Here is a 144179-nt window from a genome sequence, read left to right on the forward strand (position 1 = left end):
CTGTGACTCAGATACCCGTTCCTCGCTCACCCCACCAGGTGCGAGAATTCTTAGGGACTGCGGGGTTTTGCCGCTTGTGGATCCCCAGGTTCGCTACCCTGGCAGCTCCCCTCTATCCTCTGACTAGAGAGGGTGCCCCGTTTGAGTGGGGTAACGGCCAACAGCAAGCCTTTGATGACATCAAGAAGGCATTACTGTCAGCCCCAGCCCTGGCATTGCCGGACGTAGCAAAGCCCTTCGTCCTATTTGTGGACGAGAGAAGGGGAGTAGCCCGAGGGGTGCTGACCCAGCCTCTAGGGCCATGGAAGAGGCCGGTAGCCTACCTCTCCAAGAAGCTAGATCCCGTTGCTAGTGGTTGGCCTGCCTGTCTGAGGTCCGTGGCGGCAGTGGCAGTATTAGTGAAAGATGCTGACAAATTAACTATGGGACAGAAGCTAACAGTCATTGCCCCCCACTCCTTGGAGAGCATCATCAGACAGCCCCCTGATCGGGGGCTGTCCAACGCCCGCATGACACACTACCAGAGTCTCCTACTGAATGAAGACAGGATCCAGTTCGGGCCGCCTGCCATCCTCAACCCAGCTACCCTACTACCTGACATGTCCACCCAGGAAAGTGTGCTGCATACCTGTCAAGAGATACTGGCAGAAGAAACGGGGACCCGAAGGGACCTCCGAGACCAGCCCTTGCCAGACGCTCAGCTGACCTGGTTCACTGATGGAAGCAGCTACATAATAGAAGGTAAAAGGGTGGCCGGGGCGGCGGTAGTGGATCATGAGCAAATTATCTGGGCAAGCAGCCTACCCGAAGGGACGTCGGCTCAGAAGGCCGAGTTACTAGCTCTGACTCAGGCTCTGCGATTGGCAGAAGGGAAGAAGATTAACATCTACACTGATAGCAGGTATGCCTTTGCTACTGCCCATGTCCACGGGGCCATCTACCGGAGGCGGGGGCTACTAACCTCGGCAGGGAAGGAAATCAAAAATAAAGAAGAAATTCTAAGCCTGTTAGAGGCCATTCACCTTCCTAAAAAAAAAAGTGGCCATTATTCACTGTCCTGGACATCAGAAAAGAGGGTCCAGGGTTGCCGGAGGGAACCAAAGGGCTGACAGAGAAGCCAAGCGGGCGGCTCAGGGACTCAACATCCTATCTTTGTCTGGGGAAAAACCGGGGTCTCACCCTGAGGATGCGGTATATCCCTCTATCAGGAACTTTGAATATTCAGAATCAGACCTTGAGAGAATGGACAGATTAGGATTTTGCCTGGAGACTCCAGAGGGGATCCGGGAAACTACAGAAGGAAAAAGAATCCTCCCTGAAAAGCAGGCTATCATTTTTCTTAGACACCTTCATAAGCTAACTCATCCGGGCCCAAAACATTTAAAAACTATAGTCCAGTCTTCACCGTATTATATCATGAAACTAGGGGAGCTCGCAGATACAACTGTAAAAGAATGCAAGCCTTGCCAGATGGTGAACGCCCAGCCCAGCAAGCTATCTCAGGGCAAGCGGCTCCGAGGAGACCGCCCTGGGAGTTACTGGGAGGTAGACTTCACTGAGGTAAAGCCAGCCAGGTATGGATACAGATACTTATTGGTATTCATAGATACATTTTCAGGATGGGTTGAAGCCTTCCCTACCAAGAGGGAGACTGCTCAGGTGGTGGCCAAGAAAATACTAGAAGACATCTTCCCGAGATTCGGGGTGCCCAAGGTAATCGGGTCAGACAACGGCCCTGCGTTTGTTGCCCAGGTATGTCAGGGACTGGCCAAAATCCTGGGGCTTGATTGGAAATTACATTGTGCTTATAGGCCCCAAAGCTCAGGACAGGTAGAAAGAATGAATAGAACTTTAAAAGAGGTCATGACTAAATTATCCTTAGAGACTGGCATAACAGATTGGACAGTCCTCCTTCCCTTTGCTTTGTTTCCGGTACGCAATACCCCTGGCTCCCTCAAGCTAACTCCTTTTGAAATTCTTTATGGGACTCACCCCCACTCATTACCATCCAGCACCTCCCTTCCCCAGAATCTTACTCCTCTCAATCTCTGTACGCCAGATTGAAAGCCCTTGAGACTGTGCAGAGGAAGGTGTGGAATCGGTTGGCCGAGGCCTACAAGCCAGGAGACCTGCAAGTACCTCATCAGTTCCAGGTTGGAGACTCGGTGTACATTCGGCGGCACCGTGCGGCCAGCCTAGAACCGAGGTGGAAAGGACCATACATAGTGCTGCTCACAACACCGACTGCAGTGAAGGTCGATGGCATCGCCGCCTGGATCCACGCTTCACATGTCAAGCCCGCGCCACCACCAGACCCAGAGTGGAAAGTGGAAAAAATGGACAATCCCCTCTAGCTCCGCATTCACCGTGTTCCTGCTCCTGTTGGCGCACCTCCCGCCGATAAGTAGTCCTAACCCTCATATCCACCCTGATGGGTCCCCTTATTATACTACTTTTAATTCTCACTTTGGGGCCCTGCATCTTAAATCGCCTAGTCACCTTCATCAGGGAAAGAATAAGTGCTGTACAGGTATTAGTGCTCAGACAGCACTACCAGTCCCTCCGCCAGGGAGACAGCCTCGGAGAAGGGTACATAGAGACAGAAGTTCCATGATTAGAACTTACCAAAAAGCAAATGGGGGAATGAAAGAATAAAACATATTTTCTTTTTCAAGCCCCGAGTAAAGAGCAGACAGAGCAAATAGTGCTCTGACAATGGGAACGAGACCCTTAAAGCTGTCCCAGGAAACAGCCCCAGACAGAGCAAATAGTGCTCTGACAGATAAGATATGAGATTACCAGATGGGACTGTTGACTGAAAACTTAAGCCCTGTCATTAAACATGTTATTAACGAGCCCTGTTGGAATTTCCTGGCGGCTTTGTCCTCTCTTCCTCCCTCACATGTGTGACCCCTCCCAATGTGTGATTTTTGCCTTTATAAGCCTGTAAAATTTTCTGCTCGGGGCTCGTCTTCGCTGCTCTAGTGTGAGTTACGAGTCGAGCCCCAGTGCGCTGGAATAAATCCTCTTGCTGTTTGCATCAAGTGACGCCTCCTGCGGTTGATTGGGGTCGCCGTCGATCCGTGGGACAGAGTGAGGGTCTCCCTCAGGGGGTCTTTCATGCTCATAAATATCATGAAAAGTTGGAAAGACTGTTAAATCACTGAAACTTTATATAACTTAAATATATCATACACAACCTTGTTTGTACAAAAATATAAGTTAAACATAAAGCCATCATGATAATTTTATGCAAATCTGTTTTATGTGATCTTTAGTTATTTATAAAAGTTCCTCAGTTCTGTTAAGAAAATATCAATACCAGATTAAATTACTATCTATTGGCAAAGGGCCCTAAAAAGCTTACTTTAACGTTAATCTTTTATGTGGTCAAGAGCATTGCCTAATTGAGATCACCTAAACACTGGGGGAAAAGGTGCAGTATGTCCATAAACAAACAAATAATTTGGCTGTAATGTGTCATAAAATAAAGAAACCCCACACATCTGTACAATGAACATTATATATCACACACTCACCCACACTGGAGTATACCTGTGTGCGTGTACAGACACACGTAGAGGCAAGGGCACACACCCAGTCATAAAACAAAGCCTAATGAGGTGCTGCTTCCAGTTCAATATTCAGCTTTGCATTTTTTTATTTCTTCATCAAATAAATAGCTTTTTGTCACCTTCCCATTCTTGAAGACAGGATGGAGAAGATCATTCCTCAAGGTCTCCTTTTCCTTCCTCAAGTGTAACAAATCTCTTGCTGGTGTTTTATGTAAAGGCTAGAGGCACGATGCATGAAATCCGTGCAAGGGTAGGCCTTCGCAGGCCCTGCTGCCTCAGCTGCTGTCTCACAGCCCCAGCCGCCACGGAGATTGCCTAGGCCCTCGTAGCCCCTGCTTCGTCAGGAAGTTCATCTGGAAGGTCGTTCAGAAGGACGTCTGGACGGTTGTTCTGCTGTTTGGCCGTTTGGTCAATTTGCATATTATGCTTTTATTATTATAACTAGTTATTATAAAGACTAGAGGCCCAGTGCATGTATTCGTGTATGAGTGGGGTCCAACAGGCCTGCCCCAATCAAGGCCAATCAGCTGGGCCGGCCAGGGGGTGGGGCCGTGAGTAGTTGGCTAGCTGGCCACCCCCTGGTTGAACTCTGGGTTGAGGGGACAATTTGCATATTAGCCTTTTGCTATATAGGATAACTGACCTTTTTAGGAACTTTTGTTGGGATCAGCAACTGGGTCCTGGAAAACATTAACCCCAAGGCCATTGGTTACAACATAACTACCCTTAAAGGAACAATTCAAGAGATCTCTTGTTAATTTTTGTAGCAAAGCTCCACCAGAATCGAAGGCAACATTACCAATACTCCATTTGTTTTGCTTCAGGCCTTCTACAATCTCTTGTAAGGTATTAATATCTATTCCATCCCCTTGAATAACTTGAAGATACGGTGGCAGCAACTTGTAGCCCTTTGAGTTCTTAGTAATAGGGGATTTCTTACTTAAAGTATCCAAAACCTTTAATACAGTGTCAAGAGGATTTCCAGAATCAGGTTTGATTATTAGTGGTGCCTCTGAACTTCTTGATACTATTAAATGTCTTAGATATTCACCCCATATTTTCCCACACGCATTTTAAATGTCATAACTATCGCTGACCACAGATACAGGCACTGATGAAAACTGTGTTACTATATGTTCAAAAGCATCTTTTTCATGGTCTTTCCCCCAAGCTGTTATGGTACTGTGTTCTGCCGCTGGAATAGAATAGCCTGGAACAGGACCTTTCATTCACAGTATATATATAATTTCAGAGAGGAAGGGAGAAAGATAGAAACATCAATGATTCTCATTGATGATGAGAATCATTGATTGGCTGCCTCATGCGTGCCCCCAGGCATGTGTCCTTGGCTGGAATCAAACCTCGGACCCTGTGGTCCACAGGCCAATGCTCTATCCACTGAGCCAAACCGGCTAGGGCACAGTATTTTTTAATTAAAGCAATTCCTGCTACTGTATCCATTCCTCTAAAGTTAACCAAATAAGCAGAGCTCCTATGCCAGCAGTCTCTTGGGAAGCGACTCCTCTATAGCCAAAATACATGCAACTTGTATTCCAGACCAACTCAGTTACCAGATGTTTCTAACAAATATTTGGCCAATATTTTCTTCAGCTCTCTAGAATTTGTGGCCATGGTGATTGGATTCCAGGACTGAACAAAAATAGTCTCAACCCAATTTATAAGCCAATTACAATCTGGATCTGTGTTTTCCACTGTGAAGAGAACATTTCCTCTGGGAATGACAGAACCCTCAGGAATAGCTTTTACTTCTACTGGAAGATGCCCAGGGCATTTCTCAAGAATGTAATTCCATACTTTTCATTAAATACATCATCTGGGAAATGCTCTATGGACACCTCTTTGGCTTCCCGGATCTTGTCTTTGGTCACTACTTTATCTTCTAAGTACTTATTAAGAATGTACTGCAACCCATAAAATACTGTTTCCTTGTATTTCACCTTCCTTATTTTGGAGTTTTCTGTCTTCTTTTCGTGGCATTCAAAGTAGGAATAAACTTTGCTTGTGTTGGGTGGGTATTGTTTATAGTGAGTAACCTTGTAGGCGTCAGTGGCCAGGAGGATGTTGAACTCGGCTTCTGCCTCAGCATTCATCTCCGGCCAGATAAAGGGGGCTGCCTGGCACTGCTGCGAGGAGGGAGAAAAAATGGGCTTCACCTTCCTCTGTCCCTTAAGTCACTGCTGGTCAGAGGGGGAGGTGAGGGGGAAAGGGAGTGCAGAGGCGGGGCCTGAGGAAGTCTGGACAGTGGCTTGAGGTGGCAGGGGTGGCAGGGGCTAGGGTGCATGCAGCTGGCAGTAGGATGGCCTCACCTGAGCTCCCTGGCCTAATTTTTTAGTGACGAAATGCATTGATGATAAATATTTGGACCAATGGATTTTGATGTAAGAGTTGGAAACATTCATAACATTGTTTCAGGTTTCACATGGCCACTAACCTTTAAAAAACTACCACTTGTTATGTTTTGGTGTGGTATCAAAGAATATCCACAATGATCTGAAAAAGCCATTAAAATGCTCTTCTGTTTTTCAACTATGCATGTGTGGGATGTGGCCGAATTTTCTTTATCTACTCAAGCACAACAGCAAATTACAAAAGATTGAGTACAGAAGCAGATGTGAGAATCCACTATCTTCTATTAAGGCAGACATTACAGAGATTTGTAGGAAAAATGTCACCTTTTTCAATGTGGCACATTTTAAGGTTTTTGGCCAGTGATGCAGGCTGTGAAGGAATTCACAACTAAAAGAAGAAGTAGTTTTTACTTTTCCCAAAGGGAAAGAGCCCTTGTATTTTTAATCAATACATGAGCAAAGAACAAAAACTTCCCTCCCCAACCCCCCCCCCCCCTTTAAAGCCTTGGCTGCTGCTGCTAGGTGACAAGGACGGTTTGGGCTGAAATTGAGCATTCATTAGGGGCGTTGTCCATTAATCTTTCAGGAGGCAGTCCAGACAGATGTCTTAGGGAGGTGTCTTATCAGTATTTTCCCTAAAGCATAGTAACCTCCATCTTGTATAAAAAACTGCTGTTTGAAACTCTCTGCTATTGTTAGATAGTCCCTAGTCCTGTAAACTCTGTCATTGTAAACTCTGTCACTTTAAGACAGTCTCTTATTCTATAAAATGACTTTGTTTTTAGTTCAAATAATAGAAAATGATAAACTTAATGGTCTGACCTTGCAAGCTAGCCATCGAATGTAATAGACTAATATAGACTAATACTGATAATAAATACCATATTCTTTTGACAAGTACTAACTCATTATGTATTCAAGGTTACAACTGTCTGTAACAAGAACTCACACAGAGGGCTATGTAATATCTGAAAACAAAGAAGCTCAAAAAGTGTAAATACGGGAGACTTCCTGCATGTGTTGCTCAGAGATTTGGAAGAGACACTTCCCTCTGGGCCACGCGCAATAAATGACTCCTAATTAATTGGCTCATTGAGGCGTCTTGTATCTCATTTGTTGATTTACGATACAACATCCCCAAGTCTATAAAACACGCTTAGAGTAAAAGTTATAAAGTGTTCAAAGGAGGCTTGTTTGAAGGAGAGGGGAAAGGGAACTTTTCAGTAATTATCCCTGTGTTGTCAACCAGCAGGGAGGAGATGCATGCAAGAATGTAGTCTTGAGAGTAACTTGTCTTGCAGTTTGAACACGGGTTGTTTGTGTAAGGTTCGAGGCACAGGAAACGGAATTAGAGACAAAGACAAGTTAAAAGAGGAAGTTTATTCTGCACTAACGAGTGAGATTCATTACGAAAGAGGGTAGAAAAATCAGGATTAGAGGAGAAGGACCCAGCCGGGCTGTCTCGCAAGGGGAGAACAGCAACACGTGCAGAGGTGAACAAGTCTTTTGAGGGGAGGAACGAAAAGGGGTGGGTCCCAGGGAGGAACGGGAAGAGGTGGGGCCCAGGGCACTCAGCACGTGCTGATTGGTGGTTCAATGTCCTAGCCGCAGACTCAGAAGCAGATTAGGTCATACTCCGCCCACGAGTTGGGGGAAGGGAGGATCTATCCCTTTGAATCAGAGGAGCTACAATCTTGGGGATTAATTACAAGGTGCTTCTCATAAATTGTGGAAGGCTACAGCAAAGGAAAAGAAAGGCCTTTTTTCCTGTCCTTACAGTACCTATTCAATATTATTTCCTGTCCTTACAGTACATATACAATATTATAGCTGAATATTACTCAGCCATAAGAAAAGATGAAATACTGCCATTTTCAACAACATGGATGGATCTTGACAATATGATGATAAGTGAAATAATTCAGATGGGAAACATCAACAACTATATGATTTCCCTTACATGTTAGATATAAGCTGAAAACAACAAACAAAGAAGACAAACAGAAACTCATAGACACAGACAACAGTATGGTGGTTACCAGATAGGAAGGGGAGTTGGGAAAGTAGAGACAGGTAGAGGGGGTCAAATGTGTGGTGACAGAAGGAGATAACTTCGGGTGGTGAACACAATGCAGAATGCAGATGACCTATCATAAAATTGTACACTTGAAACTTATCTACATTTATTAACCAATGTCAACCCAATAAATATAATAAAAATCTTTAAGTACCATCTTTTTCAATGTTTTTATTTTTCAAATATAATTAGTTTTTCATTAAAATATTAATCATGTTAACGTAATAGTTTTATTATAGATTTAAATGAATTACTAAAATAATTAAAAAGTTTTCATTTTAGCTTTTAGTATGCTAAATATCAGTAGAAATGATTGATGTAAAAAATGCCTATTGGGGATTCTGAATAATTCTTAATAGTGTAAGGAGATTGTGATAATGATGGTCTAGAATAAAGAATCCAAATATAATTTAGGAAGTGAGCATAGTTTTATAATCCAAACTGTACAAGTTTTGGCTTACAGCTGCATTTTGATTTGAAGTGTATTTCAAATGGTAGTGTTAAAGTAGGTTATGTGGTTATCAGACATTGTATTATTGAAAGTCATATTATTTTGAAACATTTCTAACCCTTCATTTTTATTTTATGTCTTTAAAATACAACAGAGGAAATGTAAAATAAAACACAATATTTGCAAAGCTGTATGATTTTTTTTTAAATATATTTCATTGATATTTTTACAGAGAGGAAGGGAGAGGGACAGAGAGCCAGAAACATCGATGAGAGAGAAACATCAATCAGCTGCCTCCTGCACACCTCCCACTGGGGATGTGCCCGCAACCAAGGTACATGCCCTTGACCGGAATCGAACCCGGGACCCTTCAGTCTGCAGGCCGACGCTCTATCCACTGAGCCAAACCGGTTTCGGCTGTATGATTTTTTTTGTGTGGAACATTAGTGTGTGTGTTTTGTTTTTGATTAACCATGACTAGTGTCCTGAACAAGCTAAATAAGATATGAGAATGTTGAAAAAGATGTATGACAATCTGGAATATTCCTGGTATCTTACATATACAGAATGACTTAAATGGGTAAAATGTTATTTAAAAAATGTACAGGCCATTGCCATTTTAGAATGTATGTGGGTGTTAATTCACAGTGATGAGAGCCCTTGCCTCTTAGTGGTAACTGTTATGTACATATGATGGCCATATGGTTAGTGAGGTTTAGGTTTCTGATGTCTTTTTTCCTTGTAAACGGGCGGTCACCATCAAGTTCCTCCAGGGCCGCTGGTCAGGACAGGGCGGGCGCTGCTCAGGTCACCCCTGTGCCTGGCCACCTGCCCTGGTTTGGAGCCTCACCCCGCCCGCCCCGCCTTTGCTGCCCCTGCTCCTCCCCAGCATCGCCCCGAGGGTCCTCCAGCTGCGTGGAGACCCAGGTGGAGGAGGACACAGCGCCGCCTCCAGCACCTGGACCTTTGCAGCCCCGCGGGCTCCGCACTCTCAGCAGGAACTTGAGTGAGCAGCCCTTCCTCCCCCGCAGCGCCCACTTTTCTCTTTCTCGGGGCGTGTTGAAGGGGGGGAAGCATTTCTCACGAAGTTGCCGGGTTTTCTCAAATCTCTGGTGTGAGGCGTGGCTCTTCCTCCAGGGGAGCCGGCGCACGCGGAACACACGCGGGGCCACGAGCGCGGGTGGGCTCCCACCGCGGGCAGCCACCTCGCCTCGCCCCCCTCCCCTTGCTTCCTGCCCTGCAGGTGCGGGCGCCGCTGAGCCGGCCTCCAGGGCTCCGGCCTCTGCCTCCGGAGCTGTGCTCCCAAGCCGCCCACTGCCTTTCCCTGCGTCTTCGGGGCTGCGAGTGCTGGTGGGACCGCGAGCAAGACCCCTGCACCTAACTTCCCTGGCAGCCACCTTTCCCCAGGGGGCCGCTCCTGCAGGCGGGCAAGTGTGAGCAAGTCTGTGTGAGGGCAGCTCCACCTCCTGCAGGGAAATTCTTTTCTCTGGGGGAGAGCGGCGGCCTCACTTTTGAAAGGATGACTTGGCAGAGGCCCCAGGAAGGTGAGGAGGGATGGACAGAGCTGCCAGCTGTGAATTGGTGCTGGGTCACTGCTATGTGCCAACAGTCCTGTGCTCAACCCACTTCCTGAGTTTCTCACCTGACTACTGTAGCAGGAAACTGCACCGTGTAGCATGATACCAATCTTCTATTAGTTATTCATTCCCAGCTTCCCCTGCCTACACCTATAATCTGATTTTAGTTCTGTTGTATTTACAGTTAATCTCAAGACATTGGTTTTAATGAAATATTTAAATGCAAATATGTTTTGTAAAACTACATGTAATTTATCCTAAACATTTTTCCTTATTTGTTGTTTAACCGTTCAGTAGTTACAAAATGTGTGATGAATTCTGTAATGTAATTAAAAGCTGGAAGATTTTTTTTAATAGTAGCAATTTGGAATACCATACTTATTTCTACATGTTCCCCAGTTTGCTTTAATGCCTATCTTTCTTTTATAATTTTTATTTTAATATTTTTATTCTTTAAAGTATTATAAGTAGTAGTACATATGTCTCCTTTTCCCCCATTGACCTTTCCCCCTTTCCCTAGTGTCTGTGTCTATTGGTTACCATAATTTCCTCTTTTTAAAGTGCACTCCATTGGCGGTGTTGGGAAAATTGGACAGATACATGCCCCCCAAAAATGAAACTACACCACCAACTTACACCGTACACAAAAATAAACTCACTATGGCTAAAAGACTTAAATGTTACTAGTGAAACCATAAAAATCCTAGAAGAAACCATGGGCAGCAAAATTTCAGATATCTCACGTAGCAATATGTTTACTGATACATCTCCTATGAAAGAGGGAACTAAGGAGAAAATAAATAAATGGGACTACATCAAAATAAAAAGCTTCTGCACAACAAAAGAAACCATCAACAAAACAAAAAGAGAGCCCACTGTATGGGAGAACATATATGGCGATGATACATCTGATAAGGAGTTAATATCCAAAATATATAAGGAACTCATACAACTTAAAAGGAAGACAAAACATCCAATTAAAAAATGGGCAAAGGACCTAAATAGACACTGATCCAAAGACGACATACAGTTGACCAAGAGACATATGAAAAAATACTCAAAGTCACTAATCATCTGAGAGATGCAAATCAAAACGACATGAATAAATAAATAAATAAATAAATAAATAAATAAATAAATAAATAAACGTCCTCCATTGGCATCTGTCAACTGGGACTATTCCCACCCTTCTATGCAAGTTATTTAAAGCTGTAATGAATGTGGTCCTTTCATCTGCCCTATGATTCAGCATATCCAGCATTAGGTCCCGGCAGCTCAGAATCTTTAAGGAAGGATCTAAACCTAGAAATGGTGTTCATGGAGCTTACTTTGAAAGCAATGTCTGATTCAGACTTTGGCCATATATCTGGAAGAAGCCAATGACACAGGAGGAGGTGATATGAATGCAAAATGAATCTAGGCCCCTGAATTTTATTTTCAGTTCTGTATTCTCCCTTTTAATATACTATAGATATGCTGAAGAAGTTACTGTAAAAAGTGGGTGGCCCATTTACATGTACCTAGCCTTTCTCTCAGAGTATACTTTTAAGAAAATATTCATATACATTATTAGGTACATTGTATCCTTTCCCTTGAACCTACTGAGCTGGTGTGGCTCAGTTGGTTGGGCATTGTCCAGTGCACGGAGGGGTTGCCAGTTTGATTCCAGATCAGGGCACATACCCTGGTTGCAGGCTTAATCCCAGGTAGGGGATGTGCACAGGGCAGCCTGTCAATGCGTTCTCCCATCAATGTTTCTCTCTCCCTCTCTAAAAGTCAGTAAAAATGTTTAAAAAAGAAAATAAAGAAGATGGTGGTTGCTGTTTGGGTGAAAATATTTAATGGCCTGAACTAGGCTCAGGTAATGTGAATAGAATATTGCAAATAAAGAACAGTATTTATTTGGCAACTAATTGAATATGGAATTGAGAAATGAGTCACACATTATCACCTTGGCAGTAATGAGAGTGAAATCTATTAATATATATTTAATCCATTGGAGGAGGAAACATTACCAGTCCATTTTAGATCTCTTGAGTTGGACTTTTTGGCCTGCCATTTAGATTATCTACTCCTTGATGACAGAGACTTTCATACTAAGTTGTTTTTGTTTTTTAACTGAGCTTCAATTGTTTTATTGTTAACACTATTACAGATAATCCTATTCTTCCCCCTATGCCCACCTTCACCAGCACCCCCCTTCCTTCAGGCCATCATCATACTGCTGTCTGTGTCCTTGGGTTATACCTATATGTTCTTTGCTAATCCCTTCACCTTCGTTCTTCCATGAGGTGGGGTATGCCTCAACCTGGCCTGTTCCCTCTCCAATCTGGGACCCCTCGGGGGATGTCCGACTGCCGGATTAGGCCCAATCCCACCAGTCAGATATCCCTCTCACAATCCGGGACTGCTGGCTCCTAACTGCTCGCCTGCCTGCCTGCCTTATTGCCTCTAACCACTTCTGTCTGGCAGCCTGACTGCCCCCTAACCACTCCCTTGCCAGTTTGATTGATGCCCTGCTGGCCTGATTGACCCCAACTGCCCTCCCCTGCCAACCTGATCGCCCCACACTGCCCTCCCCTGCTGGCCTGATGGCCCCCAACTGCCTTCCTCTGCTGGCCTGGTCGCCCCTACCTCCCCTCCCCTGCCGCCTTGGTCGCACCCAACTGCCCTCCCCTGCAGGCCTGGTCATCCACAACTGCCCTCCTGCTGTCCTGGTTGCCCTTAACTGCCCTCCCCTGCAAGACATCTTGTGGTGACTATCTTGTGGTGGCCATCTTGTGGCAGCCATCTTGTGGTGGCCATCTTGTGACGATGTCGTGTGAGGGCATCGCGCGACATCACCTAGGCTTTTATTATATAGGATTCTTTATTAAGTGGAAATAGGTGGCTTTTTAAAATGTCTTATTAACCCTGGCTGGATAGCTCAGTTGGTTAGAGCATTGTCCCCATAGGCAAGGTTGTGGGTTCCATCCCTGGTAAGGTCACAAGCAAGAATCAATCTATGAATGCATAAATAAGTATAAAAACCAACCAACGTTCCCCTCTCTCTCCCTTCCTCTCTTTCTAAATTTAATACATTAAATGCCATATCTAAGTCACTTACCTGATATACTTTGGTGATCACTTAGCCTAACATTTTGGATTGATTACATTCCATAATATATTCTACATTGTACTCTTATGGGAAGAGAAAACCTGCCACTATTGTACTAAAACACGATATTCTGTATTTTAAGTGTTTTCTATACTTCCACATTTCAGTATCAAATTTTTAATATGATGTCAATCATAGTCCCTTATTAAAATGATTTAATTTATATTGTCCTGTATATTGTCCAAAATTACATATTGGTAGAAAACAAGTGTCTATTCACAAAGGCCAGTGAGTAGGACTAAGAGGGGATAAAACACCTAAAAAATTAGTGCATTGAAAAATGTAATTAATCAGTATATATGAGTTCTGAGTACTTTGAGGAGTATACATGCATGCATTAAAGCACACACACATGCAGAAGAAAGTTAATTAATGCACATGAGGTAGCTGCAGAACAAAAGATTATTAATTTTGAAATAAAATTTTTAAAATGGAAAACAGATTAGTGGTTGCCCAGGTTAGGGACAAGAGGGAAGGGAGTGTGATTATAAAAGGGCAACACAGGGAGGCATCCTGGTGGTGATGAAAGACTTTTGCATCTTGACTATTGTGGTAATGGATACACACAGAAAACAATGCATATCACACACACAAGCACAGAAATAAGTACAAATAAAACTGGGGAAACCTGAATTAAATCAATGAATTATCAATATCAACTCCTGGTTGTGATATCAGAATACAATTTTCAGGTATATGGGTCTTGTATTATTTCTTACAACTGCATGTGAATTTCCAATTATCCCTAAATAAAAAGTTTTTTAATGATTATAAAATGCACTTTCTTCATTCTAAATAAATCTGCTAACTCCAAATAAAAACACACAAGGAATAAACACCAAAATCCCCCAGTGATAAAAAAAATAAATAAATAAAAACTTAAAAAAAATGTTACCATGTAGGTGCAATTCATAGCGTTTACCCACATTCATGGCTCATGCAACTTCACTTCTCTTTGTTGCTAACAATAAGAGACATAAAATGCCACAGCATTAGTCAAATTAAGAAATTGTCTTGGGGCCCTGACCAGGAAGCTTAGTTGGTTAGTTTTGTGCCAAAACTCCAAGGGTACAGTTTTGGTCTCTGGTTGGGGTACATACAAGAAGCAACCAATAAATCCATAAATAAGTGGAACAACAAATCAAAGTTCTCTCTGTCTATCTATCTATCTATCTATCTATCTATCTATCTATCTATCATCTATCTATCTATATAAAATCAATAAATAAACAGCCCTAGCTGGGTTGGCTCAGTGGATAGAACATCGGCCTATGGACTGAAGGGTCCCGGGTTCAATTCCAGTAAAGGGCCCATGCCTGGGTTTCGGGCTTGATCCCCAGTAGGGGGTGTGCAGGAGGCAGCCAATCAATGATTCTCTCTCATCATTGATGTTTCTCTCTCTCCCTCTCCCTTCCTCTCTGAAATAAATAAAAATAAAAATCTTTTTTTTTAAATAAATAAACAATCAAACAAAAACCTGTCTTGGTTTGCTAAGCCACATTATATAGGGAATTTAATCCAAAGAAAGTCATTCTCCTAAAAACTCCAGAACCAACCAATACTACATCCCGAACTTAATCAGTTCATTGAACTGTCAGTTGCAAATTTGATATTATCAGCAGAGATGAAAGTTTTTAATTCTATAATATAGTGACCTTAGATAAACTTACTTAATCAGTAACTTAATTGAGATAACACATTCTAAATCACCTGAAAAGCATTTTGTGCTATTTTTTTCTACCAAATAACTAATTTGTTCTTTTATTTTGAAATGAAATTATAATAATGCACTTAATTGAAAACTGGACTTTTGCCCTGTGAAAAACATAGGCTATTGTATCATTCTTTTATTTAAATATATATTTACTAGAGGCCTGGTGCATGAAATTCGTACACTAGTGTGGGGAGGGTCTCTCAACCCAGCCTTACCCCTTTCGCAATCTGGGATCCCTGCAGGATCGGGCCTAAACTGGCAGTCAGACATCCCTCTAGCAAACCAGGACCACTGGGTTCTAACCACTCGCCTGCCTGCCTGATCACCCCTAACCACCTCTGCCTCAGCCCCTGCCATGGCAACTTTGTCTGGAAGGATGTCCAGAAGGTAGTTCGGCTGCCCAGTCTAATTAGCATATTACACTTTTATTATTATAGATTGATTTCAGAGAGGAAGGGAGAAAGAGAGAGAGATAGAAACATCAATGATGAGAGAGAATCATTGATTGGCTGCCTCCTTCGTGCCCCCCACTGGGGATCGAGCCTGCAACCAGGGCATGTGTCCTTGACCAGAATTGAACCTGGGACCCTTTAGTCCACAGGCTGATGCTCTATCCACTGAGTCAAACTGGTTAGGGCAACATGGGCTATTAAATGGTAATCAATGACTTAAGCAGCATTCTATTAAACATAATTACACTGCTTTGACACCTATTATAACTAAAACAAATGATCTTGGTAGCTACTTTCCAATAACCAATTTGTTTTTCCAAATATCGCAATAGTGCCACTTAACATTTTTCAGGAGCTACTAGTGAGCCTTTAGCCCAGCTCCAACACTTGCATCCACTTGAAATCTAGCTGTGCAGGGAAGAAGCTCCCCTGTCTTCCAAATTTGATCTTAGATTTTGAAAATATAAATATCTTAAACTCTAGGCATAAAAGCTTCTTTGTGAAAAAGGTCTTTGTCCTCCATCCCTTAGAATACTGCTGTTAAACTCATAATCATAGAAACCTTCTCTTGCATAATTCCCATGTCACTGGTTTTAAATTCATGTATGAATATGGGGCTTCTTACTATTCATTTCTTATTTTTCCATTTATTAAGAATAATTTTTATACTCTTGAGTCTCATGAAGGTTAAATATTATTGACTAGTTGACTATATTCTGATCTTATCTATTGCTGGTCAACCATTCCAGCAAGTTTTGAAAGAATGGTAAAAGCTTTAGGATTCCCAAGATCTGGTTTTATGTCCCATTTCTTAAACTGTGTATCTTCAGCAAATTTCTTAAACTCTCTAACCTGTCATTTCTAATTTTGTTACTAAGCAAGGGCTTGCTGGCAAAGGTACATAGAAGCCAATACCATGACATCAGCTTTTAAGAAAGAAGATTTTTTGTTTGTTTGTTATTGTTGTTTTCTTAAATTTTATTTATTTATATTTTTATCTTTATTGCTGAAAGTATTACATAGGTCTTTCTTCCCCCCACCGCCCCATTGACCTCTTCCAGCCCATTCCTGACCCTCCTCCCCAAACCTACACCACCCCATTGTCTTTGTCCACAGGTCATGCATACATGCATACAAACTCAATGGTTGATCTCGTCCCATCTACCCACTCTCCCCTGCTTTTCCTCAGAGGTTCGATAGTCTGTTCATGCTTCTATGTCTTTGGGTCTATTTTTGTACATCGGTTTATTTTGTTCATTAGATTCTTCATATGAGTGAGATTATGTGATACTTATCTTTCTCTGACTGGCTTATTTCGTTTAGCATAATACTCTCCAGCTCCATCCATGCTGTTGCAAATGGTAAGAGTTCTTTCTTTTTTATTTGCTATGTAGTATTCCTTTTTGTAAATGTACCACAGTTTTTTATCCACTCATCTAAGTGGATAAAATGGGCACTTAGGCTATTTCTAAATCTTAGCTATTGTAAATTGCACTACTGTGAACATAGGGATGCATACATCCTTTATGGTGAATGTTTTGGGATCTTAGGATATATTCCTAGAAGTGAAATCATTGGGTCAAATGGCAGATCCATTTTTAATTTTTTTGAGGAAACTCCACACTTTTTTTCCATAATAGCTGCACCAGTGTGCATTCCCACCAGCAATGTACTAGGGACTCCTTTTCTCCACAGCCTCGACACACTTGTTGTTTGTTGATTTGTTTATGATAGCCATTCGAACTTGTGTGAGGTGATATCTTATTGTCCTTTTGATTTAGATATCTTAGATATTAGTGACTTTTATCATTTTTTCATATGTCTCTTGGCTATCATATGTCCACTTTGGAGACCTGTCTATTAACAACCTTTGCCCATTTTTTTTTATTCAAGTGTTTGTCTTCCTTTTGTTACATTTTATGAGTTCCCTATATATTTCTTAGATTAACCCCTTATTGGATGTAGCCTTGGCAAATATGTTCTCCCATATAGTGGTCTCTCTTGTTAGTGATTTCTTGTGCAGTGCAGAAGTTTTTTATTTTAATGTAGTTCCATTTGTTTATGTTCTCCTTAGTTTCCATTGTCCTAGGAGATGTATCAGTAAACATATTGCTACAAGAGATGTCTGAGATGTTGGTGCCTATGGTTTCTTCTAGGACTTTTATGGTTTCACGTCTTACATTTTAGTCTTTTATACATTTTGAGTTTATTCTTGTGTATGGTGTAAGTTGGTGATCTAGGTTCATTTTTTTGCATGTACCTGTCCAGTTTTCCCAAGCCCATTTCTTGAAAAATCACTCTCCGCTCCATTGTATGCTCTTGCCTCTTTTATCAAACATTAATTAAGCATAGTTGCTTGGGTTGATTTCTGGGTTCTCTGTTCTGTTCTATTGATATATATGCCTGCTCTTATGCCAGTACCAGGCTGTTTTGAGTGCAGAGGCCTTGTAGTACAACTTGAAATCTGGTATTGTGATTAATTCAACTTAGTTTTTCTTTCTCAAGATTTTCTCGGCTATTCGGGGTCTTTTTGATTCCATATAAATTTTGGAGTATTTGTTATAGCTCTGTAAAATATGCTATTGGTATTTTAGTAGGCATTGTATTGAATATGTAGATTGCCTTAAGTGTATGGACATTTTAATTATGGTGATTCTACCAATCCATAAACATGGTGTATTGTCCTACTTCTTTATATCTTCTTCTATCTTTTTTTCAACATCCTATAGTTTTCTGAGTACAGGTCTTTTGCCTCTTTGGTTACGTTTATTTCTAGTTATCTTAATTTTTTTTGTTGCAATGGTAAATGGGATTGTTTGTTTAATTTCTCTTTCTGAGAATTTATTATTGGTGTATAAAAAGCCGTTGATTTTATATCCTGCTACATTGCCAAATTCATTTATTAAATCTAGTATTTTGGTTGAATCTTTAGGGTTTTTCTATGTACAATATCATGTCGTCTGTAAATAATGAGAATTTTAGTTCTTTCTTTACAATTTGGATGCCTTTTATTTCTTTTTCTTGTTTGATTGCTGTGGCTAAGACTTCCAGTACTACGAATGTTGAATACGAGTGGTGAAAGTGGACATCCCTGTCTTGTTTCTGTTCTTAGGGGAAATGCTTTTAATTTTTTGCCCATTGCGTATGATGTTGGCTGTAGGCTTGTCATTTACTATATAGCCTTCATCATGTTGAGATATGCTCCCTCTATTTGCTGAGAGTATTTATCCAAAATGGGTGTTGTATTTTGTTGAATGCTCTTTCTGCGTCTATTGATATGATCATGTGATTTTTATCTTTCAATTAGTTTACATGATGTATTACATTTATTGACTTGTGAATAATGTACCAAACTTGCCCCCTTGGAATAATCCCACTTGGTAATGGTGTATGATCTTTTTAATATAGTGTTGGATGTGATTTGCTAATATTTTGTTGAGGATTTTAGAATCTATGTTCATCAGGGATATTGGCCTATAATTCTCTTTCTTTGTAATGTCTTTATCTGGTTTTGGAATTAGGATAATGCTGGCCTCATAAGAAGATTTTGGAAGTGTTCCTTCCTCCTGGATTTTCTGAAATAGTTTGAGGAGTATAGGTGTTAGTTCTTCTTTGAAAGTTCGGTAAAACTCCCCTGTGAAGCTGTCTGGTCCTGGACTTTTGTTTGCTGGGAGTTTTTTGATTACTGCTTCTATTTCATCAGTTGTTATTGGTCTATGAATGTTTTCTGATTCCTCCTGATTCTGTTTTGGGGAATTGTGTTTTTCTAAAATTTGTCCATTTCATCCACACTGTCCAGCTTGTTGGCATGTAGTTGTTCATAGAATTGTCTTACAATCCTTTGTGTTTCTGTGGTGTTGGTGATTACTTCTCCACTTTCGTTTCTGATTTTGTTTATTTGGGTCCTCTCTCATTGTTTATTGATGAATATGGCCAATGGTTTATCAATTTTGTTTATCCTTTCAAAGAACCAGCTCTTGGTTTCATTGATTTTTTTTTTTTTAGTCTCTATGTTATTTATTTCTGCTCTAATCTTTATTATTTCCTTCCTTCTACTTACTTTGGGTTTTTCTTATAATTCTCTTTCTAGTTCTTTAAGTTGTAGGTTCAATAGCTTATTGCAGATTTTTCTTGTTTTTTTTTTTTTTTTTTTTGAGGTATGTCTCTAGTACTATGAACTTCACTGTGTCCCAAAGATTTTGGGTTGTATTGTGTTCATTTTCATTTGTTTCCAGGAAGTTTTTTCTTTCTTTCTTGATCTCCTTGGTAACCCATTCCTTCTTTAATAACATACTATTTAGCCTCCATGAGTTTGAATGTTTTTGGGTGTTTTTACTATAGTTGATTTCTAATTTCATTCCACTGTGATCTGAGAAGATGCTTGACTTGATTTCAATCTTCTTGAACTTGTAGAGGCTTGCTTTGTGTCCTAACATGTGGTCTATCTTTGTCAATGATCCATGTGCACTTGAGAAGAGTGTATATTCTACTGCTTTGGGTGAAATGTTCTTTAAATGTCAATTAAATCCATCTGTTCTAGTGTGTCCTTTAGAGTCACTGTTTCCTTGTTGAGTTTTTGTCTGGAAGATGTATCCAGTGAAGTCAGCGGGGTGTTAAAGTCCCTTACTAAGTCTGTATTGTTTTCGATCTCTCCGTTAAAGTCCTCTAGAAGTTTTTTTATATATTTAGATGCTCCTATATTGGGTGCATAGATGTTTACCAGGAGTATATCCTCTTGGATTGATCCCTTGAGTATTATGTAGTGACCTTTGTTGTCTCTTGTAATGGCCTTCATTTTGAAGTCTCTTTTGTCAGATATGAGTATTGCTACTCCAGCTTTTTATTCTTTTTCATTTGCATGAAAATTTTTTCCCATCCCTTCACTCTGTGTGTGTCTTTTGTTCTGAGGTGGGTCTCTTGGGGACAGCATATAGTTGGGTCATGTTTTTGTATCCATTCAGCTACCCTATACCTTTTCACTGGAGCATTTAATCGACTTACATTTAGGGTTATTATTGATAGGTACTTATTTATTGCCATTTTAATTCTGTATGCCTAGGTTAGCCTTTTTTTTTGGTCTGGGAAGCTCTTTATTTGTCCATCTATTTTGAATGATAGCCTTGCTGAATATAGTAATCTTGGTTTCAGTTCCTTGCTTGGTTTCAGTTCCTTACCTTGAGTACTTCATACCATTTCTATCTGGCTTAAAGGGTTTCTGAAGAGAAATCAGGTGTCAGCATTATGGGAGCTCTTTTGTAGGTAACAGTTTGCTTTTCTCTTGCTGCCTTTAGGGTTTTCTCTTTGTCTCTAATTTTGGCATTTTAATTATGATGTGTCTGGGATGGCTTGTTTGGGTTCTTCTTACTTGGGCTTCTCTATATCTCCTGAACTTGTGTGACTTAGGTTAGCGTAGTTTTCTGCCATTATTTCTTCAAACACGTTCTTTTCTCCCTTTCTGCCTCTTCTGGTACACCTGCTATTCTACAATTGTTAAGTTTCATGTTGTCCTACAGCTCCCTTAAACTGTCCTCCTGTTTTTTAATTTTTTTTTTCTTTTTTGTTCTCTGATTGAGTGAATTTTTTCAACCCTGTCTTCTAATTCACTGATTTCGGTCCTCAGCTTCCCCTAATCTACTGTGTATTCCTTCCAATGTGTTCTTTATTTGTGTTATATATTCTTTATTTCCGACTGTTCTTTTTTCATAGTTACTATATCTTTTTTCATGCTGTTGAGCATCTTTACCATCATTAGTCTGAACTCTGATTCAGATAAATTTCTTATCTCTGTTTTATTTACCTCTTCTCCTAGAGAATTCTCTAGTTCTTTCATGTGGAGGTATTTTGTTTTTGTTTCCTCATTTTGGCTGTCTGTTTGGGTTTGTGACTCTGTATTAGGTAGATCCTCTATGTCTCTCAATCTCTAGTGCAGGACACTATTAAAGGCTGTTTCTGACTAAGTAGATCAGGTAAAGACTGCCTCTGCCCACAGACTGACAGGATTCAGACTTGAATTGCCCTCCAGGCAATCGTCCTCAGGTGTGGTGAGAGATTTTTTTCAATAGGGTGGGGCAATTGCTTCTGCCTGGAGGCTAATTGTTATTTTTTGTTTCTTAAGTGGCTTCAGGGCTAGGTGTTTTCCAATAGAGTGAGTCAACTGTCTTTCCCCCAGGTAAGGCAAATGTCCTTTGGGAAAGATGTCCTTTGCTGCCTGAGGGAATGACTCAGCCAAGGAAACTGGGGGGGGAGGGGGGGTTTCTGTCTTTTGAGCTCTAATCCATGAGTCCCCAATTCTGGCTTCTGCTCACACAGCTCTAGTCCACTTCACCCTCCCTATGCCAGAGCAGAAGGTGGGTGACTCCACAGGGAATTTTGTGTATTGGCCCTTTAAGAAGGTGCCTGAATTTTCAATTGTCACTTCCTGGCAGACAGCAACCTCTCTGCTTACAACAGCCAGATGTTATGTGGGTACCCTCCTCAGGTGTGGTGCTCTTTGCTACGGGGCCCAGTTTGGGGATTGGGGCCTAGCTTGGGGATTAGATTCCAGAGTTCTTAGTGGCACCCCCCTACAGCTGAGATATCTCTCTGGAACTTCAGTTGCTGTCTGTAGGCGTCCAGCCAGCCCTTTCCCACCTCCGCCCCACCTAGCAATCTCTATGCAGTCTCCACTTTTGGTCCTCCGGTATCAGGGTTCTCTCCTGCGACTCTTCTGTTGATTATTTAGGAAGTTTTTTTGTATTTTAGTTGTAATTCCACTTTGTTCCTGGGAGCGTGTCCTTGCAGCATCCTCTTTCTCTGCCACCATTTTTAATCCCTGGGGGTCGATTTTCTTTATAGAGGGTTGTCCTTGTTTTGTTTAATAAGTTGCCTCCAGCAAATTTGTGAAGTTTGTCCCTACTGGAGTGTGCAGACATTCATGTCTGTTCATTTATAGAATGTTTAAATCTTGCTTCCTAAGGTTTGCTGCTGGGTCTGCATTGCTTAGCATTTAGCGAAAGATTGGACCAAACTTCTCTTTACATCTCATTGTAAGGCCGTGAAGACCCCCGGGAGGTCCTTTGGCAGAGCGACGACCCCAAATCAAACGCAGAACACGAGTCTCGATGCAAAAGCAAGAGGTTTCTTTATTCAAGCGCGGCGCAGGGACTCACAGGCAACAGTTCAAACTGCTGACTGGAGCCCCGAGCTAGGGTGGGCTACAGACTTTTAAAGGCAAAAATCACACGCAGGTGGGGGGCAAGATAGGTTATTTACACAAGATAGTTACAGAAACCTTGACAGGGGCTATAACTTTAACAAAAACCAGAAGTTAGGAGGTTGTTTACTGATAAGTGCAGAGGGGGAAGGTCAGCATGCTCTTTCCTGGGAAGGGGCTGTGTTTGCTTATTTTTATCTATTCCTTACTCCCAGAACAGTCTCCGTGGCGCCTGCTCTGGGAGTGCATTCTTTCATTCCCCCCTTTTCGTTTTTGGGGAGTTCCAATCCTGGGACTACAGACCCTCATTTTGAGAAAGCGGTTGGTATCTCTGTTGGAGTACCATTACCTGGACTGCACTTATTCTGTCCCGGATAAAAGCCACTAACCTGTTAAGGATGTAGGGGCCAAAAGTCAGGAGCATCAAAAGGATTATTAGGGGCCCCATCAAGGTAGATATCAGGGTGATGAACCAGGGGGAACTATTATACCAGCCTTCGAACCATCCCTGGTTAGTTTTTCGTTCTTGTCGCCGGGTCTCAAGTCTCTCTCTAAGTTTGGACATTGAGTCTTTTACAATCCCAGAATGGTCTGCATAGAAACAACACTGTTCCCTCAAAGCGGCACAGAGTCCCCCCTCCTGCAGGCGTCGAGTCTTCTCCTGGCCTGTGTGGAGCCCAGGCTAGGGATCTTATGGGTGAGGCTGCTGGTTGCCAGGATCCAGGCTGTTTCCTGCTGCAGGAGCTGGGAGTGGTGTAGCCAGGTCTGGATGCCGTCTACTGTAACAGCCGTGGGCATGCTCAGGATAACAGTGTAGCATCCCTTTCAGGTTGGGGTGAGTCCTTGGGCAGTGAACTTCTTTATCTACACCGAGTCCCCGGGCTGGAAGGGATGTACAGGTTCCGCGGTGAGCACTGGCAGTGCGTTTCAAACAAGCTTATGGGTGGCTCTCTGGGTATACTGCAGAGCCTGTAAGGACTTGAGCAAGGAATGGTTATGAATTCTAGTTTTTAGTTTCTCCCTGACCCTGGGAAGGATGCGGGGAGGTCTACTATACATGATTTCAAAAAGGGGGAGGAAACCCTTTCCAGTAGGGGGTACACCTGGCCCATAAGAGGGCGAAGGGCAGGAGGTTGGTCCAGTTTTCACCGGTTCCTAGGACAAATTTAATTCCTATGGCTTGCTTAGTGGGGTATGCTTCAACCCAACCCGAGAAGGTGTCTATAAGAACTACCAGGTACTTGTACCCTGACGCTGGTGGCTTAATTTCTGTGAAATCCACCTCCCAATGCTCTCCTAGGGAATTTCCCCCAGGCCTGAATTCCCAGGGGGACCCTCTTACCTTGCTTAGTATTTACCTGTGCACAGACAGTACTTCTAGTGATTATGCTTTTAATTATCTTATCTAAGCTTGGTATATAGTACCTGCCTCGCAGAAGTCCAGAAGTCTTGGTGTCGCCTAGGTGGGTAGCCTGGTGTAACTGGGCAACTAATGTCTGACCTAGAGCCTCTGGGACCAATAGTCTGTCATCTGGTAAGGTCCACCAACCATGTGGTCCTTTGATGGCTTGCTTCTGTTTTGCCAATTCCTCCTCTTGTTTGGTGTAGGATGGGTCTGCCGTAGGTCAAGGTCTGGCAGGGTTACTAAGACTTGTAAAGGCCCCACTGGTTTCAGGGCGGCTTCCTTGGCAGTTAGGTCTGCGGCTCTATTTCCTCTGGCTTCAATTGCCTCCCCTTTCTGATGTCCTGTGCAGTGCACTATTGCAACTGCCCTTGGGAGCCAGATGGCCTTTAATAAGGCTAAAATCTTTTCCCTATTTTTAATGTCCTTTCCGGCTGAAGTTGGTAACCCTCTTTCCCGGTGGATGGCACTGTGTCTCCATCAAAGGGCCTGGATTAAGGCCAAAAGTTTAGCTTTTTGTACTGATGTCCCCTATTCAGGGACTGCACCCAAATGGTGCGGTCCAGGGTGACTACTGCTGCCCCTGCATATCAGATCCTATCTGAACATAACTGCTCCCATCCGTGAACAGTACCTCGTCTGGTGATGATAGAGGGACACCTGTCAGGTCTGGGCGAGCTGTTTGTACTGCGTCTGTTACCTCTATGCAGTCATGAATTGTTTCCTCCGGATCATAATCTGGAAGCAGGCTGGCAAGGTTGATGGCCAGTGTCTTTTGGAACTGGATACAGGGCTGGTCCAGGAGAAGAGCTTGGCACTGGGTGATCCTGGTGTTTGACATCCATCTCTCCGGAGCAGCTCGAAGGAGGGCCTCCACAGCATGGAGTGTTGCCAGGGCTAGTTCCTGGCCCAGAGTCAGCTTATCTGCCTCCTTTACCAGCAATGCTGTGGCAGCCACTGCCCAGAGGCACTCTGGCCACCCTGCTGCCACGGGGTCTAGTCTCTTAGATAGGCCACAGGTCTCTTCCAGGGACCTAGAGTCTGAGTGAGAACCCCTTTGGCAATGCCCCTTACCTCACTCACGTAGAGGTGGAAGGGCTTCGTGACGTCTGGCAAGGCTAGGGTAGGTGCTTAGACGAGAGCCTTCTTTAGTTCCTCAAAGGCCCGTTGTTCCACTTCGGTCCAGTTTAGCGGCTGTGTTCCCCAGTACCCGGGCTGGAGTGGCGGTGGCTTGCAATTGGACTATTACAGGAGCTTGATGACTTGCCAACCCCGGGGGGGTTGTTTTCTGCCCAGACCATGGGATAGAGACGTTGTAACTCCTCCAGGTAGGTAGTGGGCTTATGCTTTTCCCCTGGTGTCGCTTTTTCCGTATCCTGCAAGATATATTCCTCTGACAGAGGACAGGTTAAAAGAATACAGGCGGGGGAGGATGTAACCGGACCTGGGTTCCTTGGATCCACGGTGAGGTGTGCTCTGTCCCCCTCAAAGGATATGGTGGCTTGTCACATCCAAGCAGGGGGTATGGGCATTCTGGCATGACCAGAAATGAATGCATTACCGTGTTCCTTCTGAGGTCCACAGTCCTTTTTGATGTCCAAGGAAAACAGGCAGGCTCCCTGGACTGATGTCTTCTTAGGGGTAACGGGTCCCATCGGCTCTGTCAAGACTGAATAGACTGCCCCAGTGTCCACCAGGAAACTAACAGTTTTGCCCCCCACTTGTAAGGTTACCCTGGGCTCCTGGGGGCTTAATGGAAAGGAGCCCTGGCCCCGACAGTCCTCTTCCTCTAAGTTAAAGATCCTTGGAGTCTGAGTCTCCCCTTTTGCTTCCCTGGCTAACCTGCCAGGACATTCTCTCTTTCAGTGCCCCTGCTTCCTGCAATAGGCATACTAATTCCTTCCTATTTGCTACTGGCCTCTATATATATATATATATATATATATATATATATATATATATATATATATATATATATATATTTTTCCTTCTCACTACATACACAAACCTTCACAGATCTCACAATCTCAAATTAGCCTTTAAATCTTTTTTCTATGTCCTTCAAAAATGTATAACCATGCCTCAAACCTTCTATTCTTTTAAAATATTTAGAAAAGGTAGAGGGAGGAGGGAACAGGCCCAGCATGCGGTTCCCAGGCCTCCAGCCGCTTGAAATTCAAATGGCCACATTCTTCCTAAAGATAAAAGATCTCAGTTTCTGATAAGCCTGAAAAGGGGAATGGGGGAATTTCTAGCTGCCCTCTTTAAGCCCCCTAACAGAACACGGTGAAAAGTGTCCAAGGAGTCTCCGGGGGGGTCTTGGGTCTCATTGGGGCGCAGGGGGTCACAAGGGAATTTCCCTCTTCGCCACCGCCTCCAGCTACTCAAAACAACCCCTGCAGGGGACGGGCGCCGGGTGGGCGGAGGCAGGGAGCGCGGCTCGGGTCCCAGGTGGCGAATGGAGGTGCTCCCACCGAGGCGTTTTCATCTGGCAGACCTCTCTCTGTTCCCACTGGGAAAAGCGCTTGCCTCCTGCCCGCGAAGGCAGCGTGTGAGGAACCGGTGACCCTTACACTGCAATCAGACTTTCTGACCTCTCTGAAAAGCCCCTCTGCTTGAGTGTGTTTCCATTAAAAAGTACTGATTTTAGAGCCAATAACTTGAGAGTTGCCACACACAAAAGGACCAAGTGGCCCACAAAATATTTTCCTTTTCTTCTAAAGGTTTTACAATGTAGTGTAATCATTAACTATATTAAACTCAAATGGCCAATTGCGACAAACAGTTCTGAGACCGTTCCTCCACCACTGATTAAGACCGGGTGGCGGCAGGTGTCTGAAATAAGATTCATTTAGTTTTTGAGCTTTCTGGGCAGACTTGGTGACTTTGCCAGCTCCGGCTTCCTTCTTATAAATAGTTAACTTTAGAATTTGGTCCCTGCTTTAAACCTCTTCGGACCACAACTGTTACAACTTCATACCTTCAGATTAATAAACATAGACAGAAATGTTATTAGTTAGGTGGGCCGATTCCCCCTCTGACAGAGAGCAAGCACCCCTGGGAAAAAGGAATCCCAGTGGCCACTCGGGGCGGTTTGCTATGTGTCAGAGCACTCAGCCTTAAATAAATTAAATGTTCTTTTTTTTTTTTTTTTTTCTCACAGACTTTCACACTTACATGAACAAATAATTATACCCAGGCAGACAAACAAAATATCAAACAAACATCTGTACTTATACCCTTTCAGTGAACAAGTACTCTTACAGTCTTGGGGTCTGAGCAGATAACAGGAACACTGCCCAAATCCCCTGATGGGGGCCTAACAAGAACAGACGTGGGGGCCTCCCTTTCCCACATCCCAGGACAGGATTCTCCACCCATGTTTCAGCAAAACAGAAATGGCACTCATGTTGGACAAAGGAAACAAGACTAACAGACGCAACAAGCAGATAAATGCCCCATCCTGCAACCTAGGGAGTTTCTCAGGAGCTCTTTCTGTCTCCCATAATGAGGGTGGGACCAGGAGGGAGGGGCGGCACAGGAAGACTGAGGGCTCAGGAAGCGAACACCCTGAAGGGGGGAGGGTGTGCAAATGCCGCTGCCGCTTTTTCTGGCTCCGCTGCCACCGCCTCAGGCCAGTGGGCGGGACCAGTGTGTGTGGAGGAAAAAAAAAGGTTAAAACCACTCCCAGAGTCTGCCAGGGACTGTGAGGGGAAAGTCATCCTGCACTCCGGCGTTGACCTGGAAAAAAAAGAGTGCTTAGTCGGGAGGGACAGGGTACACATAGAGGGTCATTTCAGGAGAGGTAAAATCCTGCAAGGAACCTTGATAAAAAGATCAGTAATCCAGTCACACAGTCAAAGGTTAAACAGGAAGGGAAGAACCACTCAATGTCCTCCAAGAGGATTTCAACAACCTGACAAAACCTTTACAAATCAAAACTCAACAATTATTACACACAGGGCCCAGACACGAGACAAAGAAGCAAAACAAAACAAGAAGCCGACAAACAACACTTCCCTGTCCCATTCCGTCCGTGTCAGGATGGAAAGAGAGAAGCAAACAAAAAGAGACAACAATGAACAAGACACTTAGACAAAGGGCCCAACGAGACTGAAACAATAACCTGATATAACCAGACGGACGGACACCCGTCCTACAGATTGCCCGGCCGGACTTTGACTCGCCCGTCGCCTGACACCCGACGACGACCAATTTTACTTGGTCATCTCCTGAATCTGGGGCGTCCCCCAGTTTGACAGTTTTTCTGACCGAACCCTAATCGGCCAGAGGAGCCCTCTCCTCACGGAGAGAACAACCTGTCTTTACCAGAACCAGAAACCAGAACCAGAAATCCTGAAACAGTTAACAGACGAACCAGACAACAGACAACAAGACGAAATCTTTTCGGGGGCCCCCCTTACCTCCAAGGTCGGTTCTGACGCTTGAGGGGGGGTCGCTCCTTCCCGGCCAACGCACCAAATGTAAGGCCGTGAAGACCCCCGGGAGGTCCTTTGGCAGAGCGACGACCCCAAATCAAACGCAGAACACGAGTCTCGATGCAAAAGCAAGAGGTTTCTTTATTCAAGCGCGGCGCAGGGACTCACAGGCAACAGTTCAAACTGCTGACTGGAGCCCCGAGCTAGGGTGGGCTACAGACTTTTAAAGGCAAAAATCACACGCAGGTGGGGGGCAAGATAGGTTATTTACACAAGATAGTTACAGAAACCTTGACAGGGGCTATAACTTTAACAAAAACCAGAAGTTAGGAGGTTGTTTACTGATAAGTGCAGGGGGGGAAGGTCAGCATGCTCTTTCCTGGGAAGGGGCTGTGTTTGCTTATTTTTATCTATTCCTTACTCCCAGAACAGTCTCCGTGGCGCCTGCTCTGGGAGTGCATTCTTTCATCATCAGTCAGGATTTCCACCTGCTGATGGATCTGTGTGTTGGCTCACAAGGACATCCAATGTTCAGGTCATTTTCAAGCCTGCGCTGGTTTTGCACATCCCAGAGAACGAATGAATTGTTTGCAGAAAAGTGTTCCACATGTTTCTTGGTTACTCTTAAAGGGAAAACACATTAATGACAGCCTTTGAACTGGAACTGGAAAACCTTTGCTAAGGGATTGGTAAGGCATCCATCTCGCAGTCATTTTTCAACACAAAACAAATACTAGTCTACACATTATGAATTCCATTAGCATACTTCAATGAGTGTGCAGGGAGGCTGAACCAGGGCATTATTTGAGTCTTAAATAGGCATGAGGGTTCCAAGCAACACCTTTTTACAGGGCATCTGCTTCGGGTCCAAAATTAGTTCCACAAAAATCTGGGAATGGGAAATTTTAAATTCCGATTGATCGTTTGACCAAGGAAACATGGAAACTCAGAGTTGGCCTAACATTTACTCTGAGTATCTCTGCTCCATAGAGCAACACTAGGGTCTACTGAACTGGAGAACTGGTGACCGCCTCCTGCCTCTCTGCAGCCGGGTCATGTCTCTGATCCTCCTTGTAGGCTGAATCAGGAAAGTCAGCCTTCTCTTCACATGTCACTACAGAGAGCCTCTCCTGTAAATCCGAGGAGCAAATAGGGTACAGAGGATCATTTTCTAATTGGGCTGCTGCAGGAGGAAAATGCTTGGTGATCATAGTTTAAACCAGTCACACACACACACACACACACACACACACACACACACACACATAAAAACAGTTGGTCTAACTAAGCTGAGTTGTCCTGAGAATATTTTGTTGTTGGTTTGGTTAATTGTTCTTTTACCAATGAAGGCACTTGTCCCTCAGCAGGGACCCATTCACCAGCAGCAATCTTTGCAGAAGGTCCAGGCACTCAGCTTCTGAGTTTCCATTTCCAAGCAATTCTGCGAACTATTGAACCAAAGAACAAAATGTCAATAAATGGCCTCAGAAGAATAACTACCTAAATTAAAACGTATGTATTTGTCTTGCTGTAAGATGTGTTTACCAAATGTTCACATTTTCCTCGTGCATTTTATGCAGTGTTGGTTTCTGTTCCTTTTCATTTTGGCTAGCTCCCGAACGCATTAGCAAATGTAGTAGGAATGTGGTGTGTTCTCAGTCAGCTGGGTTTGCATTAGCTGTTGCTGTGGGCCAGGTCCTGCTCCTGTGCATTTCACCTACCATAGCAGGTGTAGTCCAATTGGAGTTGCTGGATCAAGAACTACACTAAAAGGAGTCTCTGTTGGCACTCACATGTTTATACCAGTTACTGTGGAATATGGAGTCAACCTATTTTACCTTCCTAAGAAATAGAATAAAGATGGAAAGACAGGAGTTGCTGATAGAGAAAGATGGAAGCAAGGGGAAATGAGTATTTAGACTTTAAGTTTGTAAATCTTAAAGAATATGGAACATGTATGGAGCACAAGAGGCTTCCTAATGGTGAAGATGATAAGCTCAGTAAGCGAATTATTGAAAGATTTGGCTAATGGGATTTGAGGAAAAAATAGATATTTTATGTCATTTTAAAAAACAATTATCTTACCCCTCAATAAAAACAACTCCTCTTGCTTGCATTTTATTTTGTTTTTTCATCTGCATCATAAAATTCCTCAATAGTACATCTTTCTGGTGTAATCTTTACCATCCAATTTGCCTTCCCTGTGAACCTGCCATAAACTGTTAACTCCTTCACCAGTTATAAAATTACAGCTTGAAAACTCCTTCAGTCAGATTGTCAACTGAACAGATATTACTATAATAATCATTTATAATGATAATGGAAAAATATTCCATCACAATAAAAAATGAAAAGGAAAACAAATACCACTGTTGCTGTCGCTAATAGTGTCAGCAACAACAACAAAAACAAACCAAAAATCCAAAAATGAAAATATCACCCTGCCTGGGAACTCAGTTGGTTAGAGCATGGTCCAGGTATGCCAAGGTTGTGGGTTTGAATCCCAGACCGGGCACATATAAGAAGCAACCGATGAAAGCAAAAATAAGTGGGACAACAGATGTTTCTCTCTAAATAAATAAGAATATTTTAAAAGATTTATTTAAAAAAAAAAACTACCAAAAGCTAAAAGGAACATATAATAGGACTTAAATTAATTGAGAGACATCATAGGTATTTGAATATACTGATTCAAGAGATTGTCAGTTAAAGTTAATTCTCAAGCTAATTAAAATCTCACTAAGATTTTTTAAAAAACTTGGAATACTGATTAAAACTTCATTTCAACCCTAACCAGTTTGGCTTAGTGGATAGAGGATCGGCCTGTGGACTGAATGGTCCCAGGTTTGATTCCAGTCAACGGCATGTACCTTGGTTGTGGGCACAACCCCGGTTCAGAGGTGTGCAGGAGGCAGCTGATTGATGTTTCTCTCTCATCGATGTTTCTAACTCTCTATCCCTCTCCCTTCCTCTCTGTAAAAAAATCAATAAAATATATTAAAAAAAATTCATTTCAAATAATTTCAAGGTAAACATTGCCAGGAGGAGACAGAAAAAGAATAATAAGGAGAGGGAATATTGAAACTGTAAAATACTACAATACATTTTATAAAAAGGTTTAAATAGTGCAGTGCAGATGCAAAAAGAAGCAGGCAGTTCAATGGATAAAACAGACCACCCAAAAACAGAAAACATAACCAGAGAGTGTAATGCACAGTAAAGTGACATTTTAAACTGGGTGAGAAAAGGTGGTTTGGGGCAGGTGAATAGCCATTTTTTAAGAAAGTTCTTAAATGTGAACACCAGACTTCAAAATAAATCTGGGATTGATTAAAGATTTATTTGGGGGAAATGAAATGTAATGTAAGAGGTAGGCCAAAGGGGGCGGATTAAGAGGCCTGCGGAAAGGTGCTTTCACCTGGAGAATGGGCACTGGTTTCTCAAATTTGCACCTGTAGACACACATTGCCACAGTCTCTGAAACCATGAAAACATCCTTCTGTTGTTGCATCCGCTAAATTCCCTGGAGATTGGCTGGGGCCAGAGGGATGTGGAACCAACATAAACTAGGGCACTGGGAGATTTAGAGATGTTTTTAAGGGGAGTGTTCTGGGGGACCAGACCGTGAGCGTCCTGAAGTTCCACACCACCCTAGCCCTGGTCTTAGGCAAAGACTGCTTTTTCACTGGGGTAATTATTGCAAGCCTCTGCAAACACTTACTTGGCCAACTCCCAGGGATGTTTGAACAGAACCCACACCTGCCCACAGGCAATCACTGAGAGTTTTTTTAAATTTTAATTTTTGTTAATCCTCACTGAGTATATTATTTCCATTAATTGTTTCTTTGTGGAAGGAAGGAAAGGAGGAGGGGTGGGGGTGGGGTGGAAGAGAGAGAAAGAGAAACATCAATGTGAGGGAGACCTTGGTTGACTGCCTCCCCAATGCACCTGACTGGGGACGAGGGATCTAATCTGCAACCTCGGTTCATGCCCTTGACTAGTTATGGAACCCGCCACCCTCTGGTGCTCGGGCGGAAGCTCTAACCAGAGAGACACACCCACCAGGCAGTCTCTGAGATTTGAGTTACTTGGGCTTTGCACATGGGCTCTGGCTACCCTTGACCCACAAGGCCCTATGCGCATGCCTAGTGATGTCAGAGGCCGTTGCTTGGTTACTATGATTCCGAGAGGAGAGATGCTAAACTGCCAAACTGCCCTGCTTGAATGCTGTGGCGTGAGGTGGTTGGCTAGAGAGCTGGTATTGAGCTCAGGAGGCGCGAAAAGCAAAAAGCGGAGGGAAGGTGAGGCTTCTCTGAAGCCCTGACTCTCCGCCATGAAGAAGGTGTTTTCTTTTCTGAAAAGTCCCAGCCTGGCGGCCATGGACTCCCACACCAAACCTGGGAGCCGTGGCGTGGGAGCCAAAAGTCCTCTCTTTCAAGACAAAGATATGGGAGCGATCCACAAAGCTGCCAGCGTGGGCAACGTGCGGAAAGTGAAGCAAATCCTATTGTTCAGGAAAAGTGGCCTGAATGATAGGGACAGGCTGAGCAGGTAATGGGGACTAGGAGGCTGGGGGCCCGGAGTCCACTGGGAGGAGGCGGGAGGGTCTGGCTCAGCAGCTGGAGAGCAGCTTCCTGTCAGCCAGGGCGCTGGGCTGACTTCCCTCCCGAGGCCCCGCAGCTCCTCCCTGGTGGCACCTGACCTGGGGTCTAGCGCTCAGACCAACTTTGTGAGCAAAAACAAAAGGACCCACTCACAATTCCTCCTACAGAACACGTGACTGACAACTTTTAAGTGATGTAACTACATATCAAAAAACAAAATTAAGTATAGACAGCATTTTATATTAGACTAGCGGCCTGGTGCACAAAATCCCTCAGCCCATCCTGCACCCTCTCACAGTCCAGGACCCCTCGCTCCTTACCATCCGCCTGCTCATTGCTCCTTAGTGCTGCTGCAGAGGCAGGAGAGGCTCCCGCCATCCCACTGCGCTTGCCAGCCGTGAGCCCAGCTTCTGGCTGAGCAACGCTCCCACACTGACCACCAGGGGGTAGCTCCTGCGTTGAGCATCTGCCCGCTGGTGGTCAGTATGCATCATAGCGACTGGCCATTCGGTCGATTTGCATATAAAGCTTCTATTATATAGGATGTACACATTTTTACACTGTAATGTTACATGCTACAGAAAAATGCATAATGAGAGAAATAATTCCCATAATCGATCAACTTCTGGGCTAAAAGTTCTTTGGATAAAATCCAATAACTGCTTTATATCAGTGGGCACCTATGTTCTTTATGGAGGGACCTCAGAAGGAACTTTGAAGTGGGAAGATGGCTGTGGTCCTGATTAGGAAGACTCACTTTCTCAAAATGTGTGTTCTTCCTGTGTTTATCAATTTTACAACCAAATAAATATGTTTTAAAATTCTTTCAGTTACATGCTATCATTCATTGTTGTGATGAAATTAAGAAAATTTTGTATAGTAGACACAGGTTTACCCTTCTAGCTATCAACATGTGCTATAAACTTTCACAAAGTACTTATTTACAGATAAATGATTGGAATAGAATGGAAAATGCCCAAACACCACAAATATATGTAAGACTCTAGAAATTGATTCTGGTGACATTTCATGTTTGTAGGAAAAGGTCAATTAAAAATGGTGGAAATTTTCTGTTAGGTATTTGGACAAAAGTAACTAGACTAAAATAAATTCCAGATTAAAAATTTTAAATATAGAAAATGAGGAAAGTACCAGAAGAAAGCACAAATGCCTATTTAAACGTTTTTTAAAAAATATTGACCAAGACTTCAAGAGCAAGATTTCAGGAGGTTGATTGAGCAATATAAAAAATTCAAACCCTCGCCGAAACCGGTTTGGCTCAGTGGATAGAGCGTCGGCCTGCGGACTGAAAGGTCCCGGGTTCGATTCCGGTCAAGGGCATGTACCTTGGTTGCGGGCACATCCTCAGTGGGAGGTGTGCAGGAGGCAGCTGATCGATGTTTCTCTCTCATCAATGTTTCTAGCTCTCTATCCCTCTCCCTTCCTCTTTGTGAAATATCAATAAAATATATTTAAAAAAAAAGAAAAAAAAAATTCAAACCCTCTGTGTATCAGAAAATAATATTGTCAAAATAAAAGAAAATGTATTTGCAAAATATTTGCAATGTATGTGTATTAGAGAAAAAATATGTCTTCCTTTTACAGAGAAGTCTTTAAAATCAACAAGAAAAAACTCTAATTTGAAAGTGGACAAAATAACTTTTTGCATAAGTATAAGTGACCAGTGGACAAAGGAAAAAAATATTTAGTGTCCCTGGTAAGAAAAGGAATAAGTTAAAAGAGGAGTGAAATAATATTTTCCATCCACAAAATTTGTGAATTTGACCAGCCATTGTCTTTATATTGCTGCTTCAAGTTTAAGTTGCTTTTGACTTTTGAAATAGGCAATTTGATGCTGAGTACCACATTAAAAAAAACAAAACATATATATATATAATATATATATATAATATATATAATATTCTCTATATCCATCAATTCTATTTATACTAAAATATCATTATGAAATAATTAGATAAATTACATAGTTTGTTTTACTCAGCACTTCCTAAAATAGCAGTGTATTAATAAGAAAGACTCAGTTTGGTTATACATACAAACAGACTATGATCTTTTGTTATGGAAAATATATGCAAAGTATGATAAAATTTATTCCTGAGTATCCTATCTAATAAAAGAGTAATATGCAAATTGACCATCATTCCAACACACAAGATGGCTGCCCCCATGTGGTCAAAGATGGCTGCCCCATGTGGACACAGGATGGCCAACACAAGATGGCCAGCAGGGGAGGGCAGTTGGGAGTGACCAGGCCTGCAAGGGAGGGCAGTTGGGGGCGATCAAGCCTGCAGGGGAGGGCAGTTAGAGGTGACCAGGCCAACAGAGGAGGGAAGTTGGGGGTGACTGGGGCCTGCACTGAAGGGCAGTTGGGGGGGACCCAGGCCTGCAGAGGAGGGCAGTTAGGGGTGACCAGGCCTGCAGAGGAGGGCAGTTAGGGGTGACCAGGCCTGCAGAGGAGGGCAGTTAGGGGTGACCAGGCCTGCAGAGGAGGGCAGTTAGGGGTGATCAGGCCTGCAGGGGAGGGCAGTTAGGGGCAAACAGGCTGGCAGGGGAGCAGTTAGGCATCAATCAGGCTGGCAGGGGAGTGGTTAGGTGGTGATCAGGCTGTCAGGCAGAAACAGTTAGGGGCAATCAGGAAGGCAGGCAGGCGAGCAGTTGGGAGCCAGCAGTCCCAGATTGGAGAGGGTGCAGGCTGGGCTGGAGAATACCACGTGCCCCCCCCCCCACCCACCCCGTGCACAAATTTCTTGCACCGGGCCTCTGATTTGTATTATAAATGAACATTTCCTTTTTTAAAAATCTAATTTCTTTAATGAACATATACAGACATTCTAGTAAATATTATGAATTGATTTCTCACTTTCTGTTTTTTGGAATTTTGGGGAAATTTTTTGGAGAATTGGTATCTTCTGACAACTGTTGGCCTCTTCAGAAGTAAAGGGAATATTTTTATTTTTATGTTTATTTTTATTTTTGACACTGTTACGGATATCCCCATTTCACCCCCTTAGTGCCCTTCCACCCAGCCCCCTTCAGCCTTCACTTCATACTTGTCTGTGCCCATGGGCTATGCACATATGCATGTATGTTCTTGGCTAATCTCTTCCAGTCCCCCCACCCCCTCCCTCTGAGATCTGTCAGTCTGGCCCATGTATCCATGCCTCTGCTCCTGTTTTGTTTGTCAGTTTATTTTGTTTTTTAGATTCCACATGTAAGTGAGATCATATGGTATTTGTCTTTCTCTGACTGGCTTATTTCATTTACATTAATAACCTCCAGATCCATCCATGCCGTCACAAAGGGTATAAGAGTTGCTTCTTTTATACAGCAGCATAGTATTCTATTGTGTAAATGCACTACATCTTTTTCATCTGTTCATCTACTGACAGGCACTTGAGCTGTTTTTCATCAATGCCTGTAAGCACATCTTATGTGTTTTACTTTATATAGCTTTATTACCTATAATATGTAAATGATTATAGATTAATCTTTTAGTTGTGTGGTTATAAAAATAAAAAATTCAAAATTGTGCCCTGACTAGTATGGCTCAGTTGGTGGGAGTATCCTGTACACTGAAAGGTCTCAGGTTCTTTTCAAGTCAGGACTCCTATCCAAGTTCCTTTTTTGTTCACTGCTTGGGTGGGGTGCCTATGGGAGGCAACCAATTGATGCTTCTCCTTCACATCAATGTTTCTCTCACTCTCCCCCCTCCTTCCCTCTCTCTCTCTCAAATGAATTAAAAATAAAATTTTAAAAACATTAAAAAAATTTTTTTGTTGTTTTATTGTTGACAGTATTACAGATGTCTCCCATTTTTTCCTTTTTTGTCTTCCCTCCACCCAAACCCCACCCCACCAGATGACTTTCCCATATTATTGTCTCTCTCCATGGGTTATGCATATATGTCCTTTGGTTGATCTCTTCCTGTCCTCCCACTACCGCTCTGAGACCTGTTGTTCTATTCCATGCTTCCAAACCTCTGACTTTTTTTGTTCATCAGTATGTTTTGTTCATTAGATTACACATACAAGTGAGATCATGTGATGTTTTTCTTTCTCTACCTGGGTTTTTTTCTTTAAAAAAATAATAAAATAGAAAATATAGGTGAACCATGGCCTGCAGGGATGGGCCGAAACTGGCAGTCCACTGCTGCCTGCCTCTCCTACCTGCCACTCCTGCTCATCCAGCCCCACTGCACCTGCCCCCACCACCGCTCCTGCTGCTCCACTGCAGTCTCTGGGCTGTGGCGGCCAGCCGTTAGCCCTGCATCTGGCACCTGTCCATCAGCTGAGCTGCACTCCCACTGTGGGTGTGGGAGCACACTGACCACCAGGGAACAGCTGCTGTGTTGAGCATCTGCCCCCTGGTGGTCAGTACACATCATAGCAACAGGCTGACCAGTCAACCGGTCGCTTAGGCTTTTATATAGCATATACTAGAGGCCCAGTGCACAAAATTCATACATGGGGGGGGGGTCCCTCAGTCGAGCTTGCACCCTCTCCAATCTGGGACCCCATGGGGAATGTCTGACTGACAGGAATTGGGCCTAAACCGGCAGTCGGACATCCCTTTCACAATCCAGGACTGCTGGCTCCTAACCGCTCATCTGCTTGCCTGCTTGATACTCCTAACCACTCTGCCTGCCTGCCTGATCTCCCCTAACCACTCTGCCTGCCTGCCTGATCACCCTAACTGCTCCCCTGCCTGCCTGATCACCCTAACTGCACCCTTGCCTGACTTATCCCTAACCACCACTGCCTGCCAGCCTGATTGCCCCCAACTGCTCTCCCCTGCCAGCCTGATCACCCCTAACTGTTCTCCCCTGCCAGCCAGATTGCCACTAACCACCTCTGCCTCGGCCCCCACCACCATGGCTTTGTCTAGAAGGATGTCCAGAAGATGTCCGGTCTATCTGTTCTAATTAGAATATTACCCTTTTATTATACAGACTAGAGGTCTGGTGCACGAAATTCGTGCATGGGGCGGGGGGGGGGTCCCTCAGCCCAGCCTGCAGCCTCTCCAATCTGGGACGCCTCGAGGGATGTCCGACTGGGATTGGGCCTAAATGAGCAGTCGAACATCCCTCTCACAATCCAGGACTGCTGGCTCCCAAACTGCCTGCCTTCCTGATTGCACCTAACTGCTTCTGCCTGCCAACCTGATCACCACCGAACCACTCCCCTGCCAGCCTGATCGATGCCTAACTGCTCCCCTGCCAGCCTGATGGCCCCTAACTGCCCTCCCCTGCAGGCCTGGTCACCCCCAACTGCCCTCCCCTGCAGGCCTGGTCACCCCTAACTGGCTTCCCCTGCAGGCCTGGTTGCCCCCAACTGCCCTCCCTTGCTGTCCCGGTCACCCCTAACTGCCCTCCCTTGCTGGCCTGGATGCCCCTAACTGCCCTTCCCTGCAAGCCCAGTCACCCCTAACTGTCCTCCCTTTCAGGCCTGGTCCCCCTGAACTACCCTCCCCTACAGGCCTGGTCCCCCCCAACTGCCCTCCTCTGCTGGCCTGATCGCCCACAACTGTCCTCTCCTGATGGCCATCTTGTGAGGGCCATCTGGAGTCCACATGGGGGCGGCCATCTTTGACCACATGGGGGCAGCCATCTTGTGTGTTGGAGTGATGGTCAATTTGCATATTACCTCTTTATTATATAGGATAGATAGTATTCCATTGTGTAGATATACCACAGGTTTTTAATCCACTCATCTGCTGCTGGGCACTTAGGCTGTTTACAAATCTTAGCTATTGTAAATTATGCTGCTATGAACATAGGGGTGCATATATTCTTTCTGACTGGTGTTTCTTATTTCTTTTTTTTTTTTTTTTCAAATTTTTATTAAGGTATTATATGTGTACATTTCTTACCATTACCCCCCGCCCCCCACCCCACTCCCATACATGCCCTCACCCCCCAATGTTTTGCATCCGTTGGTTACTCTTATATGCATGTATACAAGTCCTTCGGTTGATCTCTTATTTCCCCCAACTCTCCCTAACCTTACCGCTGTAATTAGTCTGTTTGATGCTTTACTTCCTCTGTAACTATCTTTTTGTTCATCAGTTTATAATGTTTTTCATTATCCCAAAATGAGTGAGATCATGTGGTATTTTTCTTTCATTGACTGGCTTATTTCACTTAGCATAATGTTCTCTAATTCCATCCAGGTGTCTACAAATGGTAGTAATTCCTTCTTTTTTATGGCAGCATAGTATTCCATTGTGTAGATGTACCATAGTTTTCTGATCCAGTCATCTGCTGACGGGCACCTAGGCTGTTTCCAAATCTTAGCTATTGTAAATTGTGCTGCTATGAACATAGGGGTGCATATATCCTTCCTGATTGGTGTTTCTGGTTTCTTAGGATATATTCCTAAAAGTGGGATTACTGGGTCAAATGGGAGTTCCATTCTCAGTTTTTTGAGGAAACTCCATACTGTTCTCCACAGTGGCTGCACCAGTCTGCATTCCCACCAGCAATCCTTTTTTTCCACATCCTCACCAGCACTTGTTGTTTGTTGATTTGTTGATGATAGCCATTCTGACAGGTGTGAGATGGTACCTGTAATTTTGATTTGCATCTCTCGACTGATTAGTGACTTTGAACATCTTTACATATGTCTCTTGGTCTTCTGTATGTTCACTTTCAGAAAGTGTCTATTTAGATCCTTTGCCCATTTTTTGATTGGATTGTTTTTTATCAAGTATGAGTTCCCTATAAATTTTGGTGATTAAACCCTCTCAGGCCCTTTTCATTCTTATAATCTTCATGTTGCCCAATATGAGCAAAATGAGAAATTCATAATTGAAGTATTAGGACCTCATCAGGTTGAATTTTTTTGCTCCCTGCTTTCAAACAAAAGTATTTCTGAGCGTAGGAAATTGTAAAAGATAATCTTTGCCTGCCCTTTTGAAATGTATAATAATATGAAATACAAATATTGATCATTGGGAACATATGCTTTCCATACAATCTACAAATCTAAATATTGAACAAAATGAGCCGTCCTATATATTTGAATTCTGATTCTCATTTGGCTTAACTTTTCTTTGAAAATCAGAGTAAGAATTACTTAAAAATAAAATTCGTGTTTTGCTTTTTTAGTCCTCTTTCCCTGATAAGGCTTTTAAGAATTAAAATTTATTTAAAGGCCAACCATTTGACTAGAACTGCAAGAGGTCTGTTGTAGTTACCATTGCTTCACTTAATGTAAGGAACCATAAATGGCATGATGTCAGTATGTTATGTACCAAGAAAATTTTTTAAATGCTGCCAGTAATAGTTGTAAGACATTCTGAACTAAAAATTGGATTCCACTATCAGAGATATTAAAGTGAGAGAATATAAGCATTTTAGAATAATTGAAATACTGTGTTCTTTCTGATCCTTAAAACACATCTGCAAAGTAGGTATAATGATATCAGTTTACTTAATTGAAATGTTGTCTTTGTAAAGTGGTAGTAATAATGATACTAATATTATCACAATTATTGAGCTGTTTTTTGTGTGCCAGGTATTGTAGTAAACACTTTGCATAGATTCTCATTAAAATAAACAATGGTGTCCTGTGAGACACCTATTATTTTTATCCCCATTTTGTTGATGAGGAAATTGAAGCCCAGAAAGGGCAGTGACAGCTAATAAGTGACAGTTAAGACAGGATCAGACCCAAGTTGAGCTGAATCCCCAGGTCATCCTCTCTGTATTCAAATAGGCTTCTCCTTCACTAATGTGGTGAGTAACAAGAACTAATAAATATGGTACTGTCTCCAGAAGAAAATTAAATACTTGCTTTGAAGGCATGGAGAGAAATGTTTACGATAACATGGACAAGTGTATGCTTGCATCCAGTGCCCTCTAAGTTCCTAAGGAGTCCTCTCACTTTCATAGGACTGCTCTGCACGTGGCCTGTGGCAAGGGCCATCCGAGAGTGGTGAGACTGCTAACACGCAGACGTTGCTTATTGAACCTCTGTGACATTGACAACAAAACAGCTCTGATTCACGTATGTACTCGCCAACTACGTCAACATGAGATGGGTTTATTTTAATTACTTAGAATAAAAATGAGTTTATCTCATTTAACTAGAAGCCATTGGTGAAACTAGTGGAATGTTTACTTTGAATTCCTAGAACTTATACTCTATTTCTTGGCATAATACTGACAGGCCATACAATATGAGCAAGAAGAATGTGCCACTATTCTACTAGACCATGGTGCCGATCCAAATGTGAAGGACATCCACGGCAACACTGCTCTCCACTATGCTGTCCTTGGTCACAACACAGCTATAGTGGAAAAGCTACTTTCCTGTATGGCAAATATGGAAGCGAGAAACAAGGTATAGATCAAGTATCTTTATTTACAAAATATTTGAAAAACATGTTTTTACCTCAGTTTCAAGCCTTTTAAAAATTGTATGTTCTATTAATTTTAAAGAGAAAGGAAAGAAGAGGGAGAGAGAGCTAGAAACATCAACGATGAGAAAGAATTATCCATTGGCAGCCTCCTGCACATCCCCATCTGGGGATTCAGCCTGCAAACTGGACATGTGCCCTGACCTCCTGGTTCAAGGGTCAACACTCAACCGCTGAGCCACACCAGACAGGCACAAGCATTCCTTCCTTCCTTCCTCCCTTCCTCCCTTCCTCCCTTCCTCCCTTCCTTCCTTCCTTCTTTCCTTCCTTCCTTCCTTCCTTCCTTCCTTCCTTCCTTCCTTCCTTCCTTCCTTCCTCTCTCTCTCTCTCTCTCTCTCTCTCTCTCTCTCTCTCTCTCTCTCTCTCTCTTTCTTGCTTTAGCACAAGCATTTTCTTTCTCACATACATACACTGAATACAATAGATCAGGCCCTGTCTCCATGGAAACAACTCCAAAGCCCAGTCAAGGGGCTGGGGAAATGTAGTGTCCATGGAAGGGGCAAAGCTCTGCCTCCCTTCCACCCCAGAAGGAAGAACTTCCTGTTAGTGCCTGGGAGTGGGAGATAGGCTCAGAGCCCACTAAGGACTGAAGGCCTGGGGGAGTGAAGTGATGCTGGGGACTGGCTGCTATGCGGGCAGGGGCTTGGGAAATGGTGCTGCTGGGGATGGGTGGGAGGAGGAGGCCTAGTACCCAGCAAGGGGAGCTGGGTGAGTGCAAGTGGGAAGAGGAAGCCCCAGTCCACAGGCAACAAAATAGCAACAGGAAACCACGATAGGAACAAAGATTCTTGGAACCCAGACTGTAAATGTTGGAAGTGAGATTTGGAGAATCATGTTACAGTTAATCTGTTGATGAGGCAGTGGAGGGCATATTAAAGGGAAGAACAGCCAATGACTACACAGGAGTGAGAAGATAGGGGATCCTTTTATTTTTTTTCCACCAGAGGAATTTCCCCCCATTGATTTTAGAGAGAGTGGAAGAGAGCAAAGGACTGAGGGGTGAGAGAGAGAGAGAGATCGAGAGAGAGATCAATGTGTGGGTGCCTCCTGCATAGGCCCAGACCAGGGCTGGGGACCAAACCTGCAACCCAGGTACAATCTCTTGAATTGGAATCAAACCTGGACCCTTCCATGAGCAGGCCAGTGCTCTAACCAGTGAGAACACCAGCCAGGGCAAAAGGGGATACTTTTTATTTACTTTCTATGTCATATGTATATGTTCAGAGGATCTTTTATAAGTTTTAATGTTCAGTTTGTATGTATATAATTTAATAAATTATAAACTGTTTTTCTGTTTATACAGGATGACTTCACACCACTTTCACTTGCTAAATATGAAAACAAAGAGAAAATGGCGGAATTTTTAGTAACTAGAGGTTCAAAAGTCAATCACATGGAGAGGTACAATTGTTCATTCCTTGTTTTTTATTTGGAGGCTCATTTATTAAAGCTGGGGACAGTGAAACAATGAAGGGCTTAGGATAGAAGAAGCTGGTGTTAGTTGGAACCATTCTAAGCTGTCGGAGAGATTGAAATAAAGCTGCAGGAGAAGACCAGACTTTCTCCTTTGTTACCAGATCTGCCCCCCAAGGACACTAGAGCATCTTTGTTTAGGTAGTGGGAGGTCCCATGTCGCCTTTCCCAGAGAAGTAGGCAGCAGCCTGCCTGTGACTCCATAACTGAGGTTGGCCCCTCAAGGGATCTCTTTGCCATAAGAATGAAACATTCCCAAGTGAGTTGAATTTACCTAAGGTTTCAAAATATTTTAAATTATGCCTCACATGGAAGCCAGTTAGAAAGCTCTGATTCAAAAGTAGGTTATTGGTCCTTACAATTGCTAAGGCCCCATCCATGACTCATCAGTATCCATGAGAGACAAGTAGGATTCTATCATCCAAGCTAATTGGGAGTGGACAGGGATATTAAGCATCATTCTCATAAAGATCTACTGGTTCACAGTGTGAGTAGAAAGGGAAGGGATAGTAGTGGTCCAGGCCAGGTCCTGATTTCTATTAGTTTTCTGTGGTTGGTAAGAATCACAACAAAAATAAGGGAGCATTGTGTTATCTAACTTCATGAGGTAATGAATTTGTACATAAATTTAATTGCAAGTTATATAGTAGCTGAGACACCCTGAATTACAAACCACAAAGAAAGAACTGGTAATTACCGAAATCCTATATAAGAAAAGCCTAATATGTTAAGTGTCTGGTTGTCTGGTCATCCATTCAACCAATCAAAATGTAATATGCTAATGATATGCTAAGGCTGCTCAACTGCTTGCTATGATGTGCACTGACCACCAGGAGGCAGATGCTCCGACTGGTAGGTTAGCTTGCTGCTGTGGTCCAGCTGATCGGGACTGAGCGAGATGTGGCAGACATGCCCTGGAGCCCTCCTGCTTCCCTCCCTGGTTCTGACTGTGCACCGGTGGGGTCCCGTGGACTGGCCTGTGCCCTCTTGCAATCTGGTACCCCTCAGTGGGGCACATTGACTGTCAGGCAGTTCCATCCTGTATAATAAAAGGCTAATATGCAAATCAACCAAATGGCGGAACGACCGATCGCTATGACATACACTGACCACCAGGGGGCAGAAGCTTAACACAAGAGCTTCCCCCTGGTGGTCAGTGTGCTCCCACAGGGGGAGTGCCGCTCAGCCAGAAGCTCTGAGCTGGGCTCATAGTCAGTGAGCACAGTGGCAGTGGCGGGAGCCTCTCCCGCCTCCTCGGCGGCACTAAGGATGTCTGACTCCCAAGTGGGCCTAAGCCATCAGTAGGACATTCCCTGAGGGCTCCTGGACTGCGAGAGGGCACAGGTCAGGCTGAGGGGACCCCCCTCTGCCGATTTCATGCACCAGGCCTCTAGTTAATATTTTCTGAGAACTGCAACGTTTGAATGTTAGAAACTGAGAAAAACCCACAATGGGATTTCATTGGGATTCTAAAATAGTTTCAAAAATAAAGCTCATGAAGAGATTTTTCCTTTGCCTAACTGTTTCTCCTAGCATCTCTTTTTGCTGTATTATCTCATTTAATTCTCCAAACAACCTTCGAAAGCAAGGCAGTGAGACTGTTTCTTTGTAGAGGAGGACCTTCAGTCACAGAAAACTGACTTGTTTGAGAACAAATAGCTGTTGGTTACTGAACTAGAATGTCTGAGTTCAAGAGACTTGCCATTATGTCAAGCTAACTCTAATTAATTCACCAAACTCTATTGCCCTCAAATCATGAATGTCTTATGCTTTTTTTAAAAAAAATTCCATGCTTCATAAGAATTTTTTAGAACTTACAAATTTGAAGTGTATAGTAGAATTAAAGTTTTAATATTGACTCTGATGTTATCTGAAATAGTCTAAGAATCTACAATATTTGGGAAATATTTTTATGTTTGCACAGTAATATTATTTATCACCATTTTTTATTTCACAGCAAGCAACAACTAACTTTGGAATATAAAGAAGAAAGACCTATAAGATCTTCTAAAAGTAGCAATCTTGGTAAGACTTCTGATAGTGAATTACTCTTGGTGGCCCTATCATAGATGAATTAAGAGTAAGAAAGTTTTGCTAATGAAAGAGCAATAATAAAAAAAAATAAAAAAACACCCAAAAATGTGTAAGTTGCATGTATAGTTTTTCTTAATCTCTTTCTTAATAGAATAGTATTCAGTATTATTAAAAAAGTTAAATATAAGTAATTTTAAAATCTGGGGCAATATTGTTTGAAAAGAGGTTCATTTATTTAGTCCTGACCCCTAAAATCCTATATGACATCTTTATGTAAAAAAGAAAAACGACTTTAAGTTAGGATGTTGTGTGTTTCCTCTATATTCACATTGTAACAAATAGTACTTGTTCTAAAAATGGATCTTTCGTTTAGTTTTTAAAGCCAGTGGATTACATTTAGTAAATGAAAACCTGTTTTACATAGTGCTTTGTCTCACTAAAAAAGTCACTAAAACTGGGAACTCTACAATACTTTCCTGGTACCACAAACTAATGGCAAACAATAAGAACCACAACACTTAGTTAGTGTGCAACAATCTCAATGAGATTGTTATTCTTGATTTCAGAGAGGAAGGGCGAGGGAGAGAGGCATAGGAACATCAATGATGAGAGAGAATCATTGATTGGCTGCCTCCTGCAACACCCCAAACTTTGCATCCAGTTTGCAAAGGGGGCCTATGCCCTGACCATAAATCGAACTATGACCTCCAGTTTCATAGGTCGATGCTCAACCGCTGAGCTGTGCTGGCAGGGCCCAATAATGTTGTTTTTCAAAGATACCTACCAATAGCACAGAAGTCAGAAAGGCAATACCTGTTGAGAATCATTGAGTATTTTATAGATAATCCCAACAAGATCTCCTATTATCAACTTAATTCCTCAGAAATCAAAACAGAATGAGATATGTTGATTCAGTAGAACAAGATGTTTCCTTCTGTTTGTTGGATAATTGTCAGGACATTGTAATTTCTTTAGAACAAGATGCTCTGTTACCATTGATCAGCAGGTAATCATAATAAGTATTCAAATAACCCAATTCAGGACTCTATAAATTTCAATAAAAGTACAAAAGTGTTTCACAATGACAAAAATGCCAGTGTGCTCCCAGAAGTGGCACCTAGTTTGTTGTGCAATCAGAACCTTATGAGGACACCTTGGACTTAGTAGACCTTTATCAGAGGACTTGTGTAGGTTGGTTTTGCAACTTTTAGGAAATACAAGGATGAAATAGTGTTTTGACCTTGAAGGTTCTCATAATATGAGAGTGTTGTCCCTGGTTTATTTTTTTGTTTTTGTGTGTGTTTTTTCATCAGAATTTTTAATTTTTTTTCCAAAATTTAATTATTAATTTGTCTGCTTACTCATCTACTATTTAACTCTCAGGTGCCTTTTAGGTACTGAATGCTATTCTGATGTTGCAGAATTGAAATATTTTAAAAACACAGTCCCTGTCCTCTAAGAGCTTGTTATTGTCATTGTCATTCCTATTATTAACTATACTTTATTCAGTGCTTTCCAGGTGGTAGAATGCACTAGGACCTTATAATTATCATTATTTATTCTTCTTTATTGATGTGTAGTATGTGCCAGCCACTTTAAGTCCATGATGAGAATTAGAGTTTTAAAACTGTGGGTGAGGCCTTGGCCCTGTAGGTCACTTCTTAAAGCATTGTTACCAATATGTGAAAGTTGTGGGTTTCATCCCTGGTCATGGTACATACCAGAATCAACCAATGAATGCATAAATAAGTGGAACAACAAGCCAAAGTTCTCTCCTTTTCTCTCTCTAATCAATTTTTTTGAAGTAGTTAAAAAGTAAATAAAAATAAAGGTGTGCTTGCACGCCCAAGCCTTCCGCCTTTCTTTTCCCACAGGGATGCAGCTCCTAAACTCTGAGGGCCCCCAGGAGGCTTACAACCAGAGCAACAATGGTGAGTGGCAATTTTCCTGGGCACACGCTCTAAACCTGTCCCCAAGACCCTCTTTTCTCAGACTTGGTAGTGAGCCTAGGCTCATTTCCCCATCCCTTTCTTGTTTCACTATCCCCAACTTTAATAAATGTCCTCTAAAATTCACACACACACACTAAAAAAATTTTTTTTAAATAAAAATGTGGGTGGGATTTAAAGTAAGCATGCAGATGGAGAAGAAGTTTGCCAGGTAAAGGGGCAGAAGGGTTATGTTTGGCAGGAGGAACAGGTATTGCGATTACACATTAGGCAGCAGGAACAGCAGGGCAAGAGCTAAGATGTACACGTGAAGTTTATGGGATTCACCAGCAGTACCATTTCAAAGTGAAACGTGTGCTATGGGAATGGTCGGGAAGGAGGTGAGTGCTTAGCTAAGGCAGGCTTATGAAAGCCTTTAGTACTACAGAAAGGACTGGATCTTACCTTGTAGACCTTGGGAACGTATCAGGTAGAATGCTGTTAGCTTCAGATAATAATAGGTGGCCTAATTAAGAGGCTGAAACAATAGGAACCAGAACTGTTTTGGTGATTCAGTGATGACATAAGGATCCCAGGTGTTGTCCCTTATTCAGCTGTGAGGTTGTCAGTGTTTATGTCTGCTTTCCTGGTCAGTAATCAGCTATGGCTCCAAAGCATCCTATTGTCACATGGCAATATGTGAAGGCCAAAGGACTGCTTTGTTCATTTTTAAATTTTTTGATAAAGTCTAGTTGGCACACAATATATTACTTTGAGGTGGATGACATAGTGGTTTGACATTTACATATGTTACGATGGGTTCTCAATGAAAAGTCTAGTACCCACCTGTCACTGTGCAAAGTTATTACAATAATGAACACGTTCCCTGTGCTGTGCACTAGATCCCTGTGGCTTATACATTTTATAACTGGAAGTTTGCACTTTTATTCATGTTCTTTATTTCATCCATCTCCTCGGCTACCCTCTGGCAACCATCAGTTTGTTCTCTGTAGCTACAGAGTGTGTTTCTGTTTTGTTCGTTTTGTTGTTTTAGATTGCACATATAAGCGAGATCAAACAGTATTTGTCTTTCTTTATCTTATTTCACTTAGCATAACACCCTTTTGGTCCCTCCATGTTGTCCTAAATGGCAAGATTTCATTCTTTTTTATGTCTGAGTAATAGTATATATGTATATACACACATACATACCCTATCTAATAAAAGAGTAATATGCAAGTTGACCATACCTCTGCTATACCCACAAGCCACGCCCAGCAGCCAATCAGGAGTGAGTATGCAAATTAACCCAACCAAGATGGCTGTGGCCACAGAGAGATCAGGAGGCTTGGGTTTCCCTGACAATGGAGGAAGCCAAGCTTTCCTCCTGCTCTGGTGGGCCCAGGCCTCCACTCAAGGCTACAAAGTTTCAATTATAGAAGATAAATAAATCCAAGATCCCAGGGCCTCCGCTGGGGTCACCAGGGGGCATGGCCGGCCTGCAAACCACCACAGGCCCCTCGCTCAGGTGGCCCAATGCCCCAAGGGAACCCCCACCCTGATCCGGGACACCCTTCAGGGCAAACCAGCCGGCCCCCACCCGTGCACCAGGCCTCTATCCTATCTAATCCTATCTAATAAAAGAATAATATGCAAATTTACCATCACTCCAACACACAAGATGGCTGCCCCCATGTGGTCAAAGATGGCTGCCCCCATGTAGACACAAGATGGCCACCACAAGATGGCCAGCAGGGGAGGGCAGTTGGGAGGGACCAGGTCTGCAAGGGAGGGTAGTTGGGGGAGATCAAGCCTACAGGGGAGGACAGTTAGGGGTGACCAGGCCAGCAGAGGAGGGAAGTTGGGGGCGACTGGGCCTGCAGTGAAGGGCAGTTGGGGGGAACCCAGGCCTGCAGTGGAGAGCAGTTGGGGGGGACAGGTCTGCAGGGGAGGGCAGTTAGGGGTAACTAGGCCTGCAGGGGAGGCCAGTTAGGGGTGACCAGGCCTGCAGGGGAGGGTAGTTAGGGGCAAACAGGCTGGCAGGAGAGCAGTTAGGCATCAATCAGGCTGGCAGGGGAGTGGTTAGGGGGTGATCAGCTGGCAGGCAGAAACAGTTGGGGGCAATCAGGAAGTCAGGCAGGCAAGCAGTTGGGAGCCAGCAATCCTGAATTGTGAGAGGGATGTCCAAAGGCCCATTTAGGCCTGACATCCCTGGAGGGGTCCCAGATTGGAGAGGGTACAGGCTGGGCTGAGGGACACACCCCCCATACACAAATTTTGTGCACCTGGCCTCTAATATATATATTGCTGCTTCTTTATTCATTTATCTAAGGAAGGACATCTATGTTGCTTCAATATCCTGGCTATTGTAAATCTTGCTGCAGTGAATAGGGGTGTGAATATCTTTTCAAATTTCTGTTCATGTTATTGTTGGATAAATACCCAGAAGTGGAATGGCAGTTCTATTTCCAATTTTTTGAAGAATGTCCATGCTGCTTTCCACAGTGACTGTACCAATTTACAATCACCTGTACAGTGCATGAGGCTTTCTCTTTTCTCCATATCCTCACCAACACTTGTTATTTATTTATATTTTGATGACAGCCATTTTGAGAGGAGTGAGCTGGTACTTCATTGAGGCTTTCATTTGCATTTCCCTGGTTAGTGATATTGAGATATGTGCTTTCTTTAACTTTAAAAAAAAGATGGTTTTATTGATATTTAGTGAGAGAGGACAGGAAAGGGAGAGAGAGATGGAAATAGCAATGAGAACCATCACATTGATCTTATGCCTCCTGCCCACCCCTACTGGGTATCAAGCCTGCAACCCATGTGGCCTGACTGGGAATAGAACCAGCGGCCTCTTGGTGCATGGGACAATGCTCAAGCCTCTGATCCACACTGGCCTGGCCTATGTGTTTCTTTTAAATAGGGAGAAAACGGACAGACTTTCAGTTGACTCCCTCTAAAGTTTTATAGGCCTGGGTTACATCACATACTCATTCCTAAACCAGTTATTGGTAAACTAGATACTGTCATGAGCTTAGTATAATCATTTCCCTGTTTGGAGCTGGGGAGACACCACCTTATTTGTGTATCAGGACAGTAAACATCCAAATATAGCTGTGGTTGTCCAGCAAGAATGAAGACTGATGTAGGGAGTCAGCAATATTTACTGAAGGGATTCATTGGAGTTTTGAGCAGAAGAGGAACAAGATTAGATTTGATTAGAGCCCTGTGGTTGTGAAAGGAAGCAGGGATCAGCAAGCTTTTTCTGTAAAGGCCTGATTTTAGGCCATGTGGTCTGCTATATCTACTCAAGTCTGCCATTGTAGTGTGAGAGCAGTCCTAGAGAATCTGTAAGAGAACAGGCATGGCTGTGTTCCAGTGAGGCTTTCTTTGTAAAACCAGCTGGCACCTTGTACTTGCCTGTGGGCCCTCCTTTGCTGACTGACCCCTCATGTAGTGGGTACATAGAAGGAAACCACATAAAGAAACGTGGAGACAAAGGAAGATTTTGGCTCCTTGGACTAGCATCAGTCCATTATGAAGTTTTCACCCATCCATGCAGAAATGAGTCAGGGAGCTATATTTATTCCATTTGAAATGTTGGTGTGTTTTTTCTAGGCCTATGTCTTTCTCACTTTTTCTGCTTAAAAATCTTATTAATTTAAGAGGGAACAATAATAGTTGGTGGTATTTCCCCCCCTGTGAGAGCCATCTGTTAAGAGCCCGTGTTTGACTAGGGCAGTTGACAGTAGCAAAATAAAGCAGAGACAGTAGAGAGGTCTGGTTCATATGATTGTGGTGATGATTGCATGTAAAGCATTAGTGGGGAGAGAGAGATCTAAGGTGATTCATAGGTTTCCTGGTAGAGCACTGCATTTAGATTGGACATGAAGACTAGGACTTTTTCAGATGAGCAGGAAAGAGCAACAGTTCAACTGGAAAGAGCAGTAGGTTTCCATACATGTTGAGTTTGGTGGAATATCCATGGATATCCCTACATTTTGGATACGATTTCTTTGACTTTTTGATTGTCCTGCCAACAACTGCCTTTAATAGGTGAACCATGATTTTAGTTTTATAAAAAATTAGGAACAAATAGAAAGAATTCTGTAAGCACAAGGATACTATTAGGCTAAAATGATAATTATTGTTTTTCTGTAGTTATCACAGATACTTGATTGATTCATAACTATTCTAAAAAGGAATTAAACCCTGCTTAGTTGAAGAAAATTGTCAGTATGATGTTTTCCTTTTCCTGAGGGGAACTTCTATGCTATAGAACACGTTGCCAATCATTAGGGCTCTGTATTTTCTATTCTGAGTAAATAGGATTGTTGCTTGTTTCACAATGTTTTCTGACATCAATGTTTTATTTATCCCTTTCTATGCCTTTCTTCCAATAGCTACAGATCTACAGGAATCTCCAAAACAAGCACTGAGCAAAACAAAATCAAAGACAGGTATTTTGTGAAATCAGCTTCTGACTGTAATTATGTATAATACATCAAATCAAATAATTACAATTTCACATAATGCAATTTTGTTAAAGATCCTAAACCCACACACAAGTTTGCTTATTCACTAGAGAGATTTATAGGTCTCAGCATATAGTTGTGTTCATACCTGAGATTTATTACCATGAAAGACGAAAGTAAAATCAGCAAAGAGCAAAGGTGTGTGTGACAAAGGGTGGAGGACACCAGGCACAAGCTTCCAAGAGTCCTCTCCCTGTGGCGTTACCAGGATGTGCTTAGGTATTCGAGTGTCAAATTCTGACAACACACGTGAAGTATGACATCTACTAGTCTTGTTAGACTCAGTGCCAAGGTTTTTATGTCATGCTAGTCACATAGGCATCTTCCCCATCGCCTGGACCTAAATTTTAGATTCCCAGAAGGAAAGCAAGTGTTCAGCATGAACCCCATTGGTTGTACAAAGTGTTTAGGCACAGGGAGCCTCAATTATCAGTTAGAAAAATGTGAAAACCCTGGTCGGATTCAGGTTTTCAGACTCCAACTGAAGGGAATCCATTTATGCAGGACTTTTCAATGAAATGTTTTTGCACAGCAGGTATAGCTCTGACTGAATTGTTGGTGCTCACCTACAATTTTATTTTAAAAGCAAGTAATACAACATGGTACTAGTTTCAGTTGCATCATCCATCATTGCCTGCAATGGTGGTTACATTTGTGACTCTTGGTGAGTATTTAACAGGTATTTGTACATAAATTACTAGGGCAATATTAGGCAATGATAAACTTTTCTTTTTACCCAATTACTGTTTAAAGATAATTTTTAGTTAAAATCAGAATAATAATTTCTGATTTAAAATTAGGATAAAAAGTGTCTTTTAATTACATGAATCATTCAGTTTTTATTTGTGTTGCAGTAAATCCCCATTTATAATTATAAAGCAAGATTGGTATACTTACCAATTATTTTCTTGTCCTAGTTTACAATTAAAATTATTGGCTTTATTTATGTCTTTCCATATGCTTCACTAAATTTCGAGGACAATACCCATATACTGAAACTTAGATCTTTATGTTAATTTCTAAGGTGACTATGTCTTGAAAATAGCATTAATATGTTGATATCTGTTAATAGCAGATTCAGTGGATACATTTCTTTTAAAAATTAATAAGCCTTATTTTTTTGAGCTGTTTTAGGTGCACAGCAAAATTGAGCTGAATGTACAGAGTTCCCATAAATCCCACAGCCCCTACACACACAGCCTTGCTCATTTTTGACTTCCTGCACCAGAGAGGTACATTTATTACAATGGATGGACGTGCATTGACACATCATTATCAATGAAAGCCCATAGTTTACATGAAGGTTCACTATTGGTGTAGTACATTCTATGGGTTTTCACAAATGTATGATGACACATATCCACCATCAAGAGTATCATATAGAATTGCTTCATTGTCCTAAAAATCCTCCGTGCTCTGCTTGTTCATTCCTACCTTCTCCCTGACCCCTGGAAACCACTGAACTTTTTTTTACTGTCTCCATAGTTTAGCCTTTTCCTGTGTGATATATAGCAGGAATCATGAAGTGGGTATCTTTTTGAGTGTTTAAAAAAATTAAAATGCTAAGGTATTTGGATATAGTTATCCAAGATGTTCTTTGAACTTTGTGGCTTGTTGCTGTTCATCAGCATAGGCTATGATGACATATGCCGTACAAGCTGAAAGAGAATGGTTTCTGTAGGCATTTGACACCTAATGGGGATGGTTGACAAAAATGACCTCATGCTCTACTGCAGAGCACTAACTGTCTGGACCACCCTGCTCTATGAGGTGGGAACAGATACACTGTAGCAATGGAAGGAAAGAGTCTCAAGGGGTTCTACTTTGTAAAACTGGAATCACAAAGTCTCTCCTACTTACCTTGCAACTGGAGGCCCCATGCACAAAATTGGTGCAAGGGGCTCAGCCCCTGCCACTGCAGAGGCTGCCTTGGCCCCGCCCACCACTGTAGACACCTCTGCCTCAGCCACTGCCACTGCGGCTTCATCTGCAAGGTCATCTGGAAGTACGTCTGGAAGGATGTCCAGTCTAACTAGCATATTACGTTTTTATTGTTATAAACTAGAGGCCCTGTGCACGAGATCTGTGCATGGGGTGGGGTCCCCTCAGCCCAGCCTGCACCCTTTCCAATCTGGGATCCCTCTCACAATCTGGGACCACTGGCTCTTAATCACTCACCTTCCTGCCTGCCTGGTTGCCGCTAACTGCCCCCCTCTGCTGGCCAGGTCACTCCCAACTGCCCACCCGCCAGCCTAGTCACCCCTCACTGTCTCCCCTGCCAGCCTAATCGCCCCCAATTCCCACCCCTGCTGGCCTGTTTGCCCCCAACTGCCCCCTTGCCAGCTTGGTCATCTCTTACTGCCCCCCCTCTCTGCCTGGTCACTCCCAATTGCCTCCCCTGCTGGCCTTGTTACCCCCAACAGGCCCCCCCACTGGCCTGATCACCCCCAACTGCTCCCCTGCCAGCCTAGTTGCCCCTCATGGCCCCCAGCCAGCCTGGTTGCCCCATGCAGCCTACTTGTTCATTCCTTTGGTCGTCCCTCACTAACCCCCCTGCCGGCCTGGTCGCCCCACACAGCATGCTTGTTCAGTCATTTGGTCGTCCCTGGGGCTGACCTGGGGTGGCTGGGCAGCTGCCATCCGAGGCTTGCCTGCGCCTCAGGCCAGCCCTGAGCGGCCGGGGGGTTGAGGGGACTGGGGACTCCAGAGACAGGCGAGCGGGGCGGGCCCGGCTGTGCTGCTTGCCTGCCATCCTGGCAGGGCTGAGGGGACTGGGTGTCACCATCTTGTGGCTGTGGGTGCCGCCATCTTTGAGGGCGGAGCAGTCAATTAGCATATTCCCTCCTTATTGGCTGTGTGCACTGCCATCTTTGCGATAGCATGTGGGTCAATTAGCATATTCCCTCTTTATTAGATAGGATTGGAAATGGGGCCATAAAGAGTCTGTTTCCTATGTTTTGCTGTGCTGGAAAGTGTAGCGCCTATCAACCAACCTTCCTTTTGATGGAGTGTGCCATCCTAAATTGGCTGTATTCACTGAAGAGCTGGAGAAGTTGTCCTGTGCTATGGCAAAATAAGTATACTCTCATCTAAGTGCTCCTAATGGAAGGAGTCCAGAAAACTCATGCTATTCAAGTTTGACATTGTTATTCTATGACTAGAAGCCTGGTGCATGAATTCATGCACAGAAGGGGTCCCTTTGGGTGGCCTGTGGGGATCGGGCTGAAACCTGCAATCCAATGTCGCCTGCAGCTCCTACCTGCTGCTCCCACTCATCCTGGCCCCACTGCACCAGCTGTGGGCTTGCACCCAACCAGTCCCTATCCAGAGAGGCTTACACTGCTGCAGCAGTGCTTGCCAGCCCTGAGCCCTGCATCTGGCACCCTCCTGAGGGGAGTGGCCTGCAGGATCAGGTCAAAACCAGCTCTCTGACATCCCCCAAGGGGTCCCAGATTATGAAAGGGTGCAGCCAGGCCAAGAGACCCCACCAGTGCACGATCGGGGCTGGGGAGGGACCGCGGGAGGGCTTCAGGGTGTGTCTGGCCCATTTCACTCAGTTCCAATTGGCCGGACCCAAGCAGCAAGCTGTCCTACCGGTTGGAACATCTGCCCCCTGGGGGTCAGTGCACATCATAGCGAGCAGTTGAGCTGCCTTAGCATATCATTAGCATATTACTCTTTGATTGGTGGAATAGTTGACCAGACGACCAGACACTTAGCATATTAGGTTTTTATTATATAGGATTCTGCTTCTAGTAATGTTGCCATTTTCTGTCAGTCTTATGGGGTTTGCTTGGGATTATGTTCATTGTAAATAGCAGTTGACAGGTAGGTATCAAATTTTGAAAGATCCCATTCTCTTTTATTTTTGGATTTGATATATTTAAAAAGAGAAAGTAAGTGTTCTTAATGGCCTGCCAATAATATGATTAATATTCCCTCTGGTATAGTCTTTGTGTGTGGTCCTAAAGGAATACTTTCTAACAAAGCATTACTCTGATACTTTTAGTGTCCTGTATTTTTCTATTGTTGTTTTAAAATGTATTTTACTTTTTTCCTTAATAGTGCATGAGATCTATGAAGAAGACTCTTTATGCAGGTAGGATTTTATGGGTTTTTAAAAATTACTAGTTACCTAAGGGAATGCAGAGAAAAGAAACTAAAAGTTCTAGAGTGTTCTACTGTGTGCTAGACCCTATATTATGTAGTTAACCTGTGTTAGATAGTCATCACAATAGCTGTCAATGTAGCTGTGAATTGTAGCCTACTTTTTATTAATGAGGTAATTCAGGGAGGTGGATGAATTGACCCAGGATTCCACAGTTAGCAAGTGGCCAACCCATGATTTGACTGCCAACCTGTTTGACTCCCCAATTTGTTCTGTTGTCCCTCAACATACACAGATAGTTCCTGTATAGCGCTGGCATTGAGATATAGATGCGAATCAGATCAACTCAGAAAGTGAAATCTGATTGTGTGTTAACTCTGATTTAGAGATTTTCTAAGAAGCTCAGTGACTCTAAGCATTTATCTTACTCTCCTTGACAACTGTAGTGGTAAATAGGGCCTTGCTCTTCCCACCAAAGCTTATAGGGCCCTTCTCAGTTAGCTATGGCCACAGAACCAAAGGTTGTACCTAAGCAAGGCCTCATCAGGCAAGCGTTGTTAGGTAAAAGGATATCCTTCTTGGAATGAATTACTTATCTGTAAGTAAAGAATATCTATGTATAGTTCATGTTATGTTAATTAAATTCAGCATCTATTTAGAGGATATTTCTAATTGATTCCTCTATTTACGGACTTCCCAGTCTGGTTTTCTCTTTAGGCTAGGACCTTTGCCTCGTTGTATGAGGTTTTTTCTTTGTTCCTATGGTCTTTTTTCCCTCTTCCATGAGTTCTGTATTTATTTTATTTTATTCTCTGCTTTTTTTAGTGTTTCTTTCATTGTGTGTGTTTTGTTTGTTTGTTTATTTTTTTCCCCCAATTCTGCCAGCTGTGGTGTTCTCCATTTTTCTATGGACAGAAACAAAGGCTCATAGAATGTCAGGAGTTTAAGGAAGCCTGGCAATTAATTACACAAAACTACCTCTAGCCTCTCAACCTGTGTTTAATGTCCTGGCCAACTGACTGTTGGCATAGAACAATGGAAACGAACAGAGATTAAAGTGACTCATTGGGATGTATAAGGTGGTGGAACTGACTTGTAAATTCAGGTTGCTAAGTGTGATACACTACCTTCTTTATCATTCTGTAGGAGAGTTTCATAATAGAAATATGGGGAGTGGTAGTGAACAAAGTCAATAGAGGGTAAGAATGGAATTAGCAGGAGAATCCCAAGTTTCAAGAGGAACTGGGTTGGGATTGGAGATGAGAATATTGGGGTGTGTGACAAGTTAAAGATAAGTTTTAATAAGGAAGGCCATAGGATGTTGGGAAGTCTCCAGAAAGGCAGATTAAAATATGAGGCTCAAGGAAGTCCTAAAGGAGTTGCTGCTCTTCTATTTGTTCATTTAATAGAAGGAACTAGCACCATTCAAAGTTTCTTTACAAAGATATTTAAAACAGTGGAGCCATTAGAAAGATTCTTTTGATCACAAATAGGACTGTGTTCTCATCAACCTGAACTCTGACTCACAGAGTGGGGCTTAGGTCCCCTTGAATCCTAGGGTGGGCTCAAATGACAAAAAAAAAAAAAAAAAAAAAAAAAAATAGGAGCTATTTCCCCTGCTCCTGGCAAACAAACTAAATGAGTCCGAGTGATCCACTCATTACATAGGCGTGTTACCCAACTCCATTACTGATTTGACATCTAGTCCTTCCTCTGCCCAACCCTCTGTGTACATGGGAAGCACATCAGCTAATTGGGGTTGATCCTCATGCTGGCTGAGGACACAGTATACAAGCTGCTGTTCAAAGACTGGCCCCACGTCAAGTAATTCATGCTTCATGCCAGCTCGGTGTGGTGCCTGCCCAGACTTCTGTTCGGGTGTTCTGCTTGTGGAGCTAATTGGGTCATGCTCTGAAGCCCCCCACTGGGTGTGTTGGTTCTGGGGCCTCTTGGGAGGGACTCTGTTGCAAGATGTCAGTCTCTGCCTGTGATTTCCCCTGGGCTACCTGTGTGGAGCTACAAAGCGATCCAGTTTGTGACTGCCTCCTCTGGGCCTGGGTGAAGCTGGGAGGGCCAAGCTGCAGAGCAATGCCTCCTTCTACCAGCACCAAGCCCATGGGGCAGCTGAGCAAAAAGCCCAAGTCACCCCAAGATCCACCTCCACCTACCAGCTTTCTGTTGGGGTCAGTCACTGAAAGAGCTCCTGTTGGTATGTGAGTGGCATGAGGTAAGTGAGTCATCAGGTAGGTGCAAATGGTATTTACCATGTTAATGCAGATTCAAACTTGGCTTCATTTTTCAGTATGAGGACAGTCAGCAAAAGCCCCAGGGTACACAAATGCCAGTTATCACCCACCGGGTACCTGTGGACCTTTGTGGTTGGGTGGGGCCTCAGGGAGTCATTAGGGTAAGGCCAGCAGAATTCATCAGACCCCAAGTATCAAGATTTGGCTCTGTGAAGAGAGGGCTTGGCACTGGAATGGTGGCTTCAGTTAGACCAGCAAGAGAATAAAAGCCCCAAACCCAAAGTCACACAACTCGGTCTCTGACACCCGCTGAGTCCTCCTGACCTTCTTAAGAAACCTCCCTGAAAGTGTACACCATGGGCCCAGGCAGCTGGCTCCTTTGCCGTGTGTAGCTTCACAGGGTTGGGCACAAGGATTCAGGATGATGGGCTAGTACTGTGGTCGGCAAACTGAGGCTCGCGAGCCACATGCGGCTCTTTGGCCCCTTGAGTGTGGCTCTTCCACAAAATACCATGGCCTGGGTGAGTCTATTTTGAAGAAGTGGCATTAGAAGAAGTTTAAGTTTAAAAAATTTGGCTCTCAAAAGAAATTTCAATCGTTGTACTGTTGATATTTGGCTCTCTTGACTAATGAGTTTGCCGACCACTGGGCTAGTACATTCCCCAGGCTGAGGCCATAAGGATGGGAGGGCTTGACCCAGGGGTGATGGCATCTGTGGGCATTGTGGGAGAGGGACTCAGCACAGGGAGGGCATCCAGAGGCCATCCCCTCAGCTCTCTCCCAGAGCCACACAATGCAGTCTCCTCACATGACTCCCAGTGCACTCTGAGCCACCCTTTCTTCATAGCCCCAGGGTGAGTGGTGGGAATGATATTTGTGTACTGGCCCTTTAAGAGGGCTCCTGGGTTTCTAGCAGACTCCCACCTCTTTCTGGAGGGCACAACCCCTGCTGATTTTCACAGCCAGTTGTCCTGTGGGCTCCTCTTCCTGGCTCTGGTTCTCAGGGCATTGTGATCATTTTCAGAGTGTAATTCCTTTTCTCTTAAAGGAAGCTCAGAAGAAGAGGACCAGGGAGAGTCTCCCAGGGACCCAGGGTCTGCATGAGATGGAGGAACAATTTTGAGAATGGGTTCCTCTCGTTCAGGAAATGTTTGTAATGCTGCAGAGACAGACATTCCAAATGCATCTTTCCCCTCACAATCAAGCATTTTACTAGTCAAATTAGAAGGCATTTGTCTTAAGCTTGCTCCTTCTTTAGAGTTATCATGTGGTGGCTCTTCCTCAGGGCACTCAGTCATTTTGAATTTTACAGAAAATTTATGTGACTTCGGCTTTGACTCATCTTTGGAAAGCTGTAAGTTCTTCCTGTGCTCTGATGTGCCTTGTTTGATGCACATTTCCTCATTCTTTTGCACAGAAGGGTGTCCTGAATATGCAGATGTATCCGCTTTGTCACATGCCCTATTTATTTGTGATTCTTGAGACATTTTTTCTAGATGCAAAGGTGGAAGATGAATATGCTTGCTTTGATTTTCAAATGTCTTTGCTGTCAGGATCCATGTTTTTGAAATAACTTTATCTTTGAGTAATCAAGTATGGACAAAGACAAATTAGAATATAATTAAAATTTAACTGTTAGACTTCTTAATCTATGATTAGTTACTCCCAATCACAGGATTGAAACTAAGAAGGAAAAAAATAAAATAAAATAACTTTTCTTGGTCTAAATAAAAATAAAAATATGAACCCTCAAACCTAATTTTGGCACTATTTGAATTATACAATTTATTGGGTGTTAAATCTATCAAAATTAAATTACTAGCTGAATTTTAACATTACAGATGCTTCCTTCCTCACTTAAAATATTTCACCTCACCATATCCTTACAGTGAGCCCCTGAATTGCAGAATCTTTTAGGGGTGATCCAAGATGGAGGCAAAAGAGGTAAAAGTTACCCTCACCTCCTCCCTCGGCCAAATTGGAATGACAACTAAAGTATATAACAACCACATGATGACTAGCTGAACATTAGTCTTATAACCCAGGATCTACAGAAGAAGCCTCAGCTAGACTGGCAGGAAGTCAGAGATTCCAAGACGGCTGGCCCTCCTCCACTTGTGGTGGCTGAGAATGCAGAGGCATGCCTCAGTGCAATGGTGCCCCTGAGGAGCATGTGGTCTCAACCCCATGCTGGGCTCCCACCCTTGTTTCAGGAGTCTATGCCCTCATAGGCTGAAGATTTAAATGTTCTGGAGCCTGCAGAAGGGTGATCTGGGAGTGGGAAGGCTAGCAACAATAAGCATTTGTTTTTTGACATTTGGACATATAACCTTCAGCCATTTCAGGAACTTCCTGTATAGTTTTAAGGTAAAAGGAAGGAATGGGTTCTCCTTAATAAGTGGTTTCCCTGCTAAACAAACAAGACTGCCATTTTTGCTGACATCCAGTAGTCTTTGAACCAAGGACAGACAAGGAGGAAGGGACAGGGTATCTTCCTACCTTGACTTAGGTCATCAGATGTGCTCCAGTTCTGGGAATAAAAGTTATGTCAGCCATTAATAGGTAAAAACAAACTAGTCTCAGGCAGAGTGTGTCTTCAATTAAATAGTTCACAGGTTGGGAGAGGTGGCAGCAGAAGTAGATAATGAAAAGTTTTTTTAAAAAAACTAAGGCCCAGTGTTAATTATTTCAAGAATCTTTATTTGATATGTAGATAACTGATCTTTCACTTAAATTGTTTTGTTGCTTTTTTTTAAAGAAATGGACTCACTCATTTGTGTTGTATGTTTTACTACAAACCTCACATTATTGATTCATGCCCTACATCAGACCATGAAGTCTTGAAGGTAAAGTGCTCTCTTGTGAAATTAATTTTTCTGTTCTGAATTGAATTATGTGTATCACTTACTCTTAAAGTTTCCTAGTGGCCTACCTATCATTGTTTTATGTTTGTAATGCAAAATTAGAATTTTTATTGTTAAATCCTCAAGTGAGGGAATATTTTTTAAATTGATTTTAAAGAGAGAGGGCCTGGGAGAGAGAGAGAAAGTGAAACATTGATGTGAGAGAGAAACATTGATTGGCTTTCTCCTGCATGGACACAACTGGGATTGAACTGACAACCTGTGTATATGCCTTGACTGGGAATTGAACCCGTGACCCATCCGTGCATGGGACAACACTCCAACCACCAAACCCCACAGGCCAGAGCTGAAATTGTATTTATTTTATTGTGTGGTTCTTTTTATATACAATTTCCACAAAAAGGAGGGTCCGTAGAGAGACAAATCAGACAAGTGGTTGTCAGAGACTTGGGTAGGGAGAATGGGGAGTCTCTATTTCATGGGAATGAGGTTCCCTTCTGGAGAGATGAAAGGTTTTGGAACTAAATAGAGGTGATCATTGTACAACATGGTACATGTGGCAAATGCTACTGAGTTTTTCACTGGTTTACTCTATGTTTGGTGAACTTTAATCACTAAAAAAAGAATACTGTCATAATCAATCAATCAATCAATCAATCAATCAATCAAATGAAGATCATGTTACCCCTTTGAAAACAATCCAATAGGCTCATTTAAAACATGTCTTCTGGTGAAAGGTTACATTGTTAATTTGAGATTTTTCTTGTTTCTTGAGGTAGGCCTATATTGTTGTTCCCTCTTAGGGTTGCTTTCACTATGTTCCATAGATTTTGGGTTGTCATGTTCTCATTTCATTTGTTTCTAGGTATCTTTTGATTTCTTCCTTGATCTCATTGTTAACCCATTCACTTTTCAGTAACAGGTTATTTACCCTCCATGTGTTTGTGTGTTTTCAGCATTAATTTGGTAATTGATTTCTAGTTTGATACCCTTGTAGTTGGAGAAAATTATTTTAGAGAGCGGGGAAGGGAGAGGGACAGAGAGATATAAACATCGATGAGAGAGAAACATCAATCCTCTGACTCCTGCATGTTCCCTACTGGGGATTGGGCCCGCAACCCGGGCATGTGCCCTGACCAGGAATCACACCAGTGACCTCTTGTTTCCTGGGTTGACACTATCTCCTGTCTCCTCCCCATCTCCTCCTCCTGGTACACATATAATGTGGATGTTGCTATACTTTGTGTTGTCACAGAAGGCTTTGAAACTAGCCTCATTTAAAAATATTTTTTCCTACACTAATTGTCTGTTACCTGCTATCTTGTCTTCTAAATCAAAGATTCTATTTTCACCCAGCTGGCATGGCTCAGTGGTTGAGTGTCAAACTATGAACAAGGAGGTCACGGTTCAATCTAGGTCAGGGTATATGCCAGGGTTGCAGGCTCTGAACATGTTTTAAAAAAAAATGAGGAGAGTTTTATAATGATACAGAAAATAAAAAAGTAACGACCCCAGTAGTTACATCTGAAGTGAAAGAAGACTAAGACTTTGCTATGCAGATGGCAAAAAATATGAACCCAAATACCACGGATTAGAAATTATGCATGTGGGGCATGCAGGAGGCAGCTGATCAATGATTGTCTCTCATCATTGAGGGTTGTTTTTTTTGTGTGTTTGTTTTTAATATTTTTATTGATTTCAGAGAGAAAGGGAGAGGGAGAGAGAGACAGAAACATCAATGATGAGAGAGAATCATTGGTTGGATGCCTCTTGCACATCCACTATGGAGCATTGAGCCCACAACCCAGGCACGCGCCTCCGACCAGATTCAAACCCAGGACTCTTCAGTCTGCAGGTTGAGGCTCTATCCACTGAGCCAAACCGGCTAGGGCTCATCATTGATGTTTTTATCTTTCTCTTCCTATCCCTTTCTCTCTGAAATCAATAAAATTTACTTATTAAAAAAGATTCTGTTCTTTGCTTCATCTAATCTGCTACTGATTCCTTCTATTGTATTTTTCATTTTAGATGTCATATACTTTATTTCTGAGTGGTTATTTTATATGGTTTCTTTATCCTTTTATTCCTTGCTATCTCTTTGTTGAAGTTCTCACTACATTCCTTGATCATCTTTGTAACCATGTTCTTGAACTGTGTATCTGGTGCATATATATCTTTCCTCCATTTAACTTAGTTTTTTTTTCTGGGGATTTCTTTGTTTGTTTGTTTGTTTTTCATTTGGGGCATGCTTCTTTTTATCCCCATTTTAGCTGCCTCTTTGTATTTGTTTCTGTGTATTGGGTAGATCTGCTTTGCCCCCCATCCTGGTATAATGGCCTTATGTACTAGGTGTCTTGTGAGGCTCATTGGCACATTCTTTCTGATCACCTGAGCTAGATGTTCCTGGAATGTAACTTGTGTGTGTTATTGTGTTATGTGAGCCCTCCTTTGGTAGAGTTTTCATTGCTGTTAGCCTGTTCTTGGAAATTAGGCATCAGACCTACACCTCAGTCTCATGATCCGAAAAGCCATCTTGATTTGTGGCTTGATTTGTGGTTTTGTTTGCAATGAAACAAAACCTATGATTCAATTAAAAAGCCATGATATGTCTGCTGTTACAAATACTTATAAGGAAACAAAGCCAAATCAAGACTTGTTCCAGAAGCCATTATGTACAGATCATTGCAGTGCTAATTATTGTAAAAGCATGGACTCTAAATTAAAAGATCAGAGTTCCTCTGCACTGCACAATGACAGAACACCTGGAGTATCTATAATAACAAAAGTGTAATAGACTAATTACACTGGACAGCTGAACAACCTTCTGGACGTCATTCTGGATGTCCTTCCGGATGAAGCCGTAGTGGTGGTGGCCAAGGCAGAAGCTGTTGGGGGTGATCAGGCAGGCAGGTGTGCAGTTAGGGGCAATCAGGCAGGCAGGCAAAGTGGTTAGGGGTGTTCAGGCAGGCAGGCAGATTGGTTAGGGGCAATCAGGCAGACAGGTGAGTGTTAGGGGCAATGAAGCAGGCAGGCAGAGTGGTTAGTGGCGATCAGACAGGCAGACTTGTGGTTAGGGGTGATCAGGCAGGCAGGCAGAGTGGTTAGGAGTGATCAGGTAGGCAGAGAGAAGGGTTAGGGGAGATGAGGCAGGCAGGCAGAGGGGTTAGGGGCAATCAGGCAGGCAGGCAGGCAAGAGGTTAGGAGCCAGCAGTCCTGGATTGCAAGAGGGTGCAGGCCGGGCTGAGGGACCCCCACCTCCTGTGCACAAATTTTGTGCACTGAGCCTCTAGTATGTAAATGACAAACTACAGCAAGATATACAAAGGCTTAGGAATGACATAGACATGGTAAAAGTAGAGAGCCTGGCTTGGAAAAAAGAGAAGGTTCAACTTCAAAAAGAGGTAGAATTTCACTTGCTTTTGTTCTTTGTTTTTTCTCTTCACCAATTCTCTCATCTATTCTCATTTTCCCCTTCTGAAAAAAGTTTGTGTGTAAAATGAGTTTGTCTAAATATGTAATGGTATATATAAGTAGATTCTGTCAACTAAATAATAGTTTAGGAAAATATTCTCAAGTTTGTTTTTTAATTATGTCTCTCTGTCAGTCTTCCCTATGAATTGGGAAACCAATTTAGCTATGTACGTGTGACCTTCTGAACCAGTGAAAGTATAAAGAAAATTATTTAAAAATGTAATAAGTGCTAGGGTTTTATTTTGTTTTAAGTCCATTGGCTTAAATATGAATTATATTCTGTCTGGTGTGACTCAGTTGTTGAGCATTGACCCATGAATCAAGAGGTTCCTGTTTGGATTCAGGGTCAGGGCACATGCCTGTGTTATAGCTGGATTTGCAGTAGGGGGTGTGCAGGAGGCAGCCGATAAATGTTTGTCTCATCATTGTTTCTCTCTATCCCTCTCCCTTCCTCTCTTTAAAAGCAACTTAAAAAACACCCATAAATTGCATCCCAGAAATAACAAAATGGAAGGAAGCTATGACTGAGAGAAGGGATATAAACAAATAGCCCCAGCTAAACTCGTCTACTAGTAGTTTTATGTTATAGTGTGTGCAATTTTCTATGGTTTACTTCAAACCTTGGAACTTAGAATTCCAGTATGAATACATAAAGATATTTTTATTTTATTTTACTTTTTAATTATGATTTATATCCAATATTATTTTGTATTAGTTTCACATGTACAGCATAGTGGTTAATCATATACTTTACAATGCAGTCCCTCCGAATTTGAAGTACCCATCTGCATTGTACCTACTCATTGGAATATTATTGAGATATTTTAATAACAAACATATATACTTTCATGTATATATTTTTATCACCACTCTCAGATGTGTTTGTTGAGTCAAACTTTACATTATGTTTAATAAAGTATACTGCCATAAAAAATACATGAAACCTTACCATTTGTGACAGCATGGATGGACCTAGAAGGTATTATAATAAGTGAAATAAGTCAGACAGAGAAAGATAAGTTCCATCTGATACCACTTACTAGTATATGTGGAATGTAAAGCATAAAATAGATGAGCTAAGAAATTTAAAACAGACTCATATATAACAGAGATCTGACTGATGGATGCCAGAGGGAAAGAAGTCGGTAGACTGGGTCAAAAGTAAAGAGATCAACAAGTACAAATTGGTAGTTACAAAATAGTCACAGGGATGAAAAGTACAGGATAGAGAATATAGTCAATCATATTGTAATAAGTATGAATGCTGTCAGATGAGTATTGAAATATCAGGGAGATCACTTTGTAAAGTATCTGATTGTCTAACCACTTTGCTGAACAACTAAAACTAATACAAATAATGTTGAATACGAACTGTCATGGAAAGATTAAAAAATATAAAAACATAGAATACCTTCCAAAAATAAAAGCATAGCAATTATCATTTTTAAATTTCTATTTATTTTTATTTCTTTATTGATTAAGGTATTACATATATGTCCTTATTTCTGCATTACCCCCCCTCCCCACCACCACCACTCATGCCCTCATCCCCCTGGTATCTGTGTCCATTGGTTAGGCTTATATGTATGCATACAAGTCCTCTCCACCTTACCCCCACCCTCCCATGCCTTCCCTCTGAGGTTTGAGCATCTGATCAATGCTTCTCTGTCTTTGGATCTGTTTTGTTCATCAGTTTATGTTGTTCATTATATTCCACAAATGAGTGAGATCATGTGATATTTATCTTTCTCTGTCTGACTTATTTCACTTAGCATAATGCTCTCCAGCTCCATCCATGCTGTTGCAAATGGTAGGAGTTCTTTCCTTTTTACAGCAGCGTAGTATTCCATTGTGTGCTAGTATATGTACCACAATTTTTTAATCCACTCATCTGCTGATGGGCACTTAGGCTGTTTCCAAATCTTAGCTATTGTAAATTGTGCTGCTATGAACATAGGGGTGCATATATCCTTTCTGATTGGTGTTTCTAGTTTCTTGGATTCCTAGAAGTGGGATCACTGGGTCAAACGGGAGTTCCATTTTTAGTTTTTTCAGGAAACTCCATACTGTTCTCCACAGTGGCTGCACCAGTCTGCATTCCCACCAGCAGTGCATGAGGGTTCCTTTTTCTCTGCATCCTCGCCATCACCTATCATTTGTTGATTTGTTGATGATAGCCATTCTGACGGGTGAGATGGTTGTTTTGATTTGCATCTCTCGGATGATTAGTGAGTTTGAGCATGTTTTCATATGTCTCTTGGCCTTCTTTATGTCCTCTTTTGAAAAGTATCTATTTAAGTCTGTTGCCCATTTTTTGATTGGATGGTTTATTTTCCTTTTGTTAAGTTATATGTGTTCCCTGTAGATGTTGGAGATTAAACCCTTATTGGAGATAACATTGGCTAATATGTTCTCCCATGCACTGGGCTTTCTTGTTGTTTTGTTGATGGTTTCTTTTGCTGTGCGGAAGCTTTTTATTTTGATGTAGTCCCATTTGTTTATTTTCTCTTTAGTTTCCATTGCCCTAGGAGCAGTGTCAGTAAAGAAGTTGCTTCATCATATGTCTGAGATTTTGCTGCCTGTGGATTCCTCTAGTATTTTTATGGCTTCGCGTCTTACGTTTAAGTCCTTTATTCATTTTGAGTTTATTTTTGTGTATGGTGTAAGTTGGTGGTCTAATTTCATATTTTTGCATGTATCTGTCCAATTTTCCCAACACCATTTATTTATTTTTTTAAAATATATTTTATTGATTTTTTACAGAGAGGAAGGAAGAGGGATAGATAGTCAGAAACATCAATGAGAGAGAAACATCGATCAGCTGCCTCTTGCACACCTCCTACTGGGGATGTGCCCGCAACCAAGTTACATGCCCTTGACCGGAATCGAACCTGGGACCTTTCAGTCCACAGGCTGACGCTCTATCCACTGAGCCAAACCTGTTTTGGCAACCAACACCATTTATTGAAGAGACTGTCTTGACTCCATTGTATGTTCATGCCTCCTTTGTCAAATATTAATTGAGTGTAGTGATTTGGGTCGATATCTGGATTCTCTATTCTATTCCATTGATCTATATGTCTGTTCTTGTGCCAGTAGCAGGCAGTTTTGAGAACCGTGGCCTTGTAATACAGCTTGAAATCTGGTATTGAGATCCCACCTACTTTGTTCCTCTTTCTTAGGATTGCTGCAGCTATTCGGTTCTTTTTTTATTCCAGATGAAATTTTGGAGAGTTCATTCTAGGTCTGTGAAATATGCCATTGGTATTTTAATGGAGAGTGCATTGAATCTATAGATTGCTTTGGGTAGTATGGACATTTTAATGATGTTGATTCTATCAATCCATGAACATGGTATGTTTTTCCATCTGTTTATGTCTTCCTCTATTGCTTTTTTCAGTGTCCTGTAGTTTTCTGAGTACAGGTCTTTTACATCCTTAGTTAAGTTTATTCCTAGGTATCTTAATTTTTTTGGTGCAATGGTAAATGGGATTCTTTTTTAAATTCTCTTTCTGAAAGTTCAATATTGGTGTATAAAAATGCCATAGATTTCTTGGCATTAATTTTGTATCCTGCTAAATTGAAAATTTATTTATTAAGTCTAATAATTTTTTGATGGAGTCTTTAGGGTTTTCTATGTACAGTGTCATGTCATCTGCGAATAATGACAGCTTTACTTCTTCTTATCCAATTTGGATGCCTTTTATTTTTTCTTGTCTGATCACTGTGGCTAGAACTTCCAGTACTATGTTGAACAGGAGTGGTGAAAGCAGGCATCCCTGTCTTGTTCCTGTTCTTAGGGGAAATGGTTTTAGTTTTTGCCCATTGAGTATGATGTTGGCTGTAGGTTTGCCATAAAAGGCTTTTATTATGCTGTGGTATGATCCCTCTATTCCCACTTTGAGCAATTATCATTTTGACATGTATGTTATTATTATACTAGAGGCCCAGTGCACGAATTTGTGCACCAGTGGGGTCCCTTGGCCTGGCCTGCAGGATCAGGCTGAAACTGTCTCTCCAACATCCCCCAAAGGGCTCCAGATTGTGAAAGGGCACAGGTCAGGCCGAAGGACCCCACCAGTGCATGATCAGGGCTGGGAAGGGACATGGGAGGTTGGCCGTCAGGGGATGGGCCGTGGGAGGTTGGCTGGCTGGGGGAAGGGACCATGTGAGGTTGGCTGGCCATGGCAGGTTGGCTATGGGAGTGCACTGACCACCAGGGGTCTGCTCCTGCCGTGAGAGTCTGCCCCCTGGTGGTCAGTGTGCATCATAGTGACTGGTTGACTGGTTGTTCTGTCATTTGGTCATTCGGTCACTTAGGCTTTTGTATATATAGATAGGTCACATAAATTATTTGCAATAAACTCAATATTTGTCTCTAAAGGAGAAAACTGAGTTGGAAAAAGATTGAGATATTATGCTCCTTATAAGAAAAAGTGGATGAGCCCTCTCATTACACAAAGGCATTAAATTATTTTTCAAAAGTTATACTTAATTTACCTGAATAATTTGATGAGATTTTATGTTTGTTTATCTGATTCAGCATTATGGAATTATATCCTTTGTTTTGGTGACATAAAATGCTAAGTATTGCACCTTTAAGAACTTTGGACAGATCATTAAACCTTGGTTTTATTTCCATTATCAGTAAATATGGGGCTAAAGTAAGTAGATAACTACTTGTATATCCTCTAGCTGTAAGATTTTATAGTGATTGTATGTGACATTAGGGAAGCATTACTCATTTTCCAGAATTGTACATTAACTAACAATTTATTGGTTTCACTGCTCTAGTGTTGTGGTAAACTTTTGTTCATATGTTTTACGAATACCACCACTTTTTTGATACCCTCAAAGATCTTAAAGTAAAATTAGTTTTAAAGGGCAATGGGGGAAGGAATAGCGTCACGCAGAAAGAGGAAATCTTCCTATTTGTTACTGATGCACTATGTCATGTACTCTAAATCTGGTGGATAATGTAAGACCCAGGTGAGAAAGACAAAAGGGGCAAATTTTGCAAGTTTTGTCTTTTTATTTCTTTGTCTCTGTTAGATAAACATATAGGTCACATAAACTATTTGCAATAAATTCACTATTTGTCTCTAAAGGAGAAAACTGAGTTTTTTTAATTTAAATTTTTTATTGTTTAAAGTATTACGTATGTCTCCTTCCCCCCCTTCCCATTGACTTCTACTGGGCCACTCCCAAGCCCCTCAGCACATGCCCTCACCCCCCTACTGTCTGTGTCCATGGGTTATGCTTATATGCATGCATGTAAGTCCTTTGGTTGCTATCTTACCCTTCCCCCAACCTCCCCTGCCTTCCCTCTGAGGTTGGACAGTCTGTTTGGTGTTTCTTTGTCTCTGGATCTATTTTGTTCATTAGTTTATGTTGTTCATTATAATCCACAAATGAGTGAGATCATGTGATATTTATCTTTCTCTGACTGCCTTATTTTGCTTAGCATAATGCTCTCCAGGTCCATCTATGCTGTTGCAAATGGTAAAAGTTCCTTCTTTTTTATAGCAGCACTAGAGGCCTGGTGCATGAATTCATGCATGAGTGGGGTCCCTCAGCCTATCCGGCCAATCGGAGCCATCTCGCCCAGTCCCAATTGGGACAATTGGGGCTGGCTGTGGGGAGGGACTGCGGAGGTTGGCCAGCTAGCGATGGGGGTCAATCGGGGTCACTGGAGGTGGTCACAGGAGGTTGGCCAGCCGAGGGGGGGAGGGACCATGGGAGGTTGGTTGTGGAAGCGTACTGACCACCAGGGGGCAGCGCCTGCATTAAGCGTCAACCTCTGGTGGTCAGTGCGCATCATAGCGACCAATGGTTTGGTCGCTTAGGCTTTTATAGATATACTAGAGGCCCGGTGCACAAAATCCATGCACGGTGGTGGGGTCCCTCAGCCCGGCCTGCACCCTCTCCAATCGGATGTCCAACTGCCTCTCGCAATCCAGGACAGCTGGATTCTAACTGCTCACCTGCCTGCCTGCCTGATCGCCCCTAACTGCTCCCCTACCAGCCTGATCGCCCCTAACTGCTCTCCTGCTGGCCTGATCGCCCCTAACTGCTTCTGCCTCACCCATACCTGGGACCCAGGATTTCTTCCTCCGGCTGGTCGCAGGCACCCGGGACCCTGGCTTCCCTCCCTCTGGCTGACTGTAGCCACCTAGGACCAAGGCCTTCTTCACCCAGGCCGGCCACAGCCACAGTGGACCATGGGCAGGCGGCTTTGCCTGGGTCGCAGCCAACGGCGCTGGCACCCGTGACTGTGGGGCAGGTAGCTTGTCCTTCTCCCGGGCCACAGCCTGGTTGGTCCCCTTTCCTCCACGAGCTCACTTGTGACTGGCCATTCCTCTCTCCCAAGTGTTGAGTGTCTGAGCCATTATGGCGTGATGGCGTTAGGACATGATGAGCATTTTCATATTAGCTCTTTATTAAATAGGATTGCCAGTGCACTTCATATGTACCAGCCAGTCGGTCGGACGGATGGTCTGTCACTTAGGCTTTTATATATATAAATAGATAGTACTAGAGGCCCAATGCATGAAATTCATGCAAGGGGCTTGGCCCTCGCAGCCCTGGCTGCCTCGGCTGTCCTTCGCAGCCCCAATTTCATCCAGGAGACTGTCCAGACGGTCATTCTGCTCTTTGGTCTAATTAGCATATTAGCTCATTATTACACAGGATTCCATTGTGTAGTTGTACCACAGTTTTTTAATCTACTCATCTGCTGCTGGGCACTTAGGCTGTTTCCCAATCTTAACTATTGTAAATTGTGCTGCTATGAACATAGGGGTGCATATATCCTTTCTTTTTTCCACCTGAGGATACTTTTCCGTTGATTTTTTGGGAGAGTGGAAGAGAGAGGGGAAGAAAGAGAGAAACATCAATGTGAGAGAAATACATCGATTGGTTGCCTCCTGCACAAGCCATGACCAGTGCCAGGGCCTGGGAGGAGCCTGCAATTGAGGTACGTGCCCTTGACTGGAATCAAACCTGGGACCCTTTGGTGGAAAGGCTGATGCTCTATCCCAGTAGTTGGCAAACGCATTAATCAACAGAGCCAAATATCAACAGTACAACAATTGAAATTTCTTTTGAGAGCCAAATTTTTTAAACTTAAACTTCTTCTAACGCGACTTCTTCAAAATAGACTCACCCAGGCCATGATATTTTGTGGAAGATCCACACTCAAGGGGCCAAAGAGCTGCGTGTGGCTCACAAGCCGCAGTTTGCCAACCACGGCTCTATCCACTGAGCTAAACCGGCTAGGCCCTAGCCGCTAGGGCTACATATCCTTTCTGACTGGTGTTTCTGATTTCTTGGGATATATTCCGAGAAGTGAGATTACTGAGTCAAATGGGAGTTCCATTTTTAACTTTTTGAGGAAACTTCATACTGTTCTCCACAGTGGCTGCACCAGTCTGCATTCCCACGAGTAGTGCAAAAGGATTTCTTTTTCTCCGCATCCTCACCAGCACTTGTCATTTGTTGATTTGTTGATGGTAATCATTCTGACAGGTGTGAGATGGTACCTCATTGTCATTTTGATTTGCATCTCTCGGATGATTAGTGACTTTAAGCATGTTTTCATGTCTCTTAGCTTTCTGTAGGTCCACTTTTAAAAAGTATCTATTTAGGTCCTTTCCCCAGTTTTTTACTGGATTGTTTATTTTCCTTTTGTTAAGTTCTATGAGTTCCCTATAAACTTTGGAGATTAAACCCTTATCGGAGATAACATTGGCAAATATGTTCTCCCATGCAGTGGGCTCTCATGTTGTTTTGTTAATGGTTTCTTCTGCTGTGCAGAAGCTTTTTATTTTGATGTAGTCCCATTTGTTTATTTTCTCCTTAGTTTCCATTGTTCTAAGAGTTGTATCGGTAAAGATATTGCTATGACATATGCCTGATATTTTGCTGCCTGTGGATTCCTCTAAGATTTTTATGGTTTCCCATCACATGTTTAAGTCCTTTATTCATTTTGAGTTTATTTTTGTGTATGTTATAATTTGGTGGTCTAGCATGTATCTGTCCAGTTTTCCCAACACCATTTATTGAAGAGACTGCCTTTACTCCATTGTATGCTCCTGCCTCCTTTGCCAAATATTAATTGAACATAATGGCTTGGGTCGATTCTGGGTTCTCTGTTCTGTTCCATTGGTCTATATGTCTGTTCTTGTGCCAGTACCAGGCAGTTTTGAGAACAGTGGCTTTATAATACAGCTTGATATCTGGTATTGTGATCCCTCCAGCTTTGTGCTTCTTTCTCAGGATTGCTGCAGGTATTTGGGGTGAGAAAACTGAGTTTGGAAGTGCATTTTGAGATGATGTGATACGAATAGGAACACAAAATTAAGAAAGCCCTTTGAGAAATCTTGAAAATTTTTGCTTCTTTATTGAAAAAGAAATGAAGCAGAATTTACAACAATTTTAATGATAAAAATTAAACACACAAAATATTTTATTGATTCAAGTCATAGCAACTAAACTAAGATCAAAATGATAAAATTAATGAAAACACAGACTTTTAATGAATGAGATAACAACAATATCCTTAATATCAAACTTTCATCAAAGGCTGAAGAAAAAAAGGAGCAGAAAAGCAGTAAAAGGGAAGCATCAGGAACCATGTGTGATGGTGCTGATGACAGTGACAGTGTTGGACTGAGTCAGCAGAGCAACAGTGAACCCACTGATAACCAGCAGCCAAGTGATGAAATTAATGAAAACACTGTCATTTTCATGAATAAGGTAATAACAAAGCCAAATGATAGAATGAATGAAAACACAGTCTTTTTAATGAGTGAGATAACAACAATATCCCTAATATCGATCTGTCATCAAAGGCTGAAGAAAAAAAGGAGCAGAAAAGCAGTAAAAGGGAAGCATCAGGAACCATGTGTGAGGGTGCTGATGATGACAGTGACAGTGTTGGACTGAGTCAGCATAGCAACAGTGAACAAACCGATAAGCAGCAGGTTTCTCTTAAGGAGGATGAAGATTCTGACAGGTAAGCCTACAGCAGTACTTAACAGTAGGTGATTATTCTTTTCCTATAAAACAAATTCCAATTTGAGCTAACATTCCTGATGAACTAATTTTATATTTTTACTAGAGAGAGTAAACCTTGCTTGGTAATCAGAAAAATGCAAATCAACAAACAATGAGATATCATTTTGGAACTAATGATGATAATTATTTTATTTTAAAAAATAACAACCAGAATTGGCACATGGGAGGAAAAGGCATTCTCATGCACTCTTGGTAGATGAAATTGGCACATCTTTTTTGAAGGGCTTGTTTCAAAATTTCAATTATGTCATTCTTTTATCCCAATAGCTTCACTTCCAGAGCTAGATCCTACAGGAAAACATGACTTGCATAAACACAAACATACACATTCTAAGGACATTAATTATATATTATTATGTATATAAAACATACAGTAGGTCATTATATGTATTATATATATAATATGACATAGATGTTAAAGATATATAACATACACATACGCATTAAAGATATTTATAGAAATGTTACAAATATATGAATGTATGCTAAGGACATTTATTGCATACCAAAAAATTGGTGGTAGTATAAATACCTACCTATAAGGAAATATATTATTATACCCATAAAATAATATAGTATGCAGCCACCGGAAAAAATGAGGGTAGTTCTGGTCTACAGTACATTGACTGTTTCACTTTGAAATGTATTTAAAGCATTGGGTTTAATGTCATGTCTTAAGCAAATTTTGTGAGAATCCCATACAATGAAGAGGTAATATGCAAATTGACCATCACACCCTCACAAGATGGCTGCCTACGAGCAGGCTGGCAGAGGGGTTAGTGAGGGATAACCAAATTACTGAACAAGCAGGCTGCATGGGACAAGCAGGCCAGCAGCAAGGGGGGGGGGGCAGTTAGGGGTGACCAGGCCAGCAGAGAAGGGCAGTTGGGGGCTACCAGGCTGGCAGGGGGACAATAAGGGGTGACCAGGATGGCGGCAGGGGGGCAGTTAGGAGCAACCTTGCCAGCAGCAGAGGGCAGTTAGGGGCGATCAGGCTGGCACACAGAGGCAGTGAGGGGCAATCAGGCCAGCAGGGGGGACAGTTAGGGGCGATCTGGCAGGCAGGCAGGTGAGCAGTTAGGAGCCAGCAGTCCAGGATTGTGAGAGGGATATCTGACTGCCGGTTTAGGCCCAATCTCCAGGATCGGTCCTAAACTGGCAGTCAGACATCCCCCGAGGGGTCCCGGATTGGAGAGAGTGCAGGCTGGGCTGAGGGTGACCCTCCCCCTACCTGTGCACGAATTTCGTGCACTGGGCCTCTAGTACTTTTAATATCTGCTCAGGTATAAAAGGAAGTCATATGCAACACCATCACTCTACTTTGTTTCCATCTAAATTGCTAGTTACTAGTTTTTTGTGTTTTGTTCCTAATACTTGAGTGCTCAAATATTGGACCCTCAAATTAATCTGAAAGCCCAGGGATTTCACAAGGCAATTTGTTCTATATCTTATCTACAAAGTAGAGGCCTGGTGCATGAAAATAGTGCACTCAGGGGGTGGGGGGTGGGATTTCTCAGCCTTGTCTGTGCCCACGGGGAGCAGGCCTAAGCCATCAGTCAGACATCCTTAGCCCTGGAGCAGAGGCAGGAGAGATTCCTGCCACCGCCACTGTGCTCACCAGCCGTGAGCATGGCTTCTGGCTGAGTGGCGCTCTCCCTGTGGGAGCACACTGACCACCAGGGGGAAGCTCCTGCATTGAGTGTCTGCCTTCTGGTGGTCAGTGCATGTCATAGTCACTGGTCGTTTAGCCTTTCAAGAATTTGCATATTAGCCTTTTATTATATAAGATTTCAGTATATTGAGTAAAACCTATTAAAGCACATCAAGGGATTAATCTGTTAGATGAGGGGCTGACAGACCTTTTCTCTAAAGTGCCAGAGAATCAGTATTGTAGGCTCTGTGAACCATCGGGTCTCTGAAATCTGTCATAGACACTAGGTAAAGGCTGTGTTCCAATAAATCTTTGCAAAAAGAGGCTCTGGGCTGGATTTGGTCTGCAGGCATTCGTTTGTTGACCTTGCATTATAAACCAAGGTGCTCCTAATGTAGTGAATCTTCATTTTGAAAGGTACTCTGCATGCATTCCTTTATCCTCCCTTTTTAAGGAGAATGCATTTCAGTATGCACCACACACAATTTTTCAACAGGGACTTTATAGTACACAATTGACAAAAATTCAGTTTATAAAGTAAGAATATTACCTGCATGTTCCCCTCTTTATTTCTGTTACAACAATTTTAATATGACTAATTATAGTGTACTTTGTACATTTGAGTAGAGTGACATATTCTAGGGTTGGATGATTTTCATCTAGCAAGAAATCCTCTGTCATCATTATAAGCATGAGAAACATCACAATCAGGTTATGTAATCTTATAGATCTAGAAACAGTTCATGGGATCTTTTAGTTGTATAATTTTGTGAATTTATTTTTTAATACCTAGTCATGCATGTTTTAAACCATATAGTTCCACAGGTATGTAATTAAAAAACTTTTAGGTATGAAAAAAATGCATCATAGTCATTATGGAAGGATTGAAAGCTACAGCTAAACACAAAGCAGATGAGATCATCCAAGGCCGTGCCATTTAGCTACAAAGTCCTGAAAAGAACTGTCTATACTCACTGATTCTAATTTCCTTTCCATGCACTCTTGAACCCACTCTTGTAATTTTTAGTCCCACTTCTTCTCCAAAATTGTTTTTCTCAGTTTAGTACTTGTTTTCCTCTAATAAGTCTAGACATAATGTTTTAGACCTGGTCTTACATAACCTATAGCAATATTTGATCCAATGGAAAATTCTTTTTTTCATTCGGCTTTCAGGACTTTCAATTTTCAGGGGGTGAAAACACACCTGGTTTCCCCCTTGCCCTTCCTAGTCTGTCCTTCTTAGTCTGTTTGGTTTCTCCTCATCTCCCACCTTTTACTCATTCAGCTATCCTGGGATTCAGTCCTTGGTCATATTTCTTATGACTTTTATTACCTAACTAGAGGCCCAGTGCTGAAATTTGTGCACAGGTAGGGTCCCTATGCCTGGCCAGTGATCCGGGCCAATGGGGACCTTGTGGCTGCTAGCCAGGGCCTGCTTTCCAGCTGTCAGCTGGGGCCTTCCTTTGTTCTTCCCTGCCCCCTGGTGGTCAGTGCACATCATAGCAAGTGGTTGAGCATCCTAAGCATATCATTGGCATATTACGCTTTAATTGGTTGAGCAGTCGACCAGTATCTGGATGACCGGACACTTACCATATTAGGCTTTTATTATATAGGATTAGATACTAGCCTAAAAGTCTACAAAATTACCAAATAACTTAATTTTCAAAGAAAATCATAACTAATTGGATTATCACCATTTTCTAACTATCCTATCTAATAAAAGAGTAATATGCAAATTAACTGTCACTCTGCTATACCCACAAGCCACACCCACCAGCCAATCAGGAGCGAATATGCAAATAAACCCAACCAAGATGGCTATGGCCACAGAGAGCAAGAGGGAGGCTTGGGTTTCCCCGGCAATGGAGGAAGACAAGCTTTCCACCTGCCCTTGCTGGCCTAGGCCTCCACTCAAGGCTACAAAGTTTCAATGATAGAAGATACATAAACCCAAACAGAAATGGCAGCAGCCATGGAGCTGGAAAGAGCGGGAGGCTAGGATTGCCCACGGCAATGGAGGAAGCCAAGCTTTCCGCACACCCTGGCCAGCCCAGGCCTCGCTTAAGGCTACAAAGTTTCAATTATAGAAGATAAATAAATCCCAATAGAAATGGCTGCCGCCATGGAGCAAGCAGAAGGCTTGGCTCCGCTCCAGGCTACAAAGTTTCAATTGTAGAAGATAAATAAACCCCAGATACCAGGGCCTCCACTTGGGTCGCCAGGGGGCGTGGCCGGACTGCAAACCACCACAGCCCCCTAGCCCAGGTCGCCCCATGCCCCAAGGGAACCCCCACCCTGATCTGGAACACCCTTCAGGGCAAACCAGCTGGCCCCCACCTGTGCACCAGGCCTCTATCCTATCTAATAAAAGAGTAATATGCAGATTGACCATCACTTCAACACACAAGATGGCTGTCACAAGATGGCCAGCAGGGGAGAGCAGTTGGGAGGGACCAGGCCTGCAAGGGAGGGCAGTTAGGGGTGACCAAGCTGGCAGAGGAGGGAAGATGGGGGCAACCAGGCCTGCAGGGAAAGGCAGTTGGGAGGGTCCCAGGCCTGCAGGAGAGAGCAGTTTGGGGGGGACAAGGCCTGCAGGGGAGGGCAGTTAAGGGTGACCAAGCTCGTAGAGGAGGGAAGTTGGAGGCAACCATGCCTGCAGGGAAAGGCAGTTGGGAGGGACCCAGTGCAGGGGAGAGCAGTTGGGGGGGACCACGCCTGCAGGGGGGGGCAGTTAGGGGTGACCAGACCGGCATGGGAGAGCAGTGGTTGGGGGACCCAGGCCTGCAGGGGAGAGCAGTTGTTGGAGACAAGGCCTACAGGGGAGGGCAGTTAGGGGTGACCAGGCCTGCAAGGGATGGCAGTTAGGGGAAAACAGGCTGGCAGGGGAGCAGTTAGGCATCAATCAGGCTGGCAGGGGAGTGGTTAGGGGGTGATCAGGCTGGCAGGCAGAAGCGGTTAGGGGCAATCAGGAAGGCAGGCAGGCGAGCAGTTGGGATCCAGCAGTCCTGGATTGTGAGAGGGTTGTCTGACTAAATGGGCATTCAGACATCCCTCGAGGGGTCCCAGATTGGAGAGGGTGCAGGCTGGGTTGAGGGCCACACACCCCCGTGCACAAATTTTGTGCACCGGGCCTCTAGTATATATATAAAATAATATGTGGGTAATTTATTTTTTCCAATTTCTAATTTTTTCCAGTTTTATTGAGATATAATTGACATTGTATATGTTGAAGGCATAGAAATCTGTTCATTTTACACACTTTTATGTTAAATGATTACCACAGGAATCTTTGTTCACATTTCCATTACATCACATAGTTACCAAGTTTTTCTTTGTGGTGAAAACCTTTAGATCTACTCCCTTACCAGCTTTCAAGTATATAATTCAGTATTGTTGACTATAATCACAAAGCTGTACTTCAGACAGGGTTTAATCATATCCTCTATAATAAAAGGCGAATATGCAAATTTACCGAACAGTGGAATGACTAGTGGCTATGACACGCACTGACCACCAGGGGGCAGACGCTCAATGAAGGAGCTGCCCCCTGGTGGTTAGTGCACTCCCACAAAAGGAGCGCCGCTCAGCCAGAAGCTGGGCTCATGGTTGCTGAGCACAGTGGTGGCGGCTGGAGTCTCTCCTACCTCCGTGGCAGCGCTAAGGATGTCCGACTGCCAGCTTAGGTCTGCTCCCCACCATCACTCGGACATCCCCTGAGGGCTCCTGGACTATGAGAGGGCGCAGGCTGGGCTGAGGGACCCCCCTACCGAGTGCACAAATTTTGTGCACCGCACCTCTCGTCTGATATAAAGAGCCCAGGACACAGTGCCTGCCTTAGTTTTGAGACAGATTGGCAAAGCAAGTTTCTAGTATGAACATATATGACATTTATTCCAATAATGCTGGCAATATGAGAGAGCAGCAGGTCATCCAAGAAAATCTGCTTTGCACCCCCCACACCAAAAGCCAGCTTATATGGGGTAGAAAGACAAAGATTACATGAGTAGTAGGTTAAAAAAATAAAAATGGGTCTGATGCAAAAGCAATAAAAATGGATATTACAGGCATGGGGCAGTAGGCTAAAGGAATAAAAATGTGTATAATAGTTACAGATTACTCCAATGCAGGCTGGTACTCCATTGTTTCACCATCAAGGTTGTTAATCTTTCCATGATAATAGGCAGTTAAAGAGGACAGACCACATTTCCAGGTTAACTCTCATGTCCGAGGGTGTTGGTTGGGGGGAATTCCCAGCCAGATGAGAATATGCTGTCATTAATCAAAACAAAGCAATCACAGTTAATAGAGCATGATTAATATTTGTTATAACTATAATTAGTCTCCACTATTCTGTTTCTGCCCCTAGCGGTAGGATTTCCTTCTTTCTCATGCCTCAGAAAATGCCTCTGTATATATGTGTGTGTGTGTGTGTGTGTGTGTGTGTGTGCATAGATTTGTGTGTATACACACATATATTATATATATACATATATACATGCACATTCACACATATAATACACACATACATACAAACATACATACAAACATATATGCATACATACCACATCCTCTTTATTTGTTTACCTATAGGTGAACACTTAGTTTATATATCTTGCTATTGTGAATAAATTTGCAGTGAACATGGGAGTGCAGCTATCTCTTTAAGGTGGTGATAAAAAATGTATGATTGTTCTATAAATGTTTGTTATGTCCATTTGGTCTAATGTTTGGTTCAAGTTTAACATTTCCTTGTTGATTTTGTGTCTAGATGATCTATTTATTGCTGAAAGTGGGGTATTGATGCCCCCTACTATTATGGTATTATTGTCTATTTCTACCTTTAGTTCTGTTAGTATTTGTTTAATATTTTAGGGGAACCAATGTTGAGTGCATACATATTTACAGCTGCTATATCTTCTTTATGAAGTAACCCCCTTATAAAAGACCTTCCTTGTCTCTTGTTACAGTTTTTGGCTTAAATTCTGTTTTTTCTGATATAGGTATAATTGCAACTGTTCCCATTTGATTTCCACTTGCAAGGAATACCCTTTCCATCTCTTAGTGTTGAGCCTTTAAGTGTTTAAGAATGGATTGAGCCCTGGTCTGTGTGGCTTGGTTGGTTGGAGGGCCATCCATTATACCAAAAGTTTATAGGTCGATTCCCAGTCAAGTTTGATATCTGATCTGGATATGCATGGGAGGCAGCCAATCAATACATTGGCTGCCTCACCTTGATGTTTCTGTGTCTGTCTCTCTTTCCATTCCCCTCTTTCTAAAACCAATGAGCATATCCTTGGGTCAGGATTAAAAAGTTTTAAGAAAATGAATGAATTGAGTCTCTTGTGGGCAGCATATACTTGGGTCTTAATGTAATCCACAAAGACATTCTACACCTTTTTTTCTTTATTGAATTTATTGAGGTGACTTTGGTTCACAAAATTATACAGGTTTCAGGTGCACCGTTCTATAGGACATTCTCTGTCCACTGCATTGTGTGTTCACTACCCCAAGTCATCCTATGCCTTTTGACTGGAGAATTCAATCCATTTACAAACTAATTATTGACAGGTAATGACTTACAATGCTGTCTTGTGTGTTTTCTGGCTCTTTTGTAGTTTCATTGTTGCATTCTTCCTCTCTTGCTGCCTTCCTTTGTGAATTGAAGATTTTCTGTAGTGTGGTTTGATTCCTGCTCTTTATCTTTTGTGAATCTGCTGGAGGTTTGGCTTTGTGGTTACCATGAGGTTTACACAAGACATTATCCTATATAATAAAAAGCTAATATGCTAATTAGACCAAACAGCAGAACGACCTTCCAGATGACCTTCCGGACAAAGCCAGGGCTGCAAGGGCCAAGCCCCTTGCAAGAATTTCCTGCTTTGGGCCTCTAGTATAAATTTAACAGGCTATCTTATGTTGATCACAGCTTTGGTTATATTTAACTGCAGATTTACCTTAAGAGAAGAAAAAGAGAAAAGACGAAAAGCTGATCTGTTATGTGAAAAAAATAAGGTTCAGTTAAGAAAGAAAGAAGAGCACTCTATTAAAGAAGTTGATATGAACCCACAACTTGAAACCACCATTAGAACACAAGACATCACACTGGCGATTATAAGAGAGAATGAGGTAAATTTATCTTTGGAAAAAATCTCTTATTTCTAACAGTACTTCATCAATATTTATATCCCTTTAATTTTAATGTATATTATTATTATGTTTAAAACAAATCAAAAAATGTCATCTCATTAAAAATCTGAACTGTGACACTTATGACTAAAATCATTAATTTATTACTATCCTTGGCATCTAATGGATACTCTGTGTATGTTTTCTAAATGAAGAAATGGAAAATAAATTGAGCTTATTCATGAATATAAATGTTAATTTTAGCTCTTAAAAATGTTAACATACAGGCTAAATTGCCTTGACACTGTGATAGAACTAGTCAAATGTTCATAAAGAAATTTTATTTCAGAATACTGTATTTTTGCTCTATGACAAATGTGGCTATCACTTAAAATTTGATGTTTTCATGGAGAGGAAAGATCCTTGTGCTTAAACAGGCTACATCCTTTTCACAGTTTTTTAAGGCACTGCTCTTAAGCTTCAGTTATATTTTTCAATGGTATGAGACCAAAAACTAAATGAAATGTGTTCTTAGGTTGTAGAAGAGCGAAATTACACTCAGAGTCAACTTTTTCAAGAACAGAACGCCAGAATATTCCAAGATGAAATTCTGACCAAACACCTTTGCAAACCAAAGAAGATAGATACTGCTCATAAGAACATGAATTCTGAGGTAGTTTATTTAGTTATTTTCAAATGTGTGTATGTGTGGGTGTGTATATATTTAAAAAACTAATACTATGGAAACTAGAGAGGTTTTAGAAAGCATATCTGTGCTGTGTGTGTGTGTGTGTGTGTGTGTGTGTGTGTGTGTGTGTCTGTGTGCGTGATGGGGTGACATTTTGGATCTATTGGATAAAAGGATATTGTTAATTCAAATCCATTTGTCTCTCACAGTCAAGTAGTGACATTCACAATGGCCTCATCCTAAGGGGAGGCTTTTCATATTTTTTGTAGGAATCAATATGTTGTCCATGATCTCAAAGGAATTGCTACTAACAACAGATATTCCAAATTTGGGCAGTGATTTTATTTCCTTGATATATTAATAGAGAGATTAGTTTTCACTTCCGCTGATGGAATGGAGGAGGGTATAACCAGTTCAGAGATGATATTTTAGATGTCATTCTTCTACTTTTGAGAAAAGTAATTTTTTCTAAGTAGTATCCCATTTGAATACAAGGAACTTCTGAAGAGAATGGCATGCTGTAATATATACTTAGTGACAACTTATTGGTAAGTATCTTATTCCTAGTAAAGTAGTTCAGTGTATTTCCCCCTCCCCCCATTTCATATTTAATACTACTTTAAACATCATGAACGGGAAATAAAAGTTATTGCAGCAACAAAAAACTCATGATTTTCTAAGAAGACTCTCTAAATTTTATCCTATTTATCATTTGTTTTTTTGAAATATAGGCTGCTTTTGTGTTTCTATATGCACATTGGAGGAGAACTATGGATTGGTGCAAGAGCACAAATTGTGGAGTCTGAAAACCTGGGGAAAATCCTGAACTTACTTATCTTTTTAATCCCTCTGTTCCAGATTGTGATAACTGAATGAGTTCATTGATGGATGTAGAAGTGCTTAGGAAAATGCTTGGTTATCAATTGTTCATGGAGGTAGTCTTTATAACTGACTAGGAATGTATTAGAAAAATAGAATATCTACTGCCTAATCTTGGGGAAGAAAGAATTTTAGGAAATTTAGTTTATCCTAATATATGCAGGTTTAATACTCTTACTGTGGAGCACCTGTATGTTCAGACTGCAATCTCAACTTTTAAGTGTAGAAAGAGTAATTAATCATTTACTTAACGCATTCTGGATTTGTGGTGATTCAGAAACACCTTTTCCAGTTCTGAGACTCCTATAATTCTCTTGTGATTTTTTTCACTTAAAAATTCATAATCTTATATTAAATTTTTGAACTTTGGAGAATTTGTGCTTGTACAAAGTTAGAGAATTGGATCCAACTCTATTTTTTTCCAGAGGGATACCTACTTATTGCATTTTTTAAATTATAAACATAGGTTATTCTTTAGTTTCAGAGGCTATCGTGACATGTCATTTCAATATTTTAGCTAAAAGTCTTCTTGTGTTACTTAGGTTTCTGAGAGTTCTGACAAAGAAAAAAGTCTATTGCATGAAAATCGCATGTTGTGGGATGAAATTGCCAAGCTAAGACTGGAAATACACACAGTAAAAAATCAGAACCAAGAAATGGGAAAAAAATACTTTGAGGACGTTGCAATTGTTAAAGAAAAGAATGACTGTCTTCAGAAGACAATAAGAGAAACAGTATTTCAACACAATGCACAGCTTGAAGTTCTGGAAGCTGAGCGTATAAGGCTAACCTGTAAACTGGAGAATGAACAACAAAACAGAGGAAGACTGGAAGCAGAAGTTGAATCATACCAGTCTGGACTGGCTACTGTTGTACAGGATCACGAGCATTGTCAGACATCAAAAAGAGACCTACAACTTGCTTTCCAGAGAGACAGAGATGAATGGTTTTGTGTATGGGACAAAATGAATTTTGATATGTCTAGCCTAAAACATAACAATGAGATTCTTTCTCAACAACTTTCTAAAGCAGAAAGTAAAGTCAATAGCTTAGAAATGGAGCTTCATCACACAAGAGATGCTCTCAAAGAAAGGACATTGGTTTTAGAAAGAGACCTCAGTCAAAAACAGTGTCAACAGGAGGAAGCTGAACACGTGTATCAAGAGGAACAAGGTAAAGTGGATAAAGACATTGGAAAGCAGGAGTCCTTACAGGAGAAGCTATCTCACCTACAGAGTGAAAATATGCTGCCTCACCAGCAACTGGACCAGGCTCACAACAAAGCTGACGGGGAAGAAAAGACAGTAATTAATATCCAAGATCAGTTTCAGGATATGATGAAAATATTTAAAGCAAAAAGAGAAAAGCACATTCTTATGCTGAATGAAAGAATTAATGAGTTAACCAACGAATGGCATCATTCTAAAGAAAGACTATATCACTATGAAAATGATAATGTAGAAAGAGATGTAAGTATCCAGACAGATACATATTTTTCAAATTTCCTAAGAGAAAATTCAGAGTAGTATTTGATGATGGCTTAATGTTGAATCTAGTTGAATATTAAAAATGTAGAGATTATAAATGTTTGCTCTATCAGCTTAAAAGCAGACATTGTTTCCATCAAATGAATATTGGACCTGAGAGGTGTTTCATTTTGAGTAAAGACATTGTGCTGCCCATGAAACTTTAAGAGGTTAAGTTATAGATTGTTCATACTAGTAGATGTAGATTGATATTAATAATTTAGTCTTATACTGATAGAATAATAATTTTAACATTTCTGTCACCACATTTTAATACCGTTAGGAATCAGATATGTGGAAATGCTCTACCTAAAATGAGTACTTTGAAATTAAGATTCAATTAAGTGGATTAACTTGACCATTAAGTTCATATTTTCCAGATGAACTGAAGTGTAGATGCTGTATCATATAATACCTTTCTTTCAATGGCTTCTTATACATATTAGTTGGTATAATGTTATTTTTATTCACACCAATTTGAATTAAATTTGGAAATACTTCAGTCTCATGTAATATATTCATATGACCTCTCAATTCTTTTAAAGGCATTACATTATAATTTGGGACAAATGTGATGAGTTTTAGCAAATCTTTATTTCATTTAATCTTTATAGTACTATTGACTATTTTCTTGGAATATTTTTACAGATAATGTGCTCATATTTCTCATTTCAAGGCCTAATTACTATCTTTTGCAGATAAATTTGTCCAAGATAGAGAGAATTGTAGCTCTCTGTGATTTACTAATTTGTCATTGGATCTCCATTTCAGACTAGGGAGGGGTGGCAGGGTTTATGTGTAGCAGAGAGAGAGATCAAGGCCAGGTTACCTAGGACCTTGAAGGCCATTGGAATGACTTCAGATTTCTTCTAAGATAGGAACCTATTGGGAGGATTTGAGCAGGGGATTGAATGTGTGAGAAACTCTGAAGTTAATTGAAGCCTCTGGTTAAAAAATAAATAAAAATAGAAAATTTTCCATAATATTGAATTTACTACCACTTAATCCACCTATGTACCCATTTCTCTTTGAGATGTCAATAGATAGTAAAGCTTTGAGATTCATGGGGGGAGGGGAGACAGAGAGTGGGGCTGAGTCAGCTGTCTAAGGAACCTAATACTGATTAGGCAGGAGGCTCACATTTTCTGTGTCTTTAACTTGATTAAGCAAACAGAAGCATGTCCATATGAGGAAAAGAAGGTAAATAGATGTAGGTAGTGATATTTTCCCAGTTATATATTACTAGAGACCCGGTGCATGAAATTTGTGCACGGTGCGGGGGCAGTTGTCCCTCAGCACAGCCTGCACCCTCTCCAATCTGGGACCCCTTGAAGGATGTCTGACTGCCGGTTTCGGCCTGATCCCGAAATCAAGCCTAAACCAGCAGTCAGATATCCCTCTCACAATCCAGGACTGCTGGCTCCCAACCGCTCACCTGCCTGCCTGCCTTATTGCCCCTAACAGCTTCTGCCTGCCAGCCTGATTACCCCCTAACCACTCTCCTGCCAGCCTGATCGACGCCTAACTGCTCCCCTGCCGGCCTGATTGCCCCCAACTACCCTCCCCTGCTGGCCTGATCGTCCCCAACTGCCCTCCCTTGCAGGCCTGGTCCCTCACAACTTTCTTTCCCTGCAGGCCTTTCTTTCCCCCAACTACCCTCCCATGCCAGCCTCATTGCCCCCAACTGCCCTCCCCTGCTGGCCTGGTCACCCCCTACTTCCCTCCCCTGCTGTCCTGGTCACTCCAACTGCCCTTACCCTGCTGGGCTGATAGCCCACAACTGCCCTCCCCTGCCAGCCATCTTGTGGCAGCCATCTTGTGACCACATGGGGGCAGCCATCTTGTGCGAGGGTGTGATGGTCAATTTGCATATTACCTCTTTATTATATAGGATGTTAATAATATGTGACTCTAACCAAGTACATCCAGGGTGGGGCAAAAGTAGGTTTTCAGTTGTTTGTATGGAGAATAATACAATAATTAGTAAATAACAATACAAGAATAAACTCTGTGTTTCTTGTCCTCACAGTATAAACCTTTATGCCCCATCCTTATGTGAAGTGATATATTATTAACATCATTTAATAATAATCCTATCTAATAAAAGAGAAACATGCAAATTGACCGTACCTCCACTACGCCCACAAGCCACGCCCACCAGCCAATCAGGAGTAAATATGCAAATTAATACAACAAATATGGCGGTGGCCATGGAGCTGGAGCAAGCAGGAGGCTTGGGTTGGCCCCAGTGATGGAGGAAGCCAAGCTTCCCGCCACCCTGGCCAGCCCTGGACTCCGCTCAAGGCTACAAAGTTTCAATTATAGAAGATAAATAAATCCCAGATCCCAGTGCCTCCACTTGGGTCTCCGGGGGGTGTGGCCAGACTGCAAACCACCACAGGCCCCTCACCCAGGCTGCCCCACATCCCAAGGGAACCCCCACCCTGATCCGGGACACCCTTCAGGGCAAACCTGCTGGCCCCCACCCGTTCACCAGGCCTCTATCCTATCTAATAAAAGAGTAATATGCAGATTTACCATCACTCCAACACACAAGATGGCTGTCACAAGATGGCCAGCAGGGAAGGGCAGGTGGGGGGACCCAGGCCTGCATGGGAGAGCAGTTCGGGGGGACCAGGCCTGCAAGGGAGGGCAGTTGGGGATGATCAGGCCTGCAGGGAGTGCAGTTATGGGTGACCAGGCCTGCAGGGGATAGAAGTTGGACATCCCTCGAGGGGTCCCAGATTGGAGAGGGTGCAGGCTGGGATGAGGGACACACACCTCCATGCACGAATTTCATGCACCGAGCCTCTAGTGTGATTTATGAAATCAATAACAGAAAAATCTTACTAGGCAGTTGTGAGACAATGTCAACAAGAACTGGCTGATACCCCCCAAAAATATCTATGATGGAGGCTTCACTGGAGGTGGAATCATGTCATCCTATGCTTTTACAATATAAGACAAATGACTTAAAGAAGAAACTAGATCAAAGCAGAAGTCAACTATGTATGAAATTTAACCTGTCATCATCTAATCAATAGCTGGTTAAATAATATTGAGTGTTTTAGGGTACTACTTTTCATGGGCAGCTTTCTTTTAATTTATTATAATTGTTCTAGAGGCTCAGTGAATGAATTCATGCACCGGTGGGGTCCCTCGGCTTGGCTGGTGATCAGGGCTGATGGGGGCTGGCCAGCCAGGGAGGGACAGCAGGAGGGCTTCAGGGCATATCCGGCCCATCTCACCCAGTCCAGATTGACGAGCTCCAGCAGCAAGCTAATCTACTAGTTGGAGCGTCTGCTCCCTGGTGGTCAGTGCGTACCATAGCAACTGGTGGAATGATCAGATGAATGGTGGAATGAACGGTTGAATGAATGGTCAGAAACTTAGCATATTACGTTTTTATTATATAGGATTATTTTTATAGTGCATTTATTTCTTAAACACTGGCTATTATTCTGTCATTTGTATTTTATGTTTTTGCTTTTTACCCTTAGGAAAGTTGAGAATTATGCATAATTTTTCATAGAAGTCAAGAGGCTTTTTTTCCTAGTAATTAATATTTTTAGGGATATTTCCATTATCATGATGAGGTAGCCAGATATAATCAGAGAGTAATTCTTAATGGAATGTTCCAGAAATTTTTTTATTTCTTATCTTTACTATGGTAAATGGATATTCCATAGATTTCAGAATAATTTGTATGGGACGGTCATTCTACAAACCAGTTGGAATAGGCATATCCTTCATTTTCTCTCACTTATAAATATTATGAAAGCTTGGAAGTGTTCATATCATTGTAAATCTAGATCAATTAAATAAATCCAGATCCACTACTGTATTTTTAAGAAAACTGTATTGCTATAATTTACACATTGTATAATTTGCTTTTTAAATTGTAAGATTCAAGATTTTTAAACATATGCAGAGATTTGTGCATTTAACTATCACCTCAATCAATTATCGAATATTTTTATCACTCCAAAAACAAACTCCACACCTCTGAAAGGTCACTACCAGTTCCTCATCTTGCCTTGCACCTGGCAAAAACCAATCTCATTTCTGTCTCTATTGATTAGCCTATTCTGGATATTTGATATATATGTAACCACACAAATTATAGTCCTTTGTGACTGGCTTCTTTCACTTAATGTCATATTTTAAAAGTTCATCCACATTATAGCACATACCAATATTTTATTTGTGTGACTCATCCACTTATCTATTTATCAGTTGATGAACATTGCGTTGTTTTCACTTTTTGGCTGTTAATAATTCAACTATGAACATTAGTTTACAAGTCATTGTGTGAACATAGGTTTTTCTTTTCTTGCCATGGAATTTTTATTCTCTGAGATCACTGGGCTGATTTCAGCATCTCTCAGCCTTTACTCATGCTGTCCATTCTGTCTTTTCAGTTTCTGTTCCTCATGCCTAATCCTATATCTATTTGGACCTGGCTCCCAATCTCCCCTCCATGAAGCACTCCCTGTTCCAACTCTCATTGACCTCATTCATTTCAACACTTGTCATCTCATCTCTGCAGAACAATTTAGCCCTTAAATTCACATTGTCTTAATTTTCTTCACAAGAGATAATCTTGTCTTTCTATGTATTAATTTGTCTGTGGGGCATATTAATTGATGTAAGTTTACCTATCTTTGTATAAATTGAACAAATTTGAGCTTAACTATTGTTAGGATAAAATTAAAAACTTTATATCACTGGCGGTCTTGGAATTCAAACCCAGATATTTGATCAAAACAATGGTGAGGTGAGGAGTCTGAATTGGCAAGAAGAAGATAGCTCTAGTTTTTCCAAGCCTTCAAACAATATAGTTGAGTATACATGTGAAAAGCACTTCAGAAGACTTTTATAGATCAGGTCTCTATGAATAAGAAATTATTATTATTGTTATTATTATTTTAATATTTTTATACAGAGAGGAAGGGAGAGGGAGAGAGAGTTACAAACATTGATGAGAAACATCGATCAGCTGCCTTCTGCACACCCCCTAGTGGCGATGTGCCCACAACCAAGGTACATGCCCTTGAGGGAATCAAACCTGGGACCCTTCAGTCCACAGGCTGATGCTCCATCCACTGAGCCAAACTGGCCAGGGCTTATTATTATTTTTAAAGGAAAATAATTGATAATCTGACGCTTGCAAAAAAACATTTGCATTATAAGAGAAAAACAAGGCAGAGAATGCTCATCAACATCCTAAGGTGAAGGTGCCCCCAAACTCAGAACATAAGAGTAGTACAATCAAAGTAACACCAATAAGAATCAACATAAAAAGCACAGGATTAGCTATCTACAAGGGCAATCCATATCACTCATCATTTATCAGTGTGTGGTTGAAGATATTGTTTATGAGGAGCAAGAAGGGAGAAAGAAAAGCACAGATGACCTCAGTAAAGGGGTCAAGGCTAGAAATGTTGACTAGGCAATCTGGTTTGAAGTGTTGAGATTTAAGGATCTCTGAGAGAATTTTAAGAAAGGAATAGACTGCTCTCTAGAAGTCTGTTTCTGTTTTACTTGGTAGTTCAGTTTGTTCATTAAATTCCACATATGAGTGAAATCACATGGTGCTTGTCTGCTGGTGATGGTGGTAGTATTGGGGGTGTGTGTGGTGTAGGTATGGAGCAAAGAAGAGAAAAAACTAGAGAAAACTCATGGACATGGACAACAGTGTGGTGATTTCCAGGTGTGTGAGGGGGTTGGGTGGAGATGGAAGAGGCCATAGCAGGGATACATCGTGATGGCAAGAAAATAAAAAAGAAGTGAGGTAGAAAAGAAATGAAAAACAAAAAAATAAAATTGTGAACCTGGGCGATGAACCTATGGAGGGCCAATATAATATTCTATCTTCTTTTGTTTGTTAGAAATTTTCTATACTAAAAGGTGAAAAAAAAACACACCCTATTGTCTTAGGTGACCACTGTCTCTATCCGCTGCTGGACTGGAGCTCCCCTAATTTCTTCTTCAGAGTATTCCACTTCTGCGTATGTCTGGGATTTGAGTAGTGAGATACAGATTTTTCTATTAATATTATAGACTTGGTATCAGTGAAAAAGACAGCTTTTTTATTTATCACTTTTCTATAAAGAAGGCCTACTGTTAACTCTCCTATATTTGAACCCTGACATCAGCACCAAGTCAAAAAAATTTTTGGTAGCAGCTTTATTTGAGACATAATGAACATACCATTCAGTTCACTCATTCAAAGTGTACAATTAACTATTGGTGGGAATGCAGACTGGTGCAGCCACTGTGGAAAACAGAATGGAGTTTCCTCAAAAAGTTAAAAATGGAACTCCCATTTGACCCAGTAATCCCACTTCTAGTAATATATCCCAAGAAATCAGAAACACCAGTCAGAAAGAATATATGCAACCCTATGTTCATAGCAGCACAATTTATAATAGCTAAGATTTGGAAACAGCCTAAGTGCCCATAAGCAGATGCGTGGATTAAAAAAAATGGTGGTACATCTACACAATGGAATACTATGCTGCTATAAAAAAGAAGAAACTTTTACCATTTGCAACAGCATGGATAGACCTGGAGAGCATCATGCTATATGAAATAAGCCAGTCAGAGAAAGATAAATATCACATGATCTCAGTCATTTGTGGAATATAATGAACAACATAAACTGATGAACAAAAATGATCCAGAGACAGAGAGAATCGATCAGACTGTCAAATATCAGAGGGAATGCAGGGGAGGGGATGGGGTAAGAGATCAACCAAAGGCCTTGTATGCATGTATATTAGCATAACCAATGGACACGGACACTGGGGCGGTGGGGGCTTTCCCTGGGGGATGGGAATGGCTGGGGAGGGGTCGATTGGGGGAAAATGCAGACATATGTAATACTTGAAACAAAAAAAAGAAAAAATATATGTTAGGAAACAGGAGCTTGAAGAAAAATGGTACAAGTTGTTATGCTTTTACCATAGCATCAGTTTTTATTTTGCTATATATATTATATAACTTGAATTAAATATAATTTTGAGATAAAAATATAAGAACTGAAATCAATAAAAACATTTTGAAAAGACAGCAAACATCCTCAACATCCCAGAAAGTACCCCCAAGATCCTTTGTAGTGAATCCCTGCTCCCACCCACTCTCCTGCCTCCATTCCAGGCAACTACAGCACTGATTTCCTATCATCAAAGACTAATTTTGCCTGTGCCAAAGTTTCAAATAAATAGAATCATAACATAATAAATAAATAAATAAATAAATAAATAAATAAATAAATAAAGTGTACAAATCAGTGGCTTTTTCAAAGTCTTACACAGTAATCATCAGTCAGTTTGGGGACATTCTCATCCCCCTAAAAAGTAACCCTGTGCCTATTAGCAACCACCCTGTGCCAGCTTCCACTTCCCCACTCTTCCTGGCCCTCAAGAACCACTACTGTCCTCTTAGTCTCCCTAGATTTGTCTGTTCTGCACATTTCATATCAGTGGAATCACACAATAGGTGCTCCTTCCTGACTGCCTTTTGTATTTAACATAATGTTTTCAAGGTACATCTCTTTTGTAGCATGTATCACCTTTATTCCTGTTTATTGCTGAATAACATTTCATTGCATGAAGTGACCACATTTTTAAAATCTGTTCATCATTTGATGAACTATTGGGTAACATTCTCTTTGGTGTTGCTAATAATATTGCTATGAACATTCATGTCCAACTTTTTATGTGAACATATGTTTTTATTCTCTTGAGAATATAATTATAAATGGAATTGCTAGATCAGATCTTTAACCTTTTGAGAAACTGCCAGACTTCTCCACAGTGGCTCCACCATTTTGCATTTTCATTGACAGTGTATGAGGGTTCCAATTTCTCCACCCTCTTGACAACATTTGTCATTACCTGTCTTTTGATTGTAGCCATCCTAGTGGGTATGAAGTGGAATCTTATTGTTGGTTTTGATTTGCATTTTTCTAATGATTAGTGATGTTGACCATCTTTTCAAATGCTTATTACCATTTGCATATATTCTCTGAAAAACTGTCTATTCAATCCCTTTGCCCATTTTAAATTGGATTGTTTTTGTATTATCGGTGTAAGAGATCTTTAAATATCCTACATACAAACCCCTTAATATATAAAGGATTTTCAAGCATTTTTTCCATTCAGTAGCTCACCTTTTCATTTTCCTGATGGTGCCTTTTAAAGCACAGAAGGTTTTGATTTCGATGAAGTCCAGTTAATCTATTTTTGTCTTTTGGTTTCACATCTAAGCTTGAAGTAAGGCAGAGGAGACATTATATTTAAATGGTGCCAAATCCAGTCATGAAGATATACACCTATGTTTTCTTCTAAGAGTTTTATAGTTTTAGCTTTTATATTTTGAGTTAATTTTTAAAAAATATATTTTATTGATTTTTTACAGAGAGGAAGGGAGAGGGATAGAGAGTTAGAAACATTGACGAGAGAGAAACATCCATCAGCTGACTCCTGCACACCTCGCACTGGGGATGTGCCCGCAACCAAGGTACCTGGGTCCATTCAGTCTGCAGGCCAATGTTCTATCTTCTGAGCCAAACCAGTTAGGACTTGAGTTAATTTTTATATATGGTCTGAGGTAGAGGTCTAATTTTATTCATTTGGATGTGGATATCCAGCTGTCCCAGTACAATTTGTTAAAAAAAATTATTCATATCTGATTTAATTGTTTGGCACCCTTGTCAAAAAGCACTTGGCCATAAAGGTGAGGGTAATGTTTGAATTCGCCTTTCTACTTCATTGATGGATAAGTCTGTACTTATGCCAGTACCAAATCAAATTTTATGAGTACTCTTTCCCAGTCATCTTGCATATTATTTGTTGTTTTATGTTATAACTAGATGCTGGGTGCACGAATTTATGCACCAGTGGGGTCCCTTGGCCTGGCAGATAGGATTGGGTTGAAACTGGCTCTCCAACATCCCCTGAGGGGTCCCAGATTGCAGGAGGGCACAGGTCAGGTTGAGGGACCCCACTGGTTCATGATCGGGGCCGGGAAGGGACTCAGGAGGTTGGCCAGCCTGGGAGGGACCATGGGATGGCTCCAGGGCATGTCCAGCCTATCTCGCTCAGTCCTAATCAGCCAGATCCCAGCAACAAGTGTCTGCCCCCTGGTGGTCAGTGCACATCATAGCGAGCAGTAGAGCACCTTAGCATATCATTAGCATATTATGATTTGATTGGTTGAACGGATGACCACATGACTGGACACTTAGAATATTAGGCTTTTATTATCTATACTAGAGGCCCAGTGCAAGAAATTCATGCACAGGTAGGGGTGTCCCTCAGCCCAGCCTGCACCCTCTCCAATCCGAGACCCCTCTTGCAATCCGGAACCACTGGTTCCTAATTGCTTACCTGCCTGCCTGCCTGCCAGTTCACCCCTTACTGCCTCTTCCTGCCAGGCTGATATCCCTCTAACTGCTCCCCTGCCAGCCTGATCGCCCCCCTAACTGCTCCACTGCTGGCCTGATCATCCCCTAACTGCTCCCCTGCTGACCTGATCACCCCTAACTGATCTCCCCTGCCAGCCTGATCCCCCTAACTACTCTCCTCTGATGGTCTGATCGCCCCTAAATGCCTCTGCCTCAGCCCCCACCACTGTGGCTTTGTCCGGAAGGACACCTGGAAGATGTCCAGTCTAATTAGCATATTACCTTTTTATTAGTATCCCATCTAATAAAAGAGTAATATTCAAATTAACCATCACTCCACTACACCCACAAGCCACACCCACCAGCCAATCAGGAGCGAGTATGCAAATTAACCCAACCAAGATGACTGCGGCCATGGAGCGAGCAGGAGGCTTGTGTTTGCCCAGCAATGGAGGAAGCCAAGCTTTCCACACACTGTGTCCGGCCCAGGCCTCTGCTCAAGGCTACAAAGTTTCAATTATAGAAGATAAATATATCCCCCCAAAAATGGTAGCAGCCATGGAGCTGGAGAGAGCAGGAGGCTTGAGTTGTCCCCCAGAAGCCAAGCTTCCTCAGCCCTGGCATGCCTTGGACTCTGCTCAAGGCTACAAAGTTTCAATTATAGAAGATAAATAAATCCCAACAAAAATGGCTGTGGCCACGGAGCAAGCAGGAGGCTTGGCTCTGCTCAAGGCTACAAAGATACCAGGGCCTATGCTTGGGTCACCAGGGGGTGTGGCTGGCCTGCAAACTGCCACAGGCCCCTTGTCCAGGCTGCCCCACACCCCAAGGGAACCCCCATCCTGATCCAGGACACCCTTCAGGGCAAATCAGCTTGCCCACAGCTATGCATCAGGCCTCTATCCTATCTAATAAAAGTGTAATATACAAATTGACCATCACTCCAACACACAAGATGGCTGCCCCCATGTGGTCAAAGATGGCTGCCCCCATATGGCCATAAGATGGCTGCCACAAGATGTGCAGCAGGGGAGGGCAGTTGGGAGGGACCAGACCTGCAAGGGAGGGTGGTTGGGGGTGATCAGGCCAGCAGGGGAGGGCAGTTAGGGGTGACCAGGCTGGCAGAGGAGGGAAGTTGAGGGCGACCGGGCCTGCAGGGAAGGGCAGTTGAGGGGGACCCAGGCCTGCAGCGGAGAGCAGTTGGGGAGGACCAGGCCTGCAGGGGAGGGCAGTTAGGCATGACCAGGCCTGCAGGGGAGGCAGTTAGGGGAAAACAGGCTGGCAGGGGAGCAGTTAGGCATCAATCAAGCTGTCAGGCGAGTGGTTAGGGGGTGATCAGGCTGGCAGGCAGAAGTGGTTAGGGGCAATCAGGAAAGCAGGCAGGTGAGCAGTTGGGAGCCAGCCTGGATTGTGAGTCCTGGTAGGATCAGGCCTAAACGGGCAGTCGGACATCCCTCAAGGGGTCTCAGATTGGAGAGGGTGCAGGCTGGGCTGAGGGACACACACACCCCCGTGCACGAATTTCGTGCACCGGGCCTCTAGTAGATTATAAAACCCAGTGGCCCTAACACCAGAAAGACCAGTGCGAGTGGGCAGGTCCGTGAGCGCGGCGAGGTGTGTGTGGATGGGCGGGGTGCACGCGGGTGGGCAAGGCCATGCGATTTCGCACACTGGGCTTCTAGTATAGGATAAAATGTCAGTGTAGTGGAATGTCTTTAACTCCACTTCTGTGGAGATTTCTTGTTTCTAGATAAAACCTATGGCCAGCTTATGTTTTTCAGACTCTGTGACATGATGGGAAAGTAGGCTTACAAAGATAACACCCATTCCTTTTTTTCTCCATTCAAACCTTCAACCTCTAACCCAGTGCCTCCCACTTCACTTCCATTTCCATGAAATCCTGGTCACAGGATCTGCTCACTTAGCCATTTCCTTCATTGCGTTTAACTCTTAATTCATAGACTTGCTGGTAGGTTTCACTGCCTGGGGAGGAAAAGGTTAAAATCTGGACTGTCACCTTTCCTTTTTAGAAATGTCTCAATTTGAAATCTCAAAATTTTACTTTATTTTTAAAAACTTCTTTTTTATTGATTCCAGAGAGGAAGAGAGAGGGAGAGAGAGATAGAAACATCAATGTTGAGAGAGAATCATTGATCATCTGCCTCCTGCATGCCCCCTATTGGGAATTAAGCCCACAACCCAGGCATGTGCCCTTGACCGAAATTGAACCTGGGACCCCTCAGTCTATAGGCTGAAGCTGTATCCGCTAACCCAAACCGCCTAGGGCTGAAATCTCAAAATTTTAAGCCAATTAGTTTCCTATGGAGAAACACAGGTATAACATAAGCAAGTTTGAAGTAAGCTAGAGGAGAAATTGTACTTAAATGGTGCCAAAAGGCATTGCCGTTATTTTGCCACTGAGATTTAAAGTGATTTCACAATCCTCTCTGTTGCCTCACTGAGGAAAGGTACGCTTAGTCCTAACCTTGGAGTGCTTCTCTGTGGCCCTTGTCTGTTCCCTATGAGACTTTGCTCTGTCCTTTTCATAAGAAATGGCCTGTGCTTGCAGCTCTTTTTGCAGCCTGCTTCCTCCCTGTGGAACATCTAAGGCCCACAGGGTCTTTTGATTGTGTTCTGTTCGGGTCTCCCTTAAAGAGGCGGAGCTAGCAGGCAGGGTTTCTCCTACTACCATTCTCTTAGAAGCTTTGAGTGTCCAGTTAATTTTTGGGGGTTGATGGCATTAGAAAAGCCACCTCACAACTTGTTTTCAGATAAGCTTTTCACCTTGGGCTTCCTGGAGGTGTAGGACAGTGCCTTTAACATCCTTACATTCTGAAAATCCTTGAGGCACCACATAAATGCTTCTGAGGTCTTAAGGGTTTTATAAGTCTTGGCTTCATCCTGAGACCATGTCTTCCTGGACACCCTGGATTTGATGTTAGCCCAGAGCCATTTCTTTATTTTTGCATTTTTGACAATTGTACATGTGGGAGAAGGTATAAATGGGAAATGGATATTTGAAACATGTAAATCAGGGTTCTTTTTTATTTAATTGTCTTTCTTGAGCTTGTGTTTCTCATTGAATTCACTTTCAGCTGCTTCCTAGCAAGAATCCCTGTTATCCTTGTTTCACTGTCATTGTGTTCACTTGCCCAGAAGCCCGTGCTGTCAGCCTCCTCAGGGGCCATCAGGCCTCCACGAACTTTTTCTTGGAGGCCCTTTTGGTTTTCATTCTCACGCTTCTCTACATTATGTGGAGTTCCCCCTGCCTCCTATTCAAAGGGACTCCCACACCTGTATGCGTTTCTTTTTAGTGTCAGCACCCTATTTTTAACGTCAGTATCTGTGCCAGTTACTTATTGCTGCTTAATTACCACCTCCAAACTCATGTCTTAAAGCAGCATTTACTTGTTCACAAATCTGCAGTGAGGCCAGCTCATTCCTTTTCCACTTGCCACCAGCTGGGATGACCTGAAGCTGGGAAGTGGAATCATCTAAAGGCTTGTTCATTCATGGGTTTGTCAGGTGCAGCGGGCTTTTGGCTGGGACGTTCGCTGGGCAGTCTCAGCTGGACACCTGTATGAGGACTGACCACGTGGCCTGGGCTGCTTCCTTCTTCACAACACGGTGGCGGGGTCTCAGGGCGAGCTTCCCTGGGGAGAGAGTCAGATGGCACCAGACATAGCAGTCACACAGCAGTCACCATATCCTATTCCCCAGAACCCAGTTAGCCCTCAGGCCAGCACCTATTTCATGGACAAGTGCCAAAGAATCTGGAGACGTGCTTCAAAAACTCGGCATCCCTCACCTTGTCTTACCAAATAACCATTGTATCTGAAGGAAAGTAGTTTTTCCCAGGTCATGATCACTGACATTCCAGCAAGATGGTTGTTGTTGATGATGTTGTTTTTGTTTAGTATGTTCTCTTATTTTGTGGGAAGTAACAAAAAATTTCAAGATAGGACTATTGGATTAAGGCCCCCCCCTCCCCCCGGCCACACACACACATTTTTTTTTTTTATTCTAAAAAAAATGTAGGGCTCATCTTGCTAAACTTTTACAGTGAGAGATGTAATTTCTCAGTAACGCAGGGAATCCTTTCTTTTTGGAATGCAATTCAAATTAGCATCAAATGTTTGTAGTTCAGTACAAGATGTATGGCATTAGAGTCTATATTTATAAGATTCATTAATTAATCTCATTTTGAAAGTCTTATTTTAGGAGGCATTTGTTGACTCAGTCCTGAAAACCTCAATATGATATCCATAAAACTTTTTTTTAAAAAATATATTTTATTGATATTTATTTTACAGAGAGAAAGGAAGAGGGATAGAGAACTAGAAACATCGATGAGAGAGAAACATCGATCAGCTGCCTCCTGCACACCTCCCGCTGGGGATGTGCCTGCAACCAATGTACATGCCCTTGACCGGAATCGAACCCGGGACCCTTCAGTCTGCAGGCCGACGCTCTATCCACTGAGCCAAACCGGTTTCGGCCATAAAACTTTTTTTTTTAAAGATTATGAAGTGTTAAGATGGGGGAAGAGGTAAGAGACTTTCTATTCAGGAGCAATGTATAGTCATTTTGTGGAGGAAAGACATGAACCAGTCATAGAAAAAAGAGTATAAAATCAAGTGCAGAAGAGATGTTGTGGGGCAAAACGACAACAGTAAATATATTTTTGTGACTCCTGGTCATTTTAACTTTGGTCTTGATTCTGAGTAATTCAAGATTCCACATTCTAAAACCCTACCAGAGTATAGGTAACATTTTATTGCAACTGAATTCATTTCAAAATTTCATATTGGTGTCCACACCTTCATAACCAAACTATATTCTTTTATTCATGCAGAATGATGAGCTTATAACAAAACTGCAACCTGCATCTTCAAAATGTGTACGTCTGGATGAAGAAAAGACACCTCCACAGGAGTTATCAGTGGAAGCACTTCTAAAGAGACGTGAAGAACTAAAAGATAGAGTAAAGAAGGCGAAACAAGAAGCAGTAAACCTCATAACAAATACGGAAATGAATACAGTAGAATCCTGTGAAGCAGAAGAGCATAAAAAGAAGATTGAAGAAGCAGCAAGACGGGATATAGCAGACACAGTAGAACAAGTCAGTTCATTTTTACAGGTTAATTTATTGATTTAATGTGCTTTAATTCATTTCACTGCAAATTACCTTTTGGATAAATACAGTGTTTTTGCGTTTCCTCTACTTCCTTTAATAGCAATTTATTGTGTAGATTTCTGGAAGGAAGGTGGCATTTGTTTTTCCTTTTCAATATTTTAGTTTCCAACATTATTATCACTAAATTGATCTCTCCAAATGATTCTTAGTAGAGAATCATTTTATTTTTAAGACCAGTTGATGTAAAACAAGACTATTAGGAAGAAAAGGTAAAAAACGTGATTTTAAAATTGTACCATACTCTTGAATTAAGTTATATTTTTAACTTTTAATATCTTATACTGATTCTATTATTCTTTGAATTATTATATTACATGAGTACTAATAGAAGAATGATTAACTTTACAACTGAGATTTAATTCAGGGGACATTGATGATAAATATTTTAAATTTTGGCTTTTTTCACACCCATAGCTGATCTCTGAGTCGACTCAAAACTAAAGAAAACAAATATAAATGTTCACGTTATAAATATTTTAAGAATGTATCCTTTTTATTTGCTATAGACATAAAGAGAATCTCAAGAAATGTCAGAGCAGATGATAAACAATCATCCTATCTAATAAAGAGGAAGTATGCAAATTGACTATCACACCGTAAAAAGATGGCATCCTCCACAGCAGAGCCGGGGATCCAGTAACACAAGATGGCTGCACCCACAGTGGAGTCTGGGTTCCGTAAGGAGCCTTAAGGAGCAATCAGCAGGGACCTAAGGCTGCATGGCGCTGAGCCGGGGCGGGGGAACTAAGGATGCACCCCCCCAACTGGCGGGGTGACACACACACACCCACACAGAGCCTTCGGCTGCGCCACCCACTCCTCCTTGGACTTCACCCTCCGGTCGGATCCTCCTGGTCCCGTGCCCGGTGACCTGTCCCCGCCTAAGGTTTCTCAGTAACACAGTGTGCGGGATTCGGGAGTCAGGACTGGGAGTGATGGCACCTTCTCCCCACCACCTGCTGTCCCTGCCTGCCCGGGGAAGGGGACAGGGAAGTGCGCCGGGGTCTCTTAGAGCTCAGGGCTGGCCGGGACTCTGCCAGAGGGGGACATGGCCGAGTGGCCCTGCCCCGTGTGCCCCGCCCCGGAGTTCAGGGGGCATCCAGGCACAACCCTCCCCCAGATGGGAGTGTTCCCACTGCGCTTCCACCACCTTGGGAAACTTTGCTTTTCCAGCTCTGTCCCCACGGGGTGCCAGATCCCTTTCCTTCCTTCAAAAGTGCCCTGAAAAGCGTGCAGACAGCTATGCCGGGAAGGGGTCGCTCAAGTTCAGCAAGAGTTTGTGATTTGCCGAAGGCACATTGAACAGTTTTCTCTTACCCCGTTTGTGGGTGTGTAATCTGATTTAAAACCAATGGACTAAACAAACAGAAGCACTTTCTAGAAAGTCAATTTGGAAATGTGGATCACAATTCAAGTGAATTAGCTTTGGGCCAGGAGTCCCATGTCTGTGAATGTGTCCTAAGTAAACAGTCCAATAAGCAGTTATGTTTACTGTAGTTGTTGATGCCAGGGGAAACGGGAAACAGCCTGCCCCACAATAAAGGATTAGTGAAGTGAACCACAGTGATGTCAAACAGGCAGGGATAACACTGTAGCCATTAAAAATCATGTCTGTACATCCAGTTCGTTGACATGAAAAGATGCCATAGCCAAATATTAAGTGGAGGGCAGGGGAAGCTCAGAAGATGCATGTATATTTATATGTATGTATATTTTATATGTCAGGGGAATAGTAGTTTTAAAAGCAGTGATTCTTCCTGAGCTCTGCAATTGTGAGTGTTAGCAAATTGTGTTTCAGGTGTGACAGGTGTCCCTTGGTGTCCCATACACACAAACGTCCTTGCCTGTGGGACAGCCTGAACCTTTGCCGCACCTGCCTCTCTGCTGTGGCAACGGCCCAATCAGACATTCTCTTTTATTGAGCTGGTTTCCTTTTCTCCTTTGCCTAAACCACACCTTTCCAACAAAAGAATATGAACCAAGCAATACTGACAACAAGTTTTGTTGCCGACTGCAACTTATGCCCTTTTACACAAATGTTGTTGCTTTCAAGCCTACCAGGTTGTATTTCAAAATTTTTATTTTTCTGCAACTTGACCATTTTTTATTTGCTTAAAATATTCTGGAGTATTTTAAATACATATAGAAAAGTAAAGAATAATATGACAAATACTTATCTATACTAATAAAAGCATAATATGCTAATTAGACTGGACATCTTCTGGACAACCTTTGGGACATCCTTCTGGAAAAAGCCATGGTGGCGGGGGCCGAGGGAGAGGCAGTTAGGGGTGACCAGGCTGCCAGGGGAGGGCAGTTAGGGTTGACCAGTCCAGCAGGGAAGGGCAGTTAGGGGCAACCAGGCAGGCAGATAGGTGAGCGGTTAGGAGCCAGCAGTCCCAGATTACAAGAGGGATTTCTGGCAGTCAGACACCCCCTGAGGGGTCCTGGAATGGAGAGGGTGCAGGCAGGGCTGAGGGACCCCTTCCCCCATGCACAAATTTCATGCACCAGGCCTATAGTGCTTTAATAAGAAGTCATTTGAAACTCAGAAATAAAGAGCTGGAATCAAAAATCTCCAAAGGGCAAACTTCTCAAGATGATATCCAAAGAGAATTGGAAAAATATGTGCGACTCTACCAAGAATAATTGGAAGGCAGAAAATTATTGGAAAATAAACTAACTGAGTAAGTCAAATGCAGAATCAGAGAAAATAAATTTAACTCATTAATTAGCCTCTAAACTTTAAACATAGTTACTATTTGGCCAGGTTCATAGATTAGTAGGGCCTGAAAGCCAACGAAATCTTATAACTTTGAAAGAGATGTTAGTAAATAAACTTTCCTTTCAAATATCCCTCCAAGACAGTTTCATCTCTCCCCCTTTTTGCTTTTATATGCCCTTATTTCCCCCTCCCTAAATATTTTCATTGGACATTGAATATGCAAATTGACTGTCATACCATAAGGAGCAATCAGCAGGGACCTGAGGTCTACTACTAGTCTTTAAGCTGAGTGTCTTGAAGCTCTAAAATTTAGACAGCGATACTATTATAAAACTAGGGGCAAGGTGCACAAAATTTGTGCACTGGGGGTGGGGGGCCCCTCAGCCCAACCTGCCCCCTCTCACATACTGGGAACCCTCAGGGGATGTCCTACTGACAGCTTAGGCCCGCTTCCCATGGGAGGCGACTGGACTGATCAAGGGAAAGCACCAGCCCCATCACCCCGCTGCTGCGGCCACTGCCAGTCACCACAGCCACCAAGGTGATTTCATCAACACGGACTTCAGTCCCTTCACCATGAAAAAATGACAACTTTCTTTAGGCATTTTCAAGATGTGTCTTTCATAGGCTATGACATTTCTTTCTTTTTTTTTTTATCCTCACCTGAGGATATGTTTCCATTGACTTTTAGAGAATGTGCAAGAGAAAGGGAAAGGCAGAGAGAAACATCAAAGTGAGAGGAACACTTTGATTGGTTGCCTCCTGCATGAGCCCTGATCTGGGCCCTGGCCAGGGAGGAGCCTGCAACCTAGGTACATGCCCTTGATCAGAATTGAACCCAGACCCTGCGGTCGGCAGGCCGAGGCACTATCCACTGAGCCAAACCGGCTAGAGCAGGATATGACATTTCTCAGCCTTCCAGCAGCAGACCTTCGTTTTTTCCTCCAGAAGTGTGGTGAAAAACCCTAGATCACCTTTTTGGATTCTATTACCCAAGTCACTAAGAATATTACCAGTGGCATACAGGAAGCTTAGCCAATGAGCAGTCAGAAAAGGTGTTTCCTCTGTTGTTCAAACCAATAGCCAGCTGGGCCCTGCCCAGGCCTAAAGCCTCTGGCCGAGGCTTTAGGCTTGGGCAGGGGACCCCCAGCTCCCTCCGATCGCCGGCTCCACCCCTTCCCAGGCCTGCCCAGGCCAAAAGCCTCTGGCTGAAGCTTTAGACCTGGGCAAGGGACCCCCAGCTCCCTCCGATCACTGGCTCCACCGCTGTCCCCTCGGCTCTGATCTCAGGCTTGGCCCTGCCCAGGAGCCCCCTGGCTCAGGCCCTTCCCAGGCTGCTCAGAGCCCACACGGGGCTTACCTCAGAGTGACCTGGGTGCCAGGATGTTCCCGGGACCCAGGTGCTGGGCGCCTATGTATGCAAATTAACCGCCATATTTGTTGGGTTAATTTGCATACTCTGATTGGCTATGGGCATAGCGGAGGTACGGTCAATTTACATGTTTGTCTATTATTAGGTAAGACTTCTTATCCTCTAAATAGAAATACTTAAGATAACAACTTAAACACAAAGGGTTAAGTTACTCCAACACATTCTGGTACTTGGTATATTTACTTTCTTGATTGTGATCTTTGTTACTATCAATAGACTAGAGACCTGGTGCATGAAATTCGTGCACAGATAGGGTCCCTAGGCCTGGCCAGTGATCAGGGCCTATCATGGCCTTCTGGCTGCTGGCCGGGGCCTCCCTTTGTTCCACGCTGCTCCCTGGTGGTCAGCGCATGTCATAGTGAGCAATCAAACTCTGGTCTCTTGATTGAACTCCCGAGGGGACACTTTGCATATTAGTCTTCTATATATATAGACGGCCTCTGGAGCTATTTTTTGTTCATTTGATCACCAGCCAGGCTATCTTCTTCTTCCTTAGAGGCTGTTGCTCTAAATTATGCCTTGGTGTCAAATGATTACTATCTCCAAGGTAATGAGTTTATTGCATAAGGTGGTGAAGGCAAATGCTTGACAATGTCTTTGAGGGATTTTTTTTTAATCCCTGAAGTGACTACTAAATATGTCCAAGGGCATCTTTAAGGGTCTTGTAAGTACAGCCCTTCCAGAGGCAGCAAGTATTACCTGATAAGCCGTCTGCATCACTGATAGCCTCCTACTTTGGATTACTTAGCTGGGAGCCCCTCTCCCCACTGCCTGGAAAAATAAGTACTTTTTTAGAAAAATTAAGAACCTATACTTGAATAGAGTAGATCTTCTCTGACACATTTTCATTTCTAAAATGCTATTTAATGGGCAATTCCATTTACTATCCTGGCTACTTTAAAATACTGCAAGTCACATAATGAAAAATAAAATACTAAGCATTTTTTTTTATAGTTTTCCCAGGACTGAGGAGAGGCTAGCAGAGGTCATCAAGGAACTTCTCCTGGAGAAACAGCAGCAGAGACTTTTGCTCAGCGCTCCTAATATGAGGCCAGTCCTGGAAACGCCTTTTGTCAGAAATCTTAATAATAGTTTGGTACCCAAGAGAAATTCTACTCCAAGAGAAAATGTGGAGATTCCTACCTCAAGGCCATGCACTTCAACTTACCGCAGGGTTAGTTATATTATCTGTTTTTCCCTTGGGTTTCTGATTTCTGATATAATTCTTGTGTTTCATTTGGTGAAATTCCAAGTTGCTGAATTGACTAATACACAGTAATAAAAAGTCTTAATCATTGTGCTAATATAGAAAGGAGACAGAAATTTTATAATCATTTTTAAGTCCCGGGATCTCCCATTTTCAAGAGACACCTAACATTAACTTTATTCAATTAATATGACTAAAGTGACACATTTTAAACTTCTTAAAAAGCTGCATTTCAGTTTGGTTTTAGAAATTATATATTATTGTCTAATAATCAGTAGTATACTTGGAGATGCTTTGGCTTACTTTTTAATGGATTTTAATTTGATGATGGTTCATAACAATTTTTAAGTTTTGCTAAACCCTGACTTTTCCACCCCTAAGCATAAGTGAATGATTGACATCTAAATACTTAACCATATATGGATGTTTGCTACTTAAATGGAGATAAATTCTTTTTATGAATTAAATAAACTTATAGCACTAATAGGATTAATTTCAGTCTTTAAGTGAAAAGGTTTGTCATCTTCTTAGGTCAGAGAACTGTTAATTGTTATTTACTTCAGCATTTTTATTCCAATTGTTATAAAAATGTCTTGCTGAGCAGCTGTGCATTTCATAAAATAGTTTAGCAAATATTTGAATTTTTATTTTTAAATTTATGTATTAATATTTGAATTTTTAAATGAAGTTTACTTATGTCTGTTTATCTTGACAGCACTTGAATGACTGATGACTAAGATGGCAATGATAGGGAGTCTTAAAATAGCAACTAGTTTTCATTGTGTAGCAGTGCTATTAAAATATTAATTCTTCATCTTATTATTGAGTTCTTCAGCAATAGAATTCCTGTTTGGTTCTTTTTTATACTTCTCATCTGTTTGGTAAAGTACTACTTCTGTTCATTAATTTTATTCCTGAGCTCATTGAACTGACTTTTGAGTTTTCTTGTATCTCGCTGAGTTCCTTCATGACTATTTGGCTATTTTGATTTCTCTGTTCATTTAGATCACAATCGTCCATTATTTTGAGTTTCTTTCTGGAGAATTGTGGTAGGTTGTGTGTGGCCAGTTGAGGGGAGCCCGTTTGTGAGCCCACTGAGCTGCTACCTCATTCCCTTTGGCCACTGGTAGCAGTGTGTGCTGTGGCCTGGAGGCTGGAGACTTGGCTCTGCTGCTGCTGCTGGTCTGTGGTGGTGTGAGCACAGCTGTAACTGGGGAGGGACCTGGATTTGTGGAGGGGGAGGGAATGCTGCTGGGCAGTGGTGTGGGCACTGCACCCTGCCTCCCCCACCACTACTGTGTGTGCTAGGGCTTGTCCTTGGAGAACTGCAGTAGGGGCCTGTCCTGCTCTTCTCTCCATCCTGCCTCTCCTGCACATCCCAAGACGCTCACTTTCCAGGTTGAGCAGAGGAGCCTTTGTTGGGTGCTAGATGTCCACTTGTTGTAGATTTAAGAGGAGACACACTTTGTCATGATGCTGACGTCACACGCTGAAATACCCATTTCAATCAATGACGATGGTATATGGTTTTAAAGATGTTTTTATGGTCTTTTTCATGCAGAGGAAGGTAGCACAGGCCTGTGCTAAATGAGACGTCAACCTAGTTCTCTCAGTTTGCTTCATCATAACACAACATAGAAGAGCAAAGCTAAGAATTTCTAGACAGCCTTTTGGCCAAATAAGGTCTCAGTTGTCCCAAATTTGTGAAACTGGGTTACTGGGTACAAAAAAAAAAAAAAAAAAAAAAATCAAATGCTTTTGTAAATTGTTAAGCAAAACTATGATGCAGAGTTGAAATGTTTTCACCAGAAAATCAGAAAATGTCTCATTTTGCAAAATGAATAGGAAAGAGTATGTAAATGCAGAAGCAATGCAAGGGAAGATACTTGTGGAAATTTTTTTGTTTAGTATTTTGGGAGTAATGAGGTACTTACTTTTAGTATTTCTATATAAATTGAAAAGAATAGTTGATTTTAAACTTAACATTGTAATTCAAGGTATACATAATTTCCTTGTGGGGCATTGGTTCGCCAAATCATGCTAGACTCAGTAAGAGAGAGTATGAAGCACCAATCTATCAAGATATAGAGATGGGTCGCCAAAATTTCTATAGCAGTTGTTGTTTACAAAATTCTTAGACCTACGGAAAGAAGGTGCCTTGTAGAGTCACTGGGAATGTAATTATTGCCATTAGGAAAACAACTAATTCTATGAGAGATGGTAACATGTTGTCTAAATAAATAGAAAAGGGTGGGTTTGGGGATGGGGCAGTACAAAACAACAGACTTCTAAAGATTTTTAAACTATGATTCTAAAGAGTAAATGTTACAAACACATCAATATTGAATTTGTTTATCAGTCCCCTTTATTTGCACGGTTTAAACATTTTGGACTATTCCTACTATGGAGTTCTGTGTTACTCGGCATTGTTTTTCTAACTTTAAGGACAATGATTTGTATAATCAAGTATCGCTCTAATCTGTGATTTCACGTCTCTTCATGTTGATGATATTTAGGTTTGTTGCCTTTGTCATCATTACATGGAGGTGAGCCTTATCCAATTGATTCCATTGTACTGATATAGATTGCTACATATCTGTTTTTCTAATTCTTACCGTTAGTTTTCACATTCTAGTTTAATTCTGGATGTTTGTCCAATACATCAGAAGTGATTTCACAATTTTATTTCACTTGTTATTTAATGATATTATGATAAATTACAAAAGTTAAAATTAGCTTGAACAGACATATCACTAGATTTTCGTGCACATAGAATTGTTTTCTTAGAACTGAAAATTTAAAAATTTATTCTTGAGAATCTTATAACTGATAGAATTTCTCTGATTTCAAAATTTTTTATATTCAACTGTTTTTCAGTATTTGTGTTCCTAACACAATGCATGTCACATAGTTCCTCATTGTCCTTTCAATCTGTGTTAAATAGGGAGACTCAATTTTACATTGATTGATTTTGGACTTTTGATTCATTTCTAAGACTTTCGTAAAATATTAGAACTCTAATAATTTATTTAAATAATTTTTTTCTATTTCTCAAATGTGTATTCAGTTAGCAACTCTTGGTATACAAATACATGAAAGCTAAAATAGTTACTATTCCTAAGACATTACCTTTGTACATAGCAGACAGAACATTGTGTCTCAACAAAATGTTGAGTCTCAGTGCTTCCCAAGGAAACACAGACCTCATGTTTATATCAACAAGCAGTGCCTTTTTACTCTGCATTTTACCTCTTTTCAAACTCTCACTGTGGTTATGCTAGTTTCTCAGAAGGCAGAAGCAGAGCTTAATAAACTTGTTTATCACATCAATTATATGCTCTATATAATTCCTCATGTCTTCCTTCACTTTATTTTGTCCACTTAGAGAATTACACTGTAGTCATTTTATCTTTTAAAGGCAACAGATAATTGCTCAACTTCTTCCTATGCTTTTTTTTCATTCATTTTTCTCTGTACTTAACTTTTCAGCTCCTTGATCAGCAAATTTTTTCTCAGTTCTTTTTTTCTGCAACAAAATACATGTTTTTGATATTTACAAACTGATAATGTATTTCTTTCGCACATTAACCCGTTTACAGCTAGATAATGAATTGCTATGGTTTAAATGTGCCAATGTACTTGATTTTATTATGTTTAGTATATTACATTTATTTTTATAACATTTAAAATAATAATGATATCAAAATTTAACTTAAAAATATCAATAGTTACTGAACATATATCCCACATGGGAATGTAGATGTGTGTGTGGTTTGTATGTGTATATCAATTGGTCTCAAAAAGAGAAGGCAACATTATTTTCCAACCTGTAATATCAAATATAATTGAATGGTAGCCTATCAATAAATTAGTGTTGCCCGGTCGGTGTGGCTCTGTGGTTGAGCGTCGACCTATGAACCTGGAGGTCACGGGTTTGATTCCAGGTCAGGGCATATGCCTGGGTTGCGGGCTTGATCCCCAGTGTGGGGCATGCAGGAGGCAGACGATCAATGATTCTCTCTCATCATTGATGTTTCTATCTCTCTCTCCCTCTCCCTTCCTGTCTGAAATAAATAAACTCAATAAAAATATAAAAAAATAAAATAAATAAATTAGTGTTGAATGAAAGAACATATATTTGAATTTGTTGTGTTTGGCTGTTGTTGTTGGCTTCTTTACATTTCTCTTTCTAAAATACAACTTCCCGTCTTTAAAGTGGGGCCTGTTTTGAACAATGTGCATTAAGTATAAAGTCAAGGAAGGAGAAGACATTTCTGTAAGTGTAGAGTAGTCACCTTTCTTGTTGGAGCTGTGCTGGGGTAGGTGGCAAATGACAGCCCTGTTTTCCTTTTGAGATTAGATCAGAGGAGTCAGGCAGATGGAGATGGACTTACTAGCTTGCTTACTCACACATAGTAAGGCATTGGAAAATGTGGTTTAGATGTGGGGTCACAGGGCTTCTGAACACTCATCCCAAATCAGGAAGTCTCACTCCCAGTTGTGAGTGGAGGAAAGAAATACCTGACACCTGTCCCTGGGCAGGCTGCTCCCTGCAGAGATGAGAGTCAAATTCATGTGACTGTGGGCAGACATGTCTTTTCAAACAAGTGTTTTGGAGCTAAGCAAGCATCCTTAGTTCCTTTTCTCAAGTGCACACATGAAGTAAATCTCCCATCCTCTCGTGAGGAAGGTAGAGAGAGTCTAAGGCCTCATGTGGAGACTGGAGGGCAGAGAAGTGAAGGTGCTCCTATACTTTCTGATGGGGTTCAATCATAATGGAAATTAAGTTCATGTCTTGTATACAGACCAACTAAGGATGAAAGAGGTTGGGCAGAAGTATGCTAGATGGTAAAGAGAAATCTGTTTTGTGTTTTAAATTTTGCTATAGATAACCCCCAACGCAGATAATTCATTTGTTGATTGATTTTGGTAAACCAAGTTTTATTTGTAGGGAATGGATAGTTCCTTTAAGGAATAATTTCCTTAGTTTAGCTAAAGATTTTCTCCTTTAAGTTTCTTGTCCTGTGGCTAAATAATTTGTGCTTTATAAATTGAGTGTAATGACTGCTACTTAATAGGATTTATGATATTAATTTCTGTTCCTATATTTTTACTCATTGCTTTAAAACTTATAATTGAGTTAGAAGCTACTATTTTGTGTCTCATACCAAAACATTATTGAGCTACATGACAGTTTTACATATTCATTTTCTCTGAGTTATAGTTAAACATTTGTGTATTTATCCTGAATATGAGGAAGGAGCTGGCACAGAACCTTAGGCTCAGGGTGAAGCCTTGGAGCCCACTTTGGGCCTGTAGCTAATTGGTTTTGTGACCTCAGGCAACCTGTAATCTCTCTGAGCCTTTGTTGCCTCTTAGGTCAAATTAGGGACTTGGACTAAGTTGGTGATTTTCATTGGTCATGCTTATATGCCTGCAGACAAGTCCTCCACTGTCTAAAAGAGAGACAGGAACCAGAAAGTAAATGACACTCTGAGTAACCACAAGAGCTGCCACAAAATAAGAATGTTAAATATTGTGCAATTTATTCAGGGGATATTAAAGCCTTCAAGCAGAATTGTGTATTTGGAGCCAAAGTTTCAAAGTTTGCTTATCTGGTTTCTCAATCACTAACATATTAGAAATGGCAGTTAAGGGGAGGTAGAAAAGACTGGCTGCTAATGACAGACAAATTGACACTAGCAAGAAATACAAGAAAGAAACAGAGCATGAAGGAAGTTATACCAATTCCAAATCCTAGCAGTTTGTTCATATTTATCTGCACTATGATTTGTGTAAGAAAGCAGAAATCTATGGAACTTTCCGTTAAATATGACATATAGAGTATATGCTTGATAAAAAATATAAAAAATAAATCAGCGATCTTCATACCTTAAATCTTTTTTCAGACTAGCACTTTTATTTTTAGAATTTGCATGGAAATGTTTTATATAGTAAGACAAATCGAGCTGCCTCACTGAAGGGGGGTGGAGACTCTGAAGCTCTCAATCCTGCAGGTGTCCCCAGGGGAAACAGATTCCTGTGGGACAGAGTTTGGGAACTACCAGTTCTGAGAACAATCCTTCTAATGACAAATCCTTTGAATTGAAAGTTGCTGGTACATTGTTTTCATGTGTGTGCTTTTCTCACCTTTCTATATTGTTGAAAATGACACAATAGAAATAAAATGGCAGATGTGTTTTCCTTATTATCATTGCGACTTCAAGCTCCTTCCACCTTCTGGACACAGTCCTCACCTAGAAATAAGCATAAACATCACAGAAGTAAATATTTAGGAAAGGAGCTTTTGGGGGAACAGATAATAATGTTCAATAGGTAGTTTCTTAATTCAAGTTATGTAAAAATGTGACACACATAGTACCTATTTCATTAATGTTGACATAAAATCTACACTAATAAAAGAGAAACATGCAAATTGACAATCACTTCGCTATGCCCAGCAGCCAATCAGGAGCGAGTATGCAAATTTACCCAACAAAGATGGTGCTGCTGGAGTGTCTGGGCCTGTCAGCCTGGCCAGGCACCGCAGGAGCCCAGTGGCAAGGCTGGATCCGCTGCCAGAGGGGGCGGATCTAGCCTTGCCACTCCGCCACTGCTAGAGTGTCTTGGCCTATCCGCCCTCCTGGGCCTCACCAGGACCAAGCAGTGAGGCTGGATCCGCCCCCTATGGCAGCGGATCCAGCCTCGCTGCTCCTCTGCTGCTAAAGTGTGAAGGTAGGTTTAAATCCCTTATCACCTGCTGTGTTTCCACCTCTGTTCTTAGCCTGAGGAATTCTACTTCTTTAGACTGCTGCTGTTCATTCAATACTTCAAATATTCAAGTTGTCTTTGTTCATTTTGTCCAATTTGCTCTTTAAATTATCTCTATCAACACAAACCTCTTGATATGCATGAGAGGCCTTATTTACTTGTTCTCGGCCCACAGAACTTGTTTCTTCATCTAATAGAGCACCTGTAAGCTTTTCTTCCAAAAATCTTACTCTTTCCTTTAGGAAAGAGTTTTTTTTCTCTGAATCCTTGAGGCATTTTTTGATGTCTTCATCCAAAAACAGTGTCAAGGGCAAAATGTGAAGCAACAGACTCATCTGAATATATCAAGACCGGAGTCACTTATCTCTTTTATGGGCTTTTTCATGATTTAGAATGCAGACACCATCTTCTACCGAGTCAGGCTGCGTTTGGATCCCAGCGTTGGCAAGGAGTCACCAGGGGTCACCACGGGCTCGGAAGACACTGGCTCTTCCCCTGCGAAGGCCGCTGCTCCAGGTACACCTCGGAGGGTTCCCATTGCTTTGGCCTGGGCTGTGCCAGGACCGACCAGTGGGCTGGGGCCTGGGGATCAGGAAGGAGTGGCAAGCGGGGCAGGAGAAGCTGAAGCGCCATCAGGAGCAGACAGACCCTTAACCCAGCAACACGCCCGCCAGGCGCAGAACGCTGTGTGGCTCCTCAGCGCCCCCATGGGCCGCCCCCACCCCCCCTCCACAGCAGGGAAACATGACTCAGGGGGCTGGAGGCTAGCAGCACTCAGCCTGAAGGGGGCTGGAAAGCTCATTTTAAAGAAAAATCAATTTAAGTAAAAAATAAAAAAGCTAAAATTTTATAAATAGCAGTGTTTCTTGGAATCGCAAAGTAATGCATTCCGTGTGAAATATAACTTGACTTGTTTAAACTTCTTTAAACCAATGGTATCAAACATTACTTTTCTGAAAATATGGTTATTCAATGGACCAATAATAATTGCATTTTTATCAGATTAATCTAAATTGCATTATATATGACTGTTCTCTATTATCTAAAATTAAAATGAGTCTGAATTAATTTTATTTATGTGATTATTTTTCTATTTGTGCAATCCCCAATGCTCCAGTCTCTAAAAGTAATATTTAAAGGACACATTTCATAAGCTATATATCATCCCGTGGCCGCAGCCATCTTGGTTAGGTTAATTTGCATACTTGCTCCTGATTGGCTGGTGGGCATGGCTTGTGGGTGTAGTGCAGTGATGGTTAATTTGCATATTACTCTTCTATTAGATAGGATGATTGTTCAGGGGTGGGCTATGTCATCTTCATCTTGTAACTCCAGTGCTTCTCATACTACCTTAGTGCATAGTGTTGAATAAATGAATGAAGGATGGGGAAAACCAGAAGCTCTGATACTTATCCATGATATCAATTAATACAGTGTGCAACCATTGAATTAATAATTATGTTTCATAGTATTCTTGTGTTGTTTATTGTATCCAGATATAGATGTCTTTATTCTTCTTAACACTTATACTTAGTTGTAGTTTAAAGAATATAATTCTTTTTCTTTCCAGATGCTGCTAAATTTGAAGCTGAATCCTATAGAGTTTGTCCTGTAGATCTGTAGGATCAATCAGTCAGTCAAGTTCATGTCAAAATCTACTTTTGAAAACACAACAAGAATATAAAGAGATTTTGATGAAAAATTACATGATCTGAAACATAAACAATAAAAAATTATTTACTGGACTGTTTACATAACATTTTGTTTTCCATTAGACACATGACATGAACTTTTTATTAAAGAAAAAATTTGTGATCATATGTTTGATGAAAATTTATATAGTATTTTAAACTGGGGTATTTTGGGGGCATCTAACTAAGTTTTAAGCAGATTTTGTAGATGAAAGCCAGCACTATTGAGTTACACATAACTCAGATTGCCCAAATACCAACTGTTTAAACAACATCCAAACAAACAACTTGTCATTCATATTTTAATGATGCTAGTTGATAGATTTTTTTGCATATTCCAATTTTATCACAATATTTGGTCCTAAAGATTTAGATAGACATAATTTTGATATCTGCTGCTATGGCTTCTAATTATCTGTATTAAAATTGTTATAGTGCTATTGGACTTATATAATTTTAAAGACTGATTTAAAAATCTTTCCTTGTGGGGGGAAATAAAGTTTGCCTAAGGCTTTTCTACTTTTCCATTTATTAATTGATTTTTTTAGAAAAAGTCTTAACATTACAGAAAGATCCAAGTTTCAGTACAAAGAACTCTGTTGCCCTGAACCATTTGAGAGTAAATTGTTGACACTGTGCCACCAAGCCTTATTCCTTTAGAACACTCCACTTGTCTACCATACCACTTTCATAATCAGAAAATTCACACTAATACATTCTATAATTTCATCCTTGCATCCTTTTCAATTTTTGCCACTTGTCTGTAGTACCTGTTATAGCATAAAGACCCTGTTCAGATCCATGGGTTACACTGAGCTGTAGTGACTATTTCTTCTCCTTCAGTTTGGAACAGGTCCTTAGCCTTTCCTTGACTTTCATGACCTTGAATCTTTTGAAGAGGAAGTTCCACTAATGTACGTAGAACATCCTTCAATTTCAGATCATGGATTTTCCTGATGTTTCCTTATGCTAATATTTAGATCAGACATTTTTAGCAAGAGCATCACAGAAGAAGTCCTATACTCTTCTCATTGCATTCTGTGATGTGACCTACAGTTTTGATTTGCCATTCTTGATGATGTTAACTTTGATCAGTGAAGGTACTATCTCCTCTGTAATGTTTCCTTTTCACTTCACAATTATTGCTTTATAGGGAAGTTTTTAGAGTCAGTGTAAATATCTCTCCTTCATTAAACTTTTGATTTATTCATTTATCCATATGAACTCATGGTTCATTTCATTTAATGGTTTGTAAGTTGTTAAAATTATTTTTAGAATTTTTATTTTAGAAATAATCTGTATTAGAAGTTTGAGTCTTATAGAAAAGTTACAAGAATAGTATAAAGAATTCATAAAACCATTCCCCAAGTGTTAACATTTTACTACATTTACTTTATCCTTTTTCCCTTCTTGTCTATTACCTAAATAAATGTAAATGAAGGTTGGTTAGATATAATATATGAACCATTTGTAAGTTGCAGACATGATACCTCTTTACTCCTAAATACTTTAGTGTGCATTTTCTAAATAAGAGGAATCATCTTACATAATCTATATATATGAAAGCCTAAGGGACCGTTACCACTGGTCGACTGAATGACTGGGTGCTTTGATGATGCACTGACCACCAGGAGCTGCCCCCTGGTGGTCAGTGCACTCCCACAGCCAACTTCCTGGGGCTGGCTGACATCCCATGGTCCCTCCCCCTGGCCAGCTGGCCTTGATCGGCGTTGATCGCCTGCCAGGCCAAGGGGCCCCACTCATGCATGAATTCATGCACCGGGCCTCTAGTTGTAGTATAATTATGAAAATCAGGGAATTAAAATTGGGTCAGTGTTAATATTTAATCTTGGATCTTATTCAGATATTTGCTATCCCATCTAATAAAGACAGAATATGCAAATTGACCGTCACTCCACAACAAAGATGGAGGCGCCCACAACCAATAAGGAGGGAATATGCAAATCGATGCAACAAAGATGGAAGCGGCCAGGCCGGGATGCTTGCGTTGTCACCATGGCCACTCTGGGCCTCTGGGCAGTGCATGCATGCAGGCATAGAGCAGCCGGGGTGGGGCGGGATGCCTGCTATGAGGGGGGGATGGGGAGTGGAGGGAGCTACAGGAGGGCAGCAGGGCCAGAACGAAGGTGGAAGGCAGCAGCCAGAGTGAAGGCCCGGGTCCCAGGTGCTGGAGGGAAACCAGTGCCCGCAGCCATGGGAAGGAAGGCCTATTCTTGTACGAATCTTTGTGCATCAGGCCTCTAGTTGTCTCAACAATATCCTTTATAGTCCAAGTAAATCCAAGATGATGTGTTATGTCTAATTGTCTTGTTTCTTTAGTCTCTTTTAATCTGGGACATTTCTTTAGGCTTCCTTTGCTTTTCATGACATTCACAGTTTGAAGAGTATAGGCCAGTTATTTGTAGACTTTCCACTTAGGTCTGTCTGAAGTTTCCTCATGTAGCTTCACGTTATACCATGTGGGCAGGAATGTCACCCAAGCAATGCAGACTTCTTCCCATGCAGCAAATCTGCAGGCACGTGCTCGGCTCCATTGCTGCCAGTGTTGACTGTGATCATGTGGCTATGAAGTGTCTGCCAGGTTTGTCCACAGTAAAGGTACTATTTACCTTTGTATGTCACAAATATCTTGTGTGGAGGTACTCTGAGTGTCTGTAAATATTTTGTTACTCCTCAAAATTACACCTACTAGATTTAGCATTTACTGATTATCCTTGCATGAATCAATTATTATGTTTTTTGCCAAATGATATTCTCATTATTTAATTCCTTCTACATTGATAAATGCTTAACGTGAAACAAACAAGTGAGCGAGAAGGGAAAGCTTATTATTTTGATGCTTAATTTCCGCAGATTGGGCCAGTGGTCCCATTTCAAGGTGAGTTCATGTGTTTTGACCTGTCCCCATTATTGTTTGGGCACTTCCTTACTCTCTGGACAACAAGATGTTTCAAGTTCATCCTGTGGTTTTCTGCCCCAGCCCTAGAATCAGCCATTCTATCTAATAAAGAGGGACTATGCTAATTGACCATCACACCCTCACAAAGATGGAAGTGCCCACAGCCAATAAAGAGGGAATATGCTAATTGACTGCTACACCCTCAAAGATGGCTGCACCCACACCCACAAGATGGCAGTGCCCAGTCTCCTCAGTCCTGCCTGGGCGGCAGGTGTGTGGCATGGCTGGGCCCGCCCCCAGGCGGGCCCGGCTGCTCTGTACACCTGCCTCCGGAGTCCCCCAGTCTCTTCAGCCCTCCAGCCACCCAGGGCCAGCCCAAGGCACAGGCAAGTCTTAGATAGCAGCTTCCCAGCCGCCGAGGGCCGCCTGAGGCTCAGGTAACCAAGGCTGGCCGAGGCTTGTGCTTCTGGCATTGGCAACAGCAGAGGTGTGATGGGACGTCGCCTTCCCCTGGTAGCTTGATCACCTCCCACCCCTGAGGGCTCCTGGACTGTGAAAGGGGGCAGGCCAGGCTGAGGGACCCCCCTCCAGTACATGAATTTTCATGCACTGGGCCTCTAGTTTTTTCATAAAATCCCTGATTCCTTTCAGGGACAGTGATGTTTAGAAACCAAGATCTGGGCAAGAATTGTGGTAGGTGTGCATATTGCTATTGGGGTTATTGCTCATAGGTTCCCTCAGTGAGCAGCAGAGAATCATGTGTGCCCATATATACACATACATACATGCATACATTAATCTCCAGTTCTGGATCAAAATATATTGAAAAGCAAGAATTCTTACCAATGCTTCCAATCTAATCCAACATGGTGCATTCTAGTTGTTCGCTTTCAATTTTTAACTTCCTGACAGTAAGCTGGCTCCCATCATCAGTATCTTTGATTAATAGTTCAATCTTCTTGTTTGTAACCAGTCTCTATTGTCCCTGCCCCTATGCACATGTCCTCATCACCCCGGCTTGGATTGTAACACCCCACATTGGGTTGTCTCCACTGCTGTCCCTTCTAATTGTATGCCCTCTGCACCCCATCCTTTCCCAGACCCCTGTGCCACCTCTTCTGCAGATGATTTCCCCCATCAGGCTCTAAAAACTGAAGCAGGGCTGTCCTTCTGCCCCTGTATGGATGCCTCCTGACCTTGTTCAGTCTTTGATCTCTCATCCTATATAATTCACCTTTCAGGGATGCTCTGACTTGAGCTCCAGCACTGTGCAGGGCGCCCCTCCCAGACTTACACCTTCCTCCTTCCATCCAGGCTCCAGCACCTCACCCTGGGCCACCACACCTCACTGATTTTGTCCCCATGCCTTAGAACCGAATGTTTGGGAAGGGAAGAAAGCAGGAAGGGCTCCAAAAATCTTTTATAAACCCCCTTCAAGCACTACGAATACATCGCAAAGATTTTGACTGTATCTATAAATAAATTGTGAAGAAAATACATTTATAAAACTGAGTTTTCCAAACTATTTAATAATGTTTGATTAACTCTCAATGTTTAAAATATTTCCCATAGAGATCTTTCATTTGTTTTTTAGATTTATTCTCAATCATTTAATACTCTTGATCCTAGTATAAATATCATTTTAAAATTCTATTTTCTTTTTCTTGCCAGCTTTAGAAATAAAATTGTGTTGCATTTTGAGGTTGGATTCAGTACCTTGCTAAACTCTTGTTTTTTTCTTACGTGAATATTTTATCTGCAGATTCTTTTGGACTTTCTATATGAACAGATATATAATCTATAAATTGTGATAGTTTTGTTTCTTCTTTTCCTGTTCTTATAATTTTCTTTTTCTTTCTCATTGCTAGAATGGTCTCAAAAATGGGGTGTCCACATCATGTTGAAATTCCAAAGGAGAAACAAAGTATCTCTCTGTAATTATGTAGATAGTAGGGTTTTAAAAGGAGACATCACTTATTAGTGTGTTCGTTTCTCTTCCTCTATAATTGTTATCAGTGGAAGTGGAGTTCTTGGGGTGCTGTTGGAAGAAGCATTTCTCGATACTCCCAGGGAGGATGAGATATGGTAGAAAGGTTTATTCCTGTAGAATTACACCCGCTGGGTTTCCAAAGTCCCATTTCCCTTAGTCCAGTCATAGAAGAAGAATAGCTGGGGTTGCAGTGGAGCCACAAGCAAAGCCCTTGTCCAGAGTTTCCTTTCCATGTTGGAGCTGGCTCCAGCTCAGCATCAGGCTAGTCACAGTCCATTAGCCAGTGTGTGTGGGGTCCACATGGAACAAGAGAGCCCCACAAGCCCAGAGTCTCACAAGTCCCAAGAGAGCCAAGAACACAAGAGAGCGAGCTCCTTTGTTTCAGGGGTGGGGAACCTTTGTTCTGCCAAGGGCCATTTGGATGTTTATAACATCACTAGTGGCGGTGCACGTATTCATTGCACATTGAAAGGAAATTAGAAGAAATATTTTAATATTGCTATTCTCCCTTTCTCTGTAATAGAAGTATCAGAGGTGAAAGAAAATTAGTAAAATGTATATGAAAATAATAAATTGATTAATAAACAATGACAACATGATATAACAACAAAGACATGATATAAAAACAATAAAAACATGATATAAAAACAACAAAAACATGATATAGAAACAAAAACATGATATAGAAACAACTGATGAAAACAATGACTGATAAACTTATTCTAACACTGAGGCCAGTGTCAGACGGGCACAAATCAATTCTTGGAATCAGAATAACCTCTCCTCCGCAGATTCTGTTAATACTTCAGCTTCGATTATGTTAGGTCGCAATCTTGTGATAATAAATCTAGTACCATTACAAAGACCCCATTTACTATTAAAATTTCTCAGTAGCAGGATGATCACACCTACTTTCAATTCTAATTTATGACACGGCATTCCCAAAGGAGTAATACTTTTAAGATATTTGATGGGAAAACTTTCCTTTTCAGCATCATCTGTTGAATCTAGTATTATTGTGGATTACACTGTCGTCTCTGAGTCTTAAAGCAATATCCATTCCCCAGCTGTTTCACCATGTGGGAAAAGAATAGGATATGCCATTGCATCTACTGTAGGAAACAGGATACTGATTTTTTTCATTTTAGTGGCCCTTGCGCCTCCCTGTTGGGGGAGCCTGCACTGCTTGCCCTTGGCCCTCAGTGGTGCCCTTGGAGCACTCCAGGATGTCCCTCAGGTGCCCGAGGCCGAGCTGGGGGTGGTGTTTCCCATTCCTCATGAGCCCCATGCACTGGAGGAGCCTGGGGGAGTCTGGCTGGACAGGAGAGGCACGCCCATCCCTCACTTGAGTGGGGCTGGGCCCCTTGAGAGATCGCAATGGGACTGAGTCAGAGAAGCTGTGCTGGCTGACCCTGTTTTGCTGGTTTCTCCTCTTTCCTCCCTCCATGTAGTGTTTTTCTGTCCTGAGTCTTGCAGGCGTTCCAGAAGCAACAAGGCCGCTCTCTTTAGTTCACTGTGGACGAGGCTCAGTGGGGCCAGAGGACAAGCCCAGGCAGCATGGGCAGCTCCCTCCTGAGGGCCATATGGGGGCGCTGGGGTGTCCCTGTGCTGCCTCTGTCCCGGTGGCCCTTCCCCCCCTCCCCACCCTTCGGAACTCTAGTGCTGTCGCGGGCCTATGGGGTGTTCCATGAGTGGGGACGATGCGCCCTGGGTGAGAAAGGCTTCTCAGCCATCTGAGAGGGTGCCTTGGGGTACAGGACCCCCCTGCCGCCGCCCCGCTAGATGTGCTTTGGGGAGCCGCCTCTGAGTTTGGTCACTGGGGCGCCTTGCGCACAGGCTCTGAGGGGCCCAGCTACCACGCAGCTGTGTTTTGCAGACCAACCCTGGCCTGCATCTCACCCTTCCGAGTCTGCGTCCATGGGGGGACCACTGCGTGCTTGTGTGCGCCCGCAGGGCTTCTCCCGCAGCGTCCCAAAGGGAGTGGGGGGACGCGGAGGCCTTTCCTGCCCCGGCTTGCCAGCTCTCACCCCTCCAGCGGCTTTTCTTCCGAGTTCGCAGCTGGTTGGCGACTAGTCCTGGGGGGCGTTCCGCCCCTGGGCGGATGGATGGATGGATGGATGGATGGATGGATGGATGGATGGATGGATGGATGGATGGATGAGTAGGTGGGTGGATGGATGGATGGATGGATGGATGGATGAGTGGGTGGGTAGATGGATGGATGAGTGGGTGGGTGGGTGGGTGGGTGGGTGGGTGAATGGATGGATGGGTGGGTGGGCGGGCGCGTGGGTGGATGGATGGATGGATGGGTGGAGGGAGGGATGGGTGGATGGATGGATGGGTGGGTGGGTGGGTGGGTGGATGGATGGATGGATGGATGGGTGGGTGGGTGGGTGGATGGATGGATGGATGGAGGGAGGGAGGGAGGGGGCCGCTTGCCTGCTGATGAGGGTCGCGTGTGGTCTCCCAGGTGGCTGGGCGGGAGGCGGGAGGGGGCCGAGGTGTGCGCTTGGGAGGATCAGCGGAGTCCCGGGCATACCTGAGTCGCACTGTGTGTCTGGGCGGTGGGATGCCCGCGTTGTTTACCTGGTGGCCGGTCCAGGTCCCGTACCTACCTCCACGGCCACGCTCCGTGGTCGCGCCGGGGCCCTTCCTTCGTGGGTCCACACGCACTCGCTGGCCTACACGCCCCCAGAACCAGCCTCCTGCCGCGAAGGTGTCGCTCCTCGGCCCACCACCTCAAGACAGGGCAGGGTTTGGGGGGGAGGGGGTTGTGGGCATGTGTGCCTGGGAGAAAAAGAGGGTCTAGGTCCTCTCCCTGGGTCGGGTGGTGGCCGTGGCGGGGTGGGCTGATGGCTGTGGCGGGTGGGCAGCGGGCCAGGCCTCGCGAGGTGATTGAAGGTGGTTTTCACGGAAGCCAGTCGGCGTTTTCTGGGTTCCGCGGACCATCCCTGGGCTGGAGGGCCTCCGGCGGTGAGACCCCGCGTGTGCCCCAGGCGAAGACCACTCGCCTCCAGGTCTAATTTTTTTCTTCCGTGTTTTCTTGCCCAGCGAATATCCTCACTCACCTGGCGGTGGGCCCAGTCCCCCCAACTCCTGTACCCGCCCCCCGCCCCCCATGCCTTCTCCTTCTCTCCTCGCCTCCCTGACCGCTGCCTGGGGGTGGTCCCCTCTTCTCCTCTGTGTCCCTCTGTCTGCTGGCCTCTGGCGGGAAGCTGGCTGCCGGGCTGGGGTTGGTGTCCTCTGTCTTCTTCTAAGGGTTTTCATCTGACTAAATGAGGCTCACCAGAATAATCCTCCTTTTCATTAACTCAAAATTAACTGAATTAATTATATTTGCAAAATTCCTTTACAGTTGCATATTCTAACAGCTAGGGCAAATCACAGAACCTGCCCACACTCAAGGGAAAAGAATTATAAAGGCTGATACACCAAAAGGCAGACATTATGAGGTCATCCTATTCTGAGTCTGTCTGCTACCATTATGTGACATTCCTGAGTCTTTCCAGGAAACAATGTTGAAGCTTATTGGATGCTTATTTTGCATCTATTAATTGTTTTCTAACTTGTTAATGTGGGCCCAGGCCAGGTAGCTCAGTTGGTTAGAGTGTCATCCCTACACACCAAGGTTGTGGGTTTGATCCTTGGTCAGGGCACATGTAAGAATCAACCAATGAATGCATAAGTAAGTGGAACAGTAATCAATGTTTCATCCTCTTTCTCTCTCCCATCCTCTCTCTCTAAAATCAATCTTTAAAAATGTGTTCATGTGAATTACATGATCTGCTCTTGTTAAACCAACCTTGTGTTTCTCAGATAAACTAAAGTTGGTTATGATATTTTTGTTGGTTTGTTTTATACATTGCTACTTTTTCCTCTCTGTTCATGGATAATGATAATACAAGGAATTTTAAATACTTTAACTCATTTATACTTCTCCAGACTTATGTGTATTGTTGCATTATATTTGAATGCTATCTTTTATTTTTAATACATTTTTATTGATTTCAGGAAGGAAGGAAGAGGGAGAGTTAGAAGCATCAATGATGAGAGAGAATCATTGATTGGCTGCCTCCTGCATGCTCCCTACTGGGGTTTGAGCCCTCAACATGGGCATGTGCCCTTGACTGGACTTGCACCCAGGACCCTTCAGTCCTTAGGCCTATCCACTGAGCAAAACCAGCTAGGGCTTATTTTTTATTTTATTTATTTAGATACTTTAGTCCTCACCCCAGGATATACTTATTGATTTCAGAGAGGAGGGAAGAGAGAAAGGTAGATGATAGATACATACATACATACATACATACATACATACATACATACCTTTTGGTATATAGGACAATACTCCAACCAACTGAGCCACACCAGCCAGGGCTAATTTTGTCTTGTATTTTTTAAAAACACTAGACATGGCCAGGAAGGGGGCCTCCACAGCTGCCGCCACCACTTCTGAGGAGCCCAGGTGGGGCCGGGAATCCCGAGGCCCCTGGACAGCAGTGGGCGCCCCTGGAGCTGTCAGGGGCACTGGCTTCCCCTTGGCAGGTGCCTGCCCTCTGCAGGAACTGGAAAAGGGAGGGCCCAGCACCCCATGGGGGGTCCAGGTGGGGCTGGCGGGCGGCCAACACTACAAGGGATGGTGCTGCTGGGCCCCTGCTGCTCCCAGCAGTGCTGCACCTCTGGCTGCAGCTGCCCTCCCTCCCACCCCCACCCGTGCTCGCCTCTGCCCTGCACACTGCAGATCCTCGGGCCCCATTTCCTCAGGGGAATCTAGTCACTGTGATGTGGTCCTGGTGTGTTGTCAGCCTGCAATAGCCATGAACTTGGGCATGCCATGGGAAGCGCCTGGTGGAGACTTTCAGTACTGCAGCTGCACTAAGGCCTCAGGACATGAAGTTCAAAGTTGGCTCCTGGCTGCCAGGTGCCCGTGGAGGACCAGGGACCTACGCTGCAGCTGCTCCACATCTAGGACCCAGTTTGAACCAGGACAGTGAGGCGTCCAGAGTCCTGCGGACCCTCCAGCAGGCTTCCTGAGGACCGAGTCATCAGCAGGAGCTGTAGAGTCTCTACCCCATCGTCAGGACCAGGCCAGGGGTGGAAGGTGCCAGCCACGTGGGCATCCCAGGAGCATCCCCATCCAGCTGTACCCTGCAGGGCAAGGGGAGGCCTCTTCATCGCTGCTTTAGTCCTGAGCTTGGTGTGCAGGTGAACAGGCCTTCTCACCAGAGAGCTCTGAAGGCACCTCATGTGGGAGAGCCAAGACCTGCTCGCCTCATGGCCAGAGACCCACAGCGCAGGGCAGGGACTAGGAGGGTCCTCAGAATCACGAGGCGGGGAGGGCATTGCCACAGGAATTCCCGGGAAGTGTGCAGGGTGTGGCAGGTGGTTAGATTTGGTAACGGGGTGTTCTCACAGAACCATCCTTGCCCTGGAAGACCTGCTGATCCCCTGAGGGATCCCCATGGGATGGTGCCTTCCTGAGGAGGAGAGCAGCCTCCACCACGACGTTGTCTCCATGAGTGTCGCCCACACTTATTGGAAGGTCCCTGCAAAGCTGTTGAAGGTCTATAAACAGGCAGCCACCAGCTTTGATTTGTGGCTGAAGACAGATGAGGGCTGTCCCATGGACCTAGATAGAAGCTGTGGGTCATAGAATCAGCACAGGACCCTGGAAGGCCCAAATATTTGGTGGGGAAACTTCAGGCTGAATGGGGTGGACCCGACGGGAAAGTGGCAGGAGCTGGAGGACCCCAGCCCTGCTACCTGCCGTTGCATGTGGGTCAGGGTAGGTGGTCTCCAGGGACATCGTCCACTGGCTGGCCAGCAAGGGGGGCGGTTCAAGACCTATGGGGTGAAGAGTCGGCTGGGCATAAGGATGGTGGTCATCGGACCTAAAAGGTTCCAGCACAGCCTGTGGCTGAGAGAGAAGATGCGTGAAACAGGGATGCTGTCCTCCCCTCGGTGTCCACAGGAGCTCACGGACCTGTGGGGACTCAGGGAATGTCAGGGACCCTTGTCAGTGTGAGGCCAGAGGAGGGTGACTCTCCTGGGCCCACAGCTGAATGGGAAGGATTTCTCTGTTAGGACCTGATACCTGGGACTACTTCCACTGAAAACTTTAAAGAACAAAAGGCAGGACTACCTTACATGATAATCCCTGGGGGAGGAGGGATGAGTGAATTACAGTCCCTATTACATCTTGGTTGCACATATAGAGTAAACCTCACAATGTCAAACTTAACTTCTTATGGGAGGATTTTCCCAATCCCTTTTTAAAAAGTGGGATATAACATTCACTGTTTGAAAGTGTACAAATCAGTGATTCTTAACACATTATCTATGTTGTAAAACCATCACCACTGGCTAATTCCAGAATATTCCCATCACGCCCAAAGAAAACCTGTTCTTATAAGCAGTCAGTCCCAACTCTCCCCTCCGCAATCTGCTGGCCACGACAAATGCACTTTTTATGTATGGATTTGCCTGTTCTCCACATTTCCTATAAATGGAATCAAGCAATCATTGAGTAGCCTTTTGTGACTGGCGTCCTTAACTTAGCATGATGTTATCTAAGTTCATGCATATTGTCATGTGTTGCACACTTCATTTCTTTTTTTTTAAACTTTTATTTCTGAGAGTATTACAGATATTTCTCTTCCCCCCCACCCCCACTACCCACCTCCACCTGGTTCCTGCCCCATCCCAGTCCATAGATAATGTATTATACATATAAGTTCTTTGGTTAATCTCTTCACAGCTCCCTTCCCCCATTCCCTCTGAGATGTGTCAGTATGTGCCATGTTTTCATGCCTCTGGTTCTATTGTATTCATCAGTTTATTTTGTTCATTAGATTCCTTGTTCATTTGTTTTGATTTTTAGATTCAATTATTGATAGATAAGCATTTATGGCCATTTTATTGTTCCTATTTTTTATCTTTTAATTATTCTCCTCCTCCTCCTCCTTCTCCTTCAGGAAGACCCTTTAACATTTCATGTAATATTGGTTTGGTATTGATGAACTCCTGTAGCAGCTTTTCCTTGTATGGGAAGCCCTTTATCTAACTTTCAATTATAAATGATAGCTTTTCCAGGTAGTGTAATCTTGGTTGTAGGTTCTTGCTTTTCATCACTTTGAATATATTTTGCCACTCTCTTCTGGCCTGCAAAGTTTCTGTTGAGAAATAACCTGACAATCTTATGAGAGTTCTCTTGTAGCCTGCAAAGTTTTTGTTGAGAAATGACCTGATAATCTTATTAGAGCTCTCTTGTAGGTAACTAGCTGCTTTTCTCTTGCCACTTCTAAGATTATCTTCTTGTCCTTAACCTTTGGCATTTTAATTATGATGTGTCTTGGTGTGTGCCTCTTTGGATTCATGTTGTTTGAGACTCTCTGTGTTTCCTGGATTTATTTCTTTCATTAGGTAAGGGAAGTTTTGTGTCATTATTTTTTCAAATAGGTTTTTTATTTCTTGTTCCCTCTCTTCTCCTGGTAAGCCCATGATGTAAATGTCTGTACACTTGAAGTTGCCCCAGAAGCTCCTTATGTTATCTTCATTTTGGGGGTTCATTTTCCTTTTTGATGTTCTGATTGGGTGTTTTTTACGTCCTTGTATTCCAGGTTTTTTTTTTTATTTTTATTTTTTTTTATTTTACTTTTATTTTATTTTACCAGGTTTTTTTTTTATTAGATTCTTGGCATCCTCTGTTCTACTGTTGATTCCCTGTAAATTATTATTTATTTCAGTTAGTATGCACTTCATTTCTGACTGGTCCTTTTTTATGTTGTTGATGTTTTCACTAAGTTCCTTGAAATTCTCACCAAGTTTCTTGAAGTTCTCATTAAGTTCCTTGAGCATCCTCTAACCATGGTTTTGAACTCTGTATCTGATAGTTATCTTGCTTCCATTTCATTTAGTTCTTCATTTGGAGATTTCTCATGTTCTTTCATTTGTGACATGTTCCTTTGACTCCACATTTTGGCTGTTTCCCTGTGTTTGTATTAGGTAGATCTTCTGCCTCCCAGACTGGGTAGAATGGCCTTGTGTAGTAGATGTTCTGTAGGGCCCAGTTGCTTAGCCTCCCCAGTCACCTGAACTGGGTACTCCTGGTGTGACCCTGTGTGAGCTGTGTGCACTGCTCTATTGTAGTTGAGCCTTGGTTGATGCAAGCATCACTGGGAGGCATTGACCTCCAGGCCTACCCCTTGGGAAGATTGGCTCCAACTACAATAGAAGAACTGCTGTGCAGAGACACTCATATGAAGCAGGACATGCATCCATGAGGCCTGTTGCTCCCTGAGTCGGTGCCTTGGGTGTGCTGCTCATGGATGAGTAGAGTTGTAATCTGGTATGGTCTGAATCTGTCCACCAGGTGCATTGGCTCTGGGGCCTCCCAGGAAATACAAAGTCACCCATTGCCTGGGGCCACCTCACAAGTGCTACCAAGTGTTCTGCAGATGGCTGCTACTTGTATTGGGCTTGGAAGTTCCCAAAAGAGGCCAAGGTGTGAAGGATGTCAGGCTGGTGCTAGTACCTTTAGAGGTATGTGGCACACTGACTCCAGCTATGCTTGTTAGAGAGATTTTAGAAAAGTCTGAAGCCTTAACCAGGGCAGGCTGTTCATATGGAATAGCCACTGCAAACTGCTTCGGTGGGTCAGTAAATTGGATGGGGCGTGTTCTCAGGGAATCACCAGGGTGAGCCAGGCTGATGGCAATGCCAGTCAGCTCTGCAAGGGGGAGATATCAGCATAGGAACAATGACCCCTGTGAGCACCCTGTCTGGGAGAAAGCACACCCAAGTTTTTGCTGTGATGCCAGACAATCCAGTTCCTCCCTGTATGTCCCTGAATCCCTGCCCCTCATCCCCAAGAGGGATTGGGTCTGAGTAAGTTTGTACACTGGCCCTTTAAGGTGAACTGCCTGGGTCTCTATGTCACACAGCCACAATCCCGGCTGGTTTTTGTAGCCCAAAGTTATGGGGACTTCTCTTCCCAGCTCTGGAATCCTGGGCGGGGGGTTGTTGTGGGGGAAGGACCCCTTGATCCTCATGGGACACCTCTGCAGTTGAGATATCCCTTCTGAGTAAAGAAAAAGTCACATGTGGTTGTCAGACCAACCTATTCAGTGCCTCTGCTCTTCCTACCAGTCTCAATGTGTTCTTCTTTTCATTCAGTCTAATAATTCTAATTCGTTCATATGGTTGTATGTATCAAGAATTCATTGTTGTTGTTTTTTTACTGAGCAGTATTCCACCCTTGTAGGGATACACCACATTTTATTAATGAATATGTTGATGGGCATTTAAGTAGGTTCCATTTTTGGCTATTACAATAAAGCTGCTATAAACACTGATGTACATGTTTTTCTATGAACATATTCTTTCATTTCTCTTGAGTAAATGCTTAGGAATAGAATGTTGAATTATATAGTAAGTGTATGTTTGACTTTATTTTCTTAAAGTGTTTTTGGAAAATTGGTGTTATTTCTGCTTACATTATTATTATTATAATATCATTATAACTTTCTTCTGCAGCCAACACAGCTAGAGAGTGAATGAGACCTAAGTAGGGGCGACTGGGGATTAAGAAAAGGACAGACACATATACAAGTAAAGCTGGAACCATGTGGGACATTGTTCTCAAATGGAGAGACATGACCCAGAGCTAGTGCAGCACTTTTATTATATACAGCATGATTCCAGGAAGTTTTAGTAGAGTTTAAGACAAAAGGGAATTATGTTAAGTCATGCTTAAAGATTAAGCTGCATTCTTTCTTTTTGTGGCTTCTTGTAATTGTCAGGCCTGGCTGAGCCTGGATAATTGCATCTGCCCCTGGCACCTGAGTGATCCTAGATAATGGCACCCATCCCCTAGTGCCTGAGTTTAAAGTCAGGACTGACAACATTTCTCACCTTTGGCGAGGTATGTTTCCAGGGCATGGCTTTGCCAATGCTGCTGGATTCAGCTGACAACCTTTGCTCAGGTGCTTTCCCAGGCACTCTCCACATCTCCCCCTTTTTTATATTTTAAATGCAGCTTATGAACATCTAATTGGAGCCTTTAGACTTGGGATCACAGGAGCTTGCTGCTGACTGAAAGAAAGCAGAATAATATTAGTGATGCACAAAGGAATCCTACTAGGTACCAGGCAGTGTATTTTAACATATTCCATGGATTAAATCTTTTTAAATCATCTAGCAATTCTTTTGCTAGTTTCATAGGAAATATAATCTCATTATGACTATTCTGAATGGCTTGAACATGTTTGTGTAACTGCACTAGATCTATACTGATATAATTATGATGCCATATTCCCCGTAGGTGCATTTTTATTTTATGCCAATTCCATAGAGAACTGTTAAAGCGGGATGAAGTTACACAAATATATGTAGAAGCAGCATGGCATTACAGCTGCTGTCTAATATTAACACTTTCTAATTGATTGTCTAGTCCTATAACTACAGCTTCCAAAGCATTTATCTTTGTTTCTAGGTTTGTGTCTATATCTTCTTGATCATGAAGTGTAGCCGAGGTGTTTTGAGCCAATTCATTAACAAACTTTGCATTCTGGATTCTCTGGGTCAATGTGAGAGACGCAGTCACAGCAGATGTGATAACAGTAACTGGGGTAACAAGACCAAAAATAATAAGTCCCAAGGCACGCTTTTCCCGGGACAGCTGATTGTGCAGTTCCTGCAATGCCTGGAGGCCCATATTATGATACCATTTTCCTGTTATGTTGGTAGGAAGCATAATAAGAGAGGGTTGTTTTAAAATAAATATATCTTCATTCAGATTAAGCCTGGAAACACAGCTGGTAAGGTTACAGTGATGGCATTGGACAGCATAATGGGTGTCTAATCTGGTGATGTTCACATTTCCAGTCACCAATACATATGGGGGCTGGACACAGGCTGGCAAGCCATAGCAAAGGCTCGATGAACATGCTCCTTAATATCAACTAAGGAAGAGCTAGTAAAATTAAGAAAGTCAAGGGCAATGGCTAAACACTAAAGATCTTTCTGTAAACCTCCTGTTTCCGTGGTCAGGGCGTTACCCACAAATCCTCCTGGTGACATAGACTCGTGATGGGGATGTTTAGCATCAAGCCTGTGAGACCAATCCAATACATACAAGTCAGAGCCAGAAATATTATGTCTTACTGGTACAGGGTGGGCACAATCTTGCCATTGAGGAAATGCTCCCAGCTCAATAGTGGTGCTATTAGCACAGTGGGGAAGTGTGGGATGCTTATCAGACAAACATCGGGTGGCATTAGGAAACCCCAGTTTAGTAACTGTGAATATATTTTCCCAAGTCCTAGGGGCCTGCGACATTAGCAACGTTTGGGCCCCCATAGGATGTCTTATTTTCTTGGCCAAGCTGCAAACATTCTGAAGCCCCCTTTCAAGAAAGGCAAATAGGGAACTCTCCACTAAAGCCATTATAAGTATAATTACCTCGGGAAGAAGGATTTATATGTCAGTCGGAGCCCCCCTGACCATATTATTGTTGTGAGTAAACACGGGTATTGGTTCCCTGGGCCAGGTGGCTGGATTAACCACAGGGGGATCTTGAACATGTCTAGTAAGTTTCTGCTGCAGACGTACTTACCTGGCAGCTGACAAGTGCCAGCATACCGATAAAAAGGGTGGAGGGGGTTACCGGAACCCCCTGTCCTTCTACCACTTGCCGAGCATCAATGGTCAGCTTCTTCAGTCGACCCCATGTGGGGACACTAGCTTCTCGGGTGGCCTTGGTCATCCACCCTCTGCTCTTTTTCTTCTTCAGGGTCAGCGGCTGAGCCAGAATTATCACCGGAGGCATGATCTTCAGCTTTTTGAACAGCGGGATGAGCTGTTCTCTCAGGTCCATGGTCATGATGCACCGCTTGCTCTGGCTCCCAGATGGGGTTAGAAGCGCCTTCTGGAAAGATACAAACATGGCATCTTCCCCACATTTTCACAGCCCTTTTTGTAAATCCTTCCATTGCACCTTATTGGCAGATGCCATGGCACCAGGAGCTTGATGCTTCTCTGCTGCTGTGTGACCCTCATTGTCACAATTCAAAAAATTTAAAGTGTAAAGGGCATGATTTAACTGATTCTGCGGAGTAGGATAATACCCATCTCCCCCTTTTTGTTTCTGTAACTGAGTCTTCAGGGTTTGATTAGCTCTTTCTACAATTGCCTGTCCCTGGGGATGACAGGGAATTCCTGTTTTATGCATTATTTGGTATTGCTTGCAAAACTGCTGAAAGGAGGAGCTAGTATAAGCAGGTCCATTGTCTGCTTTTATTTCTAGGGGCCGTCCCATGACTGGAAAAGCAGCTAGGCAGTGATTAATTACATGCTTTGCACTTTCCCCTGTTTGGGGAGTAGCGAAAATGAAGCGTGAGCATGTGTCCACAGAGACATGGATCCACTGAAAATCTGCCAAATTCAGGGACTTGAGTGACATCCATCTGCCAGATTTGATTAGGTTTAAGTCCTCAGGGATTTACCCCTAATGCCGGCACAGGGAGGTGAATAACACACTGGGGGCATTGCTTAAGGATTTGGCGAGCCTGCTCTCGGGACATATGGAATTCCTTGTGCAAAGCAGAGGCATTTTGATGATGCAGGGCATGCGAGGCCTGTGCCATGGAATATGGAGTGACCTCCTCTTCTGAGGCAACGAGGCGACCTCATTTCCTGCAGCCAGGGGACCTGGGAGGCCAGAATGGTATCTAAGATGGCCAATAAAACACGGAAACTGCTGTTTTTGAATAACCCTTTGCAAGGTGGTAAACAAGTGAAATAGCACTTCAGAATTCATATGTCCAATTCTTATGTTCAATAATGGTAGCCATCCCTACTGCATAAGCACTGTCAATGTAGATGTTGATGGGCTCAGAGACAAAATTTTCTAAAGCATAAATGAGGGCTTGGATTTCTGCTCATTGTGCAGAGGAGTAATTTGTCTGAAATACTTTAGAATCCTTTACACTATGAAATCCAGCTCTTCCTGAGCTGGACCCATCAGTGAAGATGGTTAGTACTTAAGGGAGAGTGTGCTGCTTAACTATTTTTGGAAAGGTAAAAGCTGTAACAGAAAGAATATTACAGACAGAAACTGCAAAATCTTATTAGCAGATAATGACGCCCAATTTGATTAGGATAGTTAGCAAGAGCGGTTTGCCAATTAACAGATTGTTGCCATAGCCAATTTTGCTGTGCCATGGTAAATGGCACTATAATGAAGGAAGGTTCTTGCCCTGCTAATGGAGATAATCTGTACCATGCTTTCGCTATGTGTTGAGAAACTAAATCATGAAATGGTGTTAGCCTCTTAGTCGGAGAGTATGCCAGATGGAGCCATTCTATTACTCCTGGGTCTTGCCAAATGACTCCCATGGGAGTGTGAGCAGTGGGGGAAATTAACACCTGAAGGGGCTCAGTTAAATCTACCCTTGTAAGCTGAGCAGCTTGAAGGGCGGCTTCTACTTTTGTTAAAGCAGCATTAGCTCCAATAGATAATTGTTGGGGAGAAGATGACGAGGGATTTCCTTGAAGAATATTAAACAAAGGAGCTAAATCTGCAGTAGCCAATTTTAATGAGGGAGGGATCCAGTTAATATCCCTGAATAATTTTTGAAAATCATTTAGAGTTACTAATGTATCTGTCCGAATTTGTAAGCATTGAAGACGCACAGTATGCTCCTCAATTAGATTACCTAGGTATTGAAAAGGAGAAATTTTTTGCAACTTTTCTGGTGCAATACAAAACCTCATTGTTGTTATATATATATATATATATATATATATATATATATATATATATATATATATTCTTTACTGATTTCAGTGAAGAAGGGAGAAGGAAAGAGAGATAGAAACATCAATGATGAGAGAGAATCATTGATGAGAGCAAATCATTGATCGGCTACCTCCTGCACGCCCCCTACTGGGAACTGAGCCTGCAACCCAGGCATGTGCCCTTGGCCAGAATCGAGCCTGGTACCTTTCAGTCCGCAGGCTGACACTTTACCCACTGACCTAAGCCAGCTGGGACTACACAGCCCCATTATTAAGAGAGAGTGTTGTAAGTCTGCAAAAGCTTTATGAAGAGTGTCACTCTAAATCCTCATGAGCCAGCAAGCAGTCAACCATATAATGGGTGATATATACTTGGGGTGTTGCTGCCTTATGGAGCGGAGAGTTGCATCCATGAAGTCCTGGCTTACTGGCCTGTGTCATATAATCAATTTCCTCTTAACATTTCTTTCTACAAACTTCCTATAACTTCCACAGACATTCTTACAACTTTCAGAAATAACTACCTTTAGAAACCAACTTTTCTCCTTCAAAATGCATAGCCATGCCTCAGACCTTCCATTAAGTATTTCTTTTTTAAAAAAATATTTTTATTGTTTTAAATATTACATATATTAGTACATATATCTCCTTTTTCCCCCATTGACCTTCCCCCAGCATCCCCTACCCCCTGTTGTATGCCCTCATCCCCCCTGCTGCTCTGTAGTGTCTTGTGTCCATTGGTGTGCTTATATGCATGCATACAAGTCCTTTGGTTGATCTATTTCCCGCCCTTCCCAACACTCTCCAGACTTCCCGCTGTAATTTGACAGTCTGTTCAGTGCTTTACTGCCTCTGTATCTATCTTTTTGTTCATCAGGTTATAATGTTCTTTATTTTCCATAAATGAGTGAGATCATGTGGTATTTCTTTTCATTGCCTGGCTTATTTCACTTAACATAATGCTCTCCAGGTCCATCCATGCTGCTGCAAATGATAAGAATTTTTTCTTTTTTATAGCAGCGTAGTATTCCATTGTGTAGATGTACCATAGTTTTCTAATCCACTCATCTGCTGATGGGCATTTAGGCTGTTTCCAAATCTTAGCTACGGTGAATTGTGCTGCTATGAACATAGGGGTGCATATATCCTTTCTGATTGGTGTTTCTAGTTTCTTAGGATATATTCCTAGGAGTGGGATTACTGGGTCAAATGAGAATTCCATTTTCAGTTTTTTGAGGAAACTCCATACTGTTCTCCACAGTGGCTGCATCAGTCTGCATTCCCACCAGCAGTGCATGAGGGTTCCTTTTTTCTCCGCATCCTCGCCAACACTTGTCGTTTGTTGATTTGTTGATGATAGCCATTCTGACGGGTATCGCATTGTTGTTTTGATTTGCGTCTCACAGATAATTAGTGACTTTGAGCATGCTTTCATGTGTCTCTTGGCCTTCCTTCTGTCTTCTTTCGAAAAGATTATATTTAGGTCCATTGACCATTTTTTTATTGGATCATTTATCTTCCTTTTATTAAGTTGTATAAGTTCCTTGTAGATGTTGGAGATTAAACCTTTATCACTGATAACATTTGCAAATATGTTCTCCCATACAGCGGGCTTTCTTTGTTGTTTTGTTGATGGTTTCTTTTGCTGTGCAACAGCTTTTTATTTTGATGTAGTCCATTTGTTTATTTTCTCTTTAGCTTCCATTACCATAGGAGCGGTATTGGTGAAGAAATTGCTTTGGCATATGTCTGAGATTTCTCTGCCTGTGGATTCCTCTAGTATTTTTATGGTTTCCCATCTTATGTTTAAGTCCTGCATCCATTTTGAGTTTATTTTTGTGTATGGTGTAAGTTGTTGATCTAGTTTCATATTTTTCCATGTATCTGTACAATTTTCCCAACACCATTTATTGAAGAGACTGTCTTGACTCCATTGTATGTTCACGCCTCCTTTGTCAAATATTAATTGAGCATAGTGGTTTGGGTCCATATCTGGATTCTCTATTCTATTCCATTGTTGTATGTGTCTGTTCTTGTGCCAGTACCAGGCTGTTTTGAGAACAGTGGCTTTGTAGTACAGCTTGAAATCTGGTATTGAGATCACCCCTACTTTGTTCTTCTTTCTCAGGATTGCTGTGGCTATTTGGGGTCTTTTTTTATTCCAGATGAATTTTTGGAGTGTTCTTTCTAGGTCTGTGAAATATGTTGTTGGTATTTTAATGGGAAGTGCATTGAATCTATAGATTGCTTTGGGTATTATGGACATTTTAATGATGTTGATTCTACCAATCCATGAACATGGTATGTTTTTCCATCTGTCTATGTCTTCCTCTATCTCTTTTTTCAGTGTCTTGTAGTTTTCCACGTAAGTAGGTCTTTTACCTCCTTCGTTAAGTTTATTCCTAGGTATCTTAATTTTTTTGGTGTGATGGTAAGTGGGATTGGTTTTTTAGTCTCTCTTTCTGTAAGTTCACTATTGGTATATAGAAATGCCATAGATTTCTTGGCATTAATTTTGTATCCTGCTACATTGCCGAATTCATTTATTAAGTCTATTAGTTTTTTGATGGAGTCTTTTGGGTTTTTTATGTACAATATCATGTAATCTGCAAATAAGGACAGCTTTACTTCTTCTTTTCCAATTTGGTTGCCTTTTATTTGTTCTTCTTGTCTGATTGCAATGGCTGGTACTTCCAGTACTATGTCAAACAGGAGTGGTGAGAGTGGGCATCCCTGTCTTCTTCCTGTTGTTAGGGGAAATGGTTTTAGTTTTTGCCCATTGAATATGATGTTAGCTGTGGGTTTATCATATATGGCTTTTATTATGTTGAGGTATAATCCTTGTATACCCAACTGGTTGAGAGTTTTTATCAAGAAAGGGTATTGGATTTTGTCAAATGCATTTTCTGCATCAATTGATAGGACTATGTGATTTTTATCTCTCAATTTGTTTATGTGATGTATCACGTTTATTGACTGCAGATATTGTACCATCCTTGCATTCCTGGGATAAATCTTACTTGGTCATGGTGTATGACCTTTCTGATATACTGCAGGATCCAATTTGCTAGAATTTTGTTGAGGAATTGGGCATCTATGTTCGTGATGGATATTGGTCTGTAATTCTCTTTGATTGTGTTGTCTTTATCTGGTTTTGGTATTAGGGTGATGTTGGCTTCATAGAATGAGCTTGGAAGTGTTCCTTCCTCTTGAATTTTTTGGAATAGTCTGAGGAGGATAGGTTTAATTTTTCCTTGAATGTTTGGTAAAACTCCACTGTGAAGCCATCTGGCCCGGGGCTTTTGTTTGCTGGAAGCTTTTTGATGACTGATTCAATTTCTTCCATAGTTATTAGCCTATTGAGATGTTTAGATTCTTCCTGATTGAGTTTTCGAAGGTTATGTTTTTCTAGGTATATGTCCATTTCCTCCAGATTGTCCAGTTTGTTGGAATAGAGTTGTTCATAGTATTTTTTAACAATCCTTTGTATTTCGGTGGGTTCTGTTGTTATTTCTCCCCTTTCATTTCTGATTTTGTTTATTTGGGTCCTCTCTCTTTGCTTCTTGTCAAGCCTGGCTAGAGGTTCATCAACCTTGTTTATCCTTTCAAAGAACCAGCTCTTGGTGTTGTTGATTTTTGTATTGTTTTTTTGGTCTCTATGTCATTTATCTCCACTCTGATCTTTATTATTTCCTTCCTTCTGCTTACACTGGGCTTTTCTTGTTGCTCTCTTTATAACTATTTGAGTTGTAATGTTAGGTAATTTATTACCATTGTTTCTTGTTTTTTTTGCAGTAGACTTGTAGAGCTATGAACTTCCCTCTCAAGACTGCTTTTGCTGTGTCCCATAGATTTTGGATTGTTGTGTTTTCATTGTCATTTGTTGCCATGATGTTTTTTATTTCTTCTTGGATCTCTCTGGTAACCCAGTCATGGTTTAATAGCATGCTCTTTAGTCTCCATGTGTTTCATTTTTTTATTGTTTTTATTGTAGTTGATTTCCAGTTTTATGCCACTGTGATCTGAGAAGATGCTTGATATGATGTCTATCTTCTTGTATTGGAAGAGACTTTGCCTATGACCCAAAGTATGGTCTATCTTTGAAAATGACCCCTGTGCACTTGAGAAGAATGTATATTCTGTGGCGTTGGGATGAAATGTTCTGAAGATGTCAATTAATTCCATTTGGTCTACTGAGGCATTTAGGATTGATGTTTCTTTGCTAATTATTTGTTTAGAGGATTTGTTCAATGGTGATAGTGGGGTAATAAAGTCTCCTACTATGATTGTATTGCTGTCAATCTCTCCTTTGATATCATCCAGGAGTTTTTTTTTTGTGTATTTGGGTGCTCCTCTATTGGGTGCATATATGTTTACCAGAGTTATTTCTTGTTGGATTGTTCCCTTTAGTATTATGAAGTGGCCTTCCTTATCTCTTGTTATGTCCTTCACTTTGAGATCTAATTTGTCAGATATAAGTATTGCTACCCCAGCTTTTTTTTCAGTTCCATTTGCCTAGAAAACCTTTTTCCATCCCTTCACCCTCAGTCTGTGTGCGCCTTTTTTTCTGAAGTGGGTTTCTTGTAGACAGCAGATATATGGGTCATGTTTTCTTATTCAATCGGTTACCCTATGTCTTTTGATTGGGGCATTTAATCCATTTACATTTAACGTTATTATTGATAGGTACTTCTTTGTCACCATTTTTATTCTTTACCCCTGTGTTCCTTCTTCACATCTTATTTCTTTTTTTTATAGCAGACCTTTTAGCATTTCTTGCATTGCTGATTTGGTGGTAATAAACTCCCTTAGTCTGTTTTTGTCTGTGAAGCTTCTGATTTCACCTTCAATTTTGATTGATAGCCTTGCTGGGTACAGTATTCTTGGATTCAGACCCTTCCTTTGCATGACTTTGTATATTTCATTCCATTCCCTTCTGGCCTGATGAGTTTCTGTTGAGAAATCAGTTGCTAGTCTAATGGGGGTTCCTTTGTAGGTAACTTTCTGTCTCTCTCTGGCCACTTTTAAGATTCTTACTTTGTTGTTTGCCAATTTAATTATAATGTGCCTTGGCATTGGTCTTTAGGGGTTCATTTTGCTTCGAACTCTGTGAGCTTCTTGGATTTGTGTGGGATTTTTCTTCCCTATATCAGGGAAGTTTTCTGTCATTATTTCTTCAAACAGGTTTTCTATTCCTTGCTCAGTTTCCTCTCTTTCTGGAACCCCTATTATGTGGATGTTCTTTTGTTTCATGTTGTCCCAAAGTTCCCTTAGGCTCTCCTCCTGCTTTTTAATTTTTTTTTTCTAGAAGCTGCTTTACTTGGGTATTTTTTCCTCTCCTGTCTTCTACCTCATTGATGTGGTCCTCTGCTTCTTCTAGTCTACTCTTGATGCTTTCTATTGAGTTCTTACAGCAGCGATGTCATTTTTCATTTCTTCTTGGTTCTTCTCCATTTCCTCTTGGTTCTTACACATATTGTCGAATTTGTCTTTTATTCTCTTCAGCCACCTTATGACCATTTCTCTGAATTCTTTTTCTGGCAGGTTGCTTGCCTCCATTTCGTTTACTTCCTTTTCTGGTGATGTCTGCTTTTCTTTCATATGTGGGCTGTTTCTTTGTCTCCCCATGGTCTCTCTTCTCTGGGTGTCTGGTTATGTAGTTCTCTCTCTCTTGCATTGATTTAAAAGCACAAAATACAACACAACCAGGTACAATGCACAAGGCACTGAACAGAAATGTATTCACGATATTAATAACCCCAAATAAAGGTGACCACCAGAGAAAGGCAAATTAGAGGATAGGAGAGAAAGAAGAGGGGAAAAAAAGATAGGAGTGCAATAATGAAATTGGAAAAAGTAAGAAAAAAAAGTAAGAAAGAAAAGAAGGAAAATACGAAAGAAGAGGGGAACAAACTATATATATAGGGGGGAAAACTCCAATAGAACAGCCACTAATCCCAACAAATGCCAACAACAAGTACCTGGAGATGAATACAAACTACAAACAACAACTAATATTAAGCAAGGTGAGGGAAAACAGAAGCAAAAAAACAAAACAAACAACAAAAAGAATAAGCAAAACAATTTCACAAACACACATAAAAAATTGATATAATCAACTTTTAAGGCAACAACAACAAAAGGACAGAGAGAGAAACAATTTTTGGATAGTGAAGACAGAGAAGGGAGAGGTGGGTATGGACTTGCAGCAGGAGATTGGAAATTAGATATATAAGTCGGGTGAAATTTTAACAGCGGGTAAAAAGAAAGAATAGGGAAAATCTAAAGCAGGAAAAGGGTAAGAGAAACAGGACAACAAAAGGGGAAAAGTTAGGAAGAGAGTGATGGCATAAAGGTAAAGTTGAGATAGAGTAAAATGATGCTAAAGGGAAGATGAAAATAGAATGTAGAACACTAATCCAAAAGTAAAATAAAGAGAAAATAAAATGATACTTTTTTAAAAAGAAGGTAAAATAGTAGTAATAATACTGATTGAAAATAAAAATGTAATAATTAAAAAGGTAAAATCAAGTGAGGAAAAAAAATAGTTTCTTAAGTAAAAGATGAAAAAAAATAAAAAAATAAAAATGTGCAGTAGTGAAGGTCATTCACTTCCTCTACTGTTCTGTTTGGCACGCCTGCTTCCTAGTCAGGACAGTATTGCATTTCCCTGTGTTTCACTGCTCCTCAGTGTTGTAAGCCAGTCCTGATTTTTAAGCAGGCAGTGTGTCTTAATTTCTTGTATTCTTTTATTTGTGTTTACACAAGAGTCAATTTGTGATTCAACCCCTGGGTGGAAGTGTTTCTGGATTGACCTCCAGGTCTATAGGTCCTCTCTAGCCAGTGCTTCAATCCTGCTTTCCCTGTGGCATTCAATACCGGTTTGTGGGAGTGGGTTGCCCCAGAGCTGGTTCTCTGATGGTTATTCCCCACTCTGATCCCCAGGTTCCAGAAAAATAACTTTCCCCTGCAGTCTTTTAGGGTGTCCCAATTGGGTGATCCTATGTATTGGGCTTGTACTCAGAAGTAAGGATTTAAAGGAAAAAGAAAAAAACAAGAAACAAACCAACAAACAAAAAGAGCCAGTGTAAGTGTGTGAACTCTGGGGTTGTGTGCAAGTCGGTGCAGTCCTTTTTCCCCCTTCAGTCTAAGCAATTCAGCTGACCTAGGTTGGGCTCGGTTTATCTGTGCTTGCTCACATACCTGCAGCTTGGCCCTGCTCTTTATGTCTCTCATTTCTTTTCTTGGCATTTGTGGGCATGTCCTTTTCATGTTGATGGTAGAGGTGCATGGGAAAGAATATTCCAATGCCAGCCCAATTTAAGCCTTCAAGTCTACTCATATCCCCTTGGTCAGAGCAAGTCACATGATTGAGACAGGATCAGGGGTGGCAGGTCACTCTGCTTGTGTGGAAGGCCACTGCAAAGTTAGATGTAAAGGGCCTCTTATAGTCCGGGGTGATGAGGTTAAGCCATCTGTGCACCCTCCCACAGGGGCTGAAGGAGGAATGCAGAGTACATTATTGAAAAATAAAATTTTCTTTCAGCCATTTTCACATTATGCCCTGAAAAATTATATAATTGATTGATACCCATGAAAATGTAAAGAAAGTAAGCCTAATCCACCTTGAGGATAGGGGAATACTCTTAAGCCTAATGAACAGAAACACTTTGCAAACTTCAATAGTAAGGTAATAGTGACAATTAAGATATGTTACATGTGCAGATTAAAAATGCCAGCAAAGTAGGAGGATGCTGCATGGACATGCTCCCAGGAACAAGCTGGAATTACAACTGTAATATGGAAAGGCTTCCTGAATAATACATGGAAAACTCAGAGGCGAGAACCCTGATACCCAAGGACAGAAGGTGGAGACCGCATAGAGACTGGTAGGAGGGACGGAGGCACAAAAGGGCTGGGTGGGCTCCCACAGATGGCAACTGAAGTCATAGAGAGATATCTCACCTGTCGGGGGAGGGGGTGCCACTGAGAACTCTGGGATCTAATCCCAAAGCTGGGCTCTCCAGCATAGAGCACCAAAACTGAGGAGGGTACCCACATAACATCTAGCTGTGAAAAGCAGTGGGGTGCTGTCTGTCAGGGAGTGGCAGCTGAAAGTTCAGGCACCCTCTTAAAGGGCCAATGCACAAAAATTCCCTGTGGAGCCACCTACCTTGTGCTCTGGCAGAGGGAGGGTGAAGTGGACTGGAGCTGTGAGGACAGAACCCAGGACTGGAGACTCGGGGGATAGAGCTCAGAAGGCAAACACCCCAAGTTTCTTGGGCTGAGTCATTCCCTCACCCAGCGAAGGACATCTTTCCCACATAGACATCTGCCTTGCCTGGGGGGAAGAAAGTCGACACACTCTATTGGAAAACACCTTGCCCTGAGGCCACTTAAGAGATTAAAAGTAATAATTAGCCTCCAGGCAGAAGCAACTGCCCCACCCTGTTGAAAAAACTCTGAGGTCCATTGCCTGGGGGCAATTCAAGTCAGAATCCTATTAGTCTGTAGACAGGCAGTCGCTGAGGGCTTTGAGTCTTTGCCTGATCCCATTAGTCTGAAACAGCCTTTAACACTGTCTTGCACTAGAGATTGAGAGGTAAAGAGGATCTACCTAAAACACAGTCACAAACCCAGACAACTTAAATGAGGAAACAAAGAAACAACACTTTTAAAATTTTTAGGCTGTCCTTTTGCATCAGATCAATACGAGTTGCTTTTAAGAGTTCCTTTCTGTTAGCAGCTCTGAGGACCCCTTTCCACATTCACAGATCACAGCAGCCCCAACAGCCACGGATTTTTCTAGGCACAGACTTCCCCTGGTCCTCCAGCTCCCGCAGTGTGCACGTTTCTCTCTCCTGCCTGGAGCAGAGACCTCACCTTATCACAGGCGAAATCTGACCTTTCTGTGGTGGAGTGTAGAGCTCCTCTGAATCCACGTGTTTGCGCCAATTGGGAACCAGTGCTCTGGGGTTCAGTGGGTGCAGCAGTTGTAGATTTTCAGGCTTCCAATAACACCCACTTTCCTCTTCATGATGGCGCAGTCTCCGCAATCGAGCTGGTCACTCTGGAAGGGAACCCATTGGCAGTGGGGGATGCCTGGTCAGGGGAGCCCCATCCAGCAGTCCCCCACTGTCTCCTGGAGTATAGCTGTCCCTCAACTCACCAACAAACACTCCCCATGGGACCCTCAGCTCTTCTTTCTATCTGCTCCGGGACAAGGCTCTGGACACATCTGTCTATTCCGCCGCCATTTTTTCCTCTGAAGGGCTCCATTAAGTATTTCTAATCTAATATTCTTTCTTTCTGTCATACCTTCAGCAACTTTTACAGAACTTTTTTTTTTCTTTAAAATGTACTAGAATTCTTCACTCTTAGAAGCCTTAATTTTGCAATGATAACCAAAAAGTAAACAGCCAGCATTTCTTAGATTAACATTTATGAACGCACTTGGAATGCACTCTTACTTTCAAGAAAATATATATTCAACAAAGTACAAGGAACATTCTGTAATAAAAACTAAGAGTAGGCAAATTAAAACTTGTCTATCAATCAATGTTTCAGTATTGTATGCTATCTTAAAATATTTAGATGTTTATCATTTAACCCAGCAATGTTCCAAAGTCTTTAGTTAATAAAGACTGGAAAATTATGTATAGGTATGTGAGGCTGGAGAAAGGCAGGGGGAGTAGAGAGCAGGTCCAGCAGCCTGTTCTCAGTCTCTAGCAGCTTGGATTTAAACCGCTACATTTTCCCTTAGAGATAACATCTAAGGTTACTGCTGTGGCTTCTGTTTCTGGCCTTTTGGGCCAGCCCTTCCTTAGGCCACTTGTTCCACACTAAGTTCAGACCAGTTGGACTTCCACATTAGTAATCTCCAGGGGAAAGACAAGCCTTAGTGAGTCTAGATAAGGGTTTGTCAATTTTATTAATCTTTTCAAAGAACCAGCTCTTTGTTTTATTAATTTTTTCTACAATCTTTTTATTCTCTATTTCATTTAATTCTGCTGTGATTTTTATTATTTCCTTTCTTTTGCTTTCCTTTGGGTTGCTTTTGTTCTTTCTCTAGTCTTTTTAGGTGTAATGTTAGGTTGTTTACTTGGAATTTCTCTTGTTTCTTGAGATAGGCCTGTAGTGATATAAACTTCCCTCTTATTACAGCTTTTGCTGCATCCCAGAGGTTTTGATATGTTGTTATCATTCTTGTTTGTCTCTATATATCTTTGATCTCATCTTTTATTTCTTCTTTGACCCAGTCATTTTTTAGTAGTATGTTATTTAATCTCCACGCATTTGTAGGTGTTTTTTTTGTTTGTTTTTTTACCTCCTTTCTGTGGGTGATTTCTAATTTCATGTCATTGTGGTCAGAAAACATACTTGGAATAACTTCAATCTTTTTGAATTTGTTGATGCTTGTTCTCTGACCCAACATATGGTCTATCCTTGAGAACACAGGAGGCTCACCGCAACTCTGTCTCCCTAGTCCAGGGGCAAGATTTAAGGGGCTTCAGCACCAGATCATCCTGTGCAGCCAGAGGACCCCTGTGGGGCGACCACTGGGGAGGAGCCAGGCTGAGCTCAGCCTGCAGGGAGTGAGGCTCAAAACCTGCCAGCAGGTGGCCCTGCTCAGAGGTGACCTGTGCAGCGCCCGCCCTAACCCAACCAGGGGCCTCCGAGTAACTTGATGGTGACCGCCTGCTTTTCAAAAAAAAATAAAAAATAAAAAACCTAAACCTCACTAACCATATGGCCATCAGATGCTACATAACAAGTACCACTAATAGGCAAAGGGCTCTCATTACAAGGGATTAACATCCACATACATTCTAAAATGACAATGGCCTGTACTATTATACATTTTTTAAGTAAAGTTTTTGTTTGGTTTAAGTCATTCTGTATATGTAAGATACCAGGAATATTCCAGATTGTCATACATCTTTTTAGCATTTATACCTTATTTAGCTTGTTCAGAAAACTAGCCACGGTTAAAAAAAACACACACACAAAAAAACTTTAATGTTCCACACAAAAACGATACAGATTTGAAAATTTTTGTTTCATCTTATGCTTCCTCTGTTGTATTTTAAAGACATAAATTAAAAATGAAAGTTTAGATATGTTTCAAAAAATATGACTTAAAATAATACAAAGTCTGATAACCACATAACCTACTTTAACACTGCCACTTGAAAAACACTTCAAATCAAAATACCACTTTAAGTCAAAACATGTACATTTTGAGTTATAAAACTATGCTTACTTCCTAAATATGTTTGGATTCTTTAGTCTAGAACACCATTATTAAAATCTCTTTACACTATTAAAAATTTTTCAGAATCTCCAATAGGCATTTTTTACATCAATCATTTCTACTGATATTTAGCATAATAAAAAACAAAATGGAGCCCTAACCAGTTTGGCTCAGTGGATAGAGCGTCGGCCTGTGGACTCAATGATCCCAGGTTTGATTCCAGTCAAGAGCATGTACCTTGGTTCCGGGCACATACCCAGTAGGGAGTGTGCAGGAAGCAGCTGATCGATGTTTCTCTCTCATCAATGTTTCTAGCTCTCTATCCCTCTCCCTTCTTCTCTGTAAAAAATCAATAAAATATATTTAAAACAAAAACAACAAACAAAATGGAAACTTTTAAATATTCTATTAATTCATTTAAATCTATTATAAACTATTATGTTAACATCCGATATAATAAAAGGGTAATATGCAAAGTGACCGAATGGTAGAATGCCCAAGTCGCTATGACACACACTGACCATCAGGGGGCAGACGCTCAATGCAGGAGCTGCCCGCTGGTGTTCAGTGTGCTCCCACCCAGCAGGGGGAGAGCTGCTCAGCCACAGGCCAGGCTGATGGCTGGCTAGCGCAGCAGTGGTGGCGGGAGCCTTTCCCGCCTTCGCAGCAGTGCTAAGGATGTCCAACTGCCGTCTTGGGCCTGCTCCCCATGGGAGTGGGCCTAAGCCATCAGTCGGACATCTGCAAGGGCTCCTGGACTGCTTAAAGGGCATAGGCCAGGCTGAGCCCCCCCTCCCCCAGTGCACAAATGTTGTGCACCAGGCCTCTAGTAATGAATGTTTTAATGAAAAAATAATTATATTTCAAAAATAAAAACATTGTAAAAGATGGTATTTAAATATTTTATTACATTTATTGGGTTGAAATTGGTTAATAAATGAATATAGGTTTCAAGTGTACAATGCTATGATAAGTCATCTATATTCTGCATTGTGTTCATCACCCAAAATTATCTCTTTCTGTCACCTCACATTTGACTGCCTCTACCTGTTTCTACCTCCCCAACTCCCCTTTCCCTCTGGTAATCAACATACTTTTGTCTGTGTCTATGAGTTTCTGTTGACCTCTGTTTTTTTGTTTTGTTTTGTTTTCAGTTTATATGCAACATGTAAGGGAAATCATATAGTTATTGATGTTCCCCATCTGACTTATTTCACTTAGCATGATATTGTCAAGATCCATCCATGTTGCTGCAAATGGCAGTATTTCATCTTTTCTTATGGCTGAGTAATATTCAGCTATAATATTGTATATGTACTGTAAGAACAGGAAATAATATTGAATAGGTACTGTAAGGACAGGAAAAAAGGCCTTTCTTTTCCTTTGCTGTAGCCTTCCACAATTTATGAGAAGCACCTGGTAATTAAACCCCAACATTGTTAGCTCCTTTGACTTAAACAACACATCTGTTCAAAGTGCAAGACAAGTTCCTCTCAAAGCTACATTCTTGCATACATCTCCTCTCTGCTGGTTAACAACTCAGGAATAATTACTAAAAAATTCCCTTTCTCCTCCCCTTCAAACAAGCCTCTTTTGAACTCTTCATAACTTTTACTCTAAGCATGTTTTACAGGCTTGGGAAAAATTCTGATAAGACGCCTCCCTAAGACATCTGCCTGGACTGTCTCCTGAAGAACTAATGGACAACCCCCCTAA

General features: G+C 42.2%; 1 protein-coding gene and 1 pseudogene across 2 annotated transcripts; one reads left to right on the forward strand and one right to left on the reverse strand.

The window, feature by feature from the left end:
* Positions 1 to 3615: 3615 nt before the first annotated feature.
* On the reverse strand, positions 3616 to 5686 carry LOC308248608 (nicotinamide phosphoribosyltransferase-like; annotated as a pseudogene). Its single transcript has 3 exons — positions 4985 to 5686; positions 4215 to 4797; positions 3616 to 3793 (listed from the first exon to the last, which is right to left on the reverse strand). The product of its transcript is annotated as a nicotinamide phosphoribosyltransferase-like (transcript).
* A 27052-nt stretch (positions 5687 to 32738) lies between these two features.
* LOC308241402 (putative coiled-coil domain-containing protein 144C) lies at positions 32739 to 112434 on the forward strand (the record flags this gene model as incomplete). Its single annotated transcript, XM_080654806.1, has 14 exons — positions 32739 to 32897; positions 41199 to 41372; positions 42752 to 42849; positions 44879 to 44946; positions 46830 to 46886; positions 72394 to 72404; positions 72700 to 72873; positions 72969 to 73132; positions 80797 to 80974; positions 81510 to 81647; positions 83084 to 84010; positions 98335 to 98601; positions 111204 to 111327; positions 112382 to 112434. 14 exons carry the CDS (start codon positions 32739 to 32741, stop codon positions 112432 to 112434), a joined length of 2592 nt encoding a protein of 863 aa, XP_080510932.1.
* Positions 112435 to 144179: the final 31745 nt, after the last annotated feature.

The sequence above is a fragment of the Plecotus auritus genome, assembly GCF_963455305.1.
Source record: "Plecotus auritus genome assembly, chromosome: 1".
Lineage (NCBI taxonomy): Eukaryota > Metazoa > Chordata > Mammalia > Chiroptera > Vespertilionidae > Plecotus > Plecotus auritus.